Source organism: Pelodiscus sinensis, chromosome 27 (genome assembly GCF_052426305.1).
Source record: "Pelodiscus sinensis isolate ZL-2025 chromosome 27, ASM5242630v1, whole genome shotgun sequence".
NCBI lineage: Eukaryota > Metazoa > Chordata > Testudines > Trionychidae > Pelodiscus > Pelodiscus sinensis.
This window is the reverse complement of record NC_143078.1, coordinates 13,911,624-14,050,329: the sequence shown is the minus strand read 5'-3', so window position 1 is coordinate 14,050,329 and position 138,706 is coordinate 13,911,624. Positions and strand designations below refer to the sequence as shown.

The 138,706-nt window shown below is 55.3% G+C and overlaps 4 protein-coding genes across 5 annotated transcripts; 3 read left to right on the top strand and 1 right to left on the bottom strand.

The window, feature by feature from the left end:
* Positions 1-8,657: 8,657 nt before the first annotated feature.
* TNNI1 (troponin I1, slow skeletal type) lies at positions 8,658-16,914 on the top strand. Its single transcript, XM_075909920.2, has 6 exons — positions 8,658-8,812; positions 10,909-11,040; positions 11,438-11,527; positions 12,326-12,502; positions 13,746-13,856; positions 16,559-16,914. The coding sequence occupies exons 1-5, from the start codon at positions 8,804-8,806 to the stop codon at positions 13,851-13,853; spliced, it is 516 nt and encodes a 171-aa protein (XP_075766035.1). The 5' UTR covers positions 8,658-8,803; the 3' UTR covers positions 13,854-13,856; positions 16,559-16,914.
* Positions 16,915-27,659: 10,745 nt separating this feature from the next.
* Positions 27,660-42,819, top strand: LAD1 (ladinin 1). The gene is made up of 10 exons (XM_075909898.2): positions 27,660-27,821; positions 33,097-33,240; positions 34,082-34,661; positions 35,434-35,583; positions 38,008-38,051; positions 39,035-39,101; positions 39,307-39,420; positions 40,054-40,143; positions 40,575-40,652; positions 41,621-42,819. Exons 1-10 carry the CDS (start codon positions 27,784-27,786, stop codon positions 41,624-41,626), a joined length of 1,311 nt encoding a protein of 436 aa, XP_075766013.2. The 5' UTR covers positions 27,660-27,783; the 3' UTR covers positions 41,627-42,819.
* Positions 42,820-50,249: 7,430 nt separating this feature from the next.
* TNNT2 (troponin T2, cardiac type) lies at positions 50,250-78,275 on the top strand. Of its 2 annotated transcripts, XM_075909901.2 has the most exons (14): positions 50,250-50,293; positions 52,429-52,439; positions 52,565-52,582; positions 54,341-54,397; positions 55,102-55,125; positions 55,565-55,600; positions 56,393-56,414; positions 58,585-58,645; positions 59,072-59,188; positions 59,586-59,663; positions 60,202-60,312; positions 61,550-61,659; positions 62,349-62,439; positions 71,367-77,918. In XM_075909901.2, the coding sequence occupies exons 1-14, from the start codon at positions 50,256-50,258 to the stop codon at positions 71,409-71,411; spliced, it is 819 nt and encodes a 272-aa protein (XP_075766016.1). In that variant the 5' UTR covers positions 50,250-50,255; the 3' UTR covers positions 71,412-77,918. The 2 variants fall into 2 exon arrangements, with proteins under 2 accessions (XP_075766016.1, XP_075766014.1); XM_075909899.2 differs by lacking the exons at positions 50,250-50,293; positions 52,429-52,439; positions 71,367-77,918 and adding exons at positions 63,346-63,386; positions 77,925-78,275 and having other exon boundaries at positions 52,564-52,582.
* A 19,197-nt stretch (positions 78,276-97,472) lies between these two features.
* Positions 97,473-138,332, bottom strand: PKP1 (plakophilin 1). Its single transcript, XM_075910235.2, has 14 exons — positions 137,949-138,332; positions 133,085-133,185; positions 121,361-121,758; positions 115,992-116,136; positions 114,006-114,213; positions 112,462-112,639; positions 108,706-108,820; positions 107,146-107,301; positions 106,696-106,872; positions 105,452-105,605; positions 104,100-104,286; positions 101,819-101,903; positions 100,568-100,671; positions 97,473-99,475 (listed from the first exon to the last, which is right to left on the bottom strand). Exons 1-13 carry the CDS (start codon positions 138,148-138,150, stop codon positions 100,600-100,602), a joined length of 2,178 nt encoding a protein of 725 aa, XP_075766350.2. The 5' UTR covers positions 138,151-138,332; the 3' UTR covers positions 97,473-99,475; positions 100,568-100,599.
* Between the last annotated feature and the right edge of the window lie 374 nt (positions 138,333-138,706).

Sequence of the window (138,706 nt, the reverse complement as noted above, 5' to 3'; positions counted from 1 at the left end):
GGGGAAAGGCTCCGACAATGCCCAGATCCCGCCCTGGGCTCTGCCGACAAAGCCGTGTCCTAGGCTTTGGGGCTGGGAATCTCCAAAGAAGCCCCTTTGGGAATCCCGGCCTTAATTTACTTCCCCCCAGGATCCCGCAGGCTCCTGGGAGGGCTCAAAATGGGGATGCTGCCTTTGGGGAGCCGGGATGGAAAAGGAGGGGAGGGGGGAGAAAAAAGTAAGATGGGGGGAGGGGAAGAAGTGAACAAACAAGAAACATACCGAGACCGGGGGAAGGAGCTGGGGAAGGGGGAGTGTGAAAATGGGGGGAGAGGGGAGGGCGAGATGGTGGCACGTGGAGGGGGGTGGTGCCCAGAGCCCCAGCGAGAGGTGGGGTTGCCAGCTGCCATGTCTCTCTCTCGCTAGCGCCCAGGGGTGCAGGGTCGGAGCCAAGCCAAGAGCTGCAGTAACCCCTTGGCCCCGGGGCCCTGGGACACCCCTTGCTTCTGGGCAAAGCTGGGGCTGCCCAGAGCCTCCCCACCCCCTTCCCAGACTGGCGGCGGGGCCAAAGGCCACTGGGACCCACCCCTGGGGTCACCCCTCCAGGCAGCAGCGTGGGAGAGGAGGGAGCAGCTGACGCCAAGCATGGCCGCTGAGCCCCAGGGTGGAGGGAGACCCCCAGACCCGCCCCCGCCAGGCCCATGGGGAAGGCAGCCCCAGGCCCCCAGCTGGCACTAAGCGCAGGCCAGGCGGTTGGCACCGATTTACACCCGCCGAGGAGCTGGCCCAGGGCAGGCAGGAGGGGGGGGAGATGAGTTGCTGAGCGGGCGGCCGGGGGCTGGTGCATTCACGCCCTGCCCTCCGTCGTCCGTGCCCCGGTGGGGATGGAGGTGGGTTCCCTTCGCTCCCGGCTGGGCCCCCCCGCACAGGAGGGCCTGTTGTTACCAGAATAGCCGTGGGGATTAACAGCGCCGGCATTGTCCGGGCTGGGCTGCAGCCTGCGCATTGTTCGCACATAAGGTCTGCCCTAAAAATACAGTCAACAGGTGCGGCCCCCAGCCCGGCCTGCTCAGAGACGGGGCCTGGACGTGGGGGGGCAGGACTCCCCAGTCGCAGTCTGGTTCGTGTCCATTGTGCAGTGAATTGGAGGGTAAAAAGAATTGAGAGATGCTGGCAGGCCCCTCTGCTCCAGCGGTGCCCCTCACTCCCGCCCCACAGCCCTGCCACCCCAGCCCTGCCCCCCAAAGCCTGCCGGTGCCCCTCACTCCCGCCCCACAGCCCTGCCACCCCGGCCCTGCCCCCCAAAGCCTGCCGGTGCCCCTCACTCCCGCCCCACAGCCCTGCCACCCCGGCCCTGCCCCCCAAAGCCTGCCGGTGCCCCTCACTCCCGCCCCACAGCCCTGCCACCCCGGCCCTGCCCCCCAAAGCCTGCCGGTGCCTCTCACTCCCGCCCCACAGCCCTGCCACCCCAGCCCTGCCCCCCAAAGCCTGCCGGTGCCCCTCACTCCCGCCCCACAGCCCTGCCACCCCGGCCCTGCCCCCCAAAGCCTGCCAGTGCCCCTCACTCCTGCCCCCCAGCCCTGCCAGCCCGGCCCTGCCCCCCCAGCCCTGCCGGTGCCCCTCACTCCCGCCCCACAGCCCTGCCAGCCCGGCCCTGCCCCCCAAAGCCTGCCGGTGCCCCTCACTCCCGCCCCACAGCCCTGCCACCCCGGCCCTGCCCCCCAAAGCCTGCCGGTGCCCCTCACTCCTGCCCCACAGCCCTGCCAGCCCAGCCCTGCCCCCCAAAGCCTGCCGGTGCCCCTCACTCCCACCCCACAGCCCTGCCAGCCCGGCCCTGCCCCCCAAAGCCTGCCGGTGCCCCTCACTCCCGCCCCACAGCCCTGCCACCCCGGCCCTGCCCCCCAAAGCCTGCCGGTGCCCCTCACTCCTGCCCCACAGCCCTGCCAGCCCGGCCCTGCCCCCCCAGCCCTGCCGGTGCCCCTCACTCCCGCCCCACAGCCCTGCCAGCCCAGCCCTGGGCTCCCCCCACTTCTTCCCTGTGTATCACCACTTCTTCCGCTTCAGTCCTGGGACCCCCGAGCGCTGGCGACGCAGCTCCTGGCCCAGCGACCGTCACCGTTTTGCACTGTGGTCCTGCCCCTGCTCTTCCGTCCAGCCCTGGCCTGTGCCAGTCGCTGCTTGAGCCCTGCCGAGGGGGGCCCCTGCTGCTGTGAGCTATGGGGTGTCTGGCGGGAAAATCCTTCTCCTCTCGGCTGCTGTTTGCCCCTCTTCCCCTCCCCCGCCCGTGGCGCTTGGGACACGGAGCAGAGAGCTGGGCTCCGGGGCATCCCCGGGGGGGCCGTGGGGCACAAATGCCAAGGGCCCAGGCCAGCGGCGGGGCGGCCGGGTGAGTCTGTTCCAGCCAAAACAAGGAGGAGTCCCGGGGCACCTTAGGGACGGACACGTTTACGTGGCGTCGGCTTTCGTGGTCAGAGGCGGCGGGCAGGCGCGTCCACACAGCCCCGGGGCTGGAGAAGCAGCTTCCAGCCCATGCAAGCGTCTGCCCTAATAAAGTGTTAGACTTTGCGGTGCCCCAGGACTCCTTGTTCTGAGGCAGAGGTGGGAACCTCAGGCCCGGGGGCCGGATGCGGCCCTCGGCTTGCCTGGATCTGGCCCCTGAGGCTCGGGGCTCCCCCTGCATTGGGGAGTGCTGGTGCTGTAGCCCCCCACTCACTCACTCAACCACTGTGGGGCTGGAGCACCCAAAACCGGAGCCTCCTGGGCTTTGGTGTGTGGGGGGAATGTGGGGAGGGCCTGTCTCCTTCTCAGGGGCCATGTCACTGTGGGTGGGGGTTTTCTTTTCACTTATGTGCAGCCCCCGACTGATTTTACTGTGGGTCAATGGCCCCTGACTCTGAGAATATTCCCCACCCCTGTTCTAAGGACGGGTTAGTAGCTAACTAGCCATCTGTCCAGCGGGTTCATTCCCAGAGCTGTCTGTCTGTCCGTTGGTCTGTCTGCCTGCAAACACGAGTTCCTTCGTATAGCCACATCAGGGTGTCGTGTACCTGTTGAGTCCCCTTGGGGAATGCCCGTGCATATGTGTGTGTGTGTGTTGTCGCTGTGTGCGTGCCTATCTAAGTACTGGGTGTGGCTGTGTGTAAGTACAGTCTATGCACACGGAGCATCGGTGGGGTTATGGGCATGGGTCCCGGGGTCTGATCATACTCCTGTCCTGCTGGCAGTTTGTTGCCGGCACTCCAGTGAACCACACTGAGAGAGTGCAGTGTGTATAGGCAGTGTGTGTGTGTGCGTGTGTGTGTGTGTGATATCCATGTGCTGTGTGTGTGTGTGTTTGGTATCCATGGGCTGTGTGTGTGTGTGTGTGTTTGGTATCCATGTGCTGTGTGTGTGTGTGCATGTGTGCATGAGAGTGCAGTGTCCATGGGCTGTGTGTGTATGTGAGTGTGTGATATCCATGTGCTGTGTGTGTGTGTGTTTGGTATCCATGTGCTGTGCGTGTGTGTGTGTTTTGGTATCCATGTGCTGTGTGTGTGTGTGCGTGTGTGCATGAGAGTGCAGTGTCCATGGGCTGTGTGTGTGTGTGTGTGTGTGTGCAGGGAGCCTGTACGTAGAAAAGGGGTATATCTGCCTGTTCTATTTTTACCGACCAGTTGCAGTCCGGCTGGGATTTAATACTCCCATCCCTTTCCCATCTCCGCACAGTCTGCCTCCCTCCAGCCTCCAGCCACCGCCTCCCCTCTGCCTGGACTGCACTCGGTAAGGGGCTACCTTGCCGGCTCGGCCTGGCACCTTCTCCCGCCCAGGGGTCGGGTCGATGCTTTGCTGCCTGGGCAGCCGGGGCAGGGTGGCGAGATTTTACCCCATTCTACTCGCTTTGGCCACGCTGGTTGTGATCGTGGCCGGCGTGTGGCCGGGCGAGGCACTGGGGCCGGGATGTTGCCGTCTCCTGGGCCGAGCTTTAGGCTCCAGCTAGACCCCGAGAAGGCAGGTACCCTAGAGATGCTGTAGATGCGTCCCCCCTCCCTCTCTCCAGCTGCTAGCCCAAATGGACAGGAGAGCACTGAGAGCTCCCGACGAAGCACTTGGTTTCCGCAGCATTTTCTCCATGCTTGGGGAGCCTGGGTCCACGACAAGCCAACCAGCTTCTGCCCCTCTTGCCAGCTGCGCTAGTTCCCTGGGACCCTGGGGAGGAAGAGGAGGGTAACACTCTACGGCCCCTGGGCCACTCTGGACCCTGAGTCTCATGGACTTTTGACAGGCCCCCTCGTGGCCAAGCCACTGACGATGGGACAGGCTCCCACGTCGGGTGGGATTCAGGCTCCAACCTGGCTCTGTCAACTGGGCCGGTTGTCTAAGGCCTCGGGCACTTTACCTGTCCCGCTGCTGTCTGGGGTGTGGGAGGTGGGCGTTCCTCACTGCTCTCCCAGCACCGATCCCTCCAGAAAGGCTGCATTCGAGCGCTAGGAGCAGCAAAGGGGCATTAAAACCACCTGCCTCTCTGTCTGTCCAGGCCGACTCGGCCAAAGCGCTCAGCCCGTGCACCCCCAAGCAGCCCGCCAGCAGTGGCCGTCCCACTCTTTCAGTGTCTGTTCCTAGCACCCCCTATTCGAGAGGCACCTTTGAAAGGCCTGTGGCTCACACCCAGCGATAGGGGTGGTGTGCTGTGGGGTGGGGTGTCTTTGTAGCGGTGTGGTTTGTGTTGCCCTTGGCTGGTGCATCTGCGTGTGCGTTTGTGTGTTTCCAGATAGGCGGGGTCAAGGAGGTGGCTGTTTCCTAGACCTTTCCCAGGCTGAATTCTCCTGCAGGATCTCTTTCACCTCGTTAATTCCATAGCAGCCTTTGGGCTATTTAGGGAATCCGTTCCAGTGGGCATAGAAATCCAGGCCAGAATTTACTGGGCACAGAGCCAGGCCCATCAGAGAGGTGGAAGCTCCATACAACCATTCCCTGCTCCATAAAAATGGGGATCGGCTCAGGCACTGCATCCCTGAGCTGCCTGAACCTGGCTCGGCAGCCAGCACGGGCAGCCTCTTGCTCCTGCAGCATGGCCATCTGAGGGGGCAGTTTGCATGAGGACGAACCTGATTTCTGGCTGCCCCCGGGCACCATCAGAGGGTTGGAATCATCAGGCCAGCGGATTGATTCCCAGGCTTGCATTCCTGCCTGACCCTGATGGCTATGGGGAGCCGATGGGAGCTGGTAGCCCTGTCCCTCATGCTGGTGTCAATCAGGACTAACTCCGTCAGAGTCCATGAAATTACACTGGTGGGAGAGGCCTGTAGGTTTTTACCATGGGGTGGGAACTCATAATCTGACACCCCCAACCAGGGAAGAGCCTAGAGGTAACTCTTGGCCTCTGGTTCCAAGACCGTACGGTGAGTGGTGTCTACAGGACCCCAAGAGACTCCCCTGTCTCCTCCGATCTTACGGGGGGCTGGGCAGAGGGGATTGAGGCTCCCTGTACGGAGGGGAAAGTTCTCTTTGAAATGAGCGCCGCCTTGCACTGGCGTGAATGGGAACGGCGCCCACTTACGCCCGGTGAAACAAAAGACAGGACTATGCAGCACTTTAAAGACTAACAAGATGGTTTATTAGGTGATGAGCTTTCGTGGGCCAGACCCACTTCCTCAGATCAAACTGTGGAAGAAAATTGGCACGACCGTATATACCAAAGGGATCCAATCAAAAAGAGTGAACACACATAAAAATGACGAATCGGGTTTAAGAACAGAGGAGGGGTGAGGGGGGAAGGTTAGGGTTAGAGCAGACCCAAAGGAGCTCAGGCATCCAAGAATGAGAACGCCGCTCCTGGAGGAGGGACAGATGAGAAACGGGAGGCAGCCAGACGTGGTTCCACTTGCTCCCCGTCGACCTCCCCTTGGAGGCTCTGCATTCTCATGACTGCAGCCGCGCTGTGGATATGTGGGTGGGAGCTACTGGCTGGGAGATCTGGGTTTTATTCCTGGTTTGGCCCTGACCTGTGGTCAAAAGATGCTGAAACTTGGGGATGGGGCGGATTTTCCTTCTCCCAACTGGAGAATTGAATCATGTGTCACGATTGATCTTCTTCTGCGGCAAAGACTGAATTCCGTAATGGAAAGAGCAGCGGGAACTTAGACCTGCTCTGGTTCTGGGGCTCAAGAGGCACCTACCTGTGTCACACGCCTTAGGATGGTTATTTTTGTTGATCATTTGTATTACCATAGTGCCGTGGATCAGAACAAAACGGTGTCTTCAGTGTTAGACAGGAGACAACAGGCAGCTGTAGCGGGAGGGGGAATGCAGGGAGACAAGGAGACGGTGTGGTTCAAAGCAGACCTATTGGTTTTGGCACACCGCAAGCCTGGGGCCAAGTTTTCAATAGGCACCGTTCCACTGCTGCCCTGGACAGGGCGGCTTTCCCCCTCGGTACGAGTCTGGGGCGCGAGGTAGGAATGTAGTGGCAGAATCACAGTCCTAAGCCAATGGCCGGGAATATGAGTGGCAAAGCGCTTTCCAGTTTGTAACGGGCTATTCCACCCTCCCCAGGGTCCCCGCGTTATCCCCCCCAACCCAACCAGCTGGCCCTTCGACTCGGGCCTGTGACATAGTTGCAATGAAATTAGCTGCAGAGATAAGTCTGACTCACGGATCCATTTTGGGGGAAGGCCCCGCTGATTCTGGACGATCGGCCGTCAGGGCCACGAGGCAGATAAGACCGTCCGAACTGTTCACCTAGTTCTACCCATCCCGCTCCATTACAGCCCTGCCTTTATCTACAAGATACGTGGCTAGTGGCGCTGGCACGGCTGTGCCCATTAATAAAAGGGTGGTTGCTCTCCAAGACGCGCAGGGGAAATACGCCACTGCTCTCTTTATCAGGTGTCCGCTTGTCCAGCTGGGCTGCTCTGTTTCTGATTAGTTTATCCGTCCCCTTTGTATCAGATGCCTTCACTGGGGCTGGAGCCCCACAAGTTAAAACACAGCAGGGCTCTTGGGTGTTTGAAAGCAGCCAGGAAAAACACCAGGGCATGGGGGGGGGGGGGGGGGGCGGAAGGGGGGAGGATCTTTCCAGGAGATGGGGCTGTGGAATTTTACACCCGGCTCCCAGAACAGTTTGGAAAATGTGATCTTCTCAGCCATGTTTTGTATCCCCACTTGCCCCGTGTTCACCTGGGCCTAGAGCCATGGGGCAGGGGGTCTGGCCAGGCTGTGCTGGAAGAGGCTCTGCAAAGCCATGGCACCACTGGGAATCTGCCGGCGGGTTAAGGTGGTCTCTCGCAGCAGGCTGTGAGGAGGGGTGAAGGACAGGGGAGAACGGCACCGCTCCACGCTGGAATCAGGGTCCTCAAATCCAGGCTCTGCGGCCAGCTGGGGCAGGGGAGGGCGGAACCCAAATCCAGGGGCTGGTGCGGAGGAGGGCGGAACCCTAATCCAGGCCCTGTGGCCAGCTGGGGCAGGGCGATGGCAGCTGAACTGGAGACCCAGGTGCCCTCCTGAACAAGGTGGGGCAGTCAGCAGGCACCTTGTGACTTCAGCTGTGGGATCAGCTCCCTGCAGTCCTGGCTTTGGGCTCCAGCTCCGCCTGTGCCCCCTTTAGCCCTGCCCTGGGCTCCCCACACCCTAGTCCCAGCCTGCAGCCGCCTTCACCCCCAGCTGTGTCCAGGCACCTCGGTCCTTGTTCTCTGGGCTGAGTTGCGCCCGGCTGGGTGCGAGCGGGGGGAGGGGGGGGGGCGGACTCATGGGTTGATTTCTTGCTATTGATCCTCTGGCTTTGGGGTGATTCCAGGTGCGGAGTCGGCCAGCACAATGCCGGAACCGTGAGTAGCAGCACTCCCCTTTGCCTTGGGCTGAGCATGGCACGGCCACGTTCCGTGTTCCCAGCTTCACCCCCGCAAACCCAAATCGCCAAACGGTCACACACGAGGGATTTCCACCTGTTCTCGTGCAACACTTGCACCTGTCAGATTGCCCAACGGAGCTACATACTTGCACACGTGAAAATGCCTTGCACACGTTTTCCCCCATCCCGGGCTGTGCAGAATACCATGTGCTCCCCAGCCGCCAGCAGCTAGGAATCCAAGCCCGGAGACAGATTCAGCCCTTGAGAGCTGACAGGGCACATGTATTCACACAGATTGGCACTAATATGCACAGGCTCAGATGATGCCACGTGTTTGCACACGCACGGTGTGTGCCCTAGTGATCAGAGAAGAGCCTCACTAGACTAAACTCCTTGGTCTTATCCTGCAACTCTGCCACTGCTTTGCAGTGGAATTTTGGGCAAGTTGTTTAACTTCCCCATGCCTTAGTTTCCCTACGTGTACAATGAGTCTACTATCGCCTACCTGAGGCAGGTCTCATGAGGTTTGCTTAGTTAATACCTATTATTGCTGGGAGTTCCTTGAATTTCAGTTTTCACACACATGCAGACCCGGCTTTACCATTGCTTTGCAATTCTACTACAAATGCCGAACTAGCTAAGAGTTGGATCTTTAACTGCCATAAACCAGTGGAGCTCCATCAGCTGTGTTCTGGGCCAAAGAACACAGCTTGTGGCATATTTTGCATGCAGCAGCAAAGAGGTCACCCTCCACCTTGAATTGCACCGCTTCTCTGGGTGTTTCTTGCATTCTGTCTATTAATTGTTTTGTTTTTCCCCCCTTCTTTTCTTCTGTGTGAATGACCAACTGCAGGGAGGTAAGTGCTTCTGGGTTTCTTTCTCTGCGCGAGATCAATACATTAAGGAGCGTTTTCTGTAGTACGTTTGCATGTCAAATGTCTTTTCTTTTGTCCTTTTGCGGTGTAGAGAAAGTCCAAGATCACAGCTTCACGCAAACTCATGTTGAAGGTGAGTGCCGTGGAACCTGTCCTGACTGAGACAGTAAATCAGGTCTGGTTAAAAGTGTTGGTGCTGAACTGCGCGACGAACATTTCTGTGACTAGATAGCCCCTTTCCGGCTTGCCAAAGGCTTTATGGAGAGAAAAACTCGGCTTGCCACTGGAGCCAGCCCTGTTCCCGCATGATCCTTACAATTGTAACAATTGCTCAGGACTTCCGAGTTGGAAACGTAACCCGCCGAGGGTACATGGGGTGCCTAGGGGCTCCGCTCTGGCAGGAGCTGGCTGAGCTGCAGCAAAAGCCAGCAGGGAGCATGGCCGTGGGTTGCAATAGGACTACGCCTATAAGAAATGTGAAGTTACTGTCACTGCTGGTAACATGCGCCTGTCCCCCAAGTTCTCAGCATGGATTGAATTTGGGATCAGCAGCATTGAAAACGCAGGTACATGTCACCTGTGGTGCAGAAGCTACTCCATCCATACCAGTAGGGTCTTAGGCAGGGGGAGGGAGAGCCAGTGTGTCACGTACCTAGGCTTGGCAGAGTTCCATTTTGATTTTTTTGTCATTTTTGATGGATAACATCAGTGTTTAATTTTAAAGCATTTTTATTTTGTTTTTATCAATTTCCACGTGGACAATTGTGGGAAATTGCAGGGGGCGGGGTGTGAGAAAAGAGGGAAGGGGCTCTGACAATAATGGGTTTAGGACAGGAGACAGCTTCTATATGGTAACACTTTGTAACAGTTAAAACGCGAATTTGGCAACCGCACGTCGAAATATACAAAGGAAATCACCTACAATCAAGCGTTCAGGGAACAGCTGTCTGGCTTTGCCTAGCGGGAAAATGTCGGGGATTATCGGTGGAAGTATTTGTCGTCGGTTTGTGAGTGCGTGAGGAAACTGACCTTTGCCCACAAACGGTTACTCCTTCCAAACCTACACGTCTGCGGGCACCCAGGTTGTGTTTCCTGAGACAAGGGGCGTTTCATATACAACCGGGTGGCAGATGCTCCGTCCTTGGTCAATAATAATATAAATAAGTTGTTTAGTGCCAATGGTACACAAGGCACCTTGCAGACAAGACAGAGAATCATAGAACCCTAGAACTGGAAGGGACCTCGAGAGGTCATCGAGTCCAGTCCTCTGCCCCTACGGCAGGACCAAGCACCGTCTAGACCATCCCTGACAGGTGTCTGTCCAACCTGCTCTGAAATATCTCCAGGGGTGGAGATTTCACAACCTCCCTGGGCAATTTATTCCAGTGTTTAACCTCACTGACAGGTAGGGAGTTTTTCCTAATGTCCAACCTAAACCTCCCTTGCTGCAGTTTAAGCCCCTTGCTTCTTGACCTATCCTCATACTCCAAGGAGAACAATTTTTCTCCCTCCTCCTTGTTAACACCCTTTTGGGCACTTGAAAGCCGCTAACATGGGTTCCCAAACTGGGGGGACTGCCCCCTTGTGGGGGGGGGGGGTGAAGAAATTCCGGGGTGGGGGGGGGGTTTGCAAGATGACCTAGCTACTCCCAATCAAGTTTTACTGCCTCAGTCAGTCCCCCCTTTTTTTTTTGGCTCAACAAGTTTTGCTATTTTGGGGGGAGGCCTGAGGGTCTTTCAAAAATCAAAAAGGGGGCGGGGTGCTGAAAAATGTGGGAACCACTGTGCTCTCAGGTCTCCTTTCAGCCTTCTCTTTTCCAAACTAAACAAGTCGAATTCCTTCAGCCTTGACTGGTTCTGGGGAAGCGTTTTTGCTGGAAGGAGCAAACGAATGCTTGCTGAGAGCCAGCGCGTGCGTCAACGCCGGTAGCCTGGGAAAGCAAAGCAGCCACAGATTGTCCAGCCTCTCCCCATCCTCTGCCTCCTGCCCCCCCCCCCAGTTTATCACACACCATGCATTTAATTGTGCCAGCAGCAGCATCTTACCCTGGATGGTAGCCAGGCCCCAGAAGACACGTCCTTGTGGCTGTGAGGAACCTGCAGGTTCCCTGAGCTGTCTCCATGCGCTTTGGTAGCTCCCGGCCTTGTGCCCCTGCCCTGGGGTGGTGGCTGGGGGGGCTCATGGCGTGGCACCCCAGCTCAGGTCCTGCTTGCCTGCTGTGTGCTCCAGAGTTTGATGCTGGCCAAAGCCAAGGAGGCGTGGGAACAAGACCAAGTGGACAAGCAGGGGGAGAAGGAGCGGTACTTGGCAGAGCGGATCATGCCGCTGCGCACCAGTGGACTGTCCTTCAACCAGCTGCAGGTAGGCCCGCGTGGGGCTCCCGATGGCCACAGGGACCTGCGGGGGGGGGGGGGGGGTCTGACCACCTAGACAGGGCCCCGCCAGTCACTTGGGAACGGGTCACTCTGGGCAGCGACAGAGGCTGTGGCAGGTGAACTGGGCGCACTGGGGTGGAGGGTGACGGTGCTTTCTCCGGGACACGTTGGCCACTGAGATTTCAGGGCTGGTGGCGACTTGTCACCACCTCCAGGGGGCGCCGTAAACCCGCAGCCTGCTAAAGGCCTATCACGTTAAACGGTACGGTAGCAAGAGGCCAAGCTGTGAAGCAGCCAGCGGGTCCCCGGGCCCCGTCGGGGAGCCGGGAGGCTGGGGCAGCCCCGGTCGCTCACCGCTTGGCCTTTGTGACTTCTGGGCACAGGATCTGTGCCGGGAGCTGCATGAGAAGGTGGAAATCGTGGACGAGGAGCGGTACGACATCGAAGCGAAATGCATCCACAACACCAGAGAGGTAGGAGGAGGCTTCCGCACCAGCCCCCCGTCCCCTCCCCGTGCTGTGCTCGGCCTTGTCGTTGATTTCTGACTGAATCGGCTTTGGTTCTGATCCCGGCTGTGCCCCTCGCCTAGCTCATTAGCGTTACAGCCCAGACCAGAGACCCATGGCACCAGGTGCTGCCCAGGTACCATACGAGAATCCTGGCCCCAGAGAGCTCACAGCCTTAATGGACATGGGGGGGGAGGGGACACAGGGCAGGAGGGGAAACTGAGGCACAGAGCGGGGCTGCATCAGCAGAGCTGGGGACAGATCTCAGGCCCCCGGGTCCTGCTCCACAGCCGCATCCACCAGAGCATGCTGCCTCCTGATGCCTGGTGAGAGTAGTCTGGTGAGACACATGCCACTCGCACGCCCCCCCCCCCATCCCAAAGAGAGCCCTTGGGCCAGATGGTCAGCAGGCGCCGCTGGCTCTGGAGGGCTCTGCCCCCGGCCTCTGCTCTCCTTGACCAGCTGCTCAGCACCTCATGGGCCAACGGTGCCCATCAGTCAGGGCCTCTGGCTGCTGCAGGGGACTCCGCTCTCACTGCCAGTGTGTCTGGTGCTGGGCATGGGGGAGCCTTCTTGGGTTTGGGGCCGGGTGCCTTGGGGGAGAATCACGTCAGGTGCATTCCCAGTCAGGCCCGGGAGAGTCCTGGTGCCCCCAGTGCATGGGGGGCTGTCTGCCCTGGTGCCCGGAGCAGGCAGAGGGACTCGCTGCAACGCACCGTATCCCCCCTCCCTGCTGGCGACTCCCCCTTCTTCCTCGCCCCGCAGATCAAAAACCTGAAGCTGAAAGTGCTTGACCTGCGGGGCAAATTCAAGCGCCCGCCGCTGCGCCGGGTCCGGGTCTCCGCCGACGCCATGCTGAGGGCCCTGCTCGGCTCCAAGCACAAAGTCTCCATGGACCTCCGGGCCAACCTGAAATCCGTCAAGAAGGAGGACACGGAGAAGGTGGATGTGGAACGCTCCAAGGGCCCGCACGAGGCTGGCATGGGGCGTGGCCTGGGGCGTGCACCTCGTGTGGGGCCCTCGGGCAGGGGGTGTATTTAGCTGCAGGGCCCCACACAAGGTGCATGCCCTGGGCTGGTCTAACTCTGGAGTATCTCCAGGGACTTCTCTCCCCACAGCTGCTCTCCGGGGATGGTACTGCCTGGGGAAGGTGGATGTAGGTGGGGAGGCGCCCAGCAGTTTTCCTGGGGGACAATGGGCAGAGAGCCAACCCTGAGGTCTGCGTATTGGACCAGATTCCTAGTCCAGCTCCCCGCGGCCCACGCACGATGCAGCCAGAGGCAGGAACCCAGGCCGTGATGCACCAGGCCCACTGTGCAATATTGCACGGGAGGGTGCATCGTCCAGATCATGGTGATTAGTTCACGCCCTGCAGCCGCACGGCTGGTGATCCCTGACTGTCTCATTAGTGCTCGTAAGATCCTCCAAGCCTTTCAATTCAGCCCCGGGGGAGGGCCCGCCAGGCCGCCAGCTCTGCGCGGATCCAGGGGAAAGCAATCCGCAATCCGGGGGGATGAACACGGCAGGTTTGGTCCTGCAGGAGCAGGGCTGCTCACACAACCCAGCCAAGGGGGTCTCTACATCGCAGGATCGGGGCCCTTGCTCACGGCTTCCCCAGCTGGCTCTAGGGGCATCAAAACCATAGAGAGCCGCCCCCACGCCAGCGTGGCTCCGGGGACGTGGCAGGTCCGAAGTGACTCCCAGCGAACAGGGATCCCTGGAAATATCACTTTTCTGCTCCCTGGGCCACCCGGCCCCGGCACTCCCGGGCCCCCATGAACCAGGCTGTTCGCGTAGGGCTCCTGCAGACGTGTGTCTGTCTGTCAGTGTAGTAGCACTGCAGGAGCTGCAAGGGTGAGGCTGCCCTGTGGGTCACACGGATCGGTTTGGGAGTCAGCCAGGACAGAAATAAAGGACAAAATCCACCTTCCGGGAGATGGATTCAGACATGCAGGAGCACACAGCTGTGCTGCCATGCAGGCCCCCTGCATTAACACCCCCCACCCACCCATTCATACGTGGCACATGTATGACAAACCTACCAGACAAGCCCCCACCTACACACACACGTGTGCCTGCACACTCAGTGTGGGCGTAGAAAGTCTCTTGTCCCCTCTCTCTGGGCCCTGCTCGGAGGAGCTCCCTGGGCTGTGTGGTGGAGCCCTGACCCTGCGTCTCCCTGCAGGAGCGCCCGGTGGAAGTCGGGGACTGGCGTAAGAACGTGGAGGCCATGTCTGGCATGGAGGGCAGGAAGAAGATGTTCGATGCTGCCAAATCGCCCACGGGCCAGTGAAAGGTGCTGCGGCCCGCCCCCTCCTCCCGCGGTCCCTACAGCCCCGTCCCCGATGCCCCTCCTCCCCCGGTCCCTACAGCCCCTTCCCCGATGCCCCCTCCTCCCGCGGTCCCTACTGCCCCGTCCCCGATGCCCCCTCCTCCCGCGGTCCCTACTGCCCCGTCCCCGATGCCCCTCCTCCCCCGGTCCCTACAGCCCCTTCCCCGATGCCCCCTCCTCCCGCGGTCCCTACAGCCCCTTCCCCGATGCCCCCTCCTCCCGCGGTCCCTACAGCCCCGTCCCCGATGCCCCCTCCTCCCGCGGTCCCTACAGCCCCGTCCCCGATGCCCCTCCTCCCGCGGTCCCTACAGCCCCTTCCCCGATGCCCCTCCTCCCGCGGTCCCTACAGCCCCGTCCCCGATGCCCCTCCTCCCGCGGTCCCTACAGCCCCGTCCCCGATGCCCCCTCCTCCCGCGGTCCCTACAGCCCCGTCCCCGATGCCCCTCCTCCCGCGGTCCCTACAGCCCCTTCCCCGATGCCCCCTCCTCCCGCGGTCCCTACAGCCCCGTCCCCGATGCCCCTCCTCCCGCGGTCCCTACAGCCCCGTCCCCGATGCCCCTCCTCCCGCGGTCCCTACAGCCCCTTCCCCGATGCCCCTCCTCCCGCGGTCCCTACAGCCCCGTCCCCGATGCCCCTCCTCCCGCGGTCCCTACAGCCCCTTCCCCGATGCCCCTCCTCCCCCGGTCCCTACAGCCCCTTCCCCGATGCCCCCTCCTCCCGCGGTCCCTACAGCCCCTTCCCCGATGCCCCTCCTCCCGCGGTCCCTACAGCCCCTTCCCCGATGCCCCCTCCTCCCGCGGTCCCTACAGCCCCTTCCCCGATGCCCCCTCCTCCCGCGGTCCCTACAGCCCCTTCCCCGATGCCCCCTCCTCCCGCGGTCCCTACAGCCCCGTCCCCGATGCCCCTCCTCCCGCGGTCCCTACAGCCCCTTCCCCGATGCCCCCTCCTCCCGCGGTCCCTACAGCCCCTTCCCCGATGCCCCTCCTCCCCCGGTCCCTACAGCCCCTTCCCCGATGCCCCCTCCTCCCGCGGTCCCTACAGCCCCTTCCCCGATGCCCCTCCTCCCGCGGTCCCTACAGCCCCTTCCCCGATGCCCCCTCCTCCCGCGGTCCCTACAGCCCCTTCCCCGATGCCCCCTCCTCCCGCGGTCCCTACAGCCCCTTCCCCGATGCCCCTCCTCCCGCGGTCCCTACAGCCCCTTCCCCGATGCCCCCTCCTCCCGCGGTCCCTACAGCCCCTTCCCCGATGCCCCTCCTCCCGCGGTCCCTACAGCCCCTTCCCCGATGCCCCCTCCTCCCGCGGTCCCTACAGCCCCGTCCCCGATGCCCCCTCCTCCCGCGGTCCCTACAGCCCCTTCCCTGATGCCCCTCCTCCCGCGGTCCCTACAGCCCCTTCCCTGATGCCCCTCCTCCCGCGGTCCCTACAGCCCCTTCCCTGATGCCCCTCCTCCCCCGGTCCCTGCCCCCTCCTCCCCCGGTCCCTACAGCCCCGTCCCCGATGCCCCTCCTCCCACGGTCCCTACAGCCCCTTCCCTGATGCCCCTCCTCCCGCGGTCCCTACAGCCCCTTCCCTGATGCCCCTCCTCCCCCGGTCCCTACAGCCCCTTCCCTGATGCCCCTCCTCCCCCGGTCCCTACAGCCCCTTCCCCGATGCCCCTCCTCCCACGGTCCCTACAGCCCCTTCCCTGATGCCCCTCCTCCCGCGGTCCCTACAGCCCCTTCCCCGATGCCCCTCCTCCCGCGGTCCCTACAGCCCCTTCCCTGATGCCCCTCCTCCCGTGGTCCCTACAGCCCCGTCCCCGATGCCCCCTCCTCCCGCGGTCCCTACAGCCCCGTCCCCGATGCCCCCTCCTCCCGCGGTCCCTACAGCCCCTTCCCCGATGCCCCTCCTCCCGTGGTCCCTACAGCCCCTTCCCCGATGCCCGTCCTCCCACGGTCCCTACAGCCCCGTCCCCGATGCCCCCTCCTCCCGCGGTCCCTACAGCCCCTTCCCCGATGCCCCTCCTCCCACGGTCCCTACAGCCCCGTCCCCGATGCCCCTCCTCCCGCGGTCCCTACAGCCCCGTCCCCGATGCCCCCTCCTCCCGCGGTCCCTACAGCCCCTTCCCCGATGCCCCTCCTCCCGCGGTCCCTACAGCCCCTTCCCCGATGCCCCGGCACGCGGACGCAGCCAGCCTCTCGGTCCCTGACTCCCAGGCCGGCCTGGGGCCCACTTGGCTGGTGGACGAGGCAGTGCTGCGGGCTGGCGATGCCCAGCGAGCTGGGTTTGCATTCGCTGCAGGCGGGTCTGAGTTGCGGTAGCTGGGCTGCCATGAGCCGCCCCGCCAGGCCCCTGCTCCTCTCTGGCAGCATCTGGAGGGCGCCGCGGCGGCTACAAGCTACGACAGCTCCCCCTGCCCCTACCCGCACCAGAGCCGCGCAGGCCTCGCTGTTGGCTGGGTGCCGGTGCCCGGGGGTCTGCCTGGACTCGCTCGCTGGCGGAGCCCGGTTCCCTCCGACGGGACGTCAGGGGAGCTGCTCCCTTTGTTCTTTTTCCTGTGGGAACCTGCCCTGATTGCTCATGACTCGCGGAGCTCCGCAAGCCAACCCCCTGGCGGAGCAGGGCTGGCTCCCCCCAGCCGCAGCCAGGCCCTGGGCGCGGCGTGACACATCCATTCCCTCCCCTAGGTGCTGCCTGCAAGGACGAAGAGCCGCCTTCCCCCGCTGCCTGCGGCTTCGCCCCCGGCTGACACTTCCCGTTGAGCCAACCTAAATCAGCCCCCCCCGCACCAGCCTCCCGGTCCCTCGCCCCAGCACCTCCTGGAACACCCCGGGGCTCGTCTGCAGGAAGAGCTGTCACTGTTGCGGCCTGAGGAGCTGATCCCATTCAGCGGCCAGGCCGCGAGTCCGGCGCCGCGCGGAGAGGCAGGGCCCCGGGCCAGCTGCCCGTGGCGACAAGCAGAAAACCCCCCCGGGCCTCGGGCAGGCGCATAACTTCGGGATGCTGCCTGGGACCCTCTGCTGCAGGCAGGGGGAACCCGCCGCCCGTGGGATGTAACCGCTGCGTCTCCGGGGTCATTAAAGGACTGGTCGGGGCAGAGGGGCAAGGTCTGCTCTGCACCTTACGCGCCTCAGGGTTCCACACCCCCCCAGTTTTGCAGATGATGGATGGGGGGCAGGGCTTACACACTCTCTCGAGGCAGGGGGAGCAGGGGTATCACAGCACGGGCTCCTCTAGCACTGAGCTGCCTGCATCTCAGCTGTTCCAGCCCTGGCTCACCACCTTCCCATGGGCCACCCTGCAGCAGCCTCTCATGTTCCAGCCCTGGGCTCCCCCGCAGCTCCTGTGCCATTTCAGCATGGGTGCTATCCACTCCTGACCCACATCCTCCCTGCCATTGGTCCCTCTCAGCGCTCGCAGCCCTGGCCAGCAGCCCTAGCTCTCAGACCACTCTGTCCCTACTCTGCACCCTGGGAGTTTCTGCTCCTGCATCACCTTCCTGCCCTGCGGCCGCCTGGCTTTTGGCCGTCTCGTCCCGACCCGCGGGAGGCAGGACTTGAACCCACCACCCTGTCTGCCCCAGGCGAGCGCCCTATTCCGTAGGCCACATGAGAACCTGCCCCGCTGCAGCCATGTTAGCAAATCCCTCGCCCGTGGGACCCAAACTCAGCTAACGGGTGGATGCTCCTCCCAGTTCCCATTGGCCTCTCCCTCCTCCACTCCCACCCCCTCATTTACACTGCCCCAGTGCCCCACAATGCACCATGCCTCTGCCCGCCCCATCCACGCAGTGGTGGGGCCTCCCCACCCCACGGTCATCACCATGGTTCTGATCTTCACCACTAGGGGGCCTCGCGGCCACATGCCGGACCCCAGCTCCACCGTGGCTCAGGGCACCGCAGGCTCGGGCCGGAGGGATTGGATTTCGAAGGCCCAGCCCTGCCTCGGGGATGAGGCTGCCCGTGGCGTGGGATTTCCCACCTGGCCACGCAGGATCCTTCTAGCTCCTTCCTCCTGTACTGGCATCACCCCCCACCACAGTGCCAGGGGTCCCACTTGGGGGCAGGCAGTGCCCTTGTGTGTGTGGGGCGAGAGTTAGATCAGTCAAACAGCCCGTTGCCCTGCAGTGGGGGGGGACCTGTCCCCAGGGCTGCCCGGCCAGTGAGCCAGTGGCAAATCAAATCCTGGGGTTGTGTGTGTGTGTGTGTGTGTGTGTGTGTGTGTGTGTGTGTGTGTGTGTGTGTGTGTGTGTCACAGCAGTGTCCTCCTACCCAGGCGGGGGGAGGGAGGGAAGAAGCAGCCAACGGGAGGGAAGCAAACGGTGCAGTGGCCAGACACGGTTGCTTCTGCTTTGTAGCCTCTGCCAGCCTCTGGCTTTGTCCAGGAACAGTTCTGCCTCTCTGGAGGGCACAGGAGGGGGCTGCGTGGAGCCTCCAAACAAGTTCCAGCAGGAGCGACTGAATTTCTTGATTTCTCCTTTATTTCACCTCCAAGACCTGAGAGCTGGAAAATGAAAGCTGGACACACACGCACGCAAATGCCCTGGCTACCCCTCCTTGCCAGTTTCCCCTAGATTGTAAAAGATCCATGCAGCTGTAAACCCAGCAACTCCGGAGCAAAGTGCAGGGCCACGCCACTCGGCAGGGCGAAATGGGATCCGGCTGGGAGAAGGAGGGACGTGCCCATCCCTGGGCTAGGCGCTGTAATCACTCCAACCCGGAGCCTGTGTGGCATTCAATCACCTGCCAAGCAAACCAAGATTCGATTGGCGTTTTTGTGAGTATTAAGTGTATTACGGTAGCACCAAGGGAGCCAAACCAAGATCAGGTTTGGCCACAGTAAGAGACAGCCCTTGTGTTCACACCAAGGGTCAGTTGCAACCCTCAAGCCCGTCTGACTTTGCTAAATAATCAAAGCTGCTTCTCTGTGGCTAATTCCCTGCTTGACCCTTCTAGCCCAGCTAATTTGGGTGCTAGATGAGTGCAGGACGGATGTCCCAGTGGTTAGCGTGCTGGTCTGGAATGGTGACAGCCAGATTTGGTTTCCAGCTCTCCCTGTGTGACCTTGGTCAAGTCACTTAGTACTTCAGTGGCCCATCTGTAACAGGGGATCACAGTTGTTCCTGTGTCCTCGTGGTTTATTGTGGTGATAGGGGCCATCGGCGTGCCTCGCATGCAAAGGTGAAACTGATTGTTTTTCTTCCATCATGGAAATTGTTTTTCTCTCCATTTGCCTCACTCTGAAAAATGGCTGAAGCATTAATGTCCAGGCCTTCCCCGTCTGTTCCAGCTTTGGCAGAAACAAGCCTGGGATCTTTCCAACAGGAAGGTTAACATTTCAGAAAAACAGGGGCTTAGAATGGGGACTCTTAGGTAACTCTCAGCAGTGTTCCTAGCTCTCCGGGTGTAACTACGCCCGCCCACCAGAATCACGTCATCTGCCACTGAACTGCAGCCGCTGTACAACAGTGCTCTGCCTGGCAAAGTAGGCCAGGGAGAGGAGAGAAGAGGTGAGCTCACCCATTGGAGAGCCAGTAACACTTCATGGGGTACTGAGTTCCTGTTACTGCTAGCACCTGCCCCTACCCTGGACAGCTTGGGACAGATCTCAAGCGTGATGGGTACATGTCACAGGCAGGTGACACTTCATGCCTAAAAGCATAACAGTCTGAAAGTTCTGAAAGTATATTTTGGCCCCGGGTCAAAGCAACACCTTATAGCCACCCAGAGCGAACACGGAGAACCGTCCTGCCGTAAGTAGCAGCCACGGAACGGTTTGACCCCTGGATGCAGCTTCACAGCTGAGACATTTGAAAACATCACTGGATAGACAATATGAGCTATTGAAGACAGAGTTGAACTGTCCTGAGACTGAAAATTAGAAGGCTTCCGTTCACTCTTTTGCCTCCCAAAACAACTGTTTCCGCCAGTTTTAGGAGCTCCCTTGATCAACTCCCGCACAGGAATTAACTCACACGGGCCTCAGTGGTGCTGGCACATAAAAGTAACTATGGTGACACTTGTAAGTTACAGCTTTGTTAGAAACACAGGGAGGAAAATGCGGTACCTAAACCAGACAGTCATTAAGGAAAAGACAAGATATCTGGATGTTCCTAAGAGACCCGTGTCTTTGGGTTGAGCACAGATCCTGGAGGACTGGGGCACATTCCTAGCTCTGCCACTGATTTGCTGGGTGATGTTGGGCAAGTCACTTTCCCTCTACACCTCACTTTTTCCAGCTGTAAAATGGGGATAATTATACTTGCTACTCTAATGTCCTGGTGCAACGCTCATGTAATATCTGCAAAGTGCTTTGAGGGCTTCAAATAGAAGAGACTGGAGGACAGTAAAGCTTTTGAATCAGAGCCGATTCCATCTCCCCTCCAGTTGGAGCTTTTTTTTTTTTTTTTGGCAAAAATTATTTTAATCTTTACATTTTCCTTCAAGATGTTTCAGGCCCCCAAGTGCCCCACTTTTCAGCCATCACAAACACGGGGAAGATTTTCAGCTGCCAAAGCCCCTAGCTCTCTTTGACAGAAACGGATGTTTTGTGAAACCAGAGATGTTTAATCAAAAAGCTGGTTTCCACTGGGAAAAACTCACCACATCTCGCCGGCCACTTTGCCACCGGCTGGAATCGGTGCGTTAGAAACGGGGGAGATCAAAGCGTGACACCCGCAGCTTCCTCAACAGGAAACCCGCGTCCAAGTCTCCCGTTTGCTCTCCTGTGTCTGCACAGCGATGAAAAACTCGGGGTCCTGGAGGCGGGGCTGCGGATGCAGATAATCCCCCTTTGCAGCCCGAGCCCATGTCAGCTGCCGGCGTCTCATCGCAATGTAGACGTGCCCTAGAATGCAGCACCACAGCTGACCAGCCAAGCCAGTGCCAGGGTGGGGCTAGTCTCACAGATGTCCAAATATTTGCCTCCGTTCAGCTGCTGGCTGAGACTTTGCCTGGCCAGCAGGGATGGCAGGGGAGTGCACAGACCCAGAGCAGGCAGGAAGGGGGGGAGGGTAACTTCACGGCCCAGCTGGCTGCTTTGCACTGGTTAATGCCAGGCGGGAGTGCCCAGCTGCAGATCGGAGCGCCCAGTTAAACATTAGCCGCCTGGGCCCCCCGCGGAGCCAGCTCAGGCCCTCTGTGGAGCGGGCAGGCCAGGCGTGGGGGATGAAACTCTGCCAGCGGCTCGCCAGCAATGCAGCCGGCAGGCGGCGGGCGGGGGGGTTCGGATCTCAGCTACGCCCCCGAGAACTCGGAGCCGCTGCCCGGCGCTCAGCGGGGCGTCTCTGGATTGACAGCAGCGTTACCTCCTTGGCGTCCCACCAGGGCCCAGCTGGAGCTCCCGCCCTGCGCGGGGCTGGCCTGGTGGGCTGAGCTGGGAGGAGAGCGTGTGTTTCTAGCAGGAGAGCCCGTTCCTGCCCTGGTCCCCTGGGCACTGAGAGCCTTCCTCTCCACCTGGTGGAGGCAAGCACCCCGTCGGGGGGGCAGGGTGCAGACAGGCTGGGAAAGGCAAAGGCATCCGCCCCCCATCTACAGCTAGCGGAAGCCCCGCTCCAGCCGCCTGGGGCTTGTAAGGGCTTGAAATGACCTTGACTCCAGGACGCTTCACAGCCCCCCATCCCTCTGGTAAAAAGCCTCCACTCACCCTCAAAGCAGGGACACTGATACACTCGGGCCTTGCCGCATGATCCGTCTCTCCAGGGGCTAGTGGGTCAGAGTTGGGGGGTGAGTTCTGCCTAGGACCCGCCCCCCCATGCCCAGGTGAGCTGTTCCTTCTGCCCCACCCCACCCCCCTGTGTGCGGAGGGAGAATGGCAGCCCCCCAGAAGGCCCCCCCCCCGCCCCACCTCTCCTCCAAGGGAACAGGCCTATATTTGAACCACTGGGCAGAGTCTGAGCAAGCAAAAATCAACAGGGCCGTTCCTGGAGCGGTAAGACGCCACCCTGCATCCAAGGGGTCTTGCTCAGCGGCTCTCGCTTTGCCGAAAAGGGGAAGGACTCAGGGTCTGCCTGGAAGGAGAGGGTGAGCCCTATCGCCGTGCCCGGCATAGCTGCAAGTTCAGAATTAGGGGCTGTGCTCCGGGGTACTAACTCCAACGCATGGCCAGGCCCGTCCGCCACATGCACCGAGTTCGGTGGGGCTACTCGCCCCAGGACTTTTCAGCAGTTTGACACAGCCGTTTTCGAAAGGCCTCGTGGGGCGGGACACGAGTCCCACCGGAGCGCTCCAGGCTGGGGGATGTGGTGTCTTTGGCAGGTGACGGTACAGGACCCGTCACGGCACAGGGCCCGTCGTTTCGTGTTGTTGTTCACCACTTGGGCCTTGTCTGCCTGGGGCAGTTACACCGGAGTAACTGGCGTTAGCTCGCCTCCGAGTGCAGCCACACACCGCTGGTTATGAAACCCAGGCAGCTGGCCATGCAGGTTGCAATAGCCTAATTGCTGGGTTGCAGGCGCTGCCTCGGAACAGGAATAACTCCACCTTGAAATGGGTTTGTTTTCTGGAGGGCTTGGGTGGTTCCCTTCCATGTCACTCTTTGCCATCCTCCACCCACCGTCCCACACGGCATTGCTCCACCCTCGGATCGGCCTGTCCATCTGCTTGCGTGCACTGCATGGCTCCAGGGACATCTCGAGCAGCCCTCACCCAGCTGTTCAATGCTGGAACAGGAATTTGCCCAGCTGGATTCACCTACCCATGGTCTCAGTGCTAGGTCTCCACGGTGGACCCCTGCCCTCTCTGCAGAGCTACCCGCCCTGGCCCACATGTGGCCCTCCTGAACCGGCCTATGGCTGAGTCAAACCCATGGAGTTCCTTCCAGCAGGACCTGAGAACAAGGGATCAGAACAGGGCTGGCCCACCAATGCCCACCACCTGCCCAAACGAGGAGCCACCGGACCACGTTTTTGGAAGTGATGTCACCGCCCAGTCAGCGAACGTGGTGCTGGATAGACAGCCCAGCCAGCCCCATCCTGGGGAAACTTAGCCCTACAGGGATGCTCTCCCACGGAGGCAGCCCTCTTCAAAGCCAGCGTGGAGGGGCTCGTGGCACAGGCAGCAGAAAGTGGTCCCGCGTGGACTAATGCAAAGCAGAGTTTGGTAACGTGGCGCATTATTGCAAAAGCAATGGCCTCTGCCAGTCACGCCGGGTGCCGGAGACACACCGATTTACCCCGCAAACGTCCCGCAATGGGTGGAAACGAGCGTAGCTCTTCCGAGGGGGCAGGTTCATTCATACTCGCTGAGCCTCTCCAGGGGCACGGCAAGGCAGAAATCCCAGATCCCCCTGAAGAGCATAAACCAGAATAAGATGCTGGGAAACAGGTTAAAACAACTCAGCCAGTTCGGCGCCTCCTCATTCCTACAGAGCCAGACACCCAGTCGAAGGCCCTGTATGTACAACCCTCCCTTGATCTGCACCAGGGGCCGTGTCTGGTGAATTGATGCTTCTTTCTGGAGTCCTGCAAACGTGGCGGGCCAAATTCTGCTAGCCTCAGCTCCCTGGGCTGTGTCTAGACTGGCCAGTTTTTCTGGAAAATCAGCCGCTTTTCCAGAAAAACTTGCCAGCTGTCTACACTGGCCGCTTGAATTTCCACAAAAGCACTGACTTCCTACTGTAAGAAATCAGTGCTTCTTGCGGAAATACTATGCTGCTCCCGTCCGGGCAAAAGTCCCTTTTGCGCAAAAGGACCAGTGTAAACAGCTGAGATTTGTTTTCTGCAAAAAAGCGCGTCTAGATTGGCCACGGACGCTTTTCCGCAAAAAATGCTTTTGCGGAAAAGCATCCGTGCCAATCTAGATGCTCTTTTCCGCAAATGCTTTTAACGGAAAACTTTTCCATTAAAAGCATTTCCGGAAAATCATGCCCGTCTAGATGTAGCCCTGGTGTGACTGGCACCGAAGGGAATTGCTGGGAAAAAAGCCGCGTTTGGTCCTGTGTATATCAGAGCATCGGAGTACTGGGATTTCACATGGGCTTGATCAAACTGATAAAGCCTGTCTGGTCCAGTAACCAGCCTCTCCCAGTGCCTGTAGCAGATCCTGCCAAGGCGATTTGGCCCAGATGCTTGTCGCTACTTAGGCTCCTAACTCCCACTGACGTGAGTGTGCTAATACCTTTGCTATCTGGGACTTTTTTTCCCTAAGCGTGGATAATTACTGGCAGGCCAGAGCTGCTGCTGTTTCTGTTTCTTAATCCCGGAAGCCGTGAGGTTTTCCGTCCCACTAAGTGTGTATCCTAGCCGGCGGGGCGCCTGTGCTCCACCCAAACACCGAGCCCGTTCGGAACGCCTCAGAAGCTCGTGGCCTCAATGAAATCCCTTGGCACCCGGTCCCAGTGGTCCTTGTATGGAACACTGAAGGGTGCATTGTGGTCTCGTTGCTGCTACTGCCGAGCCATAGGGAGGCCAGTGGCACGTTTCCTGTTCTCCAGCACGTCGGGTTTTCTTTCTTGCACTGAAGCCTGCTGCATTTTTCCGCGCATGTATAAAAGTCAGCAGGTGACAGAGACAGACACGAAAACCGAGGGCAAGTCTTGCTTGGGGGAGATGGTCATTGGACAGATTTTTCATTTAAAACAGTAATTACACTGAGAAGCCCCTCGTCAGGGTGCTGCTATGTGAACCGTCTATACCAACCCGTCAAAAGCCAATTCATTCCACCCTGTGGGGGCAGGAGATTGCGTGCAGCACATGGGGCAAGCCACGCACCTTCGAATTGTTTCCACCCATGTGTGGAATAAATTTTGTGATGTTGTGACGACACGTCGGGGTTCCCCCGACTCCTGCACCCCCGTAGTGGCACGAATGGACTCTGCCAACCAGCAGAATAGAGGGAGTTTATTGCTTCTCCAGGATATAGCACAGCACAGATGTAATCTGGTTACAGGGCAGGCCTAGGATGCCTCAGCCCCCCTTGAGATGGGGGAGACTAGGTCCCTAAATCCCAGCCCCTTGCTTAGGCTGCTTCCTCCATACCAGACAGAAACTGACTCTCTTGCCCCCCAACCAGGGGATGGTCTCCGCCTTCCTCCCTTTGTCTCTCTCCCTGGGAGGCGACCTGTCGGACAGGTTGTGAGACCCTTGCCTAGTGACTCATCCGCTGTCCTGTTGGGCCGTGCTACAAACAGGAGGTCACCCACTGCCCAAGCCCAGCAACCAGCAAGGCCCCCCCATACCACAGTGGGTTATAGAGCAGACAGCACGCCCCCACTACGTCACAGGTGTGCACCAAGCCATGTGCACCACCAGGAGACACGCCTCCTCCCAGCTGTGGGTGCTCTGCTACGCTGGGTGGCATGCGACTTACTCCAACTTAGAAGCAGGTTTCTAGGAGGCGGGAATTAAAAATGGGGAGAGGGAAAGTTGCCACTAGCAGCCATGCCCTACAAAAAGGAGACGTGGATGGGTTCTGGCTGGAGAGGAATGCACAGCGCTGTCTAACAGCCGAGCACGTTGCAAGCATGAATGGATTGGCATCCACAGCAGGTGACGGGAGTGAGATTGTGTGGGTGTATCTGCAGGATTTAGGTTCTCAGTTCCCATTGGCTTTCTAAGGCCCAGATGTCCATGGAAGTTAGGAGTGCAAATACCTGTCAGGATTTGGACTAGCTCCTTGGGGTTCTCTCGGAAATCCCGATGTAAGTAACTTGCCAGGGAGTTTGTAGAAGAACTAGGGTTTGAACAAGCTTAATAGTCGAGAAGCACCTTAAAGACTCGCAAAACATGTAGATCAGTGGTCCCCAACATGGTGCCCGCCGGGGCATTTATGTGCACCTGTGGAATGATCTGGGACTGCTCTGCATGGCGCATGGGTGGCCCCTGCCCCGGGAGTGTGGCACATGCGTGGTGCTGGTCCCGGGTGCGTGGTGCATGGGTGGCCCCTGCCTCGGGCACATGGCACATGTGCAGTGCCGGCCCTGGGCATGTGGCACATGCGTAGCCCAGCCCCCGGGTGCACGGTGCGTGAGCAGTCCCACCCCCAGACATCCGGCAGCCCCAAAAGGTTGGGGACCACTGATGTAGATGGTACCATGAGCTTTCATGGGCACAGCCCACTTCTTCAGATGACTGGAGTATTAAAAGTCCATTTCCACCATAAATAGGGGGTGAGGGAGAAGGAAGGTGGGGGGGGGGGAATTGAACATAGGTCTCCTAAATCACAGTCCAGCTCACTGGCCACAAGCCCGCTTGTTCCCCTCTGCCTACCTCTCTCATCAGTGTCATTCAGGAGAAAAATCATGTTTTCAATGATTTGTGCCAAAGCCAACCCCCGTCCTGTCTCCGTTACCCTAAGTGTTGTGCATGTCACAGTGTAGGACACATCAGAATGGGCTGGTTCCTCAGTCCTTCCCCTTTCCTGAAGGTCAGGAAGAGCTGGCTCGTTTTTATTGGCTTTTATCCTGCATTTTCTGATACCAGCCACACACATCCCACTGTAACCACCAGGCATCTCTAGCCTGGCTGGGAGGCAGGTTGTCTGCAAGTCTCAGGGAGAAAACGCCTGTTCTCAGGAGCCCAGCACCCTCATGTTGCAGCATCCAAGGGGCTTAGTTTGGGTCTGATAAGGCTGGAAATGTAAAAGGGATTGAAATATTTGTTTACTTTTATTTATGATGTTTACGGTTTCCTGCCATGCATCGTTAACCTGTGGGACTCACTGCCAGAGGATTCCCAAGAGAAGAGACATCGATATGGATAACAAGCACGCGTTGTCGTCACCAGGATAAAAATGCGTAAGCAGCAGAATGGATACCCTGATGCCTCTGAGTGTTTATCACCAGCACAGGTCCGACTGTCACCAAAGACCGGCCTCTGCTCTGCAGTCAGGCTGAGAACAATAGAGTAGCCACACCCCATCGAGAACAATGAGAGGTGTGGTACTTTTGGAAGCTTGGCCATTTTAGTCAGCAGTCAAAATGGAAGTGAGTTGTTTGGGGTTTTTTTTGACATTCCCAATGGGCATGAGATGCCTAAATCGCTCTGTGCATTTGGGCCGATCTGCCCGCCGTGGAGAATCAGTTTCCCTCACAGCCTGTTATTCTGCAGCTGTCCAGTCTGGGATTCCTTGTGCCTTTCCCCCCATGCGGCTCCCACTGGCCCCTGCCGGAGACGGGAAAACACTGGCCTGGCTGGACCATTAATAAAGACAAACCCTGTGTATAGTCCCTGTCGCTGCTTCTCCTTCCTGCTGCTGAGTTAGGTGCTGCTGGCCAGGCTGGCCTTAAGGCCGGGCAAACTGGGCCCGTACCCAGGGCACCATAGCCCCAGGGTGAGGGGCAACTGTGCATGGCTGTTGCTGGGCACGGGGTGGAGGGCAGTGGGGCAGGGCATGCTAGAAATGCAGGACTGGGGGCACAGGTGGAAGGAAAGTGCAGGGGTTGGTTTGAAGGGGGCCCTGTGCCGACTGAGGTTTGTGGTAGAGGGGGCACAGGATGGGGGTGCAGGGGAAATGGGGGGTGCTACACCCACAAGGGCACCAAAACCCACGTTTGCCCAGGGCCCTGGCTATCCCGGCGGGAGCGGCCCCCCCAGGGGTGGGAAGAAGGAGATTGTGACCCACAGGGAGGGGCAGGCCAGCACCCCCAGCTCAGCTCTTGGCACCGGCCAGGCCCCAGGGGAGGGGAGTTTTCCAACCGCCTCCCCCGAGCCTGTCCGGCCAGAGGGGGCTGCGGGCAGGTGGCTGGGCTGGGCGCAGGAGCGGGGTCACACCCGGGCCTTTTGCAAGGTGCTGCTAATAGACAAATTACAGCCCGTGGAGGTAGATAAGAGCCCATGTGACGCGCCCGGGCTCGGGCAGGGCGAAGGTGCGCAGGGAAGCGAAGCGAAGCGGCAGGGACGGCGCAGGGCCTCGCTCCCCAGCCTGCGCCCGGCGGGCTACCGGGCCCCCCGGTGGGAGAGCCAGGGGCCGCCGGGATGTCCCGCAGCAGGAAGAACTGGTCTGCGCTCTCCAGGTAGGTGCGGGCCCCCGGGAAAGGGGGGGCTGCTTGGGACAGGGCGGTGCGAGGGAGCCCCGTGGGGCCGGGCGGGGGGGGCATTTGGGGGGCTCTTAGGAGGTTCAGAGAAGGCGCGGAGGTGCTGGATTGGGGGGCGGCGGCGGCAGCGCCCCTAGTGGGGAGTGTCCCCCTTTCCAGGGGTCCCACTGGGGCGCAAGGGCTCCCGCACCCCCACTGCTCACCCTGCGCCGGGGGAGAGGGATCCTGGCTGGACGTGCGTTTCGGGCTGCCCTAGGGGGCAGGTGGGTCCCGCACCGGGCCGAGCGCTGCCTGCAGTGGGGTTTCCAGCCTCCCCGACGGGCTCAGCTTGGGACTGGAGAGTGCAGGGTCTCGGGGCTGCTGGGAGCAGGCGGTACTTGCTTGGTCTGTGCAGCGCCTAGCACCCCTGTGCGAGGACCGTGGCGTTGCAGTTTCAAGGCGCTAGCAAGGCTAGAGGGGCGCTCTGTGTGCCTGGCCAGCTGCTGTGTCTCCTCCCCGGACCTGGCCCCCCAAGAGCTGCCTTACCCCACCTTGTGTCTTGGCTTTGGAAAGGTGTTTAGGCACCCGACAAACGCCATCGTTTGTGGGGATACCGCCACACATCTGCCTCTTGGCTCTGTGCCTCAGTTTCCCATCTGTGCAGTGGGGCTAATGGTGCTGCTGTTCTGGATGTATTAATGAGGAGCCCGCTTCAGACAGGGGTTCTCTCTCTGGTGTCCTGCAGGAAATCAAACTACATGAGTGTAAGGGACCCTTCTGGTCTCCAGCATCAATTATTCACTTTGAAATGCTCTTGCAATTGTCCACAGGACGGTTAGTTACACAAGATTCCCGTTCAAGGGACAGAGAGACTCACACACTGAAGTGGCTCCCTGTGTTGGGGCACCAGATCCCCACTGAATAAGGGGCGAACCTCCTCTCTGTTCCTTCCCCTGGCTGGGGTGATTGTGGCATCAGTGGGTTAGAAGGCCTCTAAAGTACAGCCAGCAGATTTTCATCAGTAAAGGGTGAAATGTACCCCCATGAGCAGAGACCAGGAAATAATCCATCAGACACTGGTCAATTGCTGGGAAGCCAGGGTCACAAAAATCAGCATTTCAAAGCTGTTTTCATGGGGGTAGGGTTTGAAACTGACTCGTTTGAAGTCCCTCTTGTATGTGAAATTGCCCATTATAGTTCCACCATAATATGCATTGACAATTTGATTGCTATTTGTATATTGAGATCACGTTTGAATCTTACCAAAAACCCTAGAATGAAGGTTGTGTCCATGAAAGCTCATGATACCCTCTTCGTGTTTTGTTAGTCTTTAAGGTGCTGCTAGACTATCTGTTGTTTTTTAAGTTTTTCCAGAATGAAGGAAGAGGGAACTTTTTTCCCAAACAATTTCTTAAATGATTAAATGCTTTCCCCTTCCAAATGTAACTGGGGTGAGGGGAAAATGTGAAAAGATTAACTTTAAAGAAAAATCGTGGACAATTTTTTCTATTCAAAATGTTTTCAGTCAGCTCGAATATGAGCTTAGGGAGGTCCATAAACACACTAGACCTGTCCTCCTACAGAGGGGTGGATTTCTCTTTCAGAGTGCAAAAGTGTGGCCTCCTAGTTAAGGCTTCAATCCTTCAAAAGCTTATGCACATGCTTCATTTGATCACAGCTGCAATTATAAGAATACCTAGCTCTATCTTAGATCGCCATTTGCTTTACAAAGCAGGTGAGTTTATTATCCCCATTTCACAGGTGGGGAAACTTGGGCAAAAGAGGAGTCTAAGGGGGGATATGATAGAGGTCTATAAAATGACAGTACAGAGAAAGTGAATAAGGAAAAGTTGTTCCCATAACATAAGAACTAGGGGGTCACCAAATGAAATTAATAAGTAGCAAGTTTAAAACAAACAAAAGGAAGTTTTTCTTCACAGAACACACAGGCAACCTGTGGAACTCCTTGCCAGAGGATGTGAAGACTGGGACTTTAACAGGGTTTAAAAAAAAAAAAGTTAGATAAATGCATGGAGCTTAGGTCCATCAATGGCTATGAGCCAGGATGGGTGGGGATGGTATCCTTACCCTCTGTTGTCAGAGGCTGGGCATGGGTGACAGGGAAGGGATCACGGGGTGATTCCCTATTCTGGTCACTCCCTCTGGGACGCCTGGCATTGGCCACTGTGGGCAGACAGGACACTGGGCTGGATGGGCCTTTGGTCTGAGCCTGTCTGGCTGTTCTTACACCCCAGGGTCACCCAAAAGCTAGTGGCAGAGCTGGCAATAGAATCTAGATCAGCGGAGTCCATGCCAGCACCATCTCTTTGGCTGCAATGCCTTCCTCAGCAAGCGTAGCAGGTGCATAACTACTATACTTACAGGGCCTACATGTGCCACTGGAGGGGAACACACGTGCTGATACCCTCGTGTGCTGGGCGGCACAACTTTGTGCAACCGGCCTTGTGCCCAAAAGGGGCTGGAGTCAGCCCAAAGCAGTCTGGCCAGCTCTCTGGGTGCAGCAATGCTAGAGCTGGCAAAGCAGGGTGGCAGGTGTGCCTTTGCCTCCTTTGAATTAAGGGGGAGAGGCGGGAGGGCCAGCGGGCTTCCAAAGTGCCAAGGCTGCAGCAGGCAAGGCCTGGAGAGTCAATCTGGGCTCTGAGTGTGGGGGAGTGTGGTGCTCCAGTCTACACTGTATCTTTCAGAAGCAGGTCATTGTAAAGGAGGGTGGGGCCGACTGAGGGAAGGGTGCATGACTCATGCCTGCCACAGTAAGACGCTCATTCAGTTTCTCGCATGGATTTCTGGTGCCAAAGTCAGGTTTGAAAGTTCAGTGGCAGACTTATAGCTCCCCTCCTTCCTCCTTGCCCCCCCTTCTGCTTTTCTCCTGACCTGCCACTCTAACCCTCTCCTTTCCCTTCCTCTAATCACACCTTGCGGCCCCTGAGCGGACTTGTGTAATTATTAACCCGCACAGTGCCAGCGACAGGTAGCAGGGGATTGGCAGTGGCATTCGGGCCGGGGCAGAGTTTGAGCCTTCTGACTTCAGCAGAGGGAGGGCTGAGTTTGTGCCAATGTGAACACTTTCAGGAGAAAGTTGGGCCCCAAGTTCGGAGTGGCTTGTGCTGAACCACCCACCGTGTGGCCTTCCCTGGGTTTTCCGATCGGCCTCCTTTTTAATAGAAATGGTCGTGGAAACACTTGCTCCTTGATTAGACACACACCCCCTGATGGCAGCCCCTCATGCTGTGACAAGCTTCTGAGTAGCTGGGTTGGTCTGTTTCAGCAAAACCCACAAGGAGTGTCGTGGGCCCTTGACGACTAGCATGTGTATTCGGGCCAGAGCTTTATAATATCTCTGACACCCGAGTCTCACTTCATGCACCTAATGGCGTGAGCTGTAGCCCCCGAAAGCTGCCCTAATATATCTTAGTCTTTAAGCTGTCACCGGACTCCCTGTTCTGCTGCAAGCCACAAGACTCAGTGGGCTGGGCTCGTGGTCGGAGAAGCACCTGCTGGTGGTCTGAGGGATGGTCCCTGCAGCGATGGTTTCTCCTCCTCGTTCCTTGCCACTGCAGGCAAGGTTTAAAGGTGGCAAATCCATCTCTGCCACGCCAGCATGGCCGGGGAGGGGGGGTTTCCACCGAGCCATTACAGAAGCAGGGGAGGCAAATGGCAGCACATCAGGTGGTGCGTTAGCCGTGGCCTGTGCCCTGAAGATGTCTGAGATCTGCAGAGAAAGGCACAGGCTCTAAGCAAGCATGAAGCTGGCTGGTGATTTCGTCACGGGGTGCCTTGCCCGTGCGAGGAAGTTTTACCTGTTATAAATTGGTGGCATTAGGCTGGTATTGGGTCAGCTGATTGCATTATGCTGCCGGAACGCCCGGTGCCACCTCTCCCATTCCGGAATGGGAGCGGCGTTCTCAGTGGAAACCGTCCCACAACAGGAACCAAAGGGAATCATGGCCCTCTTGCACAGGTGGAACCTCTCTGCTCCGGCATGACTTCAGTGAGCCGGCTGGCCACTTACCTGTGAAGTTTGGTACAGCCCCAGTGCTGTGTTCTGTGCTGTTCTTTAGCACTAATTGACTCTGAATGTCTCTAACAGACCAGTAAGTGTTGGTGATGCTGCTAAACACTATTGCCCTCCTGCCTCATTGTCCGGTTCGGCACTGGTCAGGGTGCCGGACTCGAGAGGTTCCACCTGTGCCGGATGAAGTGGGCTTTACCGAGGAAAGCTCGTGATCCTGTATATTTGTCTCTTAAGGTGCCACGGGACTGGCTGTTGTTTCCAAAGGCACAGACCAACCTGTCCACATGGGGAGCCTTCTAGGTTTTCAATTCAACCTTCCAGTTAGACCTGTGTCACTTTTCTGCGCAGCCAGGCCCTGCGCGGAGTAGTGCAAAAAGTCGTCAAACCGCGTCTCTAAAACTGTTTGCTACCAGACCTTTCAGTTTTACCTGGCCTGGGTGCTATTTGCAGCACCACTAGTGACTGCTTCAAAGCAACCTGCATGCGAGAGGCTGAAGCAGGGAGGGAAGAGAACAGCTTGAAAGATGCCAGATGCCTTTTTTGGAAGGGGAAGGGAGTTGGGGTTGGGGGGGGATTTCTGTGCCCTCTAGGTATCCAAGACTCCAGCCTTATGGCTGATCTCACTGGAGGGACTGTGGTTCCGTGGCCTGCACGTCTGTTGACATGTGGATTTTAAAAACGTCCCTTTCGATGTTAAAGAACGCTCTGGTTCAAAGCCAAGCCCTAAATTCAGGCACTTCCTCACTTGTAAATCTGCATGTTCCTGGGGAGGTGTCACAATTACACCTCCCACACGGTTTTCTCTGCACAATCCGGTTTTGTGTCCCTTCTTCCCACAGTTGGTACCCGCTGGGGGGGGCCGTGGCCGAGGGTCTGACCGGGATGTGGCGCTGCTGTCCACGTGGCACAATGGCCCCTTGAGCTCGGGGGTGACAGCTTTATCTCTGCAAGCTCTGAGAGACACCCTGCTTGTGCTCTTTCCCTACCCAGCCCAGGAGTATTGGACCGGTGTGTTCCCGCAGAGGTGTGGGAGCTTTGGGGCCTGACTGCAGCTTGGCACCCTCCCTAAAACACTTGTCACACCTCTGCTGCCGTGTGTGCCGTGTCAGTCCCAGGATATCGGTGCCCTGCTGGGCTGAGGACGGCTCTCCTACGCCCCACCCTCTGCCTCTCCCCACCCGGAGCTGGGCCCATGACAGGCTTTGCCTCGCTCCTCTGGCATGCTCCTGTTTCTTCCCACAGCCTGACCAGGCAGTGGACCCTGGAGGATGAGGAGGAACAAGCGCGGGAACGCCGCCGACGAGATCGCCAGCTGAGCTCCACCACCGACCCGGAGGAGGAAACCCCCTCCCCCGCGCCCAACACCAACAAGCCGGCACTGGAGAGGTGGGCAGGGAGAGGGGCTGTTCCACATGCCAGTGCCCCCCAGCGCATGGCACGTCCGTGCCGCTTGCCTTGCTCTTCCGTGGGAGTCATCTCGTGACGCGGGTGTTGAATCAGGGCTCCAGGGTGTGAAATAGTCAGCACAGGGGGATCCCGGTCTGCTCATGGCCTTGAGAAGGAGAGGGGACTAGTGGGTAGAGCCAGCGACTGGCTGTCACTGTGACACCTTGGGCAAATCACTCCTCCCCCCATGCCTCAGTTTCCCCATGTGTAAAATGGGGCTAACGAGCTGCACCTTTGCTAGTCCCATTGGGCGCCATGGGAGGCAGATGCGATTGACTGGTAAATCGCTCTTCTCTGACACCAAGCGGGAGGCCAAGATCTTCAAAGCCATCCGGGGGGTTGGACACACGCTTCTTCCATTGGAGCCAGCCATCCGAATCCCACCGGACTCCTTTGGAAATCTCAGTCCTATATTTTATCTATGACCCCACTGGTGTAAATGCTTCCTCCACCTGCTCTCCCAACCCCCTCGCCCGTGCGGTAGCTGCCCCTCCTGGGAAGGGCAGGACATGCTAAGGCTGCTCCGAACATGCCACCTGCTGCTCCCAGCCAAGGAACAAAAGCGGAGCCGCCACCCTGCTCTGCCACCCCCAGCGGTATAGGGGCCACGCAGGTAGTTAACGGATGCCTGTAGAATCTGGATTCTAAGAGGGGTAACTGTGTGGGCAGGGTGCATTGGGGTTGAAGGCGGGGCAGGGGGCGGTTCCAAGGCTGTTAATCTGGCCTGGATTCAGGGGGTGCTGGGGCTCTGTGGGTGCCAGCTCAGTTTCTGTCACGGCAGGCTACGGAGCCTGGAGAAGGCGGAGCCGCCAGCTGCAGCCACGGCAGAGGAGGCGGAGCCGCCAGCTGCGGCCACGGCAGAGGAGGCGGTGCCCGAACGGAAGCTCACAGAGGTGCTGAGGCCTCCGGGGATCAGGCGGCAGAGGCGGCTGGTGGAGAGCTCCGGAAACCTCAACCAGGAGAAGGAACAGCTGGAGAACTGCAGGAAGCCCAACCCGGGAGCCAGCCGCCTGGAGGCAGCCCTGCCCCAGGGCTCGGCCCAGGATGGGAAAGGCCTGCCAGGGCTGAGGTCCCAGGGGCCGGCCCAGGATTCGACGGGCCCAACGGTGAAGCGGCGTCCGGAATCGGCTCCGGAGCAGAAGGCCTTGGCAGGAGAGCAGCAAGGGGGGCCAGCGCGGGATGAGAAGGACCTGAGAGGTGACGAACCCCGTGGGCAGCCGCTGGCAGTGAGGGACCAGCCCCAGGGATCGGCGCAGGAGCAGAGAGACCGAAGTCACCTGGAGATGAAAATCCAATGCAAGCCCAGCAGCCATGTGGAACGGAAAACGAGCTCCCTGGCTATGCCCCCCTCCAGCCAGCAGGTGAGCGGTGCGGCAGCATCACCCATTCGTGGCGCTCAAGCCATGGTCTCCCGGCGCTTGGGGGTTTCCCTCAAAGCCTCTGCCAGTCAGGGCCCAGTGGGAAAGGAGTCAGGCCTGTGTGACTTGGTGGAACCTGGCTTCCGTCTACACGGAAGTGGGTGTGACCCAAAGGCTCAGCCCCCAGAAGGCAAAGAGCTCGTCGGTGGGCGGGATGGAACCTGCGACGTCTGGAGCTAAAAGCCACGTGCCCTTCGCTAAGGCTGTTGAGGACTCGTGACTCGCAATGTTTTCTGCCCCTCTGGTGGCGGGTCGGAGCACCACACCCAAGAGATGTGCATGGGCGGCGGGTGAAGCCCCAGCCCCGCCCCTTCTGCCTAAGACCCCGCCCCTGGAGCCAAGCCCCACCCACCCCAGCCCAATCCTTGCTGGCCTCGTGGAGGGTTGAAATTGCTGTGCTGCGCCTTGGCCCCAATCCAGCCGTCTTGGGCACCCGGGGTGTGGAGGCAGCTCTGGGAAGGCTGTGCCTCCATTACTGGCCACCTATGGAGGGATGTAGGTTACGGTAGCACCAGTACCCGCTTCCCCCCGCGGAGCCGAGCCCTCGGCTAGGCCTCCCCCTCCCGCTGCTTTGGGTGGCTTGGCCGGGGAAGAGATTGGGGTCTGGCCCCTCCAGTCCCGGTTCCTATGGTCTGGAGCTGCTGAGCCCCTGGGCCTGAGCCCTGCCCGCTGGCGCTTGACTGGGGTGAGTGATGCGTGTGTGTTCCTCCCCCAGGGTACAGCCAAGATTCGCCTCCGGGCTCCGGAGTCAGCTGGGGCCCCTTCCGCCCAAGATGGACCCAGAGTCTCCTCGGTCGCTTCCCCGACTCAGCTCACCTACAGCAGCTCGTTCAAACGCGTCAGCCCGAGGACCGTCTCGTTCCGGGTGAGTGCTGAAGGGCGGGGCAGCACCCCTCCGGCCTACAGGAGCCGGGTTTCTTCGTGCTGCGCTGGCGGGACTGGCGCCAGCAATTGCTTGCTCAGGCAGGGGCTTGCAGAGTCCATTCCGAATGGACCCAGAGATCCAGTCCCAGGTTTTCTCCTTCTCCTTATTAACATGAGCCCAGCTGGAGCAGAGTCTAGGTATTCCCTGAACAGCACCTCCAGCCGGGCTGTGTGTCTGGGCCCAAAGGGGGGAGATTCGGGAAGCCCGGATACAAGACTCCGGGGGAGCATGGAAGCTGGCACCGAAGCTCTTGGTCCCATGAGCCCCTGAGATGCTGCCACCCTCCCCCAGGGCAGTGCCCAGCTCATGGCCCCGGCTCTGCCTCAGTTCCCCCTAAAGGGTCTGGCAGCCCAGGCTGCGTTCTGTCCTCCTGCAGCTCCGCTGAGTGGCCTGAGGGGGGTCTGAGCCCAGCATCAACCTGCCCCCTGTTCCACTGCCCGCCCTGGGAGGTCTGTCTGGCATTGCCCCCTTGTGGAGTCCGCTCTGAACCCCCGGAACATGCTGCCCCTCGTCTCGGCTGCTGCGAAGCGGCGCGTCCGATCTGCCAGGCTGGACAGACTCTACCAATCCAAATGCTGCCGGGGTGGTAACCGTGGCCCCCAGCTCCCGACTGCCCTGGAGATGTGGCCCTGCCATGCTGGTGCCTCCACGGGCCACTTGCCATGGCTGCCTCCAAAGAGTCCAAACGAGCCTCTCCCCTCAGCGCTGGTACGGCCAGGGCAAAGCGTGTTGCCCAAGCGCGGAGAAGGAAGTGACGTTAGCAAGAACAAGAGGCCGCTCCGGTTACACCTGGGGCACGCTGGCGAGTGACTCCGCCCAACCCAACCAAGCCACATGCCTACTCGCCGTCACTTCCCAGCCCCCCTTCCCCCGCCAAGGGGTTCCAACTTTCACGGGTCCGGAGGGGCTCTGCCCTTCTGCCCCCTACGTGATAGATCACAGGTGTCTTTCTGCTCCCTCCCGTTTCTCTGTATCCAGCCAGGAGGGCTTCCCGGGGCACGCAGTCCGTCCTCAGGTGTGACTTAATCAGTAGCTTCCCCTCTTGCCAGCTTGGATTATCTATGTAAATGCCCTTTCATCCTCCTGTGCCTGTGGCCCAGCTGGTCAGACAGGTGTATCCGTATCTGTCTGCCTAGTGTGTGCCTGGACCCAGCTGCTCCTTTCAGGACGTGCTGTAAGCCCGCCGCCGAACTCCGGGTGACGTGTGGCTGGGTTGTGTGCAGGGGTGGTGGGGAGGAGCAGGCCACCAGTTCACACCCGTTCCTGCTGGCTGTCCTGTTCCAGCACCAGTGTGAGGCCATGAGCCTGCCAGGCCCGATGGAGGTCGAGGTGGGCCCTCTGCAAGCTGGTGCTGAGAGGTGTTCACTGTCACACCCTGCCCAAGTAGTGATCTCTGCAGACCTGGACCTTGTTTTCCGGGCTGGCCCTGTCCCAGCTACAGGCATTGCCTGCAGTACGTGCGGCACTGGCCCTGGACTCCCAAGTTGCTGGCTAGTGAAGTCGTAGGGCTGTCTGGCCTGCAGAATGGACCAGGGGGTGTTGCTCTGGGCTGCAGAATGCCCAGGAGCAGCCGGCCTGGAAGGGTTTACAGCTGGCTGGATCGCCTGGAGGCACGCGGGGAGAGGCTGGAACCGGGTTTGTGTGTCCCTTGGAACGGAGTCTGGGCACTGCTGTCAAACAGCAGCAGCTCTTTAGCTTCACTTATCATGTTACTACACGTGGGAGAGGTTTCTGCAGGGATGGCCCTTGGCCCAGGTTGGAGCAGTATCGGGACGTCTGGCCTGAAGGGCTTTGTGCTCTGGGATTGCAGAGCCAGGGGGATGAAGCAGGCCGGCCAGGAGAAGTGGAGCAGTGCCATGGAGGAAGAAAAGGGGGGGGGGCGACACTGAGGGCAGGGAAAGGTGAGGCTAGGGATGGAGACGTGAATGGGCAGAGGAGGGGGAAATAGATCGAGAGCCTCTGGCTCAGGGTGGAAACCAGATGTGTTCTTGGACCAGGGTTCTCCCATCCCTTGGCTAGCCCTGAGGAGAGGGGAGCAGGTCACAAGCGATTGGAACCAGCCCAGGTTTTCACTTGGACCTGAAGTCTGAAGATGTCTAGGCTCTGCCCCCTGCCCAGGTGGGATCTGAAGCAGCAGTGGTCACGAACTCTGCGATGGCTTGGCTCAGAAGCCACCAAGCGAACCCCACTCCTCTGTCCCATGGTGAGCTGACCCCCAGGAGATGTCCCACGGCTTGTGGAGCCAGCAGCAGGCTGGTCCCAGCTGGGCTGTGTGAGCATTCACAGCCCTAGGAAGGGCGCCTCTTCCCAGCCAGTCTCCTGCTTGGTCGCTGAGCCATGCCTCCTCTCTGCTTGCGTTTGCAGGTGATGTCCAGAAAAGACCAGGAAGACAACGTGTTCACCAGAAGGTCAGTGGGTTTGCTTGTCAATGCCACAAAGCTGCTAACTCCAACCTTCTCCCCCAGCTGCCATCCAGGGCTCTCCAAGCGCACGCTGAGCCCGAAAGGCCTCCTCTAGCTCCTCTGACAATGGCAAACCTTGCCCCCACCGTACAATGGGGGGCAGGGGGGACTTGGCACCTACAGACTCCAGTGTGGCATCTCAGCCCTGGTGAGCTGTTAACTCGGCTGGGGTTTAATCAGCCAGGCTACAGGTGAGACCAGTGGCCAGACAATAGAACAGACTCAGAGAAAAATAAACTGGTGGGGTCTTCTCACCAGGGCCACCCAGAACATACCTCTTGATGCACAATGGCATGGAGGATGGGAGAGCGGAGTTCTGTTTCCGGAGCAGTCACTAGACTGGCTCTGCAAGTCCTGCTCCCCTCCCCCCCCCCACTCCATGCCTCAGTTTCCCCTCTTGTACAGTGTGACCGTAGCCCAGATCCTCAGGCACCCAAATACCTTTGACTCCCACTGTTGTGCTGGGGCCTTATTCTGCTGCTGTACAGTGTGGGGGTGGTAGTGGTGCCAGGCCTCCCTAGGGCAGCTGGCAAGGCTGGATCCATCAAAGATGTGCTCAGATTGGGTCATGGGCCATCTTGGACAGCTAAAAATCACTTCCCTGGATGCAGTGTAGTAATAAGATACGGGAAGCTAAAGTGGGTTGGTTTTAAATCCCCATTTTATAGGGGAGCAACCGAGGCACCGAGAAGGGAATGGAATTCCCAGAATCCCAGGGCTGGAAGAGACCTCAGAGCATGGAGTCCAGCCCCCTGTCACTGGGAGCAGGCACTGGGTACCACGGTGTCAGAGCCTGAATGGAGTCAAGCCCAGCTCTGCCAGTGCCAAATAGACCCTCCCCCACTGGCCTGTCACCAGGCAGACATGGCCACGGCATGAAGGATGCTGGGGGGTTCACTCAACTCTTTCCACCCCTTCCCCCTCCCCAGTGCCAGCGTGAGACTCCCAGCCAACAAGATTGAGGAGAAACTGGAGAAATACGCCTCGGCCGTGCAGGTACGTGGCGCCCCAGGGGGTCACAGGCTGGGCCGGGCCTGCAGGCCCTGTGAATGCCGGGCGAGTTCTGTGGCCTCCAGGCGGCCGTGGGGTGCCTGAGCGCCGCGTGGCTGAGCAGTATGTGGCCTGGGGAGGAGGGGAAGCGACGGCGTCAGGGAGAGTCCATCACACAGAGGAGAGCAACGGCTCCTGTCTCTGCTCCCAGCGCTCCGAGGTGAAGTCGCCCCTGCTGAGAAACGTCCCCCCTTCCTCGGAGGGTGTGGCCAGCAAGCGCAGCATCTTCGAGGCCAGCAAAGCCGACCCAGTTCCTGTCAGAAAGGTGAGGGCTGAGGCGGGGCGCAGCAGGGGCTGAGGGGGGACTGAGACTCGCTGCGAATGAGCCCTGGGCAGGTAGCAGAGGAACCCTGCCCCTTGGGGCCAGATTCATGCAGCTGCTCCCTCAGCCTGGTGGCACTTGCCAGGCAGAGCCCCCGTGGCTGTGTGCCCCAGTGGACACCCCACCTGCTAGGTGCATGCACTACCCGGGTTTCCTTTGCAGCTGCCGGCTGCACCGCCAGGGGCTCCCCTGCAGCTAGGCCCCCAGTTCCCCCCCATGTCTTCGGCATGGGGCGCACTAGGAATGCTCCATGCAGCCAGCAGGTGGCGCCCTGCCCTGTGAGTTGGCCCTGACACCTGCCCCCTACTGGACCACAGCTGGTGTCCTCAGAGATGAGGTTTGAAGCTGAGATCTGCCCCACGGGGGGGTGGGAGGGGTCACTCAAGCCAGTGGCACTTGTAGGAAGAGCAGAGGCTGTTAGGCCTGGGTAGTTCCTGCCACGTGTGCTCGTCTTGCATAGGAAGCGCAGGGCATAGGAACCCTTGCAGCGTGTGCCAAGCCGTGTGGCCCCCCCAGAAGTGGCTGCATTCCAGTGGTGGGTACAGTGTGGTCTTAACTGCTCCCGTTGTGTGGCAGGAGAGCTTGAGGCTCCCGGGCGTGGTGACCTCTCGCATCAACCTCTGGATAAGCAGGACCCAGGAGCCCAGCCAGGATGGAAGAACCAAGGTACTGAATGTGCTGGCATTTTGACACCAGGGGCGCAGTCCATGATGGCGAAGTGGTCCTGGTCATGCTGACTGGAGTCTGTAGGGAGATGCTGGCCATGGTACCTGGGACCACGTCCCCCTTCAGCACCTCTAATTCGAGCCAGCTCCTCTGCCTTAGTTTCCCACCTGGTGGGACTTTGGAGCCTGCTTGGGAGGCTGGGGTAATGCTCAGATCCCGCCCTCTCGTGTGGTTACAGCACTCAGGGCTCACCCCCGACCTGTAACCCAGCTGGCCAGTCCCCGCACCCAGAGCCCTGATGTGAGCCGTGTGGGTCTGTTTGGATCCAGGGCTCTGGGGCAGGTTCCATCCGTGTAGCCGATGGACCGTTCCAAGCAGCATGGTCCGGGCCCAGAGCAAACCCTTCCCAGCTGGTTCCTCCCTCTCTGCAGGACACTGGGAAAACGGACGGCGTGCCAAGGCGCGGCCCCTGGGCCAAGCAGCACAGCGACGCCTCCAGCGACACCCGGGTAAGAGCGCAGGGAACGCGGGGCTTGCCAAGAGCCGGTGGCTGAGCTGGGCTCCAGCTCCTGGAATCTCCCTGCTAGAGCAGCACAAAGCAGCCACAACAGGGGCCAGCGTCTGTCCCTTAGGGTTTGGAACGGCTGCCATGTGAAGAGAGATAAGACGGGGACTTTTCAGCTTAGAAAAGGGGGGATATGAGAGCTCTCTAAAATCACACCTGATGTGGAAAAAGTGACTAAGGAAAAGTGATTTGCTTGTTCCCATAACACAAGAACTAGGTCAGCAAACAAAATGTATAGGTAGCCAGTTTGAAACAAACACAAGAAAGTTTTTCTTGAAGCAACGCAGAGTCAACCTGTGGAACTCCTTGCCAGAGGATGCTCTGAAGACCAGGACTTGAACAGGGTTCACAAAAGAACTAGATAAATTCATGGGGGTTCAGCCCTAGCTAATAATAAGCATTGATGGATCTGTGGCCCCAGCCTCTGTTTCAGAGGTTGGGAATGGGTCAGGGGATGAATTGCTTGATGAGTCCCTGTTCTGTTCACTCCCTCGGGGGCACCTGGCATTGGCCACTGTGGGCAGACAGGACTTTGGGCTAGATGGACCGTTGGTCTGACCCCGTCTGGCTGTTCTCATGCCACAGAGCAGAGTTCTGAGTGCACAGGCTTGGTGAGGGCGTGTTGGAGGTGCTGGGTGCGAGCTCAGTGTCTTTAGGGGATAATAGCTCAGCGGAGCTGGTATTAGGGGGACTTGCGGTGTTGTGGGGTGAGTCACCAGACGGTGAGGTCATGGTGGGTGGGGAATTGGGTGTGTCGGAGCAGCTGGGCAGCAGGCGAGTGTTAGAGGAGCCCTGGGAGGGTTATAAGAGGCCAAGGCTCAGAGCAGAGGCTGATCTCCGTAGTTTCAAGCATTTTTCTCTCTGTGCTGCAGCCTCTGGCCTGCCCTGCCGATGTCCCTTTGTCTCTTCCAGCTGTAATGCGAGGAGATTCCCTGGAGAAGTCTTGCTGTGATGGTCAAAGCCAGGCCCTGTGCAACCCTGCAGCGTCCCTCCGTGGCTTTCTCTGAGCACCCTCCTCCCATGAAATGGGCCCTGAGACCGGCTTTCCCCTCGGGGTCCTGGCTTCTGACTCACGGAGTGGGGGAGGAAGATCCGAAGAGGACTCGTTTCCCGAGCAGCTGTTCCTTCCCGCCGTCCGGCCTGGCACTGACATAGCAAAGCCACGAGTTCTGTCTGCACTGGGTGCTTCGCTGGCCTCTCCCTGCCGCCTCCTGTTCGCTGTGCCTGGGACCAACGTCCCCAGGGAACCAGCAGCGACTGCCGGCTCCAGAGCGGGGCTGGGGGCGGGCAGCGTCCTCACAGTCTGCCCCTGGAGGTGCGTGGTTAAAAGCCAGCCCCAGCCTGTCACGGTGGAGGCTGTCGGTCGCAGTGTTGGCTAGCCGTGGGAAGAGCGGTCTCCCTTCCCCTTCCTAGCTCAGCAGGTGGCCACAGCACCCAAACCACGGGCCGTGTCTCACCTGACCTCCGTCACTGCTTCTTACCCATCCACCCACACACGTGCACCGCACTCTCCCTCCCCCGGAGACTCTGGGCTGTCCTGGGGGAGCCACGTCTGCATTGCCAGGGCTCCTTCATCTCCCTTACTCTCTGCCTGTCACTTGGGGGGGGGGCAGTTCTCCGCCTCCTCCCTGCTTCCCCCTTTCCCTTTTAGCCACGGAGGCCCCTTGGCAACTCCGGTCTGCAGCCTAGGGCCGGGCTGCAGCTGGGATGCCTGGGGGCGAGTCCCACGTCCTGCTTTACCCCCGCTGCTCCCGCGCAAGAGCCGGCCTGTTCTTACCCCAGCCGGCCTTGTACAGAACTGAAACTCCTGCGGTGAGGGGCCTGCACTCCCGGGCCGCAGCCTGGACCTCGAACCCAGCTCCCGCACGAGCCTCTCCTGCCTGCTCTCCGCCTGGGGGGGGCCGCTTAGGGAGGCGGTGCCCTGGGGAGCCCCCGCGATGGCCGTGTCCAAAGGCCCCCGCCCGAGGAGCAAGGCGGAGCGCGGCTTTTGTGAGCCCTCGGCCCGGATTCTTTAGCTTGAGCCTCTGTGCTCCGGTCGCACCTCAGGAAGGAGCCTGCTGCTTTGGCCTCCGCTCTTAATTTCCTAATAAATGGCGCTTTCTATAACCTGCTCCGGGCCTCGGCCTGTTCTTGGGGGGCCCCTCGCTGGTCTCGCTCCCCCGGGCGATTCTCAGTGTGGTGCTGAGCTCTGGAGGGAGGCAGGGGTGTGGGGGCTGGATGTGCCCTGAGGTAAAATCCTCACTGTGGGGTGAATACCGCTCTGGGGGTGGCTGCTCCCTCCCTTAATGGTCTGCCTCCCCCGAATTCGGTGGCTGAGCCAGCCCTTGGAGTGGTTTGAGTCCAGCTATAGGGTGGGATGTGTCCCCTGGGGGCTGGCTCTGAGCTCCAGGCTGCCCTGTGGGAGCTGGGGCCGGGCAGCACCATTACAGCTCTGCCCCTGGCGGCCTGTGGTTAAACGCCCGCGCAGGCGCCTCACCGCGCTGGTTCTGCGCCTGGCATAGGCGTACGTGGTGTCTCGGGGAAAGGCTGGGGGATGGGAGCTGGGATTCATAGGCTCGCCTCCTCCGTCTGACACCCAGGGCCCCTCTAGGCAAGAGTGCGTTGCCTATCGGCGTCCTGGCCACTTGAGAGTGACAGCTGGCTGGCTTGTGTCAGCCCCCTGGGCCTTGTCTATCGCAGCCCTGCGGGTTTAAAATAGCAATTCTCCGAGGCCACCCGCCGCTTGGGCTTATATGGGCTCGTGGGGAGGGGGGCAGAGTCGCACAAGGGGCTAGGGGCCGTGCTGCCGAAATAGCAGCAAGCAAGTGTTCACATACCAAGCCCGGCCACTCACATTCCTCCAGTTGGGCGTCGGGCCGGGGGCTGGACTGTGGAGCCTGGTTTAAAGCCTCGCTCTTCCCACTGGCGTTTCTCAGACTGTGCCAGCTTCCACTTGGCCGCGGGGGACCCACCTGCTCCCTGGGCCAGAGGTAAGGAGACGACCTGAGGGGCTTTTGGAGTCGAGTCCCTGCTGAGATGGGACCACATCCAGATGCCTGCCTGCTAGACTGAGGGATTCATGCCTCAGAGACCGAATCGGGGTCTGCCCCAACCTCCTTGGCCACATCTTGCTCCTTCCACCCCAGAGACGGCTGCATTTTGCTGCTGAAGGGATAGTGACAGCGTGAGCCTCCTCATGCCAGTGTCACACTGAAGGGAGCTACTCCTGGTGCCCACTGGGATGGGCAAAGAAGGCAATCAGACCTGGGGTGGTGATTCCTGATTTTTGTACTGGGGTGACTAAGGAGCTCAAAGCCTATTGTGTGTGCAAATTGTTTGGGGATGAGACAAGTGCTCTAGAGACTTGTTACCAACTCCCTCTGGCAGGCAAAGCAAGTGCAGGCACAGGATGGTTGTGCTATGGAGTTCAGAATAGGTCACTTTGCATTATCCAAGTGGCGAATGAACCTACTTATTGAGGTGGTTATTAAGGGTTTTTTGTCTTTTTTTGTTTTTGCATTGCTCTTTGTATAAATGCTCTGGAACTAAACACCGAAGTCCATCTCCTGTAGGAATAAAACAGTGGTTTGCTACCTAGGTAATCTAGTTTTAACTTGCCCTGTGCTAGTTCAGTGTTAAGACCAAAAACCAAGAAGACTTCATAATTCCAAGGTTGGAAGGGACTTTTGTAGTTTTCTAGTCTGATCTACCACGTGCCAGAGAGTGTCTTCAAAATAATTCCTAGAGTGAATATTTCAGAGAAAAGGGTTGTTTGGAGCAGTTGATCTCCTATTAAAGATGGAGGATGACTGGCAGCAAATAAATTATTTAGCTTTTTGTTTGTCTACAGACTTCCTGGAGTTTTTGTAGCTCAGAAGCATGTAATTAGAAGTTCTGTGCAAACATTTTAACATGCTGTATCTTTTGAGTTGTTTGATAGTGGCAATTTGAGTTGCCTTTGCTCGGCATGCAAGAGCACCAGATGTTTCTGTGCACTGCCTGGATGTAAATAATCCTTGAAATCAAGTTTCTGGCACAAATATCCCAAAATTTGCTTTCCTCAAATATTTGTCTGTTTAAACATGACAGCCTCTTCTACCATGGCTTGTTAGGGTCTTGTGGGGAAACAAATGAAGCTGGAGAAAGTTCACTTAAATTATTCACAGACATTCACATTTTTTGCCCAACTCTGTCCATGACGGAGTCTTGAATGTCATTTTGCAAAAGAGAATCCATGTAGATTGGCTTGATTAATGCTTAGGAAGTTAAGGGTAGATTTTTGCTTCCATAATGAGGGTGTACTAGCCATCTAGAAATCTGGGAGGGATGTAACCGCCAGGAAGGGTCAGGAATTATCTGTGGTGGCTTAAGAAGGAACTAGGAGTAATGGAAGGAGTTTTAAAAATGAACATTCAGCATGAGGAAAAACTGCCTAGTGGTCAGATCCCACATGGAATAAGATTATGGAACAGTCTAAATACTAGCAGTGTAACAGACAGCAACACAGGCAGCCAAACTCTGCCTTACAAAGAAAGTGTTGGAAGGGCTATTGCATAAGGCTAGAATGAACAAAGCTCTGGCTGATGCCAGATTAATTGGGGACCAGTCCTGCACTGGCCTCTAGGCTGTAGTAGGGTCTGTCCTGTCAATGTTTGGATTTCTAGATCCAGGCAGCAAGTAAGTTCTTCTACAGCCTCTTCTACCCAGGCTGAGCAAGAAACACTGGAAAAATGGAGCCAGGCCGGCTGTTCCACACTGTTAGAAGAGGGACCATTGTCTGAACAGGTGGTTTGACACATGGGAGCTGTTTGGAGAGGTGCCTGAAAGGAGGGTTGGGGTAGGAAGCTTCTACATTTAGGGTTGGGGATTTAGGACACACACGAGCTGCTGGCCAGAGCTGGCAAAGGCATTGTTGCTGCGGTAGCCTTGCTGGGGACCCGGAGGGAGCCGTTTGAACGTGGTCATTTTAGATGTAGGACACTTCCCCAGCTCCTGTTTCTTAGGTGCTGCCCTGTGGTGTGTTGTATGGTTGGGCCATGTGGGATCCTAGGACACTAAGGTAAGAGGCAGCTTCTCACGCTGTCCAACGGTTCAGAGATTACCAATAGGAAGCAGAGAGAGCTGAAGAACCAGTTCTCACAATCTCCTACCTGCTAGGTCGCAGGAATCGGATCGTGGTCTTTAGAGAGTTTTGATTGTTTTGTTACCCAAAAAAAAAAAAAAAAAAAAGAGAGAACATTAGGGGGTTGCTAGGTGAGAGCAGGGCTACTCAAGTTTGGAAGTCCAGGGGCCCACAATGATACCGCACAAGCCGAAGGCTGCAACTTAAATGTGCAAATAGCTTTTCAGCCTGGCAGGCAAGACTACACAACACGCAGGCCCTGTTTAAGTCCATTCTGCTGATATTCATAAAATGCAATATTTACCTGCTGTAAATATGGGTATAAACCCACATGGCAGCACTTTAAATGAGCAATGACAGTCCAGGAATTTAATCAACAGAAGACCATTATATTGATGTGTGGTGGTAGAGTGGGTTCCCAGTGGAGGCTACGTTAAAAGGATCCCATGCCTAGGGTGTGTGTTGAGTAGCCCTGTGTTAGAGCATCTAAAAATTAAAACAGTGAATTGTTTCCCCGGGATTCAGTTTGGAAAGTTGCACATAAGGGGGTAGTGATAGTTGCACATAAGGGGGTAGTGACACACAGCAAAGTCCAAGAAACCCTCAGCTAAAGAAAATAACGTGATCGCATCTGACTAAACATTCCCTTTTCTACCCACATCTGTTATTCCAAGATGTAGTCCTTCCTTGGGTATGGCTGTCTCTAGAATAAATACTCCATGCTTGGATTCCTGGCTTAATTCATGTTGCCCAGGCTCTGCTCTGGTCATACAAAGACTGGACCAGGAAGGTCACTTTCCAATTCAGAAGTCCCTACTCGGTTTCCATTGGCTCTCCTGGCCTCTGGCCAACTCGCTTCCTTGGCATTCCTTGGGGACTCTCTAGGACCCACGGTCTATGGTTTCAGCCCTTACAGGCAAGACAATTAGAGGTAGGTCCTAAGAGTAAACCCCGTGAAGAGACTTGACTGCATGGCTGGCATCTCCAGAAAAGGGTCTTACCTCTCCCAGTCATCACACCAGGGAATTATGAGCCTAAAGGCCTTGGAGCATTGTGGCCTTGGGGTAGGTCAACACTGCAAAGTCACACCCAGAGCAGTGAGATTCAGAGCCAGGGGCAACTGAGAGCTGGAGTTCAGGCTGTGAAACCCAACGAGGGGAAGACGGTTTTGGAGCCAGGGTCTGAGCACAAAAGTCCACTTGGCTGTTTTTAGCCAGGCAGATGGAGCTAACTGAGCCTGGCTCTGAGTTGCTGCTGCAGGTTTTCCTTTGGGCTCCAGCCTTGCCCCGTGTCACACAGCAGGTGAGCCACAGGGCCAGGAACAGAACCCAGCAGCCTGGACTCCCACCCCCCATGGATACCTACTTGCTGGGCTGTCCGTGCATAGACAGCGCTGCCCACAGAGATGCCCCTCTCCCAGCATTTTCTCTGCCTGGCTGAAGTGGTTTTAAGATCACAGGATGTTTGAATTCCTCGTGAATCTTGCTGGGCCCCAGAGCAGGGATTGGGAAGGATTCAGCATAAGGAACCCATCAGAGGAACTAACGTGGTGTGATGATGTGGCGGGGTTCCCCCTGATCCTGCAACCCCGTAGCAGCAAGAATAGACTCCACCAGCCAGTAGAATAGAGAGGGTTTATTGCTGCTCTGGGATACAGCACAGATGTGATGTAGTTTCAGGAATTAGGGCCAGGATGCCTCAGACCCCTTGGATTAGGGGGTCCATTGTCAGCCCTAGACCCTCAGCTAAAGCTGTTCCCTTTGGCTACGTCTGGACTGGCATGATTTTCCAGAAATGCTTTTAATGGAAAAGTTTTCTGTTAAAAGCATTTGCGGAAAAGAGCGTCTAGATTGGCAGGACGCTTTTCTGCAAAAGCGTCCGTGGCCAATCTAGACGCGCTTTTCTGCAAAAAAGCCCCGATCACCATTTTCGGGGCTTTTTTGCGGAAAACTAATCTCAGCTGTCTACACTGGCCCTTTTGCGCAAAAGTTTTGCACGAAAGGGACTTTTGCCCGAACGGGAGCAGCATAGTATTTCCACAAAAAGCACTGATTTCTTACAGTAGGAAGTCAGTGCTTTTGCGGAAATTCAAGCAGCCAGTGTAGACAGCTGGCAAGTTTTTCTGGAAAAGCGGCTGATTTTCCGGAAAAACTGGCCAGTCTAGACACAGCCACAGTGTTTCCGAGCCAGCAACTGCCCATTCCCCTGAAACCTGGTGTTGGTCTCTGCCTCCCTCCCTGCTTGGGGTCTTTGCCTATGTGGCTTAGGCAGCTGTCCTGCTGGGCAGTGCTACAGATACCGGCCAGTAGGGGTCACCCCCAGCTCAAACACAGCCACCAGTGGATGACCATCGTGTATGACCTAGTATATGGCTTGCCTACTACATCACACGTGGTTCAAGGCAGGAGTTACCATGCTAGCATCTCTGACTGCCTCAGTGGCCAGGGACAGTGGGGGACTTTTCCGAGGAGAAGCCAGTCCCAGGGTGTACATTCAATAAGGCAGAAGGAAACATGCTGGCTACGTGTTAGCTGAGCACTGGGGAGTGAAATGGGCTGTTTCCTTGGGTTTATCCTCCTCCCCTGAACTTCCCATGCAGCATAGCTCTCTCTTAGATCATCTCTGCCCGGAGAGGTTGCTACGTACCCTGAGCTGGGCGGGGCGCTCGGAGTTATCAGTACTGGCAGAGGATGCTTCCTATTTAAGGAGAACTATGTTGCTGAGCGGTGGGGGAGGCAGAATTAGCTCAGGCACATTCAGGCTCCGTGCTGACGTGGCTCCTTTCCCCTCGCTTTGTAAGATAATTATAGATGCTCCTACCTGTCTGTGACAAGCACAGACCCCCTCAAGAACGGGCTGTTCCCACCCAGCTGTTTTACCCACCCCACTCACTTGCTGCTGCAGCTGCGCGGAATTCACAAACGCAGCTGGTGGAATAAGGTTTGGTCACCCCCAAAAAAATGAGCCCAGGAAAGGGTTTCCATCGGAAGTAGCATCCCCTGTGACCAATGTTCCCTCCAATTTTTTTCGATTCACATGCACAATAAAGTTTGTTACATGCACTCAGACATGTGCGAATGTGCACCACCAGGAGAAACCCAAACCCAGCTGTTGGCGTCTGCTAGCCAGCTGGGCAGCACTGGAATCTCTCCTGAACAGCTGCACAAGCTTACAGGGAGTGCTGGTTTTTAATGGGGTAACCGAGTGTTTCAGCCCTGGGTGGCAGCCCCCCCGCCTAAACGCAGCCCGTGGCTCCGAAGTCTCTTTCTAGGGCTTCCTGTCAGGATGCAGGCGGCCATTTTGTTTTGGCCTTGGTTGTCTTGGCCCTCACCCTGCTGTGGCGTTCAAAGCTGCCCCAAGCCCAGCTAAACTGGCCCCAGAAGGATTCCCTAGGTACTCAAGGGACTTCTGAGCCAATCGGCTGCTGGCACCCAGCTCGGAAGGGGTGGCTGGGAGAACCCAGAGGTCCCTAGCAGTTGGGGCCCTTGGATTGCGGAAGCAAAATACGTGGCATTGCTGTGCTGCAGCCAGGCCTGCCCACGGGTGGGAGCCAAGGGGGTAGTTGCCCTGGGCCCGGCGATGGAACAAGCATCTGCATCAGCAGCTGGAGCTGGAGGCCTCTTTGAATTGCTGCCGGAGCGCGGCTCCACGCGGCTGGGAGCTAGGAGTGGGGGGCCAGCCATGGTCTGGGCAGCAGTAAGGGCTGAACGCCTGCCTGTGGGGGCGCAGAGTGGGGGTCCCTACACGTCTTGCCCTGGGGCCCATGTGGCTGTCGGCCCTGCCTGTAGCCCCCGTCTCTCGGGGTGAGTGGAAAAGCAAACAGATCCCAAATGACAAACGAGTTTCAGTAAAACGCTGGGCAGATAAGGGGTTTATTCCCACCCATACATGACCTGCACTGGGGCCGGCCGCCGCTTCCCTGCCACTGCGCCTTTCTAAGGCCCCCCCTCAGCATCGCAGCCCAGCACCGGGACGGGACTGGAGGAGGAGACGGCTCCCTCTTCGTCCCCTGCATGCTGCTCTGAGCGCAGGCGGAGGCGGGAGTGTGACGCACGGCCTAAGGGAATCCAAATGGAAATGCCCCTGTACAAATGCGTTATTCGCTGCCGTATCGCTCAGGCCTTGCTGGCGGCAGGAGAGTTCCTGCCAAGGCCTCGCACATCAACTGAATTTTCGGACATGGCGACTGACTGTTTTGGGGGGTGCCTTGATTTCTGGATGCCATCTTGGCCTGATTGTCCGATGCGGAGAGTACGGCTCCTAGGGAGCACTCCGCCCCCCTGAAAAGCAGTTTGACTATGGACCATAGGGCTGCCCGAAGCTCATCCCGCATGGCCACGGACATCCAGTACCCGCAGGGCTCAGGATGAAGGACTGACTGGGCTGCTGTGGGGGTCACTGTCGCTTTCAACGCTCTCCTTTTTCCTCCCTGCCAGATCACTGAAAATGTCCGACGTGGAAGAAATCATCGAAGAATATGAAGAGTAAGTGCTGGGCTTTAAAACAGTCCCTCCCACGGCCAGAGGGACAGCAAGTGCAGCAAGTCCTCTAGAGCCGTAGTTTTCAAATTGACACAAGAACATAACCACGGCCAGACCAAGGGTCCATCCCGCTCAGTGTCCTGTCTGTCGACAGTGGCCAATGCCAGATTCCCTAGAGGGAACCGAACAGGGAATCATCAAGTGATCCCTCCCCTTGTCGCCCATTGCCCGCCCCTGGCAAACAGAGGCGAGGGACGCCATCGCTGCTCAGCCCGGCCAACAGCCTTTGCCGGACTGATCCTCGAGGAATGTATCTAGCTCTTTTTTGAATTTCTTTTCTCATGGCTCAGTTGAAGAAAATTGTCGATGTCGCAACCCTACATAATATGACTAGGGTGTGGGTTCTGGGGTGGGGCTGAGGACGAGCTTTGAGGTGTGGGAGGGGGCTCCGGCTTTGGGGGGGGGTCAGAGCTGGGGCAGGAGGTGCTTACCTTGAGCGACTGCCGGTCAGTGGTGTGGTGCGGGGGAGGGAAGGGGGGCTAAGGCAGTTTTTTGCCTCTCCTGGCACTTCAGACTATGCTGCACCCCAGAAGCAGCCGCAGCAGGTTTCCAGCCAGTGGAAATGCGGAGCTAGTGCTCAGGGCAGGGGCAGAGCATGGAGCTCTGTGCACTCCCCCCACCTAGGAGCCGGGCCTGTTGCCGGCTGCTTCTGGGGTGCAGCACTGTCTGCGGTGCCAGGACAGGCAGGGAGCTGCCTCAGCACCCCCGCTGCTCAGCTGACCCCCTGCAGCCATGAGACCCAATGCCGGGCATTCTGCCACCCAGCCCTGGGTTGCGACCCGTCATTTGAAAACCATTGCGCTTATTCGTTCTCATTATTACCCAGTTCTGCCTGGAGCTGTAGATCTCAGAATTGCAGGCCATGGTGAAATCTTCCTCCCTCCCATAAATGGAACCCACAATGAGGTGTTTGTTTCTCTTTACCCATCTTCTTGTGGGTGTGACCCAAGCCCGGCAGATCTGAGCACCTCAGACTCTTGGAAAGCAGGGACTTGGATCCAAACAGAAACCTTCCAGCCTGGGCCCGTCTCTGCCGTCATGTAGAGGGGAACTACGTGCATCCTGTAGAGACATGCATAATACTAAGTAGTACAAATTAGCCATGGGGGGCTCTCTGAACTATCCCCAGGAAAGCTGCATTGGAAATAGGCTTTTTTATCCTGCAAATGTTGTTAGTCCAAAATGTTTCTCAGCTCTAAATTGGGATGGAAACATAAGCTTAGTTTCCATAAAATTACTGGCTACGTCTAGACTGGCAGGATTTTCCGCAAATGCTTTTAACGGAAAAGTTTTCTGTTAAAAGCATTTTCAGAACAGAACGTCTAGATTGGCACGGACGCTTTTCCACAAAAGCACTTTTTGCGCAAAAGCATCCGTGGCCAATCTAGACACGCTTTTGCACAAAAGAGCCCTGATCGCCATTTTCGCAATCAGGGCTTTTTTGCGCAAAACAAATCTGAGCTGTCTACCCTGGCCCTTTTGAGCAAAAGCTTTGCGCAAAAGGACTTTTGCCCAAACGGGAGCAGCATAGTATTTCCACAAGAAGCACTGATTTCAGACAGTAGGAAGCCAGTGTTCTTGCAGAAATTCAAGCGGCCAGTGTAGACAGCTGGCAAGTGTTTCCTCAAAAGCAGCTGCTTTTGCAGAAAAACTTGCCAGTCTAGACACAGCCACTGAGTTTAAAAAAACAAAAACCCTAAAAAGTCCTGTCAATCAAGATGTTTGGATTTTGAACCATTTTGTTTGGATTTTGGCCTTCTTTTCAGTGTGACTCTTCTCTCCACTCCCAGCTAACTAGCTTAAATTTGGTAGAAATTCAAATGAATTTTGAACCAGAACTATTTCTGTAGTGATTGTTCATAACAAAGCACTTGGATGGTTACAAAACATTTTCCCAACTTTTTTTTTCCACGTTGTGAGTCTTGTTGAAACTGATTCTGTTTTGAGACTGGTTTGTTTTGACAAATCTGCATTTTTCCATGGAAAATTCATGTCAAAAAATTCCGTCCGGTGCTCCCCTGCCCAGGGAGCAATCATTGGGAGAAACAAATCTAATAGTTTCTCATTCTTCTTTGCAGGGAACAGGAAGGTAAGAGAACGAGAACCCTCTTTCTGCAGATCAGGACAGACTGAAGCTATAAAACGATCAATACAACTTCAATAACCTGCTCTCTTTCTCCCCCTCCTTCCCCTTTCTCTTCCCCCTTCCTGCAGAGGAGTGTGTGGAAGAAGGTAGGTTTTTGTTCCCTGTTGTATGGAAGGGGAAGGAGGGCAAAGGGTAGTTACTACTGGCTTATGTAAATACTTTGCTTCTTTTTATTTTGCTTGGCATGGTTTGGCATGGCTGCAGGTTGGTAGAACTGTACAAAACGGTTCTGGGGATGTTCCTTCCAATATGTAAACAAATTTTGCTTCAGCTGATGTTCAGTTAAGGTGAAACTCTCCCCGGTCCAGGGGACTGATGCAAGCCACAGGGCTAATGGGCAATGTGAGAGGCACCTAGGCCTTATTCCAGTCCTCTGCACAGGGGTGAATTTCACCCGCAGGGTTTATTTGCCCTTCACTTTATAAGAGATGAGGATGATTGGAGACAGGCCTCCACTAAAGCCTCCGATCTGAGCCCCGGAGCGGATTCAGGATCGTAACCATTTGCAGTGTGGGGCTGTTGGGAATAACCACGTGGAAGCTGGAATCTCAGCTGATGTGTGCGACTGACGGGTCAGCACGAGCCAGCTGCTTTCTCCGAGTGTTGAATGGAAGCTGAAGACTTACGCAGCTGTGCAGCCGTGTGTGTGTGTGTGTGAGTGCGTGAGACTGTTCGTGTGTCTGTGTATATCTGCCTACCGGGTGTCATAGGGGAAAGGCCTTATTAGTCTCTGGCTTCATTAACGCCTGGGCTACCCCTGCACTGCCGCATTCGATAGACACCAAGAAGGCGGAGGGCTGCAGGGGCACTGAATGGAGATCAGTAAAATAGGAGATGCCACAGCTTCATTGCCCGACTAACCTTTTCCACTTGTTCCCTTCGCTGCTGCCACTTCCCACGGGTCAGAAGAGGAAGAATGGCTAGAGGAGGAAGACGGTAGTAAAACGTTTCTTCTTTTTTTATGGCCCCACGGCTTGCCAACGTGCATGCCGAGTGTCCACCTGTCGATCTGTTGCATGCACAGACATGCTGTATCTATGTGATGTGACCTCTTTTTTTTAAAATTGTCTCTTGGTGTGGCTCGGTGGATCTTCCTCCCCCGCCCTTTTCTGCCCTAAGATTCCAGCTGAATCCATTCTGGCTCCGGCGTTTCTAAATTTCATCCATACGCCGAACTCGCCCCTCGTTCGGTTCCTTTTCCTTTCCTCCCGGCAGTGCCCCACTCCTTCTACATCCCTTTGCAGAGCCCCACATGCCTCCTGTAGCTTCTGCTCCGTGCTCTGCTTGCACCAATGCTTCCGCTCGCTGTCCGTGGTGTCAGCAGAGCCGGCGATAGGGTAAAAGGGGGAATGACGAAAGGCAGGTCCCTCGGGCGACCACCAGGACCACTTCTGTTGCCCAGAGTGGCACAAGAAAACAGTGACCGTCATTCCCCCACCCCTACCCCCATGAGGACGGAGCAAATTGTGTCCCTGGCTGCTCTGGAGGTGGTCGATCTTGATGGGCTGTCGCTGCGTGGCCCTGCCAGCCTCTCGCAAATACCACACGAGCAGCCCTGATGGTGTCTGGCCCCTTCCCTTTCTAGCCATGCTGGGGACACAGCAGGGCCAAGTCACGTGGAGATGGGGGAGGATTCCCCCTCCATGTTCCTCCAAGCATCAATAAAAACCAAGCTCAGTTGAGTGTGGGGTGGAGGTTCAGTCAACCCATTTTATGCGACCCAAACTGCTGCCTCTCTCCATCCCATGGCCATGTGGCCTTTCCCCCTGCCGCCGGCTCACTAGGACCCCTACTTGTATCAGCCGGCCTCAGTTTCTCCCCTCACCTTGCACGCTGTTCCGCAGACCAAGAAGAACACCTAGAGGAGGTGGAAGAGGAGGCTGTGGAGACCCCAGCAGAAGGTACGTGGCTGAACCTTTAGGATTGGTTCGTGCATTTCAGGGGGCTGACTAGTCTCTGGCTCGAGCTTCAGAGCTGAGCTGCAAGAATGGGATCTTACACCTCCTTGCGAGTCATTGACTCAGGTGATAGCTGGACAAAGGACCCCTCTCCCCCTCCCAGCTCCGCACAGGGGTCTTGGCTTAGCTCCCTCTTGGGCAGAGAGTTCCCGGGAACAGGGCCGGACTAAGGGGTGGGTGAGCCGGGCAGCTGTTATACCTGCCATCAGGCACCACGCGCCCGGCTCCCAGCGGGCTGCAGTGGCCGGCCGGGGCGGGGTCTGTATTAACCCCCACAGTGCCCTTCCCCCCGCGACTGCAGGTGTGGCCTGCCTTGGTGGCTCCGGACTGCGTGCCAGCAGTGGTGGCTGGGAAGCGCATGCGCAGTGCGCCAGACCACTTGCCCCGGGGGCGGGCTCACGTATGCGCCATGCACCCGCGGCGGCGCTGCCCGACCAGGGCCCGGGGCACCAAAATGGCTCAGGCCGGCCCTGCCCAGGAGGTTCGTGTCAGAGCAGATCCAGGGCCGATCCGGCAAGGTGCTGAGCTCCCTAGGCACCTACTCCGAAGGCAGCAGATGCTCCACCCATAGGGTGGCCAGGGCGCTGTGTCTCCGCTGCGTATACAGCCCGTCTCTGACCAAATTGTCCTTTCTGCTTTGAAAACAGGGCATGAAGAGAAAGAAAAAGAAGGTAAAAGCAAGCCTGGGGGACAGGATCTGTTTGCTCGCTGGTCAGTACAGGCCTGAGCTCCCTTGCTGTGCCTACAGCCTCCTGCTGCTGCTGAGCCGGGCGTTCCTGACCCGGCCCACTACCCGTTGTGCAGGATTGGTGACGCTGGGGCTGGCACGATAGGAGATGCGGGACGTGTGCAAGATGCTTCCCTGTCACCCCTTAATGGTCACTCAGGGGACCCGTTTTGCTCCAGTGAGGCCCCCTGTGTGTCCAGTCCTCAGAATGGTGGCACCAAAAATCCAGGGCCCATTTTCTGAGGGAAAAAGTGAGGGGAAGGCTCAGCCCCCCTGCTTGTTTCTGTGCCTCCTGGCATGCAGGCTGTGTGCGGAGACACCGATAGGCCACGCAGGCGTGGCTCAGGCACGTGGCCGGGCCTCACGCTCCGTGTCTCCCACAGGTGGCGAGGGGGAGCGAGAGCAGGAGTCTGGGGAAGGTAACGTATCTCTCTTCTCCTACTGCCCCCCGGGGAATGGGCCGGAGGAGGGAACCAGCACCTAGTCCTGCGGGGGTAGTGGTGGAGGGATGGAGCGTGGGGCAGAAGGGACAGCAAACCCACCCCCTTGCCCCTTGAGAAGAGGGACCGCCCGGCATTACAAAGCAGCGGAGCAGGGTGTGGGGAGGAGGGGCACATGGTGCCCCAGACATTCAGGTGGCTTCACTCTGGTCCGCCGTGGGGCTGGAGAGGGTGTGGGCTTTGGACCTGCCCCCCTCCTGCCAGCCTGGAAAGCTGGTGCGGGCACGTCGCTGGCTTGCTGTGCATGGGGTGCCCATGGGAGCATGGCCCTGTGTTATGGGGCTGAGCATGTACAGTGGGGGGCACTGCCCGAGCCTAAGGGGGCAGGTGTCCCCTGTGTCCAGCCAGTAGATGGCCCCTGCACGGGGCGGGGAGCCTGCTGAGAGCCACGTTCTGAATGTCCGACCCATCTGCCGGTTCAGTGGGGGGGTCGGTGTCAGGGCCAAAACAGGGTGGTCTCGTCACCAGGGAGGTCTTCTGCCAGCTGGCCTTGTGGGGACAGGCCCTAGGGAAGGAGCCTGACCCATGGCTGGGATCGGAACACTCCTAAATGGGGTGGGAGGGGCCCCCTGACCCCTCGCTCAGAGCCTGGTTCCTCTGGGCGGCAGCATGACAGGCGCACGGGGGACTGGGCTCCCGGGCCCAGCGCTGGCAGTGGGGAGGCGGGTCTCGCCGTGCCATTAACGCTCTGTTTCTCTTTGGTTCCCGCAGGGGAGTCCAAGCCCAAGCCCAAGTAAGTGGGGATGTGCCGTGTGCCGGGGAGTCTGGAGGGCGATAAATACAGCACTGAGCCGAGGAGGGAGGGGGGTGAGCAGCAGGGAGTGTGAGCAGAGCTGGACGGTTTGTGCGTTGGGTGGCCCACCCACAACCTCCCACTCTGCCTTCTCCCAGCACAGCCAGAGCCCCGTGCGTCCCTCGGCGCCGTGGGAAAACGTGCTGCCTCCTGGAGTGACATGGGCGTCCCCCGAGGCAGACCCACCTCCCGGATGGGGGCTCGCTGACACGTGACTGGGAACGCTCCCATGAATCCCTAGGAGCCCCAGTTCCCGGTTAGAGGGACAGAGCAAGGGAGCGCTGAGTGCTGCAGGCCCCCGGGAAGGATCTGCCCTTCTAAACCTCCTCTCTTTTCCTCTCTCCCTGTCCTGCCTAGCATCGCGGGTAGGCTCTGCTTTCTGAGCCTGGACGGGGCACTTCCCAGCTCTGGGGATGCACCTGTGGTGCTTTTACTGACCATTGCGAGGGCGGGGTGGACTGGAGGCAGCCTCGTCTCAATGGGGTCCAGGGAACAGAAAGGAAACAGGCTCAACTTGTGACCATTTCTGTGGCCGAGCCGGGGTCAAAAAACACCATACGCCGGGAGCAAAACTTTCTAATTTGGAGCTGGCTTGAGAACCAAAATCTGCCCCCCCGGGCTCGCTGTGCACTAGGAGGGGCTATGGGGTTATTTCCCTAGGAGGGTGGGGAAGCGCTGGGCTGGGTTCCCTAGGGAGGGGGTGGAATCTCCATCCCTAGAGGTGTTTAAGTCTCAGCTTGACAAAGCCCTGGCTGGGATGATTGAGTTGGGATTGGTCCTGCCTTGGGCTGGGGCTGGACTCGATGACTCCTGAGGTCTCTTCCAGCTCTATGGTTCTAGGATTCTATGGGCATCTCCAAACCTGGCACATGCTGGGGGACTAGACAGCCCTGGGGGCTAGCAATGGGACCCCAAGCCAGTCAGGGCTGGACTGACGATTCCAGCCTAGCTTGAGTTGTCCATGGGTTAGAGTGGTGCTCAGTGTTCCATAAGGCTCCATGTGAAATGGAGCTGGGGGGAGAGGGGGTCTCCATGCCTATAGACAGGGATCTTCATTATCAGAGCAATCCCCCAGCTGCTACTACACTCTGCCTGACAGCCTCAGGGTGGTATCACATTGCCCTATGCTGAAAGCTACTCTCCTCTTTGCAACTGGGAAGTGACCCTCTAGGAGGGAGTCCTGCAGAAAGGGATCTAGGGGTCAAAGCAGACAACAAGCTACATCTGAGTCAACAGTGTGACACTCTTGCACAAAAAGCCAACATGATTCTGGGCTGCATGAACGGGAGTGTGGTGAGCAAGACCCGAGAAGTCATTCTTCCGCTCTACTCTGCGCTGATCAGGCCTCGCGTGGAGTATTGTGTCCAGTTCTGGGCATGTCAGGAAAGATGAGGAGAAATTGGAGAAGGTCCCGAGAAGAGCAACAAAAATGAAGAAAGGTCTAGAGAACATGAGCTATGAGGGAAGGCTGAAAGAACTGGGCTTGTTTAGTTTGGAAAGGAGAAGACTGAGAGGGGACATGAGAGCGGTTTTCAGGTATCTAAAAGGGTGTCACAGGGAGGAGGGAGAAAAATTGTTCTCCTTGGCCTCTGAGGACAGGACAAGAAGCAATGGGCTTAAACTGCAGTGAGGGAAGTTTAGGTTGGACATTAGGAAAAACTTCTTGTCCGAGTAATTAAATGCTGGGATAAATTGCCTAAGGCAGTTGGGGAGTGGCCCCTCCATCAAAAATTATTGCCCACCCTGGTCTAGATGGTGCTTGGTCCTGCTATGAGGGCAGGGGACTGGACTTGTCGCTCTTTCAAGGTCTCTCCAGTTCTGTGGTTCTAAGTGCAAATGGCGTCTTTTGCCTGTTATTTGCCAGGTTTTCAGCGGTGAAAAGTTTGGACAATTTATTTCCATTTTGCTCCTGCGGGGTCTGCTCCCTTTTCCATGGTAGAACAGAGCCTACGGTCCACGCTTGCCAAAATGGCGACATCACTCTGCTGTCTAATCGGGCTGTACGGTCACTAGATTAACCTCCGAAGGAGCCTCTCCGAGCTGGAGTTAAACAAGGGACGACCCGTGAGCCAAACAGGGCAGAGTGACTCCTTTCTGCTTCTCCTGGCAGGCTCTTCATGCCGAACCTGGTGCCTCCCAAGATCCCGGATGGGGAGAAAGTGGATTTTGATGTGAGTATCGGAGAGCTGAAGGGACCCTGGGCCTGCTCTGGGGGTAAGCAGTGAGCTCAGTGGCCAGGGTTGTCTCTCTCCCTCAAACACATCTCCTAGCCACGGCCCCAGCATGCCTAGACAGCCCATGTCTGCTGGAACTTTTGGCCCCGGGCCCATGTCTGCCGACCCCTCTGGGTCCTGGCCCCGCAGTCCCGCGTCTGCCGGCCCCTCAGGGTCCTGGCCTCACAGTCCCACGTCTGCCGACCCCTCTGGGTCCTGGCCCCGCAGTCCCACGTCTGCCGGCCCCTCTGGCTCCGGGCCTGGTGGCAGTGCTGTCAGCCGGCCCCTGCTCTCCCCATGGGGTTGCCCCCGGCTCCCACAGGGCCTGGGGGCTGTGGCTCGGGGCAGGCGGTGCTGGCTGGCTCAGTGCCGTGCTCCCCACAGGACATCCACCGCAAGCGCATGGAGAAGGACCTGAACGAGCTGCAGGGCCTGATCGACGCCCATTTTGAGAACAGGAAGAAGGAGGAAGAGGAGCTGATCTTCCTCAAGGACCGAATCGTACGTCCGGAGGCCCCTGCTCGCCCCCGCCGGCCCTGGCGATGGGACGTGTTCTCTCCCTGCTCAAGGCCTGTGGAGCAGGGCTGGGCTCTTGAAAAGCAGGATGCTGCCTCGGGAGAGGGGGGACCCAGGTCTGATCCAGCCTGAGGAGCCCGGTGGTATCTGGACCCCAGGGCTTGGGCAATTATTCGATCCCAGGTGGAGGTGTCCTGCACCCTCCCCCCTCCTCGGTGCCCGGGCGCAGCACAGGCCATGGGGCGGGAAGCAGGCGCTCCTCGCCGTACCAACCGAGCAAACGCTTCCCTCAGGCGAGGCCAGTCACGCTGGCACCTAGGGGAGCCCCCCCCGGTCCCGAGGCCACCCCTGGCCTCTCCGCTCACGCCTCCTTCCCCTGCAGGAGCAGCGGCGAGCGGAGCGGGCGGAGCAGCAGCGGATCCGCAGCGAGCGGGAGAAGGAGCGCCAGGCTCGCGTGGCGGTGAGTGTCCAGCGCCGGGAGGGCCAACAAAACCAGGTCTGGGCTTCTCCCCCGCCGGGAGGTGGGGGACGGCTGCTGGTCCGCCTCCTCGTGCCTCAGAAGCCTTCCTCCTGGCACCGCGGTGTCCAACCAGTTCTGAAGCAGCAGCCACTGTGGTAGCCACGCTCAACCGGCCAAATAGCCGCAGGTGGCTCGTGGCTGGCGTGTTGGACCCCACGGTGCTACTGCATGGAGAGTGGGGGGAAAGGAGTCCCCTCCAGCGCAGCTTCTGGATCAGCCAGCGGGCACACCTGAGACTCCTCTGAGGCCACGTTGTTCTGCCGTGGCCCCTGGGCTGCCCACGGCTCTCCCAAGGGACACAGGGGCATGCGGGAATACAAAGGGCTATTGCGGCGTGTGAGTCTGCAGCCCTTGGTCTGGTGTGTGGCCGGCTGTCTGCGCCCAGCGGCTCTCACTCGGCTGCGTCTGGCTCCAGCAGCCGCGAGTCCCCGGGCTTCCCTTTAGCCCTCCCCCTCTTGCTCTGGCTCTCCCCTGACAGGAGGAGCGAGCCCGCCGAGAGGAAGAGGAGGCCAAGAAGAGGGCTGAAGAGGAGGCCAGGAAGAAGAAGGCTTTCTCCAACATGCTGCATTTCGGGGGCTACCTGCAGAAGGTGCGATTCCAGCCTGGGCTGGCTGTAGCCAGACTCTTCCCCCGCCCCCTGCCCCCGGGGATGCTGAGACTCGTGGGGGGCGAGGGAGCACCCATCCCTCCTGCAACCTGGGGACCCGTCTGGTCCATAGGCAGCATCTCTCTTTGCAGCAGGCCCCGTCGCCGTGACGCGTGCCAGGGGACCTGCGCCGTGTTAGGCTTGTCTCAGGCAGAGGCTGCTCTAACCTCACAGCAGCCTGCCCAACCCACTCCCAACTCTGTTCCCGAAAACCCTTTGCTCTCCAGCCGCGGCAGCCCCAGGAGCAGGCATTCCTGAGAGGCTGGTGCCAAGCGTGGCGGGGCTCGGCCCAGGGCACAGAGCCAGGAAGAAACCCCACGACAAGAGCCAGGGTGGATTAGCACGTGGGAAGAGTGGCCCGCAGCCGTCAACGGCAAATGGTTGCCTTGGGACTGCTGTTGGGTCTCTATCCCACCGTTAAAGGGGCCAGCAGTAGCGAGGCATGCTGGGAGAATTCCCAGGGAAGGGGGTGACGGCAGAGGTCGCTAACCCCCGAGGGCAGGGTCTGGGCAGTGCAGCTGCGTGGTTCTGCCCCCCTGGGGTTTTTGCGAGATCGTTGGGCTTAGAGCAGAAAACGCCAGGAATGGATTGTCCTGCTGCAGGGGAGAAGGGAGTCTCGCGAGAGCCGCCTGCATCCTTCGAGGACCTCATTTCCTAAGGTCACTGGACTTTACCCGCCCTCCCAAAACACTAGACAGAACCGTGCCAGTCACCTAGGGCAGCTCTCCGAGTTTTGTCTTGCAAACTTCTTTGCCACGCCCAGCCACTGGTCTCCTCGCTTCTGGGGAGACGTACCGATTCTGACAGTGTTCCAGCTCCACCTAGAGGCCCTGCCGGGATCCGGCCCCCTTGGGCCAGGTGCCCTGTGCTGCAGTCCCTGCCCCAGAGAGCTCACTAGATTAGGCAAAGATTGGGAAGGGAAACTGAGCCATGGAGCAGACAAGTGACTTGACGGAGGTAACCCAGCAGGTTAGTGGCAGAGTGCTCAGGTCTGCTGAATCCCAAACTGGTTTCCCCTGCACTAGAGCAAACTTGTGGGAGTCAGATTGGCTGATGGGCCTCCCCATGCCATGGGACAGTAGGGGCTCCCTCCCCCAGTGGGCAGAAGGGGGAGCCAAGCTGCTGGGGGGGGGGGCAGAGGAGTCAATTTCCTCTGACTTGGGCCAACTGGTGCCTTCAGACAGAGAAGAAGAGCGGGAAGAAGCAGACGGAGCGGGAGAAGAAGAAGAAGATTCTCGGCGAGCGGCGAAAACCTCTGAACATCGACCACCTGAACGAAGAGAAGTTGAAGTGAGGGGGGGCGGGGACAGTAGCACCCCCAAACCTACCAGACGGGGGAGAGCCCGGGAGCACGTGCCTGAGCTCAGCCCCCGTTGGCATCACTAACCCAGAAGGGCAGCAAAACAATCTGCCCCCTTCATCCCAAGTGAGGTCAGCTGCCCTCTTGGACCAGACTATGTGAGGCGCCTGCACCACCAGGGGGCAGCACTCCGGTGGTGGCTCCATCCATGCGGACGTGCAGATGCATCGCCCCTCGATCCCGGGGCTCTGCAGGGGAATGTGGCCACGCTTGCCACCGCTGGGGTCGCCGGCTGGGGCTGAACTTTTGAGCTGCAGACACTCAACCCCCAGTGTGGGAACCTGGGGGAAACTCCACGGTCGGGAGAGGTAGCAGGTTGGAATGGTTACAGGGGCTGGCCAGCAGGGGGAGCTGTGATCACACGTCTTCAGCCCTATCGTGTCCCCACTAGTGGCTTCAGGCCAGGTGGCAGTAGGCCCCGACCTGTCACTAAAGGGGGGGTGAACTGGGGCATTGCTCCAGGCCCCTATTCCTGCCTTGCCAAGGGGCAGTGCCTAAAGTGCCACCTCTCTAAAGGGCTGGTAGGCTGGTGGGGGGGGTCAAAGCTGCATGTGGGTGGGGGGAACGGTATGGCCCTTCCCCTGCATCTCCTCACAGACTCCCCGGGCTCTGCCCACAGAGACAAGGCCATGGAGCTGTGGCAGAGCATCCACGACCTGGAGGCTGAGAAATTCGACCTGCAGGAAAAGTTCAAGAGGCAGAAATATGAGGTGAGGCTTGTTCTGACCTCAGCTCCCCGCTTCGGCCCCATCTCTGCCGTGGGGCAGCTCTGGGCGGCTCTGGCTGACGTACCCAGCCTGCTCCTGTGAGGCAGGGAAACCCATGGACAGCGCCTTTGTTCTCCTGGGGCTGGCCGGGGGCTGGTGATAGCGTGGTTTTGCTCTGTGGATAATGATCCATCCAGGGGTGAGCTGAGATCCCTCCCCTGGATTTGAACTCGCTCACTGAGAGAGCAGGTACCCCCAAGATCTTTCATGAAGGACACGGGAGCTCTGCAGAACCCCAGCTACCAGCGCCGCAAAGCAGCCGGCCGGCCGTGGACTCCTGCGGATCGGCTAGCCAGCCGGAATCTCTCAGCAGCAAACACCCGGGCCTCTGCCAGTCTCTCCTGTTCTGAGTTATTTTATGGCTGGGTTATTTTATGCCCAGCGAACTGACAGCTTTGAAAATCACCCCTCTCACATTCCAGCACACCCCTCACCACGCCCAGGTTTCACTAACATCTCTCCCATCCTCACACGGCTTCGGCACACACAGGGGCCTCGTGGCTCTTTGCTAAACCATGGGAGGACGCGGCGGGTGTCTTGCCAAATGGGATACGCTCCGGCTCCAGCAAGTGCCCGAAAAATTGTGCCAATGAAGCCATCTGTAGCCCTATTTCTCTTTTCTATGTGTTTGAGCTCTGGGCTCAGTTCTGGGAAATGCTGAGGCTCATTTCCTCAGTCACTTAAGTGCCTAACTCCCTTTGACAGTCTGGGCCCGAGTGCCCATGACTTGCAATGAAATCAGAGGAGTTGAGAGCCCGGCACAGCATCCGACCCTCTCTCTGTTTATCTCCCCTCTGAATGCTTGCTTGTCTCTGCTTTTTAATGGTCTCTTCTCTCTAACCCCACCAGATTGTCACGCTCACTGCTCGCTGCGATGAGCTGAGCAAGTAGTAAGTACCGCCCGGCCCACTGCCGGCAGCTTCCTGCTTGGGTTTGTGCTTGACAGGCCGGCTGGCTGAGAGGGAGCAGAAAGCCCACTAGCGCAGGGCACAGCAGAAGCAGAGGTCTGCATTGGTGAGCCACAGAGCCAGTGGGATGGATTTAAGGTGGAGGGCGCCTTTGGTTATAAGTGAGTGAGAATATAGGAATTGCCAGCCCAGGTTAGCCCTCATTCCCCTATATAGTAGTCTCTTGACAGTGGCCAAAACCTGCTGCAGTAGAGGAAGGTGGAAGTAATGCTGCAATACAGCATCCTGCCCAAAGAGGGAGATTCCTCCTGACCCTTAAGAGCTCATGCCCTGAAGCATGACAATGTTTGAATGCTTTTTAAAAATCTGCTTGCCAAGGCCCCAGGAATGAAAGAACTGAGAAGTGCTCAGCATTAAACAGCCCATTTCCTATTGATAACTCAGAAGCACAGAAACCTGAGTGCATCTGGAGCAATCAGAGCCCAGGATGAAGTTACAAACTATTGAATCAAGCCAAAGGACAGGGTCAATTACTCCTTAATTACCTGTCTGGAGTGTGTGGAATGAAAAACTGTGCTACTGGAACCTCAGCTGGGGAGAAATTTGCTGGAGGTCTCCTGCAGCCAATAGAAAACCATCATTAGACTTTCTAAAAATGAGAGCGGATGGCTTTTCTAACACACGTTTTGGCCACCATTGTGAAGATTGATTAATCACTGGATGGGAATTAGAGGATTGAGAGTCCTGTGCTGATTATGTTAATCAATTCATAGATCCCAAGGCTGGAAGGGACCACTGTGATCAATTAGTCTGACTTCTTGTGAAACTGCCCCAAAATAGTTCCTAGAACCAATCTTGTAGAAAAAACACCCAATGATTTCAAAATGGTCAGTGATGACCATTGTTAAATTGTTCCAGTGGTTAATTACTGTTTCTATTATAAGCTTAGTTTGTCAATATGGTCACACAGAGGACTGCCCCAACCACTAATATATTTATACTTGATGCTTCAAAAGGGCTAATTTTCCAAAGTGGAGGAAAGATAGGAGTGAAGCAACGGAAGGGGAAGAGCATTTAGATTTTAAACAAGAGTTAATTAGCTGCAGCAGCCCAGGAGCCAGCAAACAGAGCTGTAAACAGGGGAGTTTGAGTGGGAGTTCTGTTGGAGGAGAAGTTTGCATTTGGATTTGTATTGTTTGCATGTGTAGGCTTGTAGGTGCTGGGAGAGAAGCTGAGCCCTGATTAGTGGGCGGGGCTTCACTGATTAGGGGTCCTATAAAGGTAGCCTTCCAGTCAGGCAGCGGCCTAGATAGCTACAGCAATGCAGGAGCTAGCAAACAGAGCTGTAAACAGGGGAGTTTGAAAAGGAAGTTTGAATAGTGTAAAGTAATGCACATTCAGAAAAATAACCCCAACTATACATACAATATGATGGGGGCTAGTTTGGATATGACAAATCAGGAAAGAGATCTTGGAGTTATCGTGGACAGTATCCGTGCAGTGGCGGTCAAAAAGGCAAATAGGATGCTAGGAATTATTAGGAAAGGGATAGAAAATAAGACCCAGAATACCTTACTGCTCCTGTATAAAACTATGGTACGCCCACATCTTGAATACTGTGTACAGATGTGGTCTCCTCACCTCAAAAAAGATATTTTGGCCTTGGAAAGGGTTCAGAAAAGGGCAACTAAAATGATTAGGGGTTTGGAACGGGTCCCATATGAGGAGAGGTTAAAGCGACTGGGACTTTTCAGTTTAGAAAAGAGGAGACTGAGGGGGGATATGATAGAGGTCTATAAAATCATGAGTGGTGTGGAGAGGGCTGATAAAGAAAAGTTATTTATTAGTTCCCTAAACAGAAGAACTAGAGGACACCAAATGAAATTAATGTGTATCAGGTTTAAAACTAATAAAAGAAAGTTCTTCTTCACACAGCGTGTAGTCAACCTGTGGAACTCCTTGCCAGAGGAGGCTGTGAAGGCTAGGACTATAATAGAGTTTAAAGAGAAGCTAGATAATTTCATGGAGGTTAGGTCCATAAAAGGCTATTAGCCAGGAGATAAAATGGTGTCCTTGGCCTCTGTTTGTCAGAGGCTGGAGAGAGATGGCAGGAGACAAATTGCTTGATCGTTGTCTTCGGTCAACCCTCTCTGGGGCACCTGGTGCTGGCCACTGTCGGCAGACAGGATACTGGGCTAGAAGGACCTTTGGTCCGACCCAGTACGGCCGTTCTTATGTTCTTATGTTATGGACTTGTTTGGGGTTTGTTTTTGTGTTCACCAGACTAATAGGATTTTGGTGAGAAAGTAGATAAAACACAGAGGCAGTAGTGGCCATGGCCCAAGTAGTAGAGAACACAAGGAGGATGATTGGATATGCGGTATGTCCATGATTCTGGAGGGGGTACCAGAAAGGAGTTTTGTTTGCATGAAGTGCCGCCTGATAGAGCTGATGGAAGAAAAGATCCGAGGACTGGAGATGCAAGTGGAAACTCTGGTCGAGTTTAGAAGGAGGTTTGAGCAGATGATGGAGCAAAGGCATGACATGGCTGAAGGGGAAAGCTTAGACATGCAGATGGAAGCAGGATCAAGGGCCTCAGAGGGGGGATTGCTGGGTGAAGAAAATGGACAGTGGAAGCATGTGACTAAGAGAGCCAGGCAGAGGAAAAGATGGGTCAGTGAAGGAAAAATAGGACTCAAGAACAGGTATGTGGCGAATGAAGAAGGGGTACAGCAGGTAGATAATGAAGATGGAAGGGTAAGGAAGAAGAGAAGAGTGGCTAGTCCCATAGATAAAGGGGAACAGTTAATGGAGATAACACCAATAATGAGCATCAGGAGGATACAGGATGGGTTAAAGAGGATTACAAGGGAAAACAGGAATGGCAAGGACTTGCAGCCAGAGGAAGCAAGAGATAGTCCAGAGAATCGCACTGTCACTAGGAAAAGGCAGGTCTACGTGATTGGGGACTCCTTATTGAGAAGAATAGACAGGCCTGTAACCAGAGCTGATCCAGAGAATAGAAGGGTGTGCTGTCTGCCAGGTGCTAAGATACGGGATGTGGAAATGAAACCAGATATTATAGGAATAACAGACACATGGTGGAATACTAGGCATGACTGGAGTACAGGTATTGAAGGGTATGTGCTGTTTAGGAAAGACAGAAATAAGGGTAAAGGTGGTGGAGTCGCATTGTATATCAAAGATGAGGTAGATTGTAAAGAAATAAAAAGTGATGGAATGGAGAAGACAGTCTGTTTGGGCAAAAATCACATTGGGAAAGAAAACTATCAGATCCTCCCCTGGGATAGTGCTTGGGGTGTGTTATAGACCACCAGGATCCAATCTGGATATGGATAGAGACCTCTTTAATGTTTTTAATGAAGTAAATACTCATGGAAACTGTGTAATCATGGGAGATTTCAACTTTTCAGATATAGACTGGAGAACAAGTACTAGTAATAATAATAGGGCTCAGATTTTCCTAGATGTGATAGCTGATGAATTCCTTCATCAAGTAGTTGCTGAACCAACAAGGGGGGGCTGCTATTTTAGATTTGGTTTTGGTGAGTAGCAAGGACCTCATAGATGAAAAGGTTGTAGGGGACAACCTTGGCTTGAGTGATCATGAGCTAATTCAGTTCAAATTAAATGGAAGGATAAACAAAAATAAATCTGAGACTAGGGTTTTTGATTTCAAAAGGGCTAACTTTAATACATTAAGGAAATGAATTAGGGAAGTTGATTGGACTAAAGAAATTATGGATCTTGAGGTGGAGGAGGTCTGGGATTATTTTGAGTTAAAGTTGCAGAAGCTGTCAGAAGCCTATATCCCAAGAAAAGGGAAAAAATTTATAGTCAGGTGTGTTAGACCAAGCTGGATGAGCAAGCATCTCGGAGAGGTGATTAAGAAAAAGCAGAAAGCATATAAGGAGTGGAAGATGGGAGGGATCAGTAAAGAAAGCTACCTTATTGAGGTTAGAGCATGTAGGGACAAAGTGAGAGAGGCTAAAAGTCAGGTATTGTTGGATCTTGCAAAGGAAATTAAAACCAATAGTAAAAGGTTTTATAGGCATATAAATAGGAAAAAAACAAAAAAAGAAGTAGGACCGCTAATTACTAAGGATGGAGTGGAGGTTAAGGATAATCTAGGAATGGCCCAATATCTAAAAAAATACTTTGCTTCAGTCTTTAATGAGGCTAATGAAGAGCTTAGGGATAATGGTAACATAACAAATGGGACTAAGGATATGGAGGTAGATATTACCATATCTGAGGTAAAAGCCAAACTTGAACAGCTTAATGGGAGTAAATTGGGGGGCCCAGATAATCTTCATCCAAGAATATTAAAAGAACTGGCACATGAAATGGCAAGTCCATTAGCAAATTTTTTTTAATAAATCTCTAAGCTCAGGGGTTGCACCATTTGACTGGAGAATTGCTAATATAGTTCCGATTTTTAAGAAAGGGGAAAAAAGCGACCCGGGTAACTATAGGCCTGTTAGTTTGACACCTGTAGTATGCAAGATCTTGGAAAAAATGTTGAAGGAGAAAGTAGTTAGAGACATTGAGGCTAATGGCAATTGGGACAAATTACAACATGGTTTTACAAAAGGTAGATTGTGCCAAACCAACCTGATCTCCTTTTTTGAGAAAGTAACAGATTTTTTAGATAAAGGAAATGCAGTGGATCTAATCTACCTCGACTTTAGTAAGGCATTTGATACAGTACCACATGGGGAATTATTGGTTACATTGGAAAAGATAGGGATTAATATGAAAGTTGAGAGGTGGATAAGCAACTGGTTAAAGGGGAGACTACAGCGGGTCATACTGAAAGGTGAACTGTCAGATTGGAGGAAGGTTACTAGCGGAGTTCCTCAGGGATCAGTTTTGGGGCCAATTTTATTTAATCTTTTTATTACTGACCTTGGCACCAAAAGTAGAAGTGTCCTGATAAAATTTGCGGCTGTCCCAAAGTTGGGAGGTATTGCCAATTCAGAAAAGGATCGGGATATCATACAGGAAGATCTGGATGTCTTTGTAAATTGGAGTGATAGCAATAGGATGTCATTTAATAGTGAGAAGTGTAAGGTTATGCATTTAGGGATTAATAACAAGAACTTTAGTTATAAGCTGGGGACACATCAGTTGGAAGTAACGGAGGAGGAGAAGGACCTCGGAGTCCTGGCTGATTATAGGATTACTATGAGCTGCCATTGTGACATGGCCGTGAAAAAGGCTAATACGATCTTGGGATGTATTAGGCGAGGTATTTCCAGTAGGGATAAGCAGGTGTTAGTGCCATTATACAAGGCATTGGTGAGACCCCATTTGGAATACTGTGTGCAGTTCTGGTCTCCCATGTTTAAGAAGGATGAATTCAAACTGGAACAGGTACAAAGATGGGCCACTAGGATGATCCGAGGAATGGAAAACCTGTCTTATGAAAGGAGACTCAAGGAGCTTGGCTTGTTTACCTTAACCAGAAGAAGGCTGAGGGGGGACACGATTGCTCTCTTTAAATATATTAGAGGGATAAATACCAGGGAGGGAGAGGAATTATTTAAGCTTAATATCAATGTGGACACAAGAACAAATGGATATAAGCTGGCTAGTAGGAAGTTTAGACTTGAGATAAGACGAAGGTTTCTAACCATTAGAGGAGTGACGTTCTGGAACGGCCTTCCAAGGGAAGTAGTGGGGGCAAAAGATCTAGCTGGTTTCAAGATTAAACTAGATGGGTTTATGAAGGGGATGGTTTGATGAGATAACATGATCTTGGTAACTAATTGGCCATTCATTATCAGTGGGAAATAGGCCAATGGAGGGATGATAGGAGTTACTATAGAGAACTTTCTGGGTGTCTGGCGGGTGAGTCTTGCCCACATGCTCAGGGTTCAGCTGATCGCCATATTTGGGGTCTGGAAGAAAGGAATTTTCCATCCAGGGTAAATTGGCAGAGGCCCTGGAGGTTTTTCCCCTTCCTCTGTAGCATGGGGCACAGATCACAGCTGGAGGATTCTCTGCATCTTGGGGTCTTCGAACTATTTGAAGGCTTCAATATCTGAGATATAGGTGTGAGGATTATTCTAGGAGTGGGTGGGTGAGATTCTGTGGCCTGCACTGTGCAGGGGGTCAGACTAGATGATCACGATGGTCCCTTCTGACCTTGGAGTCTGAGTAACTTCAGGGGGTAGCCAAGTACAGGATAAACTTAAAAAAAACATCAAGTGGTCTGGTAGCACTTTATAGACTAACCTTATTAAATCAAAGTTGTCCCATTTCTTAATTAAACAAAGTTCAGCTTGGTTCAGTGGGGAACTGAAGACATCAAGTTAGAAATCAAAGCAATCAACACCAAATGGAGAAGAGGGGAAATAGATCATAATCCGTATCAATGAGCAGTTATGAAAAGTAGACAAGACAAAAGAAGCGAATGAGTTCATATAAAATTCCATGTCTGGCAGGTCTAAGGACAAGAAGAAGGTTTTTTAAAGCGTACACACAAGAACTCCTGGCAATGATATAAGCCCTTTAGTGGAACAGATGGTAAAACTGTTAACAAGGCTGCAAAAGCAGAAGAGTTCAATAAATATTTCTGTTCTGTATGGGGCAAGATGCAGGTTGATGTATACATCAGATAGGGATTTTTAAAACAGCATTCCTGGACAATTTGCACCCGAAAGGCCTAAAACTGTTAGCCAAGGAGATCTCTGGCCCATTGGTGTTTATTTTGAATAAACCAGGGATCTCTAGTCTGGCCTTAAAATCCCTGAGTCTATTACAACTCTAGCTTTTCCCATTGTCTATATAAAGGTCCCATCCTTGTTTTTGCTCTTAAAACCATTCTCATAAGTGGCTCCTGATGTCAGGTGTTTGATTGGAAGACACCTTGTGGCTTCCTCCTCTCTGCTGTTTTTTGGGGTGAGTCAGGAGGTGGGGGAGGGGGTGAATAGGAGTGGGGAGTGGTGTAGAGTGAGGTCCAGTTCTGGGCTCTTGCCTTCCTGGCGTCCAGGTGGGCCCACAGGCTGTCTGCTCTCTTGATGCCTCTCTGTGGAGTGTGTTTGAATCTTGCCTGGCTTGCAATGGCCTTCTCCAGTAAGGGCAGTCATGCGGCATGCCTGGGTAAGTACAGGAGCCCTCTCCAGACTGTTTGAGCAATTCCTGTCCTGTCCTTCCCGTCCCAGTCCTTGGAGCGCTAGCTAAACCAGCAGTTCTGGATCTTCCTTTGCCAAACAGCCAAGGTTCCTAGCCAACCGTGTCTGAATTTGCTTTCTGGCTGGTACCTACCACTCTTCCTTTCCTCCTGTGCACATGGCTCACTTGGCCCTGCCAGCAAGGAGGCAGGAACTATGTGTAAAGCTGGGGAGCAAGACTGCACAGAAGACATCGGATCCCCAGAGCCCAGGTCACGTCCTTTGGGGAGCCCTGGCAGGATGGCGACTGCTCCCTCTAGTCACAGCTGAGAACCGCCTTTGCTTGCTCCGTACCCCCGGGGAGGCAGGACTGGGCTGTTCCGGGGCTGCCCAGAGATGCCGGTTACACAGGAGAGAAGCACGGTGAAGACCTGGGGAGGCTTGGGAGAGATTCTCCTTCCTTCCGTCGCTCTCCAGAAGGGAGCCGCGAGCGTCTCTCTCCGAACGGCCCTGCAGGTTGCCCTTTGCGTGCGGCAGCGGAGGAGAGCCAGACAGGATCTGTGCTGAGAAGAAAGGGGCCGCAGCTTCCCTAGCTCCTCACTGGGCTGAATGCAGCCGGTGCTGCCCAGCGTGGCCTCCAGGGTCTCCCTGTCTCCTAGCCGGGGCGGAGCAGGGGCTGCTGACAGCACTACATGGCCCAGCTGCTAGACAGTCACACTGGGGAAGCCGTTTCCTGATCCGTCTTCTGCTGCCCGGCAGCAGCCCACTGCCAGTGCAAGGCGTCATCCCCAGGCCTCACTGCCCTTCTGTATTTCTCTTGCAGATTAATGTTCTCCGAAACCGCATTAGCGATCACCAGAAGGTGTAAGTACCCGGGCTGCCTTCTGCCTCCCCCAGCCGAGCCCTCTTGGCTCTCTTCCAGCCGCCCTCCTTCACCCCTCGCCTGCTCGCTGCTCCTCTGCGCTCCGCCCTTTCCCTGCGCCCTCTCTCCTCCATCGCTCCTCCTTGTCTGTCTTTTGTTCTGTCGCCCTGGCCTCTGCCTCCCCTGCTCCCCATCTTGCTCCTGCACATTCACTAGCACACAGAGGAGACCAGAGTCAGTGTTTTTATCCTGTTGTGCTTCCATCCTTCCTCTGCTCCTGCTCACACGCTTCCCTGTTCTTCCTCCTCTGCCCATCACTTGCTTCTCCCCCCATCCCATGAGCTTTCCTTCTGTAACCTCATTGCACAGATGGGTTGTCACAGGTGTCCATGTCTCTGCCTCCGAGCCACAACCACCTATAGGGTCTGGCCCACCTCTTGCTGCCAGCTGAGACTCCTTTAGCTCAAGCATCAGCAGTGAGTGCCGAAGGTGCTGGGTTCAAACCTTGAAGACGAAGGCAGGGGAGTCCTCCTTTGTCATCCGTGGGGGAGCTGTGTTAGTCTGTAACTTTAAAAACAAGTAGTCCAGGGGCACCTTAGAGACTAACAAAAATAGCTAGGATCATGAGCTTTCGTGGGCAAAACCCACTTCCTCAGATGAGTTGGAGTGGAAATGACAGAAACCAAGATCTATATAACAGCAGACGTACTGATGTGAAAAAGCGGGTGTTAAAGGCAAGCGGAATTTTTTTCCCCTTGTTGTGATCCTGTGTCCAATACTGGCTGGCTACACAGCTTGCATCTGAGTGAGATACACACCCGCTGTGTTCCTCCTAAGATCCCTTATGCTTTGTGAGGTATGGCTGAGCTTTGCTTAAATAAGGTATTTAAGCGCCACATGGTGGCTGAACAGTATAAAACAACGAGGAGTCCTATATTATCTTCACAAAGTCATAAGCCCATGACTGCTGATGCCCAGATCAATTTGCTAGCCTGTAAGGTGCCACAGGACTCCTTGTGTTTCAGCCAAAACAACACTAACACAACTGCCCCTCTGAGACTTGTCACGGTATAATACAATTAGCATTCCATTGCCTCTCCCATTTGCAATATTTACACGGTCACGCTGGTTTTGAAGTTCAGTGCGGATCAGTCTGTTAAAAGTGTCTGAAATTTGTACTGGTTTTCTAATGACGTGATCCAAATGCATAACCGCTCAGGCTTCTGGCTATCTGCTAGTTGCAATGACCAGCTGCATCCTCATCTTGTTCTGGATCCATCATTTGTAGAGTTTGTTCTGACGATTTTTGTTTCCCGAGGAACAAAAAGTAGGTTGTTGACCTGTCCTGGGTCAGTCTTGATCCCATGATCTGTTGGCTACATTATTTGCCTTTACAACAGTGGTAGTTGTCCATCTTCTCTGACATGAGCTTAGTCAAGTCCCAGGTTCTAGACCCGAGTGAAAGTGTTCGTAAACTCTTTTAGCCCTGTTATCCAATCTGGCTGCTGTCTTTGGCCAGTTTGGAGAGAGAGCGGATGCTCCACTTTTGGAGAAGAGTATGAGTTGTCTTCTCATCAGGAGTTGCACAGGGCTAAATCCAATAGCTGGTGGTGATCTGTAGCTCAGAAGAGCACAGAATGGATTTTCCTCTGTGAAGATTTTCTTGGCTGCCTGTACAGCTCCCAGCTTCTCCATTTGCTTGTGGCTAATATGGCCTGCGAGTAATATGTCCTAGTAATATGGCTTGCTAGTAATATCTAAGTCCTATTTAATTCAGAATGAGTTATATTCTGCTGCAGTGAATTTTGGCCCATCTTCTGTCACTGGTGGTTCCAGAATACGAAAGGTGAGCAAAATTGCACATCAGTGTCTTGATAACACTGTGACATGCTATTTCTCTCAAGTATAGTATTTCCATGTACCTGGAAAAACAGTCTATAGCGGCCAGGTAATGATATCCTTTGAGATCACCCGTATCTGCAGCCAGTTCCCTCCAACATCTCTCCAGTAAGGGTGCTGTGATTAAAAGTGTTGGGTTGGTCTGTTAGTTCTGTGACATTCACATGCAGATACTTTCTTCTTTACATCCTTGCTGATACCTAGTCACCACAGTGACTGGATTACCCATGCTCAGCATGTAGTTAATCTTTGATGTCCTCCATGGACGAGGTTTGGGATTTCTCCTCCTATTTCGTTTGGAATGACAATGCAGTTGTCTCTAACCATGAGTTCATTTGACTTGCTAGTTTATTCAGGCATGGCAATGTAGTGTCTCGTCATTGACTCTGTGAACTTTTAGATAGGTGGGCCAGCCGGCCCTAATGGAACTTCGAACTTCCTGAAGTTGTGGGTCTGTCAAAGTTGGTTTTTGTATCTGTCCATGGGTGCCTTTACATCTCTTCCAGCTGACGGGTCGCTAAGTGTGATGCAAGGCTCTGTGTCAATATCTGTTACTGCCAGATTTCTTCCAGGAACATATTTAGCAATTGGGTTAAATTGCATTAACCGCAGCAATCAACATTGGTGTCTTACTGGTACTTCATCCAGTCCTTTTCTGCTGAGGAAGGTTACAGGTGATCTGTGGTCTAAGTGTAAATACACCCAATCCACAGATCTAGCTGTAAAAGTTCTCACATACCCATACGGTTCCACCAAAGAACCATGTATCAAAACGTCGTCCATGAACAGTACCACTCCGTCTGTGTGCGTTAGCAGTTCTGCAATCTTTGCAAAACGTCAGGTGCACTCATGATTCCAAAAAGTAAACTGACAAAAACAAACTCTTCCCCCAAATGCGGTAAATGGTCAGTTAAGCATTGTCTTTGGCTAAAGGAATTTGCCAGAATCCACTGGAGGCTTCCACTAGAGAATACAGTCGCTCCTTTCATCCAGTGTGTGCCACCATGGTATGCCATCTGGGCGGTGAATTCTTCTCCTCTGACAGCTGGAGTTGTCCATCTTTTGTCTCCATCCTCCTTAGGACTCTGTTGTGCTCGGGGATCAGATACAGACTGGCTCCAGACCTTATTTCAGAGCATGAGACACACTAAATAGTTGCATCGAGAGATTCTTTAATGCATAGCTGGCTATGGCCGAGTGTAGCTTGAACACAGTGTTTTACACACAGGGCATACTGGTGACTGAACAGTGTAAGACAGCTCAGCTCCTGGTGAGCCTTTGTTCCCCTGTGTTCCCTTCTCTCCTCCTTTTTTCACTTGGGTATCTCCCGCCTCCTTTCCCCCTCTCCCAGTGACTGTTCTCCCCGACCTTTCCCCGCTGTCTCTTCCACTCTGCTCATTTTCCCTCTCCCCCCATCACTGCTGCCACCCTCCCCCCTTGTTGTCGTTCTTTCAGCTGCTCTTGGTTTTTGGAGACCCAGCTGTGGGGGATTCTGGGCCCTGGCAGCTTTGCTCCTGGAGGGGGGGAGAGGGGGTGAAGGAGGAACAGTGGAAGGGCCTCTGTGTGGAAGCTCTTTGCTCCTCGTGGCTCTCAGAATCCACAGGGCTAGGGAGGAATATCCCAGCTCCTTGTGTGGGACGTTGCCCCCTTCCCTCCCAGGAAGTTCCCCCTTAACTGCCATGTTCTTTTAGAGGAGCAGGCTGGGGCTGCCCTTTGTGGGGCAAACACAGGCAGTGGGGTGACCAGCCCAGACTGCTATAGGGCACCCAGAAACCTTGCCCTCTCTCCAGCTAGCCCAGTGGCTCTGAGGGCCTAGCCCTGACTGGCTCAGGCCTACGATCCAGCTAACCCAGCATCCTGGCCTCAGTTGTCCTCTCTTGCGGGGCAAGAATGACAGGATCCAGTGCCCGATGGGCCCCCTGGCTCAATGGGAGGGGCTCCATTGAATGTTGGGGTTTCCCATTTCGGGTTGGAGACAGTTCTCTTGTGCCTTAGTCGCAGGGGCTCCTTGCTTTTCGTGCCCCCCTTATGTTTGCCTCCTTGCAAGGAACGATTCACGTAAGCAGGATCAGTGGGTTCCAGTCTGTTCTCTTCCACGGGTGGAATTGTGAGTCCAATGCCGTTTTCACTAGTGCGACTGAGAGGGGACTCGGGCCCAGGTGGGGAGAGGGGGTCACTCCCGAGTCTCACCACAGTGAGTGAAAGTGAACACGGCTGCGTCCCTAGAGCCTCTAAGGAAAGGGAAAATTCTAGTGAAATGTTCTCCCCCAAATTGTCCCTTTTTTTAATCACAACTTTGAGTTTCAGAACCTTTCCGCCAGTTCCCTGCATGGCATCTCCAGGCCCTATGGAGATGTACTTAGGAGGGAATAGCAGAACTTGGCAAGGCATTGGGATTATGTTCCCATGTCGTGTCTCTAGCGATCAGGAGCAAGAGGCAGAGCTGGACAAGGGTAGCCCAGTAGCTAGTGAGTCCTTTAGCCTTTGCCTGGAGGCATCAGACCCTCTCCGGTCCGTACAAAGAAGCAGGGTCGTGCTGCTCTAGCAGCGCCTTTCAGACCTTGCTCCCTGAGAATCAGGCCCAGATGCTGGGAGCGTGCTGCTGTTTACACCAAATCTCTCTTCTCTCTTCCCCCTGACGGGACCCGGCCCTGCAGCAAAGGGTGAGTAGCATGGCTGTCTTGGTGCTGCATGGGGCAGATCTGCTTTCCACTGCATGCATGCTGCATGGGGAAACTGGTTTGAAGTGAAGCTGGCTGGGAGAGGGCAAACTAGGAGCCATCTAAGAGCATCCTGTCACCATGGTAACTTGTACCCAGGGCCGCTTTTCATGGGACCCTGGGCTTGGGCAGGGCAGCAGCAAACGGAGCAGAGCAAGAAGGAAACCAAACCCCTGCGGGCTCCTCTTATTTGACAGGTCCGGCGATGACGGTGAAAAATCGGACTCCATAGAGTATTATTCTGTTTGGCGCCTGAGCTCTGTGAGGGCCAGTACATCACATGGGCTGGTTTCTCATCCCTGATTGGATGCACTAGGCTTTATCAACAGGAGGGATTCCTGAGTCAATGCACTTCTCCGGCCTTGCAAGTCGCTGGAGCCACACAGGCCCTGTGGGACTTACAGCAGCCGGCCTTCGCTGCCCATGGGGCGGCCAGGGGCCTCCCCACGCTAGCAATAGGCAAACTGCTCCCGGGCAGAGGCAGCAGGGACGGGCCAGGCCAGGACAGAGCTGGGAATTTGTTCCCGAACTCTGGAAAATAAAGGCCACTTTTATCCTTACTGATGTGGGGCCGGATCCCTCCTGGTGCAGAGCAGCGCTGCTTCCTTACTGTAATGGAGCCAGATTACGCCACACGAGGGTTTGGCCTAGGCTCTTTAACACACTGGCTAATGCTAACGACTTCAGAGGCACCATCTTCGCTTGTATTCACCTCTGCACCAGTGTCTGGGCCCTTCCCTGCCCGCCTGAGCCGAAGGGCCAAGTGAGCAGCCCTGAATGTCACTGTAAAATGCATGGACTGGGGCCCTCTTAGGCGCGAACTTCACCTGCCCTGCTGGGCCGGGTTCTTTCCTCACTGGCAGCTGGTACAAATCAAGAGGGCCGGTGTAGACGAAAGAATCAGGCGCAATGCACTGGGTTAACATCCACGCCTCGTCACTGCTGCTTGGCGGAGGGGGATTTTGGGTTGCTATTTCTATCCCGGCCAAGTGCTCAGGGTTCGTTTTCCTAAGGACTCTTTGGGACTGGAGAAGGGGTCTCTGTAGAACAGAAGTGGGGAACCTCAGGCCTGCAGGCTGCAACACACAACATCCACTAGGCTGGGGGCCCCCGAAGTGTGTGTGGGGAATGTGGGGAGCGTCTTTCTGCTTCTCGGCCAGGGGCCACGTCAGGGAGGGATTGGTTTTGGGTTTTTGCTTCTCACTTGTGCGCGGCTCCTGACTGATTTTCCTGTGGGTGTGCGGCCCCTGACCCCAAACAAATTCCCCAGTCCTGCTGTAGAAACGGGAGAAAGTCCAGAGAAGAGCAACAAAAAGGACGAAAGGTCTAGAGAACATGAGCTATGTGGGAAGACTGAGGAATTGGGCTTGTTTAGTTTGGAAAGGAGAAGACTGAGAGCTGGACTCGATGACCTCCTGAGGTCTCTTCCAGCCCTACAATTCTATGATCGTATGACATGACAGCAGCTTTCACGTACCTAAAAGGGTGTTACAAGGAGGAAGGAGACAAATTGTCCTCTGTAACCTGTGAGGATAGGTCAAGAAGCAACGGGCTTAAACGGCAGCAAGGGAGGTTTAGGTTGGACAGTAGGAAAAACTCCCTACCTGTCAGTGAGGTTAAACACTGGAATAAATTGCCCAGGGAGGTTGTGGAATCTCCATCCCTGGGAATATTTTAGAGCAGGTTGGACAGACACCTGTCAGGGATGGTCTAGATGGTGCTTGGTCCTGCCGTGAGGGCAGGGGCCTGGAATGCACGACCATCCATTTCTAGTAGTCTATAATGACCAATGTACTTGCCTTGGCCCAGCGGTACCCAGAGCCCCTCCTTCTCTTAGCTTCCCTTTCTCACCCCTTTGGGGTAACACATTTCAGCGGGTGCTTCTCCACTTCCCCCCTAGCACAAAGGCTGCCCGTGGGAAGACTGTGGTTGGCGGCCGCTGGAAGTAGAACCTGTCAGGCGGGCACAAGGCAGAGGAGAGGCCCAGGCGTGGAGAGACGCATTTCTGTTTGGTCATCCAGCTGGACTCCATTTTCCGTGGATCCTGCATGAACCTACCCACCTCCCTGAAGGACACGGGCCAGTTGTGCTTGCACTGACTGCACGGCAAGGGCAGTGCTCTTGTGTGTGGAGCAAATGCCTTGCTAGCTGCTGCTTGCTCTTTTCACTGACCCCTGAGATGTTGTCGTGTCTGTAAATAAAGAGAATCATGAAGCGAGACACACCCTTCCTGCCCAGTCATCTTCTCTATGTCTGGCTCGCTGAGTCTGACCTACTTCCCTGTGTCCAGAAGATACAGGCTGTGGACCTGTTCCTCAGCTTGGTTATGGCATGTCTGTGACTCCATTGAACCATGCTGCTATATGCTGCCTGAGTTCAGGAGCACTATGTCCAGCTGCAGCCGCTGATGGTTTGCTCCCTGTTAGGGATGGATGGATCTTAAAGTTTCAGAAAGATCCCAAACAATGTTCCCCACCCGTGTGTGGAATAATTGTTTTGTGTGCACCAAGGCATGTGTGAAATGTGCACCACCAGGAGCAACACAAAACTCAATTGTGGGTTTTGCGCTAATAAGCTAGGCAGCATTTGAATGTCTCCTGAGCTGAGCTTACAAGGACCAGTGGTCCCAATGCAATTGGACTAATTCCATTTGATTTTGAGAAGCTCTGCTAACACAAGAAGCAATGGGCGTAAAGGGCTACTAGGGAGGTTTAGGTTGGACATTAGGAAACTCTTCCGAATTGTCAGGGTGGTGAAATGCTGGAATAAGTTGTCTTGGGAGGCTGTGAAATCTCCATCTCTGGAGATATTGAAGAGCAGGTTAGATAGACACCTGTCAGGGATGGTGTAGATGGTGCTGGGTCCTGCCATGAGGGCAGGGGGCTGGACTCGATGACCTTTCGAGGTCCCTTCCAGTTCTGGGATTCAATGATTCTGGGAAACTCCTGAAAACCAATGAAGGGCTTGTCAACACAGACATTTTGGGTGTGAACCGTGCAGCCACGTCCCACGTGGGCATTGCCCCAGTGCACGGAAAGTCGAGAGCGCTTCGACTTCGGCCACGTCTGTCCTGCAGAGCCAGTGCTGGTCTGGCAGCGCCCCGCAGCATAGGTACAGTGTGCTCAGGGGGGTTCTGCCAGTCCAGGCACCACAACTCCCAAATGACGTGAGCGCTCTTCTGTCTGCAGAGCTGCGTCTGCACTGGGGGTTTGTCAACACAGGCTCGTCACCGGGAGGGTTGGGGGTTTCACCCAGCGAGGTGGCTACGAGTGTTAACTACAGCCCCAGCCCTCCATCACCCTGCAAGTCGTAGTTCAAGAGGGCTGTGGGGCTTTCGCTGCACTGTAGCAGTATGGACGTGGGCCGTTGCCGCGTGCCCATGGAGTGGGCTGTAGATTTACACCCTGGCCAGCTGGACAGAAATGTCCCATGTAGCAAAACTCTTTGTCGTGCTAGCGAGTCACTTCCAGCCGCTGGATGGGTCCTTCTCCTATGCTGTTCCGGTGCCTCACTCCTGACTGGGCACGGCCGAGCAGCGGGAAAAGAAGCAATAATGGAAACCAGGATTTTTCCAGCCTCAGCCCGTTGGTGCGAGGTGCAGCGGCAACTGCCCCTGCCCAGCACACACAAGTGGGTGACGGGGGAGAGGACAGCCATGAGGCCCTCGCTCTTGCACTGCTGGCTGCCTGGTGGCCCTCTCCATGGCACCTCTGAGCCATCACCACGCTCCTGCTCATGGGGCATCCCCGCCGTGTGCTCAGTAACTGGGCTTGGGTGGGGGTCAGCTTACTGGCATCTCCCTCCTGCCCCCAAAAGCAGGTGGCACGATCCTGCCCCCTCCAGGGAGAGTCGCCCTCAGGAGCTGGGGGCACCCCGGGCCTCGGCCACCCTGCGAAGAGCCTCGTGGAAGGGAGTGGCCCCCGCATGGCTGAAGCCAAGGAGAGCAGTGCCCCGGCTGTGTGTGCAGAGGGCAGCCCAGACGATGTGCCGAGAGAGGTGGGCCCTGCCGCTTCCCTTCCCCCATCAATGGGCCAGCTGGTGTGGCCCAGGTGCCGCTGGTCCAGCAGGGCTCACGTAGGGCAGCAACAGCCTCAGCTTGGGATACTTTCCCATCTGTCCCCCCCCCCCCCCACTCCCCAGGGGCCCTGGGCGCTTTGCTCTGGTGTAGACACACAGCCTAGCCTCCCTGATCCTGCCAGGAGTTGGAGCCCTGGCAGCTGGGTCCAGAAAGGGCCATCAACCTGCCTCTGCACAGGCTCGCCATGAGGTGGCACCATGAGCACGCTCCCCGAAGGCCTGGGGTGCCGGCCCCACCCTAGGGGGCCATCTGGCTTCCCACACAGTGGCTGCTTAAAGCGTCGCTGGCCCCCAGCCAGGCCAGGCTGATGCCACGGTCTCAGGGGACCACACCCGCCCCGCCCCGTGCGTGGAGCGCTGCACGGCTGAGTCAGGGTGGAGCTAGCTCTCAGCCAGGCCTCCCCCAGCCCCAGCCCCCCGCCTGCCCCACTCCCTCTCCTGCCTCAAAGGCCTCTCGCTGGAGCAAGCATCCTGCTGGATCCAGAGGGGCCAGAGACCTGACTGTGTGGGGGTGTGTGTGGAGGATGTTAGTGGGGTCAGAACCCAGCCCCCACGTGCCCGCTGCCTGGCTTTGGCCTGTGGGTTCATGCCCAGAGTTTGCACACAGGGATCGGCTGCAAGCTGCTCTTCCCGCTGTTCAGCCAGGAAGTCAGCGGAGGGGCTGAGTGAGGTGCCAGGAGTCCTTGGCAGGCTGGAGTTTCCCGCCTACTGCCAGAGCAGGGCCTAACCATGCGCCCCTTGGCCGTGGGCGGTGGCCCTGCTGCACACACATGGCTCATGGAAACCCGTACAGAGCCACCCACCCCACCGGAGCTGTGCCAGGCTGGGGCCATGGGGCTGGCTCTAAACCAGCCCCCATCAGGTTTGGCTCTTGAAGTGCTCCTCAGCGGTTCACCTGCAGGCGTAGCTGATGCTTTGCAGCCTCTCCGAATCAGACAGGAGGTGGGGCGTGTGGGTTGGGTTTGATTTATTTATGTTGGACGGGTGCAAATCCGACTCTGTGTGCAGAGAACTGATGTGAGACGAGGAACCTGCCTCACCCCCCCTCCCATTACTGTCCTGGGGGAGAGGAGATCTGACTCCACTCCTCCTTCAAGCAGGAGTCAGCCTGTGCAGAGTGAACGCGAGGCAGGTCCAGATGCCCAGGGCAAACGGCTTCTCCCTCCAGGGGCTGAGGAGAGACAGGATTGCCCCTGGTTTAGTCCTGTGTCAGTGCCCAGGGAACACACACAGGTCCAACACCGGCTACGTGACCCCAGTGCTGTCAAAGGCAATGGAGTCCAGATGGTGTCTGCACGCCCGCTAGGTATATGCAGTGCTGAGTCGGTGCCAGGGTGTTCAAGTCAAAATGAGGGAGAGCGCTTTTATGGGGTCAGCTTCCATTGGTGAGAGCAGCCACGCCGACTGCAGGAGGGGGGCAAGTAGGTAGCTACCCCGGTGCCCGGTGATTTTACAAGGGCCCAGGGATGCTCGGCTACTGCTGAAATCCTGGCTAGCATGTGCAGAGCAGCACTCAAGGCCTGGGGGAGGCCAACCCCACCCCTTCTGCCTGATGCTCTGCCCTTGGGGGGGGTCCAGAGCTGACCCCACCTTGCCCAGGGCCCAGAGAAGTCTGGCGGCCACCCTGGAGAAGAGAGGCGAGCTTCTGAGCATACAACCTGGCTAGAAGAACTCTGCCTACTGGGCCCTCGCCCACCTTGTCTCCATGCGGGGGTGTTGCTAGGGGAGAGCGGGGGCAATGGGATGCCAGAGTTTGAAGCCCATGTTGACCAAGGGGAGGAGAAGGGGGCTGGCGGAGCCCCGAGCTGGCCGGTGGGCCCTGTGTGCAGGGAGAGGGCTGGAGCAGGTGGCTGTGGCTTTCCCTGGGCTTGGGTTTAGTCACTCCCCCTCCCATGGGGCTGGCCCAGTGATGAGACAGAGGACAGGAGATTAGCATCTCCCTTTCATTAGCGCTCAGCCAGGGCCTCCTTGCTGAGCAAGGTGGTGCCCAGACTCCGCCCGAAGCCTGGGAATGGCTCTGCGGGGCCAGCCCTCTGCAAGCCGCCCCCGGGCTCTGGGGTTTGTTGTGCTCATCAGGTTCCTTTCTGAAGTGCTGCCTTGCCCGTGGGAACGCTCCTTCGCCCACAAGCCCAGGCGCGCCGGTCCCTGCTCCCCTGCAGAGGAGCATTCCTCGTCTCGCGACTGTGCTGAAAGACGAGGCCCCCGTTGTGCAATGCACGTGTGCGGCGTGCAATGCACGTGTGCATTGTGCAATGCACATCGGCGGTGACAGTAACTTCACGTTTCTTCCAGGCACGGTCCTATTGCAGCCCGGAGTCCTGCCAGCTCTTTCCAGAGCTCCCTGCTGGCTTTTGCCGCCACTCAGCCAGCTCTTGCCGGAGCTGTGCACCCGCGTCCTGTCACCTCTGGTGCATGTGCACGTCGTGCAACCGTGCACTCCCATGCACGTGGGTGTGCAGGGGTGTGGCACCAGAGCTGCCAGCCACCAGAGGCAAAGGGCTGAAGGGGAATGTGGTGTGACACTAAGGATGGGACATGCGATCCGATCCCCCAGCTCATGATGGCCCCATCTGATTGTAATTAACAAGATCCTGCATTGGTCCCACCGACAGGCCCCAGCGCCCTGCTGAGACTTCCCTAGGCAGGCTTGATTTGTGATGCCAAGGAAGGAGAGGGGGCTGACCTGCCAGCGAGGGAAAGGAAAGCAGCCGACTGAGGGAGCAGGGTGGGTTCTGGGAACCCCGCCCATGCCAACATGCGGAGCCACCCCAGAGCGCAGAACAATGCCCATCCGTCGCTGCTTCACGACTTGGGATGGCATTGCTTGGCGCCCACCCTCTCACCCCTGTAATCCGCACTTCCATCCACTGCTGCCCAGGCTGCTGATGGCCTTGCTGAAGGCGGGATGAAGAAGCAAAAACTGCATGCGGCAGGGGGGTGCCATGTGGGGAATAGGTACGGACCTGGAGGTAAACACTGAAGGAGACTAACAATCTGTGGTCTCTAATCTGTCCTGCCGCGTTCCCACAGGCTGGGCGCATTCAGCGCTGCGTGCTATGGCCTGAGCACAACACAGGGGAGGTGACTTTCGGTTTTTTTAAAACTTACTTTCCTGTTGGCCTAGTTCTTCCCCTGCCGTCCTTCGCTAGCCAGCTGGGACCTGCCGACACACTGGGGCTGGCTGTTTCGAGAAAAATTCCTCCGTGGGAATCCTGGCTCTGAAGAAGCAAAACCCAGCAACTTAACAGCATCTCAGCCACAGTAATACTTAGGGCAGGGGTGGGGACTGGATGCAGCCCCCGGCTTGCCTGGATCTGGCCCTTGAGGCTCGGGGCTCCTCCACCAGCATTGGGGAGCCCGTGCTGGTATTCCAACCTCCTGCAGACCCCTATGGGGCTGGAGCCTGCAAAACCTACTAGCTTGGGCTGCCCTAGGCCCTGGTGTGTGAGGGGAGTGTGGGGAGGAGCTTTCTCCTCCGTTGGGGGCCACATCACTGAGGGGTTGTTTTTGTTTGGCTTCTCACTTCTGTGTGGCCCCCGACTGATTTTTCCGTGGGTCAGCCGTCCCCCACCCAAAAAAAGATTCTTCGCCCCGATTTAGGACATGAAATCAACCCGGCTTAGGCACCACTTATATCTCTGTTCTGTCAAAGGCACTTAAACGCTTGCTTAAAGTGAAGCATCTTGACATCCCTAGGCCGCCTGGATGAGGGGTGCGCTGGCTTTGGGGAGCGCCTGGAGGGTCAGGACGGGCCGGTGGCTACAGTGGGGGGTAGGTGGGCTGTAGAGGGCACAGAAGGGCAGGGCATTGGGCGGAAGGGGTGGGGGTGGGGAGGCTAGCTTCCCCGAGCCGGCCGTTCACCCATCGCCCCTGTGAGAGTCTGACTATATTCCCATGACTCCAGGCGCTCTCATTTCAGCAGCAACTGCATGGGGCCTTGCCATAGACACGTAAGGACTGAGAGTAATGCAGTGCCTCAGGACCCTTCCTTTCCCACCCTGGCGTCACCCAGCTCCGTGGTCCCCCGCTTGCCTCGTCCCGAGCCCCTGCAAAACGGCCCCTCTCCTCACAGACACCAGGGCGAGGTTATCAGGAAATCAGGTCCCAGCGGTGTCCTGCGGCAGACGTTTGTTCCTTGTTTGCATAACTAGAGGGAGGGGCTGGATTAACATCTAGCTGCTCAGCACTTCGGAGACTCAGGCTTGGCTCCTCGAGATCTGAAGGAATCTCTCTCCCAGGGGTGTCCCAGGCTTCACCACCCTAAGGAAGCGACTGTCCAGGCATTTGCATCCTAGGTCTGCGTGTTGGAGTCGTGCTAAGTAGGCGCGGGCTAACACGAGAGCCTCACAAATGCTTCTAGCTTTACACCCCCCACTCTCTGTGTGGGACAGTAAAACAGGCCCCCCACATTTTACAGACTGGCCGCCAAGACCCAAAGGAGGGGGTAGATTTTTTTAACGCGTTCTTAAAGAGCAGACAGTTTTCTCGTGGGACTTTGAACTGTGCTTAACTCCCGCTGGACCCAGGGACTGACTAGCTGTATCTGCTGGAAGAAGGGTTCATTTTGTTCCACTTACAGAGGCAGCTGAAAACCCGCAGCTAGTCTTGGCTGGGCAAAATTGTGTGACGGAACAGCGGCTATGCCTTCCAAATTGGATGGCGGAGAAAAGGCCAGCTTGTGGCAGGCACCAGCCAGAGATGGGCTGTCTGGGGGCAATACAACCCCCTCTGGTCTCGTTACCAGATCCAAGTAAGCCAGGGAGAGGGCGGATCCTTTAAAGTGGAATCTTCTTAGGTTGGAACCTTAAAAATGTGAGACTCACCCAAACCAGCAACTCACGTGGCCCAGCAGCCTGAAAGTTAAGCACTGAAACCAACAGCCTGGTGTTTCGGGTGTCTGAGACCCCCTTGAAGTATCTAGGAGTTGGTGCTGCACTTTAGTGCCAAAACACGGCATCAGGAGCTTAGCCCTAGATTCTGGCATCAGACCTCCTGGAGTCTCCAAAGAACTTGGGGCCAGATTCCCAAATACCCAGCAGCTCCCTTTCTGATGGGGCTACAGTCTTGACTCTTCCTGACTGTGGTGTGGGTGAAGCTATCCTGAAAATCCAGCATGTGCCTAAAGAGGAGATGGGCTGTTTTCAAACTGGGACCCTACATGGGAAGTTTCTCGCAGGGGAGCCGGCGGGTTGCGCTTCACCCGGAAACAGCTCATGTGTTTCCAGCCAGCCTGCTGCTCCTTTGGGCAGGGCGTTTTCCTCCCTTTGGCTCAAGAACATGGAGTTCCAGTTCCAACTCATTAGGAGCACAACAAAAACCAGAGCAACCACACAGACTGCAGAGAGCTGCAACGCGCAGTTAAAAATAGCCTAGACTCACCTCATGCTTTGGAGGGACCTTGGAGATGGGACATGCGGGCTTTAAGGGGGAAGATGACTGAGGTCTATAAAATCATGCCTGGTGTGGAGAAAGTGAATAAGGAAAAGTTATTTGCTTGCTCCCATAACACAGGAACTAGGGGTCACCAAATGAAATTAATAGGCAGCAAAAGGACATTTTTCTTCACTCAGCACATGGTCAACCTGTGGAACTCCTTGCCAGAGGATGTTGTGAAGACCAGGACTTTAACAGTGTTCAAAAAGGAGCTAGATAGATTCATGGAGGTTAGGTCCATCAATGGCTATTAGCCAGGATGGGCAGGAATGGTATCTCTAGCCTCTGTTTGTCTCGAGGTGGGTGATGGGAGTGATCACGTGAGGATTACCTGTTGTGTTCCCTCCCTCTGGGGCATCTGACATTGGCCATTCTGGGCAGACAGGACACTGGGGTGGATGGACCTTTCGTCTGACCCAGTCTGGCCGTTCTTATGTTCTGCGGCAGCCAGGTCCCTCCCAACAGACAGGTGTCTGGATTAAGGAAATGTTACGGGGCTACTGTAACCCCCCCACCTACTGGCTGTGGGGCACTGTCCCACGGAGTGGCCCCTTGACCACTTACAGAGAGACCAATGAGTCTGCTCTCCAGCCTTAGCTGAGAGCCAGCTGGCTTTAGCTCAAGCAGTAGAGACTCATGCAGGTCCCAGGTTCTGTTCCACCCGCAGCTGGTTCCCAGCCATTCTCCTACTGAATGGTAGATGAGAATGAAGGGCTTCAGAAAGGCTGAGGCATCCAAGCTGGATGAACGGACATTGCTTGTAGATATTCATGGAACAGTCAAGCTGGGGGCAGCTTTGCAGAAGAAGCACATTGATAAATGCACCTTGTGTGGTCAGTAGCTGCACATCCCCCACTTCCCACTGGGATCTATCAGACGGGGAGTGGTGGCCAGGCCCTGGGCTGAATGTCTTGCCCCAGACTGACTGACCTTCCAACAGGCTGGTTCAGGTCTGTCTGGCCCCGAGTGGAATGCCCCCGGCTTGAACCCTGGGCTCCCCAAAGGCTGAGCTATGGAAGGCTGGGGTCAGGGCAATGAGGTGAGTAAAAGTGCAGCACCTAGGGGAGACAGAAAGAGGGGAGTGGGACTAGACTGGGAGTGGGACTTTGGGTTTCATTCCCAGCTTGCTGAATGGCATTTCCTGCCTTTCTGTGCCTCGTTCTGTGTCCTCTGCAAAACAGAGCTGGAATTGAGCTCACGGTACTGAGGTACTTAGGCCGGCTTAAGATTCGCAATTCCAGCTATGTGAATAACATAGCTGGAGTTGACATGTCTTGAACGGAGCTTGGCTTCGTCTCCACAGCTCCCGTTAACCTTTCTTACTCCTCACGGCAACGTGGAGTACTGGCATCGATTGGTTTGATCAGCGTTTGATTTAGTAGGTCTTTACTAGACCCGATAAATCAAACCCTGGTAGATTGATCGCCAGAGTGTCAATCCTCTGGCAAGTGGAGACATGGTCTTAGAGGTGGTTGGAACTTTTTGGAATGGGAATGGATGTCAGGGTGGATCTCTTGATGTTTCCCTGTTCTATTTATTCCTGTGGGGCTCTGGTCATTGTCTGAAGATAGGGTCCTGGGCTAGATGGACTTTTGGTCTGACCCAGTGTGTTCTGACAAAACACAGCAATTGCAAAGGTACAACAGACATGAATGTCAGGCTCACTTGGCTGATTCCAGAGGGAAAATTTCCTCTCGAAAACATCAGCTGTGTCTAGACTGGCAAGCTTTTCCGTAAAGCAGCCGCTTTTGCAGAAAAACTTGCCAGCTGTCTACACTGGCCGCTTGAATTTGCGCAAGAACACTGACGATCTAATGTAAGATTGTCAGTGCTTCTTGAGCAAATACTATGATGCTCCCGCTCAGGAATAAACCCTCTTGCGCAAATGCTTTTGCGCAAGAGGGCCAGTGTAGACTGGTAAAAACTGTTTTGCTCAAAAAAGTCCCGATGGCGAAAATGGCGATCGGGGCTTTCTTGCGCAAAACCGCGTCTAGATTGGCATGGACGCTTTTCCACAAAAAGTGCTTTTGCGCAAAAGCGTCCGTGCCAATCTAGACGCTCTTTTCCGCACATGCTTTCAACGGAAAACTTTTCCGTTAAAAGCATTTGTGGAAAATCATGCCAGTCAAAACACAGCCCAGGTGTTTGTTTCAAACACAGACTATCTTCAGAATTTCTGGCTCATGAGACACTTAGCATTTGGTTTCACTGTGAATCCAAACAAAGCCACATTTCGAAATGCTGCAACAGCTTGCAAACTCGAAACCCTGAGTGCTAGGTGTGTGATCCTTCATCTTCTCACTGCTTCAAAACTCAGCCTGCACAAAGGGCATTTCATTGCTGCTGTGCCGCTGGTTGGGATCCTTGTAGGAAATTGACCATCCCCTATCCCCACCCTCCTCCTTCTATCAATTGCCATGCGGGTGAGATCCATGTGTTTGCCCAAGTATACATAAGTGGACTCTAGTTGATGTACACTGATGTCTAGCAGCTGGGAATCTGGCCCTTTGTGTGTGTCCCTCTTCCTCCCTTTTTCTCCTGAGTGTGTTTGTCTCCTCGTCAAATGGAGGAGGGTGGAGTTCTGACGCACTTTGCCCCCTGGTCTCTGCTGTGCAGCAGCTGCAGGTGCTCTCTCGGCTGACTTTCCCAGGATGGCTCACCCAGCAGGAATGCCACGTTCCATCCAACAGCTTGTGCTGGCCGAGTTTCAGGAGAATAAACCTGCCTGGGTGTGGCTATCGCGCTACGGCATCGTGGAGTCATCGCTTTGTGCGTGTTACCCAATCGAGTCTATTTTTCCCTGCCTTGGCTGTCACCCGCTGGCTGCTGGCCACTCTAGGCCGGCAGGATGTCAGGCCCACACCACGTCTGGGGAATCATCTAGAGGAAGCGGCAGACTGGCTCCTTTCTGTGGAGTGAACCTGGGCCGCTGGCTTCAACAACAGCACCCTCTGTTGCCTGAGCTGAGGCCCCATGCCAATCAGACCAGTGCTAGTGGCATATGTTATCAAGGACCAGCCGCTAAAGAGAAGCCGGTCCCCAGTAGCAGTGCAAAGGTGCCTTTCTGGGAAAGAATCGAAACAAGGATGGATGCAACCTGCAGGAGTTTTGGTTTTTGCAAAAGTCTGGCTCTGATTTCCCCCCTGCAAACCAATGTTCCCTCTAATCGTTCACATTCATGTGTGGAATAATGTTATGTGCACTGGTGCATGTGCAGATGTGCACCACCCGTAGACACAAAACCTAGCTGTGGGTGTTCTGCTCATCAGCTGGGCAGCATGGGAAGTTCTTCTGAGCAGCATCACAAGTGCCCAGCTTATAGGGACCACATCACCGACCGCTTATGCCCTGGAGTTATCATGCCCACAAATGCAGAGTGGGTCTTGCATGCTGCCGTTCTGCCTGGTAGCACTATAATGAGCTTTGCTCTCTTTGTTTGCACCCACACAAGTGAATCCACAAGGCACAAAGGCTGTAGAGAGCCAGGCCTCTTGTCTTTCCCTGCTGAGGCTCATTACCCACGTGCCAATGGTAAAATAGGCCTGTTGAGCAGAGGGTCGAGCGTGAAATGCTGTGAAGCCGGTTGAGGTACAGCACTAATGGCCGAGGCTGTAGCTTGCTGATATCACTTAGCTCCTGGAGACTTCAGGCAGCTAGTACGCCTGAACCAGCGACTGTAGAGAGACCTCCTCTTTCTTCTTTCAGCCGTGGTGGCACCAGACATTTGATGTCTGTCGTAAAGTCCCAGCTCCTGGAATCCCGTGACTATCTGAGATGCTCAACTTTCCGTTACAAACAGAAACGGCAAAACTTGACCCAAATGCAGCCCGCAGGCTCAAACCCTCCGCGGAAAGAATCCCAAATCCTCTGGGTTTTTCAAATCATCTTGCCTGACGTGTAAGCCCGGGGTGTGTAGGGTTGGGGGTTCTGTTTTTGAACGGGGCAGGTGAAGGGGTATGGTTTTGGTTATCAAAACCTACACCAGGAACTTTTCCTGTTCCAGCTTTGTTTGGTTGCTCCCACAGAGCACAGCAACCTCACAATGCAGCCGAGTCTGCTGTCTAGGGAAGAGAAGTCACGGGGTTGTGTGAGGATGGCTGGGAATAGCAATTCTAGATTTCCCGCCATTGCATACAGAGCTCTATCTGAACTGTCAGCCCGGATCCTCACCGGGTGTAAATTGACTTCAGTGGTGCAACACCCGGTTACACAGCTCAGGGTGTGGTGGTGTGCGCCATGGCCCCATAGCCTACGGGTGCACCTTTTGTGAGCGCGTACATGGTTTGTGTGTTTCAGGGGGTGTGCATGGACACCCAACATCTCCCATGAGTGGGGATCCGAGTGTGCACACGTGTGTGTGCATTCACTAGGCACGCACGCACGAGGACTGCAGTGTGCGTGGGGATTATGCGTGTGGCTACATGCATGCTCTGCAACGGGGATCCTGCTTGGCTGCTTTGGGACGAGCCCTTGGGAAACTCACTTTGAACTTAAGGATCACTGGTACACGCAGTACAAGCCCTTTCCATCGGCTCGCGCGTTGGGCTTGGAGTCAGATCAGGAACAGATGCCTCAGAGGTGGTTTGCCACTAATGAGGGTGTTAATAATCCCCATGGCTAATCCACTTGGGCACTTCCATAGCTTTCACCTCCCCCAGCACCCGCCTTTCCCCCTCCCCTTGCACCGTGAAGGCTGAGCAGGCTCCGGGATCTGCTCTGCTGCGTGTTAACCGTGACCCTCCCTGGGTTATTCGGTCTCCGTCTGAGAGAATTTGACGCCTCTCCCAGGAGCACTCCCACAAGACGCTGGCACATTTGTCAGCGCACTGATCAAAGCCAGATCCGCTGCCTGAAATCGACTTCGGGCAGCAGGTTTTGTTTTTTTTTAATCCCAGCACAATCCCTGTTTACATTGCAGAGAGGACGTCCCCATGTCAGTGCTGCGGTTATGGGCAGAGCTGTGCAAATCCATGGGTATTCGCTTTATACCCACAGCATGGGGGGTGGGTGAATCTAGAGCTGGGGGAGGTAACACCCTAGCCCCGCCTCTTCCACCTGAAGCCCCGCCCCCTTCAAGAGCCACGCCCAGCTCCTGCTCCCCCTGCAAGCTACCCCCTACAAGCAGGTCTCCAGCTTCCCTCCCTCCCCAGCAATGGAGCACGGGGAGGGAGGAGGCACACAGTGCCAGCCTCAGTAGGGCTGAGCCAGGGGCAGCGTAGGAGCCATGCTGAAGCAGGGGGCGGGGTGTGGGCAGAGCTATGCTTGGTGGTTTGGGAAGGCAGTACCCACCGCCCATGAGCCACAGGTCTCCGCATCCACAGATGCAATCCGCAGCTGCGGAGCTCCGCCGCTCATTTTTGTAGCTGCAGATGCAAGTTTTGTATCCGTGCGGGGCTCTGCTTCTGGGACCCTGTGCCATTCCCGCAGCCCTTTTTGAGGTTCATCTATTCTGCAAGGTCTTGGCTCCACATAGCACTTAGGGGTTCACAGAGCCAGCTGACACTGGCATAAAGACATTCTGGGACCCGAGGGAAGATGCAGCCGCTGGGTTGAGTGGGAAGGGACAGGACAACTTTTATGTCTTTCCTGGTGTTCCTCACACTCTTCTCTGCAGCAGAAAACCCGCTGCACTTCCAAGCCTGGATATAGAATGGGCGTAGGGGCTGCCAGCTCACAGAGTGCCTGGTCTCTGGGGGTATGTCTACACAGCAAAGTTATTTTGAAATAACTTTCCTAGCATCTATTCAAGCCAACTGCTATTTCGAAATTAATTCGAAATAGCGGAGGCTTATTTCAAAATTGGTAAACCTCCTTCCACAAGGAATAGCGCCAATTTCGAAATTGCTAGTTCGAAACAAGCGCTGTGTAGACACTTATTTCGAAATAGGAGGCCTCCAGCTCTTCCCAGGGTGCCCAGTTGGCCGCCCTGGTCACAAGGTAACTTCTGACCTGATGCCCTGCCGGAACCAGTTCCAGCCGGCCTTAAATGCGATTCAGCGTCCAATCAGTGTAAACGCGCTATTTCGAAATAGAAAAAAGCTATTTCGAAATGCATTTTGTGTGTAGATGCGTTATTTCCAAATAAGATTTTTTGAAATAACTATTTCGAAATTAGATAGTTCAAAATAATGCCGTAGTGGAGACATACCCTGGGTGAGGCTTGTCCACATGGGTCAGGGCTACGGTTAGGGTGTCTTTCTCCGGTGGAATGTCTTGGGAAAATTTAGCAAAACAATCCAGCTGTTTTTAAACATGAAGCTAGGGGACAAATAAGCTCTTTGTTTCCATTAGACTCCAGAGAGACTTTTGTATCAATCAATCAATCAATCAATCAATCAATCAATCAGTCCTGCTCACAATATTTTAAAATTCTGCATTTGTCAAGTATTGTACTCGCCACGGCCAGGCTGGAGCCATCTGCCCCTGACTGATCGCAGGTGGCAGATCACTGTACAGCTCCTTCCCTCCCACAACACGGAGTCGGTGGTGAGGCTGCACCCAACCCTGGCACAGTGCAAGTCGTGATTAACCCCTGGACATCATGTTTAACCCCTGGGTGTCATATTTAACCCTTTGGGAGTCGTGTTTAACTTTCTGGGTGTCATGTTTAATCCCTGGGGGTGGTGTTTAACCCCTGGGTATCGTGTTTAATTCATGGGTGTCATGTTTAATTCTTTGGGAGTCATGTTTCACCCCAAGTGTCCCCTTTAACTCTTTGGGAACCATGTTTAAGCTTAGGGCATCTTGTTTAACCCTTTAAGAGTCGTGTTTAACCTCTGGGACTCATGTTTAACCCCTGGGTGTCATGGTTAACCCTTTGGGAGTCATGTTGAAGCCCTGGGGGTTGTGTTTAACTCCCGGGACTCATGTTTCACCCCGGGCATCATGTTTAATGCCTGGAAGTTGTGTTTAATCCCTAGGGGTCATGTTGAGCCTCTTGGAGTCATGTTTAACCATTTGGGAGTCATGTTTACCTCCTGGGCATCATGTTTAAGGCTTGGGCGTCTTGTTCAACCCTTTGGGAGTCGTGTTTAACTCTTTGAATGTCATGTCTAATCCCTGAGTGTTGTGTTTATTCCTTTGGGAGTTGTGTGTAACCCTTATGAGTTGTGTTTAACCCTTTGGGAGTCGTGTTTAACCCTTTGGGAGTCGTGTTTAACCCTTTGGAAGGTGTGTTTGATCCCTGAAGGTCATTTTTAACCCCTGGGACATGTGTTTTACCCTGTGGGAGTTGTGTTTAACCCTTCAAAGTTGTGTTTAAGCCTTGGTCATCCTGTTTAACCCTTTGAGAGTCATGGCTCACCACTGGGTGTCACGCTTAACCATTAGGGAGGTATGTGTGACCCCTAGAGTCATGTTTAACTCCTGGGACTTGTGTTTAATCCTTGGGCATTGTGTTTAACTCCTGAGAGTTTTGTTTAACACTTTGGGAATTGTGTTTGAGCCCTGAGAGTCATATTTAACCTCTGAAAGCCGTATTTAACTACTGGGTGTCATGTTTGACCCTTTACGAATCAAGTTTAACCACAGGGGTTGTGTTGAACTCTTTGGGAGTCGCGTTTAACCCCCGACTGTCGTGTTTAACCCTTTGGGAGTCGTGTTTGATCCTTGTGTAACCCCCAAGGAGATTGCTTGGATTCCCGGGGCCTTGTCTGCTGGCAGCTCAGGGAGAGGCTCTAAGTTTGCCTTGGCTCCCCCTCCCTACCAGGGCCAGAGTCTGCCCGGCAACCCATGGGGAGTGAGATGCCCCTCCCAGGGGGAAGGAGAGACCATGGTTGGAGGGGTCTGGAGCCAGCCAGGGCAAGGGGGGGGGGGCTGACTGTGTGGGAGCTAGTAAGCCCCAGGCCTGCATGCAGGGTTCCCCCTGAGAACTGGCCTCTAGGGACCTGAAGGCAGGATCCCTCAGCTGGGTTTATGTCTCCACTGTTGATTCCCAGTTGTGGAGTTTGCTGGGAGGCTTCCCCAGCCAGGCCGAGTTGGCTCCAGCTCCCTGGGTGAGGAGAGTCACGGTCATGGTCAGCTCGGCTCTAGCAGCAAGTTCAGGGCTGCTGCCTGCTGGGTGGGTCTGCATGCTGGGCGGGGAGGCTATAGTTTGAATTGTGGTGCAGTTGTGGGGTCTGCACCTTGAGCCCTGCACCCCTTCGCGGGGAGGGGAAATTCTGGGACCGAAGCAGCCTGGTTCCTGCTTGAAGAGGACCCCGGTGAGAAGAGAGCAGCCCTTTGCAGAGACTGAGTCATCTCAACCTGAGGTCATTCATGGAGTGTGTGAGTGCACCAATTTTTAGTTAGTAAGTCAGGGAATTTGTTTGGGGATTTTATTACCTGCTGCACATTAAATCTGTGGAGGGATTTACTGCCTTCTCCCATGTGTGAGTCCTTTGGGCTGTACCAGACCTAGTCAGCCCCACTGCTAAACCCTGCAGAGAAGGATTGTGTGGTCAACAGTCATCAAGGGCCCCAACAAAGTACGCGTACCAATGGGACACTAACCTCACAGTTGCTGGGCACCGGTGACCCTAAAAATAGTGTTTTACCCTGTTCCGTTATAATTGTCTCCTGTTTAATATCATTGTGTTTATTATAGTGTATGTGTTTGTGTTATTTTCTGGGAGTCTCCAACTATCTGGCAAATACGTGGGGGTTATCCTGGGCTAGAATTTTCCTCCCAAGCTGCCCTGGTGACCCTGCTAGGAAGGAGTGAGGGGGGTGGAGGCACCGCCAAGTACATCAATCAGAAAGAATAAAATTGAGTGGGTGGCGGGATCCAGAAGAACCTATCCATCCGAACCTGAAAGGAGATTGGCTTTAAAAGAAGGTAACCAGGTGGAGAGGGGCGCTACACTTGGGTGTTGTGTTTAACCCCTGGGAGTCATGTTTAACCCCTGGGGGTTGTGTTTAACTCCTGGGACTTGTGTTTCACCCCGGCCGTCATGTGTAATCCCTGGAAGTTGTGTTGAATCCCTAGGGATTGTGTTGAACCTCTTGGTGCCGTGTTTTACCCTTTGGGAGTCATCTTGAACCCTTTGAGAGTCACATTTAACTCCTGAGTGTTGTGTTTAACCCCCGAGGGGTTTTGTTTAACAGCTAGGGGTTGTGTTTCATCTTTTGGGTATCATGTTTAACCATTTGGTAGCCATGTTTAACTCCCAGGATTCATTTCTCACCCTGGGCATTGTGTTTAATCCCTGGAAGTCATTTTTATCCCTTTGAGAGTCGTGTTTTGCACTTTGGGAGTCATGTTTGATCCCTGGGAGTTGTGTTTAAATCAGAGGAGTTTTGTTTAACCCCTGGGAGGCATGTTTAACTCTTTGGGAATTGTTTTTAACCCTCCGGGAGTCGCATTTAACCCCCTTGACATCATGTTTCACCCCCGGGATTCATGTTTAACCCTTTGGATGTCGTATTTAACCATGTTTTGGCATCCTGTGCTGAAAAATGTGGTCTATTTTATTTGTCAACGGACTATGGGGGCGGCTCCAGTCTGGCAGTGGGGCGCACCGGCCCCTGGCTGCCCAGAGGGAGACCACAGTGCAGCGTCTCCCCCCAGGATACAGACTCCGAGGCGAAGGTGCACCCAACGCTATCACAGTTCAAGGACCCGGCCTGCCCCAGAAGATGTCTGGCTGCAGGTTCACAGGCTGCAGCCACGTCCACCCAGTGTTCCCCTGTGCCCGGCCTCTGGTTTCTCTAGGGACCCACTGAGTCTGTAGATCTCACTGGCACATCCCTGTCAGGGGGCAGGTCTGGACAAGCCGCGGGTGTCGCTGAGTCAGACGAGTGAGGATGCCGAAAGCTGCCAACGCCGGCAGTTTCTTATCGCCACCCATCAGCGCTTTCCACCCGCTCAGGGGCTGGGGCAGGCTTCATCTGCACGGGGGCGTGTGCTGAACAGCTGTGCCACAGCCCCAGGAACACAGCGGTGTCGGGCTGTGGGGGGGATCATGGGGCACGGCGGGGGGTGTCGTGGATTTTCACACCCCACGTGGCTGGAACGAGGCGCACGAGAGCACCCGTGCCGTGGCGTGAGCCCCGGCTGAGCTCAGGCCGCACTCGTGCGTACATGGTGGGGGTGGGAGAGTTATGACGGGGGGGGGGGGGGCCTGCCGTCAGTATTGGGCCTGCTCTGCCCTGCTGAGCTGGCAGGAAATCTAAAATCACTGAGCAGACAAAACTGGTTTTTGCACCGAAGTCAGAGGCAGAGCTGGCGCCTGCGGGCGTCCCGTACGGAGAAACTCTGCACATTTTATTTGCACATAACTACGGATGGCTCCAGCCTGGCAGCGGGGCGCATGGGCCCCCGGCTGCACAGAGGTGGGAGGGCTCTGCGCCGCTTCCCCCTCCCCTAGGACACAGCCCCAGTGACGAGGCTGCATCCAACCCTGGCACCGTGCAAGGTGCAGGCCTGCCCCAGAACCCCCCCAGGGCCTGGCCCATCCATTCCAGGAGCTGCAGGGCTCAGTGTGGGGCTCCAGCTGTGGGTCGAGCGGGTTCTGTGCGGGGCAATCTGGGTGCAGTTGGGGGGGAGGATCTGGCATGGGGGGATTTGGATGCACTGGAGCTTGTTGGGGGAGGGGGTTCTGGGTGCAATGGGACTCAAGAGGGTCCAGGCGAAGGTGACTGGGGCTCAGTGGGGTGGGGATCCAGGTACAGTTCTTTGGGGATCTGGGTGTGGGTGGCTCATCGGGGTGGTCCAGGTGCCAGGCGAGTGGAGCTCCCCTCCCCCCCATGATACACAACAGCTGTTCATGGCACGCGGGAGGCACGGAGCCCAGTTTGAGAACGGCTGCTGCTGGCTTAAACAGACTCCTCAGGAACGACCCTGCCGGACTCTAGTTCCTGCTGAATTCTGCGGAACCCAGCGTGCTCCCTGGTGGCTCCATCTGAGGCTTTGCGGGGTGCGGTGGGGGCATAACGGGAGCAGCAGCGTGTGACTGGCCAGGCCTGAGCCCCTCTGACACAGCTTCGGCGTTGGCTCCAGAGGCCTGAGCATGGGCTGGGGGCGTGGCCGGTGCTCAGTGCGTTGTGGCCATTCAAGGGGCAATGCCCCACGGGAGGACGCGGCTTGCCCTCTGAACTGGCAGACGCATTACAAGCGGGCCCAGAACCCCCCAAGGCGAGGAGGTGGCATCTCCGGTAACACCTGCACAAAGCCGTGTCAATGACTCAGGGTCTAGCGTGCGCCACGTATCAGGCGGCGGTGACCATGCCGCGGTAGCGGCCTCCTTGCGCCTGTCCCGTCGCAGCTACACCCGCACAGCAAAGCGAAGGGCACAGGGTTTCCTGGGAACTGAACAGCAGCTGGGAGCAGTGGCCCTCCCCTATTAATGCCACTTGCAGATGTGGCCCAGACATGCATCCCATGGTGTCCAGGCCTTGTAGCATCTCTGCTGCTTGGCAGGGAGGGGGAGGAGGGGGGTGACAGACCTGCATACGCTGGGACAGAGGGATTCTTCCCCAGCTGCTGCAGCCTAAAACTTGGGAACATAAAATAAGGGAGCTCCATGGGCCATTGGGAAGCAGCCTTCCCCTTCACGGGACCTGGAGTGGAGCATCCTGCTCGTACATGGGGAGAGCTTCTCTGGGAACGGGTTAGGTTGGGTGTGGTCGCTGGGCCTCGCGGGAGGCTGTTCCAGACCCTCACTCCTCTGGCGGCGAGAAGCCTTCTGCTCACTACCAATCGCCTGCTGCACCTGGCCTCTTGCCATCTCGCCCCCACCGGGCCCAGGAGCTTAAAGAGCTCGTCTCCCTCGCGGGTGTTCAGCCCCCCTCTCCTAAGATCAGCTCTCCCTGCCCCGGGTGTGGCGACTTCGTCTTTCTCGCGCGCATGGGGCCCTGCACTGAGCACAGCGGGCCCGGGGAGGAGATGGCCAGTTTCAGATGGGCGTTCTACTCTGCAGGGCCAACCAAACCCCCACCCGCCAAAGAGAAACGGTCCAGGGCGTGTCAGCCATTTTTATTGGGTTTCAAGATTTTTCCAGTGAAGCAAATACACAGGGTGCAGCAAAACCAACGCGCGGAGCTCTGCAGCGAGCCCGTACAGCTGAGGAGGGGTCAGTTACAGGGGAGGGGGGATAGTCTGACAGTTCCCTTTACCAGGGCCTTACAATACACAAAACACAGCCCACCCTCCCCCCACGGCATCCCCGCTCGGCCTATGGGACGGGATTATTTACATGACTAGAGTCCTAGGGAGGCCCTAATGGCTTTGCTTCCTGCAATTGGCGGCAGGGCCAGGATCGGCGCTGGGTGTGTTCCCTGCCCGGGAACGTTCTCTCCCCTTCCCACCCACCCCAAACAAGAGCCCCTGCTGGGCGAGGGGCTGGCGCTGCTCTTAGAGATGCCAGGCCCGACTCTGCCGTTCAGACACCAACAAACAAAACGCCCTTGGCAGGTGAAGCTTTGCCTTTAAGAAACAGCCGCTCTCTAATGAGGGCAGAGTCGTGAATCTCTCATGCCAGTGGAATCTGTTTCTTTTCAGTATGGGAGGGAATAGCTAATGGGGGGGGGGCACATGACCTCCCCATGTGATCCCCCGTGCCACGTGACTCCCTCCCCTCCACCCCTTGCCTAGGGCCACGTGATTCTGCATCTCCTCCCATGACCCACCCCCTTTCCCTTGGGGATGGTATTTTCTGCCCCCTCCCATTGAGTGTGGAACCGCAGCAGTGAAAGGAGCAGAACGTGGGGCCGGTTAGGCAGCCCCATGCTACGGTTGTACCAGCCCCAGGCATTCCACGCAGGGTCTCCTCCGCCTGTGCAGCAGCCCCAGGAACTGCAGCATGAAATGGACCAAACGCTGGCAGCTCCTCTGGTGCGGCTGTGCCACCCCCAGTCCATCCTCTGGTGCGGCTGTGCCACCCCCAGTCCATCCTCTGGTGCGGCTGTGCCACCCCCAGTCCATCCTCTGGTGCGGCTGTACCACCCCCAGTCCATCCTCTGGTGCGGCTGTGCCACCCCCAGTCCATCCTCTGGTGCGGCTGTACCACCCCCGGTCCCATTCTCCAGTGTGGCTGTACCACCCCCAGTCCCATTCTCCAGTGTGGCTGTGCCATCCCCAGTCCCACTCTGTCACTCTGAGCCTGTCTACATTTTGCCCGTTCCGGCGTTGTAAGGAAAGCAATGGCAATGTTTAGAGAGACGCACATTTTTTATGTTTGCTGTGGTGTCTTAAATGGTTTGTGGCCCCAGCAGTTTCAGTGTTCTCAACTATTTGTGACTAATGTACATTAACATACAGCGTATGAGAATATTTACTGAGGCCCTGCTTCCAGTGATATGAATGTGTATCTTGAGATTTAGAAACCACGCAACTACAAGAGAAAACACTTAACTCTGAATATGAAAGCTCACTTGACAAGGAGTCAAAAGCAGAAAGAAACCCATGTCCACCAAGTTTAGCAATAATAACCCACCATCTAAAGCATTAGGGGTGCTGTCTACAGTGGCCACCTACAATGGAATAAACACAGAACATATAGTTAGCTGTTTTACATATTTCCACAAGAATGGGATGAGACATGTTTAGTGTTTAGTGCATACACACACACATACACACACACACACACACATGGTGGGGTTTTCATAGGTGCCTAATGGGGTTAAGGTGCACAACCCTCATAGTCTTTCCGTGGAAATTGGGGGAGTAACCATTTTAGGCATCACTTAAGAAAATCACACGCTCTGTGTGTGTGTGTGTGTGTGTGTGTGTGTGTGTGTGTGTGTGTGCACGCACAAACACTATTTGAAAAAAGAGCTATTGACATTAGGAAACTTTAAACTCACAAAAAGCAAATGCTTAAAAATATCTATATCAACCAAAAAAATTGCATACTTAGTTTGCTTTACAGTTGGAATTAACGCTATAAACACTGTATATCTGTAAAATGTCCAAATGAATCCCTGGAGGATTAAGTCATTCCAGACACGAACCAACGACAAATTCTGAAAGAGAAAAACAAACAAAACACCTTGATTCATCTTTTCAAACTTTCTTTTTCATGTTCAGAAATGTCATCAACATCTGGATAAAGGCATATAAGAAAAAAATAAGGACTAGGAGAAAATAAGGAATAAATTGCCTAGGGAGGTTGTGGAATCTCCATCGCTGGAGATATTGAAGAGCAGGTTGGACAGACACCTGTCAGGGATGGTCTACAGTACTTGGTCATGCTGTGAGGGCAGGGGACTGGAGTCCCTTTCAGTTCTATGATTCTATGATCTGCTCCCTGTGCCAGTTCCCTCCCCTCCCTGAATCTGTGTCAAAGTTACAAGAATCTATCTATGAATCTGAGCAGAGATGCTCGGTAGCTGGGCGATTTTTTTTACCACAAGACAGGAGCATTTTGGGTACCCACTGTTTTTGACCACCTGTAATGAATGGGTGTGTGTGCGTGTAATACCCTTTTTTGGCTATTCCAGCATTCACTTAACTAAAGTTTCTTCTCAGTGGTTGACTTTTGAGATCTAACCCTAATTGTCTTGCCTCTAAGGGTTAAAACTAGTGTGTCCTAGAGAGTTCCAAGGAATGCCAGGGGTAGCAGAAAGTGAGTTGGCAGGAGGCCATGGGAAATGGAAACAGAGTGTGGGCTTCTGAATTGGAAGCAGTGACCTTCCTATACCTGTGGTTGTGTAAGCAGGAAGCAGCCTTGGAGGACATGAAATAAGCCAGGATTCCAGCATGGAAAATCCAGCAACATCCATGCCTAGGGAAGAACTAAATCTTGAAGCCACAGATATGTGAGTAGAACAGGGAATGTTTAGTCAGACGTGATCAGGTTCTTGTCTTTATATTTGGGTTTGTTGGACTTCTCTGTGCTGAAAACACATAACCACCCTTCCCACAACCCAATTTCCGGGTGAAACAGTTATGGGGGAATATATGCACTGGAACCTCGAAACAGCCTCACATGCTCAGCAAATGTAAGCAAATAGACCAGCACGTGCATGACATGCCACTGCTGTTGGCATCGAGGCACCAGCTTGTTCGTCCTTGAACACGGTGGTTGTTAACACCAGGCGCAACCCCCTTCTCACCTGCAGGCTGAACTTGTGCGGAAGGTCTCGTCTTAGAATCTGGACGACAGGCTCCTGAGAGCGCCCCCGGCTAATGGGCCCAACATGTTCTTATTGAATCCTTGCTGCAGAAGGAGACATTTATTGGAGTGCAGTTAATGCAGGCACATTGCAGATCAATAGCATGTAATGTCATCACCCAGATCCCTCTGTCCTGCTTCAAAGACACCGGCCAGTTGGCTGCATGCAGAAACACGTTAATGGTACATGCAGCCTTTTTGCCTGAACCAAGCATGCAGCATATGTGTCAACAGTCATATTTATTGGCCAGAAGAGTCTTTCCTGTATTGTCTTCCCACTCTAGATAGCAGGACCTCAGCCCACCTTGATGTGGAAATACCAAAGCCTACACTGGAAAGGCAGCAAGGACCACGCATGTATGATGCACATTTGGATAAGGACCATGCGTAAAACACGCTCAGTCTTGTCAAATTGGAGGTGGTGTTGGTGTCTGGAGTAGCGCTACAATCAAGTTAAAAATGGGAGGGGAACCCACCATCAACATGGGTGTGGTTATGAGGCCGAGAGGTTGCACCCATTTTCCGGAACATCGCCCCACCCCCTCAGTCCATCCTTTACTCCCCATTGTTGCGCGTGGCCTTCCATGGCGTGGGGAGGAGGACTCCAGTTTGGTGAAAGAAGCCAGGCGGAGGCCTGGAGGCTAGGTCTGGCCCTGCAGGTTTGGGAGAGGAAGTTTGGGGAGTTCTGACCAAGGCTGGCTGCTTCCCTTGTTGATCTGAAGGGTTATTCTGTCCCTGAAGTAGAGGAGGAGACCCCAGGGAGGCCTATGGACAGAGGAGGAAGTGCGGGAATGGCGAAAAGGAACCCTTGTTGGGAGCTCTAGCAATCCCTTCTCTAGCCACACAAGGTAGGAACTCCACGGAGCTTTGCACCAGTGTGTCTGCCTCTTCCTGGGCCTCTGGGGCACCTGGCGTTGGCACTGTGGGCAGACAGGACACTGAGCTGGATGGACCTTTGGTCTGACCCAGTGTGGCCGTTCTTGTGTTCTCCACGGGCTTATTCACACCAGCATAAATGAGACGCGGATAAGGCCCGTATGTTGGAAGGGATCTCTAAGGGCACGCTCAGAGCCCAGGCTCTCCTTCCAGACACCAGCAATATTCACCATTGACTTACAGCCCTTGCAAAACCATTGGACTGTGGGGATGAACCCAGCTCGCGGCTAGCCAGGCGAACCCTTTGCGTCCTCACCTGTTTGAGCACATTCTGCAGCTCCCTGTGTGACCACAGATCCCCCAGGAGGAGGCGAGCGGCTTCGGCTGCTTTTGGACAGGAGCTGGAAGGGTGAAAGAAATCCAGTGCATCTTAGCAGGCCGGAGCCCCCACCTCTATCGCTATGCAGTGAATCAGCCCCGCCATTTGCAGCACAATAGATCCCTCCACGACATCCTCACACGCTGCCCTGAAGGTGTTATTTGGATAGGGGAAGGGGCAAACGGCAAGGGAGGGATTTCCGGGAGGGCCCAAGGTGGTGTCATTGGAGGAACCCAGTGACGCTGCGCTACCAAGACACTTCCGAGCTGTAGACGCTAACCAGCTGCAAGAGAGCAGGGGGATGGCATAAGCCCCCTCACAGGGATCCTTTAGAACCGGCTAGCACAGACCTCTCAATAACGCAATGCAAGGAACAACCCTGCGGGGTTGTGGGGACGGCTGAAATGTGAGTAAGAAGAAATAACAATACTCAGAGCGGCCCTGAAGTCCTTGCTCAGCAAAAATGAATGGGCCTTTGCCCAAGTAACAACTCTGTAATCGGGACTCTGGCTTTCAGGCGTTTGCTTCAGATCTCCCTCTGATTTTGGAACCCTTCCCACCCCGAACCGGATGCAAACGTCACTGCCGGCGCTGCTGGCTGAAGCAGGTCTAATGTAAAACCTGCCCACCACCGACTTGCAGAGCATTCCAGCTCAGTTCATACCCTGCAACCCTTGGCCCCTTCCCCAGCCAAAACCTGGACAATGAGGTTCTGCAAAGCGATTCCCGCGGGGGCGTGGCTAGCGATTCCCGCGGGGGCGTGGCTAGCGATTCCCGCGGGGGCGTGGCTAGCGATTCCCGCGGGGGCGTGGCTAGCGATTCCCGCAGGGGCATGGCTCACAGTTCCCGCAGGGGCATGGCTAGCGATTCCCGCAGGGGCGTGGCTCACTATTCCCTCAGGGGCGTGGCTAGGGATTCCCACAGGGGCGTGGCTCACAGTTCCCACAGGGGCATGGCTAACTATTCCCACAGGGGCATGGCTCACTAGTCCCTCAGGGGCGTAGCTAGCAATTCCCTCCCGGGCATGGTTCACAATTCCCGCAGGGGTGTGGTTAGTGATTCCTGCTGGGGCGTGGTTGGTGATTCCTGCTGGGGCGTGGTTCGCCATTCCCGCATGGGCGTGGCTAGCTCTAGGTGTAACCCCCCCAGTCATAGGGGTGGGTGCACATGGCCAAACAATTAGCAGCAACAGACTATGGCCAGACTATGTGACTCTGACTGATCGTCGATGAAAACAATCTGACTCCTCCAGACACTTTACAACAGGTGTGAAAATCACAGGCCAGGATGCCTCACCGTTAGTTAATACAAAGGCTGATGTGCTATAGAGCAGAGGCTCTCACCCTTTCCAGGCACCTGTTCCCTTTTCCAGAGGCTGATTTGTCTCACAAACCCCGTGTTTCCCCTCCCTTAAAAACATCTTGCTTACAAAATCAGACATAAGAACCCAGCATTGCCACAACCACCAGGACTGAAAAATTCCTGGCCCCCGGGTGTTTCCCATAGAATTATAAAATAAAGCAACGGGAATATAAATATTGTACTTCCATGTCAGTGAAAACAACAAGCAGTCCAATGGCACCTTAAAACCTAACAACTTTATCCAGGCATAAGCTTTTGTGAGTTGCCACTCACTTCGTCAGATGCAGGAAGGGAAAGAAAAAGAAACAGATGGGAGGGATACAGAGAGGGGAGTGTTACATCCGAGTCAGTTAAGTCAGGGACGAGGTGGATAAAAAGGTGAAAATACCTAAAGTGGAAAATGAATTAAGTCAATTAAGTACTTTCCCACTTTAGGTATTCTCACCTGCTTATCCACGCCCACCCTGATGGAATTAGCTCCGCTGGAAGGGCTACCTCTGAAACCTGCCATTTCATGCCATGCTTGAGCCTGGTTTTCGCTTGGTCCACAGCCTGAGTTTCATTCCCTGGGGCTGAAGCCTGTGGGTGCCCTATAGCTTGGAGCCCTGAGCAATTGCTCTGCTTAGGCCCTATGTTTGCTACTTCCCCCACCTGCAACCCCCTCCACAGAGATCTAAAGGAGTTGACCTACTGTACCTCCCCAGGGCCTGGTGATTGCTGGGTCTTTCAGAGTGGTCACCAAGCAGGCTTGCATCAGGGATGCGGGTGCTCCCGGCCCAGTGGGCATGGGCGCAATTGCTAACATGGTGAATGTGTTTGCCCGTAGGCCTCCAGCCTCCTCCGCCCCGCCACTCACCCATTCCGGAACAGGTTTACTACGTTGTTTAGCATGCTGTTTGTCAGGTAAGGCTTGGCCATCTGTGGGTTGGACATGATTAGGTTCCGCATGGTGTAGCAGGCAGAGGACATGATATCTCCCACGTTGCTGCCGTTCGCAGACTGGAAGGCCAGGAGACGGGTCACATCTGGAAGCACCTGGGGAGCTACATTGGAGGCATATTCCAGTTAGGACAGAAATAAAAACCAGCGCAGATCAGTGAGACCTCCTGAAAAAGTCCCACGAGCCGTAAGTGCTAAGAATCGCACCTGCCTCGTTCAGTGGGAGTTGTGCACCTACACACATTTCAGGATAGGTGCCGACTCCATGGGTGCTTAAGTGTTGGAGCACCCATGGGGAAAAATTAGTGGCAGAGCACCCATCAGCACCAAACTCCCCCCTGGCCCTCTCCCGCCACACCTCTCGCGTGCCAGCAATCCTGCTCCTCCCCACAGCACTTCTGGAATGCCACAAACAGCTGATTGGCAGCAGAGCTGGTCTTGGGGTGGGTGAGCCAGGCGGTCACCCGGGACCGGCATTTTCATGGGGCCACCAACAGCGCTGGTCTTAGGGGCGGGCCGCGACCGCATTTTGGCCTGACCTCCCGAATCCTCCCCCCAGGTTTCCCTGGTTTCTCCCCGACCCCCCCCCTTTTTTTTTGCTCGACAAATTTTTGTCCAGTATTTTTTTTTAAACCATCTGGCAACCCTATGGGTGAGCTGGACAGTTGCCCAGGGTCGCCAATGGGTTAGGACCAGCCCTGATTGGCAGCATTCAAGCTTTCAGGCATTCAAGGGAAGGGAGGAGCGTTCAGAGAGGAGTCAGGGAAGAGATGGGGAGGGAACTCAGGGGAAAGGGTGGAGTCAGGGGCGGGGCCTGGAGCAGAGGTGGGTTCGAGAAGTGGGTGCCTATGATTTGAGGATCTGGTCTTACTTCCTCTACATAGTCACGATGAACATGCTCCACCCCACGAAGCCAAGTCCAGCGCAACCGGGAGACACACTCCCTCTCCCAGCAAAAGAATGAGAGAAACCAGCTGATTTGTCTGATTCATGAAACATGCCAGGGATCAAGTGAGAGGCCTGCTAATGGGAGATTTGTTAACCAGACTGTGCTGCTTCCAGAGACGTCAGCCGAGGTTCCTTACAGCACAGGACTAATAGCATCTCATGGCCAGTAGCACCAGCCATGGACACATCAGGGCATTTCTTTGGAGGACCTATGCCCGGTGGGGATACGTGGCAGTCAGCTGACGGCTTACAACAGAGGGTGGGCCTGTGAAAGCAGGGGGGATGCTAGACAACCCCTAGGCCTGTAGGGACGCTCCTTACCCATGTTTTTGTGCAGAATAGGATGCCGGGACATGTTGCTCAGCAAGGAAGCCCCAGACCGGACAACTTCACTGTTACTGGATTGGAGGAGCCGCGCAATACGCGGCAAACCCTTCTCCTTCAAGCCAATCATCTGGCTCATGGCACTGGACATCTAGGGGAGAAATTCGAGTTTGTGAGCGAGTGCCAAGCGCCGGCCCGCTCCGGACTGGTGCATTCGGTTCCGTATTTCTGGGTAGATGCACTAGAGAAAGGTAGGGAAGGGGAGCTAGGTACTAACCTAATCAATATAAAATACATTAAAAATATATATACATTGAAATGGCGAGGGTCCCCCTTTTTTCTCCACTCCACTCATCTGAGTAAGTAGGCTGTGCCCACGAAAGCTCATGATCCCACGTATCTGTTAGTCTCTAAGGTGCCACAGGACTACTCCCTGGTTTTTAAATTACAGCATAACATGGCTCCCCTCTGAGACGTTGAATCCATAGCACTCGTTATTCTTGGGTCCCCACGTGGGCCCAGATCCCCAAAAGGTATTTAGGTGCTTAACTCCCATTTAGTGCAAGGAGAATTAGGTGCCTAAAGACCTTGAGGATCTGGGGTTCTCCTAGGCATCCCTCTCCGCCCAGGAAAACGTGCAGAATCAAGGCCTCAGGCCCTGGCCGCTGGGGAGGACTGGGACCACAGAGCAGCAGCCCTTCCCTCCGGGTGGCCAGAAAGCATTGGGCTTGAGGGCTGGGGTTGGGCAGGGATTGGCTGGGGGAGAAGGTTGTTGAAGGGGGGTGTCTTGTGGGAAGGGGCGTGGCTTCTTGTGGAAGGGGCGTGGCTTGGGCTCGCCCGCCCCAGCTGGGCCTCTACTGCCTGCCCATGCATACAAATACCATACTTTAGCCAAGAGACTTTGGTGAGGTGATTGCTCTTGTAAGGAACGCTGACCAGTGTAACACAGCTCGCATTCCTGTCCAGCTCCCCCTAAACACACCCTCCGCGCTCCACCAATCTCCCTTTTCCCATGGGACAACTGTTTTTCCTAAGCTACACAACCTAACCCAGTTTGAGCCTGGGATTTCTAAAGGCACCTAAAGGAATTAGGCTCCCAGGTCCAAAGGAAAGAGGGCTTCGTGGCGAGACGGCATCTGAAAATTGGCTTTATTTCAAATCAGGAATGAACCCTGAAAACCTGCAGATTCTTGGTGAAGGAAAATTCTGTCAACACACACACACACACAAAGCGTGCTTACCAGTCCTCTGCTTGCAGTGAGGTTTTGCAAAGCCCCGGCACAGGCCTCCAGGGTGGCATCTTTCTTGCTCTGCTCCATCAGGTTCAGGTATGTGCGGATGGCATCGGAATGGTAGAGCCAGCTGGGCCCTCGGGGCTTGTACTCCTCCTCGGGCAGGGGCAGAGCGTATTCTTCATTCTAAGGGGAAGGAGGAGAGCGGCAGCTGAGAGCCTGCTGTGTTCTACATGGATCACGCGTCCTTATCCCTGCTTGCGCGGGCGCTCACGTACATCTGGAGTGGCCTGGCGCATGCTGCCGCACACTCAGATGTACCACCTGGAGGCCACGGGAGTCCCATCTAGCCCCTCCTATCACCGTTCTAGCAGGGGCAGGGCGCTCGTCCCATGTGCCCAGTGACGGGCTGAGTCAATGGGGCGTTTGCAAGCACTCGTAAGGGGGAGCATGTCTTACATCCAGCTTCCCGCTCCGGCTGTTGAAGCAGCCTGTGAGGGTCTTGTCCATGGAGGCATTCCTGGCAATGTGGTTGAGCTGGGTGTACTTGTTGGGCACCTCGGCATCCAGGCGGTAGGACAGATTGTGCAGGATACAGATACAGTTCTCCACAGACTGCAATCAACAAAACACAGCAGCTTTACAGCCAGACAGGACCACGGGACAGTGCACGCAGTAGGACAGTATTTAGTTAGTCGATGCTTTGTTAGAGCGTAAGGCAAGTAAACCTGCTGCCTGAACATAAATAAAATACCCCAAACTCTGAAGCCCTTGCTCTGATTTTACTTAGGGCTTGTCTACATGGGGACATCCCAGAAAGTTAATCTGAGGCTCTCCCAGCACTCCATATAAACCACTTCTGCGAGGGGAAGAACTAGCAGCTCTGGGAGCCATTCACACTGGCACTTTACGTGTGTGTGTGTGTGTGTGTGTGTGTTTTCACACCCTTGATCCAGAAAGTTACAGTGTTGTAAAGTACCTGTGTAGACTTAAATGCTTAAGGGGTACGTCTACACTAGCCCCCTAGATCGATCTAGGGAGGCTAATGAGGGCGACCGAAATTGCAAATCAAGCCCGAGATTTAAATATCCTGCGCTTGATTTGCATGTTCCCAGCTGGTCACCATTTTAGAAATTGATCAGCCCGAAGTAACTGCCCGCGTCTACACGCAGCAGTGAAGCGGGATTCCCATTTGAAGCTCCTAAATCGAATTAGCTGGTAAACCTCATTGCAGGAGGAATACCAGCTAATTCGAATTAGGGGTTTACATCGGAATCCTGTTTCACTGCCGCGTGTAGACGCGAGCAGTTACTTTGGGCTGATCAATTTCTAAAATGGTGACCAGCTGGGAACATGCAAATCAAGCGCAGGATATTTAAATCTCGGGCTTGATTTGCAATTTCGGTCGCCCTCATTAGCCTCCCTAGATCGACCTAGAGGGCTAGTGTAGACGTACCCAAAGTGAATTAGTTAAACCACATTCAAATCCTGTGTGGACACTCTTATTTGGAGTTACAGTGGCCTTCATCTGACAGTCTAATTCACTTCCTATTCATTTCTAAATCGGGTCAGATTTTCAGAAGTGCGCCCCCGACTATAGGAAGTTCTGGGGGATCCCTTTTCAAAACCGCAGCGACCAGTGTGACACATAGGCCAGCATGCTCCAAACAGCTCAGCGCCCATTTGCACACTAGAATAAAGGGCTGGCTTTTGAAAGAGCCGGGCACTTTGAGTGCTCAGTGTGAACCCACCTGCCTGCGTAGGCCAGTACTGCTGGCCAGCGACACCGAGTGCACACACAGTCACTGCTCATGCTGCTAGCTACCTGGTCTGCAGCCACACCTCCCAACTGCAGTACAGATGGGCCCATTGAATCCCTGAGACGGTCCTAGTTATTCTCGCATTTGTGGTATTGTTACAAGCTTTAACTGTTACTACAGTGCAAAGAGAACCGGGGGCTCAGATTCCGGCTGTGGTTACGCCGATGGGCTGTGTATGGGGGTGGTTCCCGTCTGGTACCTTGTCATCGGGCCGGTTGGCAGCCACACAGTTCTGGGTGTAAGTCATGACAGCATCAATCAGGCCTGGGTAGCTTCTCATGGTGTGGCGTCCGGCATCGGCAGAACTCAGGTTCCTGAAGGGAGACATGTTACAATAGGTAGGGGGATGACGCAAGGCAGATAAGCCGTTCCATCCATCGCTGAGCTCCATATTGAATTCTGTTTGAATCCAGCCCTCTTCGAGGGACCATGTTTCGCGGTGAGGTTCACCCCTCTGCAGAGGGCCAGAAGAAGGCCAACTTATCACCTAGGTCCCATTTAAACCTGATCAGCCAGGCCTTGCTGTGTTCCTGTCCAGAGGGGGGAATTTCACCCCTGCAGATTTTGCTTTGAGGACAGGTCTAGTAGGAAGACATCCCCGGACAGAGAACACCCCTTATCGCCTCAGAGACAGTGTGAGTGCAGTTACATGACGCAGTTAGGAGACTGCTTAGCATTATTCCAGAGAGAGCATTGCATAATGAATAACTGGAGGTCACTGGAGCAACTTGACTTCAGTGGTGTGACACTAGTTTGCACAAGTTGAGGCGCTGACCTTGAGTGGTGGATAGAGAAAGAGCAGATGCATCATCCAAGAAGAGAGGCATGGCTCAGTGGTTTGAGAATTGGCCTGCTAGGCCCATGATTGTTTATTCAATCCTTGAGGGGCCTTTTAGGGATCTGGGCCAAATCTGTCAGGGATGGTAGTTGGTCCTGCCGTGAAGACGGGACTGAACTCAAGGTCCTTTCTACTCCTATGAGATAGGTATATCTCCATATATTATATTATTATCAATGCAGAAGACCAACATCTTGGCCCATACCTAGGCTGTTATAGTAACCTTTGTATGGACCATGGTGCCACAGGTCAGGGCAACTGCACCCATGTTTCCCCCTTGCAATCTAGCAAGGGCCTCCACTCAATGCTCAAGGCCTTCTCAACGCTCTTGGGCAGAGACGTGTCTCTCTCCCGCCCGGCTGGGCTAGTTCCAGGCTGCACAGATCCCTGCCTACACCGTGAATTCCCCAGAAGTCAGATTGTTTGAAGAGCCAGCTGTACTCTTTCCTCAGAGGCTGTAAACCAATTCCCCAGGAACCAGAGCTCTTTCTAAGCAAGCACATTTATTCTTCAGGTGAAAGCATGACAGAGAAAACGTATCATCGCAATCCAAACCTCCTGTCCCTGGGAGTCCCTCCCTGCTACTGTGTTGTCCTCATTGACAAGGGACCTCCCTACCCAGCAGACAAAGGTCCCATCCGCAAGGCAACGCATCAGAAGCACTTGTTTAAAGGCAGCCTTTGATACTCCCAACACTTCCCAGGGATTCCACGAGTCATGCCTCTCCCATAGAGACGCTGCCTACGGTCTCACAACAACAGACATTCCTCCGACACTTAGAACCAAGTTCACTAAGGTTCGGCTCAATCCAACAGGCTATGGCGGGGATTTGCCATCGCACATACGAGGGACATTGGGTTTTAAGATAAAAGGGCAAAACGTGGATTTAAGGGGTGATTTTCTCACATATTTTTGCCCCCTTCTGTCAGGCATTGGCGAAGACGGCACAGTCGGAACAGCTGCAGGGAGTGATCTTGTTTGAACACGCCACTGGTGTCCAATAGCTCAGGGACATCTGCCAGCCAGAAGCCCTTTCAGAAACCGGATCAGCCAGGTCTCTGTCCAGGCCCCTCATTGGCACAGCCCCATTTTAGGCCCAATCTGATCTCAAGTGTGGCGGTACCTCCGGGGTGTTGCTGGGCGCAAACCCCTGCGGAAGCTGAGCCTGGCTCGTGTTAAGCTCCCTGGATGGCAATTGTTGCATTTCCCCCAATACGGCCATTTCCCCATTCACATGTCTCTGCAGATTTGAGCTCTGGTGCATGGAGAGGGGTGGGGCAGATGACAGCTGAGAGGGGTGGAGGCAGCAGTGAACTGTCCTTCAGACGTGATCCCCACCCCCAGACTGCCGAGACGGGCAGTCCCTGCTGCAGTCCAGTTTCACAAGGGAATGCAGTTCCCATTAGCTAGCGCGTCTGTTAAGGGTGCGGCCCGTTGCTACATTCCCCAAGGCAGAGATTCAGTTCATTAAAGTGCCTAATTATATAGCTTTTTCATCTCCCCACTGAGCTGTTCCCAGCGGGATGGGGCGCTGGAAGCTGGCAGAAGAAATGGCAAGTCAGGGCGAAGATCTCAAAGCTAAGGCGTTCTCTGGCTTTTCTGAGAAAGACGCAAAACCATCTCGTGCCCATGTATGCGCTCTCACTTTGTCACCGACACTGGCACGCACCAACACCCAGTGACTAAGTCGAATGAAAATATCTAATGTGAAAAAGCATCAGTCAGAATTTATTAACTAGAGCTCGTTGTTGGAGCCGGATCAGAAATGTGGGCTTTTAGTCCCACACAGGAAATGTTGATGTTTTATCAAATAACCAAAACCAATTTTTTTTTTACAATTAAACATTTTAAAAATCCAGCTAAATCCTGGACATTTTTGTCCCAAAACCACCATCCACATTCCCAACCCACAAATTCCTTATTTGGGCTATTCCCTCGCCCCCAGGTTTTTAATGAAAAAATCAGTTTTCAAGGATACCAGAGACTCACTGGGAAAGTGTTTGATCAAAACCTCCATTTTCTGTTGAAAAGCAATTCCAGTGGGAAATGTTCATCTAGATCTAGTCAGGATGCAAACTTAATGGGTAGCTTTGTAGAGTGTCACTTGTACTATTTTTAAATCATACATTGTGTGGAGAAAGTGCATAACACAGTGTTGTTTACTCAGTCACACAACATAAGAACGGGGTCATGCAATGAAATTAATAGGCAGCAAATTTAAAACAAATGTAAATAAATACTTCCTCACTACAAACATAATCAACCTGTGGAACTCACTGCCAGTGGATGTTGAGAAGGACAAAAATATAGCAGGGTTCATAAGAGAGTTAGATATATTCGTGGAGGTTAGATCTATCAATGGCTATTAACCATGACAGACAGGGATGCAACCCCATGCTCTAGGTGTTCCTAAACTGCCAGAAACTGGGAAGAAAATATGAGGGTTGGATTACTTAATAATTACATTCATTCCCTCAGAAGCATCTGTAACTGACCACTGTAGGAAGACAGTGATACTGAGCTAGTTGGACCTGAGCTAGTATGGGCATCCTGACATTCTTTTAATTTTGATGGATAACACCATAGAATCACAGGGCTGGAAGAAACTTCAGGAGGTATCAATGTTTGTTTTTAAGCTTTTACGTTTTTTTATCAGTATAAATGTTCAGCGTTGCAAGAAATTTCAGAGCTCAGACAATAATGAACGACAGTAGATGTTGAGGTTGAAAAAATTAAAAAATTAAAACAGAAATTGTCGACATCACGTCAAAATTTACTACGTAAATATCCTGAAATCAAACTCTAGTCAGTTTGCAGGAGGCATTTCTCTGACTTTGCCTCTTTGTGAATCGAGATTATTATCAACTATAATATTTTCCATCTGTGTGGGGGCGAAATCAATATTTACCGACATTTGCCAATACAAATCCAGCCCGTCAGAGTCTATTCATGAAGGAGAGGAGGGAGGCTTTTCCAGCGGAGATGGAAAGTTTCCCTTTTGTGTCTACCTGCGAGCTGCGTGATGCAGCACCGACTTCCCTTAGCCGTTTTAGAAACAGCCACTCAAGGGGCCCCTGTTAAGAGCAGGGAGTGAGCACTGCTTCTCGGCCGACCTACCTCAAACAGCCCGTGGCATTGAAGAATACCTCGGGGTCAATAATGTCTCTTGTCCTATTGCTGACCCCATCAGACCACCCCGAGAAAGGGACGATGACACAGTCTGTCAAGACAGGGAGGGCTTCGTGTACCAGATCTTCTTTCAGGTCATCAGTGGAGGACAGGTTCCACAGCAGCCCTGGAAAGAGAACGCCAGACAAGCGTTAGCTTACGGTCTCCATGCACAAAAGGCCTCTCAGCTCCAGTGAGGCTGAGGAATATGCCCCTGAATGTTACATCCATGCAAAACTGGTGTAAAGAAGAAAGGGACCAGAGCCATTTAAGATAACCTCCCAGCTTGCAGCTCTGCTCCGGTCACCCCGTCCAATCCCAGCTCTACCGGAAAAGGAAGCTTCTTCTGAAACCAACCCCAATATGCCTTAAGTCGCAATGGAGGAGGTCTAGGTTGGATATTAGGAAAAACGATTTCTCTAGGCAGGTGGGGAAGCTCTGGGATGGGGTCCCTAGGGAGGGGGTGGAATCTCCATCCCTAGAGGTTGTTAAGTCTCGGCTTGACAAAGCCCTGGCTGGGTTGATTTAGTTGGGATTGGTCCTGCCTTGGGCAGGGGGCTGGACTGGATGACTTCTGAGGTCTCTGCCAACCATGGGATTGTATCAGTCTAAGTCATAGCACGATCAACCTGTGAGGTGCTGTGTTCACAGGTCAAACCAAACTTCCCAGTATAGACACAGAACGGCACCTCTTCTGCACAGTCAGTATTATCTGGAGATGGGTCTTGAACCAAGTTCTCCTCTAATGCACTCTACTAGGCTAGTGGTCTCCACCCTCTCCAGCTAACAAAACCCTCCGCTATTCCAGGCAGTGCTCACTGCCTCCTGTCTATCTGAGTGCCCTCTAGCCCACCATGGGATGTGGGGATACGCTCTGTATATTTCAGTCTGGGGCAGTGAAGGGAACAGACTTGAGTCCAAGGCGCAAGTACAATACAGTCAGTCCCACTTGCTCTGACCCGCTGTGGGCATGTACGCTCAGTCCCGTAGAACCAACGCTTTAGGAAAAGCCTGGGTCACTCAATAAACTGCACAACATTCCCTGAAGTAACCCCAAATCTCAGCTCTTGTCATACCAGGGGGGACTCGTGTTAGAGGAGGGGTCTCCCCGAGAAAGCCTTGGACTCGGCTCTCAGAGGGTCACACCTAGGTGGTAGCCCTGGGTGGAGGTGGATAGTTCTGATCTCTGTGCCTCGGATCTGATTCCCTGGCTAGTGGTGGGGAACGCGGTCAGAACTCACGAGCCGCAAACTGATAAACTGGGCAGTCCCGGGGTCTGACCCGGCACCGCCTCCCACTTTGTGTTGGCATTTGTACCCGGGAAGTGAGTGCGAATGATCGTCCCAGCCGGGTGCCGTGCTTTGCACAGGTGCGTTGGCAACACAAGGCGTGAGACAGGCAATACTCAGTGTGTCGGAGCCAGGCGGGGCATTCCAGGGCGGCAGTCCAGGGCGCGAGGTGAGGGGGGGGGTCTCATGTTTGCTTGGGCCTACCTGTCAGCTGTTTCTGAATTTCGGTGTTCTGAGTTCTCTTCAGCAGGCTCACACACTCCCGGATCCCATTCTGCCGCCGGGTCTCCAGCTTGTTGGCAGGGTTTCTGAAGACCAGGTTTCTAAGCGCCCCGGCTGCCGCCTGCTGGACGTTTTGGTTTGGGCTGCGGAGAAGCTCGACCAGCTTGGCAATTCCACCCAGCCGGTAGACCTGTGAGAGGGCGGGCCGGACAAGGGTCAGCATGCCACGAACAGCTCGGCTGTGTGCCCGTGGGGATTAAAAGCCCTCGGGGGCAAAGTTAACACAAGACAGCACAGGGCACTCTCATTGAATATGGGATCCCTGGGCATTACAGACCCAAGTACCCCATTCTTCACAAGGCAGTCAAATGGTTTGCTAACTGTCGTCCAGAAAGTCTGTGCTGTTTGCCTTGATGAGGGGGGTATCAGAGTAGCAAGGCAGTGTGGCCTAGTGGAGAGAGCATTGGGGCAGTATCAGAGTATCAAGGCAGTGTGGTCTAGTGGAGAGAGCATTGGGGAAGTATCAGAGTAGTAAGGCAGTGTGGCCTAGTGGAGAGAGCACTGGAGGAGGACTAAGCTGGGTTCTATTCCTGACTGTGAGATTGACCTTCTGGGTGACGTTGGCCAAGTCACTTCACAGCCCGGTGCCTCAGTTTCCTTTTCTGAAGGATACCTCTTTTCTAAAGCACCCTACGCTCTGCAGATGAAAAGAGCTGAGAGGAGCCAATGATTTAGACTTGCCAGCAAAGACCCTGGGCCAGATGTTCAACTGGAGGAAATTCGGGCTTGCACCCACTGACTTCGGCAGTGCTACACTGATTTCCATTGCCTGAGCACACGGCCCCAGGGGCCTTATTACTGCAGTGAAAAGCAACCTAGAGACCACACGATAATGGCACTCTGGCCACATGGCCTAGTGATGTACCTGCACCCGGAAGCCATGGGCTGCATTCAGAGGTGATGTTTATCTTTGTGCAATTTACACTCAGAATCCAAGGGCTAAATTCTGGGCTGATGTGTAGGGGGAGGTGAGTGGGAATTAGGGATGTAAAACCCTGTTTAATTCGTCAGCCAGTTGAATGTGATGTCTAATCGGTTATCCGATTTAACGGGAGCGGGGCTGGGCTGAAACAGCCTCCCCCCTTGGGCGGGGGCTGCTCTGGTCGGGCTGGAGTGTCCCCCACCTGAGATGGGCCATGTGGAGTTGGAGCAGCCACCTGCCTCCAGTGGCCAGGAGGCTGCTCCTGACCCATCTGGTTAACCATAACTAGTAAGCATCACCCAGGAAGGCTGATTAACCAGTCCCATGCCTAGTGTGAATCTAATCTAAGGCAGCCTAGGATTGGTGTAGCACACGTACCGATGAGGCTGGAAGTAGGTAGCAGTTCCACAATAGGGGTACGTCTAAACTACATGCCTCTGTCGGCAGAGGCATGTAGATTTGTTTGTTCAGCAAAGGTAAATGAAGCCACGATTTAAATGATCGCGGCTTCATTTACATTTACGTGGCTGCCGCGCTGAGCCGACAAACAGCTGATCAGCTGTTTGTCGGCTCACCGCTAGTCTGGACGTTCCACCTGTCGACATCAAAGCCCTTTGTCGGCAGCCCCGGTAAACCTCATTCCACGAGGAATAACGGGGCTGCTGACAAAGGGCTTTGATGTCGACAGGTGGAACGTCCAGACTAGCGGCGAGCCGACAAACAGTTGATCAGCTGTTTGTCGGCTCAGCGCGGCAGCCATGTAAATGTAAATGAAGCCGTGATCATTTAAATCGCGGCTTCATTTGCCTTTGCTGATCTGTCTAATCTACATGCTTCTGCCGACAGAGGCGTGTAGTCTAGACACAGTAGAAGTGCCTGGAGCAGTTTAAAGCCAGGCCCCAGAAGTCTCAAGGGGCCCTTCTATAGCGAGGGCCCCCAGAACCAGAGCCTGCTTTGAAAGCGAAGCCACAAAGAAATGAGCTTACCTCTTGCTTGGCAGATTCATCCTGGAAGCAGGTGTGCTGAAGGTAGTACGCCCCCATGGCTTGAGACTTCTCATCCAAGGAGCACAGGAGCTGTATGGCTCTCTGGATGGACATTGGCCCCCCGTCTGACTCATCATTGCATATTCTAAACCAAAAGAGGGGAGAGGAATGGATCAGTCACAGGGCAGCCGCTGCCGCGTGCTTTAGGGACCGATGGATTCTCCGAAAGATGCCACCAGACTCACGTAGGCCACAGCCCCTCCACCACCTACTGTTTGGGGCTTGTTTATTCAGAAGGTTTATTCAGAACAGCGCAAGATGGCCCGCGCAAAGAGACCTGCAACCCCGTGAACTCCCAAGGACCTGGTGGGCTAAGCCTTCGGTTGCGACTCAGTTTCCCCCCACTCCCACTGACACGGAATGGAATGATGTAGTTTGCCATGTCGCTTTCGGACTCAGAAAGTAGCACCCGACACGGCCAGCGATCGTGCACATCTGCGTTAGCATTTAGGGCCCACACCACGGGCTCGTTTCAAGGGGGGGACGTTGTTGTTTGTGGCCGCGATTATCGGCCAACGAGCCTGGCGAGGGAGCCTTTTAAAATCGAGCCACTGATGGACGCCGACAGTGGAACGACTGCAGGTGTATGGAGAATCCCCAGGAGAGTTACACGAGAGTATAGACTTGGGGTGGGGAGTGTGGAGAGCTTGGGGGGAAACCTCCTAGACCTTGAAAATGCATCTCCTGGCTCTGGAAAGCAGAGGCCCGATTAGCTCCTGCCTTGCACCAACACAGCGTGGGCACAAAGAGCTCCCTGCGCTAATGATAACAGCAGGTGCAGCGCCGGGGGGCGGGGAAACCAAGCACCATTATTTCAACTTATTTAAAATATGAATTGGCTGCAGGTGGGAACAGGGAGGTCACAGGAGGAGAGGGGGAGACTAAAACATTCAGGGGATTGAGTGGAACCAAGTGGGCAAGAGCTCAACTTCTGCCACAGAGTTTTCCCTTGTCAGGGCCGTGTGTCTCGGGACGGGCTGTTCCTTGGCTTGCCGACAATACGACAGAGCAGACGCTAAGAGAGAATTCGGGCTTGCCTTTGGAATGTTTAAAGTAACCTGTGACGTGAGAGCGACGATCCTCTGTTCAAGTCTCTCCAACAATTCAGACAGGGCCAGTCTTTAGATGGCTCAGAGCAACGCCCAGGACACCCCAATGGTTTCAGGGCTACGAAGTCTCTAGGACCTCCCCGGGCAGGGGGGTTCTGTTGCGGAGGGTCTGTTACTGAGCCAGCAAGGAGGAAGAGCTGAGGCACAGAACAAGAGGGGTGGGAAAGGTTAATCTGGAGCCTTCGGAAGCTCAGAAGGTGTTTGGCTCGGGCCCTGCTTTGATGGAGGTTCAGAGGCGCCGACGCTGGGGGTGCTCCAGGCCTGGGACACTCACAGGGAAAAGATAGAGAGGGCGGAGGAAGGCCGGCTGGAAGGGGGAGTGATAGCGCCACTAGGAGCTGATCACAGCAGTGGGCGTTAGACTAGCCAAAAGAAAAGGCACGTTCTGAGCCAGAGACCCACCATGCCCCAGGGCACAGCACAGGGATATCCTGCTTCCCACCCAGGTGAAGGGGGAGGAAACGGAGGTGAGCAAAGAGGTGTCTGCGGACATTGAACAAGCAGAAGATTATTCACAGCACCACTGAGTCTGAGTCATAGCCAGGCCCCGCTCAGGGCAGGGGGGAGCTACAGGTCTTCAACGGGGAAATTCTCAGCTCAGACCAAGTTCTACAAGCAGAACAGCGTCACGATCTGCGCTCGGCTCTCCAAGGAGAACCAGTTCTGCGAGGCAGGAGAAAACCTGTAGCCAGGTTTGGTTTTACGAGAACAGCAATTCTGCAAGCCAGAGCGATAAGAGCCCAGCCTCTCCCATCACAGCCAGGGAAGGGAAAGGAACAAATTCCAGACAGAATCGGTATTCGGCCTGAGGGGAATCCTGCCCATGCAGTCTGTGCTGCAAAAGAAAGGTTATTTCTGGATGGGGAAGACTAGTCTCCTCCAGGACTCATTTCACGGGGGGAGAAAACACACCACCAAGCATTGTTCTAGAAGTACAACCACCCCCTGATAGGTACAGTTCTGTACGCAGGATCTCTCAGGACAGCGAGCGGAACAATTCTAATGCATGCAGCCGCCTGGCACCCGCGTGCGAATAATTTCATAGCCATGCCAAAGCATGAAATAAACAGCACGGGTGTCTGGCGTCCTCGGGACCTCACCGGTGCCGACCAGAGAATTTGCCAGACCACGGGAGGTCAATGTTATCTAGCAGCATCACCAGCACTGCTGCTGCTTGCTGGGCTCTGAGACAACATTTAGGGGCAAATTAGAGCTAAATGACAGCACAGAGCACTGGGGGCTGTAACAAATTTTACGGGGCTGTGGGAAATGTGGCTGTACCCATGGTAATTGGACACCCGGCTCACTGACATCATGCCAGACCGCGGATGTTGCCAGACCAGAAAGTGCCGGACTAGAGAGGTTCAGCCTGAATTTTCCATCTTCTCTTGCTAAGAGCCCTGGGCTATGTGCTTGTAGATCCAACTCTCATCCCCTTCTTCCTTTTCCGTCTTCCTGCTTCTCCTCCTCTTCTCTGTTTCGTCCCCCTGTCCCCGCCAAGGTAGCTTCAGGATTATTGAGGAAAAGCCCCAGTGAAAGGAAGGGCTTACATGTTCCCAGCCCTCAAGGAGAGCTCTCCAACCTCAGGCAGTTCTACTGGGGGTGATGCAACAGGTGGAACCAGAACTAGATCGGCCAGGGGAGCACTCAAAACAAGACCAGCTGTATGTGCGTAGCAATTCTCTGCCCAGGAATGGGTTTACAGGAGGGACGGCACTCCCATCGGAGCCGGTTCTACGAAGAGGCCTGCTCCCCATTGTAAACGGTTCTCCAGAAGAGAAAACACCCCAACACAGACCGATTTTGGAGTGAGCCGGTGTCTACCTATGCAATGCATCAACGTGGATTGGTTCTAAGTGGGAAAACTCACCCCAAACAAGACCAGAACTGCCGTGTGGACAAGCCCCAAACAAGGACAATCTCCGTCCAGAGGCATTTTTCATAGGGAGGATGTTTCCTAAGCAGAACCCAGTTCTACAAGAGGCGAGAGTCACAGAACCTGTGCTTCAAAGGAGCAGTACCTCAAGCCCTCAGTTCCAAGGTGGGGAGTGTACAGATCCCCACCAGGGCTGCTTGGCATGGCCATGTCCAGTTCATGGGAGACCACCTGACAAGCAAGATCAGTGTTTCATTGCCAACAACTGATTCTCTGACACGGAACTTTCCTAGTGTGCGGACAACATCCCCCGCAGTCCCTGTCCTGCAAGGTGAAACCTCCATCTTAACAGCCACAAGTATACAATACACAACTAGGGCAACTTCTTCCACAACAACCATTACTCTACCAGTTCCTCAGGGACAACAACAACGCGCAGTGACTGGGACAAAAGCCTGAGGGAGACCTGTAGTTGCAAAAGAACAAAACACCATCTAGGCCTCGATGATGCAGCACGCTGCACCCAGCCCAGAGGCTGTTCTGCAGAGATGGCTTGTCCCCAGTGACAACACCTTCTGCAGAACCCAACAAGCACATGGGTGACAACCGGACGTAGGGTAATAACGACCCCCATCCCAACTAGATTGTTGCTCCCCGCCTCCGAGCAGGCGTGGCTTTTCCAAGGGGACAACACCCCAACCCAATCCACATGGAAGAAGTGGCCCTCAAAGCCAACTCGCTCTCAAGAGCAGAGACACTGTTACCAGGCAGAGCCCTCCCCAAACTAAACCAGTTTTACAGCGGAGCGGAACCCTCCTGCCAAGTTCAGGTCTAAAAAGGACTAAACTCCCCAGTCAGAACCGGTTCTGCCAGGAGGACACCTAATGCTTCATGATGGACAGCTCCTGAGTCACACCCAGCTCTGCTGGCGAGCCACACCCCACGCAGGGAGGGTGCTACAAAGGGAACCGCTCCCTGCCCACGGGGTGTTTGGTGCCAGAGAGCGACTCTGACTCAGGGGCAGTTCTCCTGGGAGTGCACATAAATCTTCAGAAGGCCGTTCTTCAAGGAATCACATCGTTCCATACCTATAGGTACCTCTACCGATGGGAAAGTGTCTGTGTGTCCCAGCTGTTTGTTAGGGGAAACAGTGACCCAGCTGGGACCAGTTACTTAAGGCAACATTCTTATGCAGAAAACATTTTCATTGGTGTAGCTATTTGTATTTCTTCACCCTATTGGCCTTAACTCCTCGGTGAGAAATTCCTGGAGTGAATTGTTTCAGTGAGGAACATATCAGAAGGGCAGCTGTGTTAGTCTGTATCCACCAAAACAACGCAGAGTCTGGTCACACTTTAAAATGTGTATTTGTGCTTGCATCTGTAATTTCCACTCCAGCCCTCCCCCTGCAGCAACAGTCTGCCTGCTGCTGTGTTCCCAGCAGGGCAGAACAGAAGCATTCCAATGATTTGTTCTCTGTTTGTGCCCCAAAGGGAGCTGCTCACTCAGCTGTTAGATACTTCCCAGAGCTTTGAAAGGGGAGGGGGCGCATGCCTGCAGGGCAGCAGAGATCACAAAATACTGAGCTCAGCCATCAGGGCAGGCATCGTGGGATACTGACGGTAGCCAGTTCTCTCGACAAAACCAACAGCAGAGTCCACACTGGCTCTGACGACAGTAAAGGCAGGGGAAGTATCTGACAGCTGCTGCAGGGGGAGGGCTGGCGAGACAGCCGTGCTGCTGTGACATTCCTCAGCACGGCGTGCTCACATTGCTATGAGGGAATCCCATGAAGCGCAGGGATCAGCTCTACCTTCCACCGCATTGCATTGTGGGATGCTTCCCCACAGTGCTTTGCTCTGTCTGTCACCAGGGGTGCTAGCCACGTGGCCATGAAATGCTGACACCAGGAGGCAGAAAAAACAGTTTGACCGTTTTCCCTTTTGCCGACTTTTGCACATCACCAGCACTTTGGTCGCCACGCCTGCCCCGTGGAGCCATCGCCTGAGTGTCTGCTAGTCCCTACTCAGCTTGGCCACCTGTGGAAATGAGCCCAAGCTGTCTGGGCAGAGGCTCGGTTTGTGAGGGCAGTGGGAATCAGTGGCACTCGGCAGCTATTCCCAGCACCTCTGGGGTCAGACCCCGCAGCATGAAACACGGTGGGAAATGGACGCCAAGGCCGGTGAGCAGGAGAGGCCTTCAGCCTCAAAGTCCCCGCCAGTCCGGCTAGTTCGCCGTGGCCCCTGCAGAGAATCCCTGGGCTAATCCACCGTGCTCCTGGGGCGGGGGGAGGGGGTGGGGACGGACGGACGACGACGACTCACCTAGAGGTGGACAGAGAGTGCATGCACAGTCCATCCTGCCTGCCGCTCGCCCCAGGCTGGGCATACACCACGTCCTGCTTGTTGCCTGAAGTGCAGGAGATGGTGCGCGCCGGGATGGGTTTCCTGGTGGTGCCATAGTGGGCGCTGCAGCTGCTGTGCATGCTTTGCCGGTTCAGGGTGGCCTTTTGCACCACCCGGCTCCCCGCCTGGCCTCTGCGGAGCGTGTCCCGGGGAGGCTCGCAGCACAGGTCGGGCTCGCTCCGGCTGCTCTTCAGGCAGTAGGTGGTGGTGGGGCTGCAGACGGCTTTGCTGTGGTGCCGGTTGCCCCAACCCTCCATCTGACTATACGAGCTGTAGCGCCGACTGTCGGCCTCTCGCTTAAGGGTCCCGTTGTACATCTGGGGGAGGGGAACAAGAAACAAAACAGTTACAAGGGGCTTCGCCAAACGGGGCCAAATCCTGGCGGGCACTGAGCCGCTGTCCTGGGAGCCGTGGACACGTCATTAGCTACAACCAGAGCAGTTCTTACCCCAGGGCACCTCGATCTCAGCCCTCTCTCCTCACAGGCAGGGCAGTGCGACTATCCCCATTGTACAGAAGAAAATGGAGGCCAGCGAGACCTAACTGACTTGCACCGGGAGTCTGGGGCAGAGCAGGGCACCGATGCCCCATCTCCTAGGCACCCCCAGACTGCCCCCCTCGTCTTTTTAATAGCATGTGTTAATATTCATCCCAGGGCTACCGAGCTCTTGCCCAACACTATATACACCCGATCCCCTTCACCTAAAGCAACGTGCAGCCATCGCTGGCCCAGGGCAGGGCAGCTTTTGAATGGACTGCAGCACACCTGCTCACTTCTTATGGCCACCGAATTTGGCAGGGACTTCGGGGCACATGCCCCATTTCTCCCAGAATGGGATCGTAGATGAACACCAGGGGTCTGGAGCTGAGGGAGGGTCCATCATGCGACACCCCTTTCCCTCGCGGAGGCTGACGCTTTCCCTGTTCTAGCCCTCCCATCGCTTGCTTTGTCCCTATTCACTCTTCTTCCACCCTCACAGACCCGTAGGTGAGAATCCCTCTGTAGAGGCACAAAATGGCGGCCCCCTTGGGGAAAGAGGATGGGGTTATGGCTTCACGGCAGAGTGTATCGTACCGATGATGATGATCGAAGTTTTGAGCACAACAAGGGCTAAGCCAGCAAAAAGCCACCGTATTGAGTTCAGAGAAAAGGGCCCGATTCTGATCTTGGGTCCGTGAGGTGCATCCACAGTAACGTCAGTGGCGTTACTCCCGATTTGCCCCAGTGTCGCTGAGCTCAGGAGACGGCCCGACGCCCCCTCGCCACACCTGGAGGCTTGGGAGCGTTGCCAGCGAGGAAAGGGGGCACTGAGGTGTTTTACTCTATGTAACCTCCATCCCCCCCCTTGTTTTCCTGACCGACAACTAAGGACATGGGAAATCCTGGCTTGTTCCCCTCATGGCCCAGCGGCATCTATGGCATCTGGACACCCTGTGGACGTAGCTTTAAGGCCCAGTCACATGGCTATCCCGATCAGCAGGAGATGCCAGTGAGATACGAATGCGGCTGCTAAGGCAGCCAGGCTGGGAGGAGGCCCAGTGGAGCCTATGTCTGCTCGCTACCCAGTGACATTCGATTCTCCTCAGGTTCTTCTGCCATGCCCATCACCGTGGTGCCAGGGCCCCTGGGCCGGGAGACACTGTCTGAGGGCCTGGCCAGAGCCTGCCTTTGACATAGAAGGATCCAGGCATAGAGAGAACGGAAGGGAACTAAAATAACACGGTCCTTAAACCCCCTCGACTGCCGACAGCGGGCCAGCCTCTGAGCTCCTTGCTCAGCCCTTCAGATGCTCCTGGACGTGGGGAAGCTTCACCCTGAGATGCTAACTCTGATCTCAGTCCCAGCAGTGTAAATCTGGAGTGACTCTGGAGTGACTCAGCATCACTGAGCATAGCGTCTCGCTTTCACGGTCACTCAGTCCTAACCCAGGCAAACGCCCCTAAAAGATGAACAAGTCTTCGCCATTTGGCCCACCGGCCTTCAGTGTCCTTGAGGTCACCTTCCGGGCACCCCTAGTAGGCAGAGTTCCTCATTCCACACGTCCCAGTTGAGCGGAGTGACCTGCACTCTACTGAACAGAAAGGGGCGCCCTTCCTCCGCCGCCCGAAGCTAAGCCAAGCTGCCGCCGATTTGCCCCGAGAGACAGGGCAATTTACTGGTCAGCCCCAGCGAAGAGGCCCTAGGGAGTGATGAACCATTGTCGTGGGCCCTTTTGAGCTCCCCCTATGAATTCTGGGAAGGGATTAGCCACAGCACCTTGCAAATTAAGGCTTCCTTGAAAATCCAGGACTCCTACTCAACGTCCTTGGTTGCCCTCCAGCTCAGAATGGAGCAGCTGCACAGTTTTACCCCGTCCCTGCCTACCCTACGCTGTTGAATGGATCGGTTGAGGGACTCTGCTGCTTTGGCCTATCTTCTCCCTGCTCCTAAGGGCTTGATCCGTGGGGAGGGGGAATCATTCCACCAACTTCCAGGGGCTGTGCGTCAGGCCCACGCCGTCCGTAGCAACCCCCCCGGCAACCACGAGGGCTGTGCCACTGGGAAGCAACCTGGAGTGGGAGCAGCCAGGCCCCCGGCAGCACCTCAGACCCATGGGCTGGCTGCGGTAATGAGCGTCTCATCGTCCAAGAAGAGCTTTCCCAGGAGTTTGCAAGAGGTTTCCCAACTCTCCAGCCTCGCCCTGATGGGGCCTGCGCAGACTTGCCAGCGAGGGCTCATTGTCTACCCAAGAAACGCCTTCCCCAAAAAAGGCAATAATCTGGAGTTCGCCATTGCAAGCGCGGAGGGGGAGAGAGGTTATCAGCCTGCCATGCCAAAATGCAGGATGAAAACATCCCCCCCAGACAAACAATTCATGCACACTCCCCCCCCCCCCGCCCATTTCCCTCCCCCAGCCAACACCGGAGGGGAACACACCGGAGAGAAAAACAGATGTTACGCCCTTGATGGAAACATAATCAGTAGTTGAATGGCTGCAGTAAAGGCCCCAGGGGCTCAACATCTCTGCCAAACTGCTGACAGCTCCGAAAATAATCCACCCACAGTCAAACCCTCCATTGACTCATCCTGCTTCCTCATCCCACCCAGCCCAGAGATCAATACCCTTGGGACGATCCTGGGTCGCCAGGAGAGAATGACCCCAGCCATCGATTAGCAGAGCCCCACCCGCCCTAGCTGCACCCTCCCCGTTCCTAGAAGCTAGAGACTTCCTGAGCACAGTTAGCCACTGATGGTAACCTGTGGAGGTTCCCATAATTAAATGCGATGTATCGGTTTCAACGAATTCGCGAGTGGCTTTGATCACAGCAAAGAATTGCTCGTTCCGTGTGGTGGCCAGACTGAAAAATCTAAAAATGCTTAGTTTCATTCAACCCCAGGTAGTTTTCTCCATAAGAACATAAGAACGGCCATACCGGGTCAGACCAAAGGTCCATCTAGCCCAGTATCCTCTCTTCCGACAGTGGCCAGCACCAGGTGCCCCAGAGAGGGTGGACCAAAGACAATGATCAAGCGATTTGTCTCCTGCCATCTCTCTCCAGCCTCTGACAAACAGATGCCAAGGACACCAGTTTATCCCCTGGCTAATAGCCTTTTATGGACCTAACCTCCATGAAATTATCTAGCTTCTCTTTAAACTCTATTATAGTCCTAGCCTTCACAGCCTCCTCTGGCAAGGAGTTCCACAGGTTGACTACACGCTGTGTAAAGAAGAATTTTCTTTTATTAGTTTTAAACCTGATACCCATTAATTTCATTTGGTGTCCTCTAGTTCTTCTATTTAGGGAGCTAATAAATAACTTTTCTTTATCAGCCCTCTCCACACCACTCATGATTTTATAGACCTCTATCATATCCCCCCCCAGTCTCCTCTTTTCTAAACTGAAAAGTCCCAGTCGCTTTAACCTCTCCTTATATGGGACCCGTTCCAAACCCATAATCATTTTAGTTGCCCTTTTCTGAACCCTTTCCAAGGCCAAAATATCTTTTTTGAGGTGAGGAGACCACATCTGTACACAGTATTCAAGATGTGGGTGTACCATAGTTTTATACAGGGGCAGTAAGATATTCTCCTCCGTTTTGCTTTTTGGGGACAGGAGGGGGCAGGGGAGATTAGCCCTTGGTTTGTTTTAAACAAAGCTAGTGGAATTTCTAAACGAAACATCCTTTCAAAACGACAAAGTCAACACACCGTATTTGGAAAATGGCTGTCGAAACCATTGGGACTTTTTCCATTTTTTTTCCCAGAGAAAAGCATTTGCTGAATTTGACCCAAATCCATGAATTGTTTCAGTGGAACCAAAGCTGGATTGGTTTTTTTCAGACTTTTCATCTGAAAAGGCCTGCCTGGCTGTTGCAGTAGGCTCACAGAGTGCTCCAGTTCTCCATCAAAATTAAAAAGTTGTTATAAACGAGCCAGCTGCTTCCCACCTGTGCCAGTTTCCCAATCATAGCAAAGAGAGGAGCAAGCACAGTTGTGAATTACAACAGACGCTGATTGCACCAAGGAGAGTACAACTTAATGAACCTTCTGGGAGTCTCCCAGGAATCTGACATACATCGGGGCAGGAGGAAAGGTGTGGCGGTGTATGTGTGTGTGGGGCGGCGGGTGTGGGACAGAGAGAGACTCAACTAATTACAATGACCCTGGTAGCTCTTTAGCATGGCTGTTTCTTGATTGGGATTCCACTGGTTTGTACGGTCATGGAAGATGATTGAGCATGTGTGCGTACACATACGCCGCATCAGACAGAGGGTACAGGTCACCACACAATTTGTCGGAATCATCCCCCCTCCCCCAAATGGTGAGCTAAATTGATCACTTAATTAACTCCAAGGGCTTGTCTCCACTGTGCTGGGGATCAACGCTGCAGAGGTCAAGACACTGGCTGTTGATTTATCGCATCTGCTAAGACAGATAAAGGGCTCTCTGAGCGCTCTCCTGCCAACGGCGGGACTCTGCCGGGACGAGAACAGATGGTGCCAATGGGAGAGCAGCCTCACTCCCCTCACCGCAGGCAAGATGCTGCCGTAAGTGCATTGACTTGAGCTGCACTATTTGTGTAGCTGAAGTCATATCGATTAGATTGACAACGGGGGTTAGTAGACAAGGCCCAAGTGTGGGCTTGATGCCCTAGATGCTCTCAGTGAAATCCATCCGTCCGTCCATCCTTCCATCCATCACCACACCCACCCATCCACCCATCCATCCCCACACCCATCCATCCATCCAATTCAAGGTGATCGTATCCTATAAGAGAATCTGAGCACCAAAGGTAGCTCTGGGTAATGGCATTCCCCAGTCATAGAATCATAGGACCGTAGAGCTGGAAGAGACCTCAGGAGGTCATCAAGTCCAGCCCCCTGCCCAAGGTAGGACCAATCCCAACTAAATCAACCCAGCCAGGGATTTGTCAAGCCGAGACTTAAACACCTCTAGGGATGGAGACTCCACTACATCCCTAGGGAACCCATCCCAGTGCTTCGCCACCCTCCTAGTGAAATAGTTTTTTCTAATATCCAACCTGGACCTCACCCACCACAACTTGACACCGTTGCTTTTTGTTCTGTCATCTGTCACTACTGAGAATAGCCTTTCTCCAGCCTCTTTGGAACCTCCCTTCAGGCAGCTGAAGGCTGCTATCAAATCCCCCCTCACTCTTCTCTTCTGCAGACTAAACAGACCCAACTCCCTCAACCTCTCCTCATAGGTCATGTGCTCCAGCCCCCGAATCATTTCGGTTGCCCTCTGCTGGACCCTCTCCAATGTGTCCACATCTTTTCTGTAGTGGGGGGCCCAGAACTGGACACAATACTCCAGATTTGGCCTCACCAGAGCCGAATAAAGAGGAATAATCACATCTCTGGATCTGGTGGCAATGCTCCTCTTAATGCACCCTAACATGCCATTAGCCTTCTTGGCTACAAGGGCACACTGTTGACTCATATCCAGCTTCTCATCCACTGTAACCCCCAGCTCCTTTTCTGCAGAACTACTACTTAGCCAGTTGGTCCCCAGCCTGTAACAATGCTTGGGATTCTTCCGTCCCAAGGGCAGGACTCTACACTTGTCCTTGTTGAACCTCATCAGATTTCTTGTGGCCCAATCCTCCAATTTGTCTAAGTCACTCTGGATCCTCTCTCTGCCCTCCAGTGTATCTACATCTCCCCCTAGCTTAGTGTCATCTGGGAACTTGCTGAGGGTGCAATCCATCCCCTCATCCAGGTCATTAATAAAGATATTGAACAAAACCCGTCCTAGAACTGAACCTTGGGGCACTCAGCCGAACCTTGGGGCACAGTCTGCTCCATCTTGGCCAGAAATGGAGGGTCGCCCGATGGGCGCTCATGGGGAGTGGATGCGCAACAGGATAACATGGAGTAAGGATGCTTTGTTCCCCATCTGGACTAAGGGGAACCAACCGTGGAGCAGGAGGGAAACATGAGGATACAGTTTATGCACCCAAGATCCCTTCTACACTTGCAAGAATCACGTCATTTTCCCTCTATCCATCACCTGTGTGAAGCCAGAAGACCCAGCCCTTACAGTGGGGAATAGGCCTGTTTGAGGATTAACAAAGAGGAATAACGAATAAGTCACTACTCTCCCCATACACACCCCAGAGACACCCCAACTCCGTAATGCTGGGGTCCGAACATCTCCAAAGTTTATGGCTGTTTGTTCAGGGTATGTCTAGCTTTTCACTTTAAGAGTAGCGCGCAGCGCTGGAAAAGGCCAGGCAGTGCCTTGGAAAATGGGAAATGAGGCAGAAAATCATGACTCATTCTGCACTGCAAGTTTGGCAAAGCGTCCTATGAAAGCACCACCACCGACCCCACACAGAGATCTCACTGGGAGACATTTCTGCTCTTCTGACAGCAGCTCCGCCCAGCCCTGCCCTTCCCTGAGCAGTATGGGAATTCGCTGAGTTCAGACAGGATTTCCTGCCGTTTCCTGCCTAGACTCATCGCTCCAGAAAACGGAGGTCTTGCCAGTCTCACGGCCTCCATGGAAGCTACGCGTACCCTGCTGGGGCCCTGAGTGTGAGTCTGAAATTTACGTCACCTCGGGAAAACAAGCTTGGAAATCTAAGCCCCATCCCGAAGGGCCGTGGCGCCACACCGAACTACAACGAGGAAGGGGGCAGAGAGGCAGTGGCAGAGTAGTGAAGGTAAAGGAGCTTCCCTGACCAGACCAGGTGCTCAAACCCCTTTCCCTCACGAGAAGCAAAAGCACGCCGAAATCAACCAGGAGCTTCAGGGGGTAGCCGAGTTAGACGTTGGGCTCATTGATTAAACCACATTACACCCAAAGGAGTAAATAAATAAGCATCATCGTCCCCATTATTCAAATGGGGGAAACTGAGGCACAGCACGTCCCATAACAGTCATTGTTCTTATGCTTCCCAACACTGAGCCCTGTCACAGGGCTTTTCATGCACGGCTCACAAAGCACTTTGTGAAGGGGGCAGGGATCGTTGTCGTTTAGGGGATGGGTGACTGAGCCACGGGTCAATAAGGCAACTTGTTCAAGGCTGGACAGCAGGCCAGCATCCGAACCAGGGACAGAACCCAGGTTTCTTGATTTGCTTTTCAGCTCCAAGATCCTGCCCCACCTCCGGGGCTGGGGTGTTCTGAATTCTGCACCGAAACCACAATCTTTGTCTTATCCAGCTCAGGGTTTTTAACCCACTAGCGGCTTGTTTATTTCTAGAGCAGACGACGGCAAAAAGGCAACGCTGCCGTGCAGACTTGTCAAGGCCGAGTCCCTCCCCGGCCGGAGGGGAAAGCTCCAGCAATGAAATATGACTGCGTCCCACCCCCAGCGATGGGCGGAGAACACGCTGAGTGCTGCTTGTGAAACGGGGCGGCCGCGGCCCGGTCCACACCCCAGCGAGGGAACACTTGCAAGAGCAGCAAAACTGTGTTGTTGCTCCAGAGACGCTCAGCCCTTCCCTCTACTTGCAGCAGCCGCTTCTCTTTCGCCAGCTGCGAGGCAACACGTCTCTAGCTTGGTGAGGCTGCAACGTGCACCAGCCAGGGAAGCAAATGTTAACCATGCGGCCACCCTGAAGAATGCAAAACTTTGGATCCGGACTCCTGGATTCGGATGCCTGGGCTTACGGCTGCATGAAACAATTACAACTCTGTTTTCTTTAGGGACTGTGTCTCAAACACCCTTTGCTCCCTGGAGATGTTACAGTAGCAACAAACCATGACTTGGATCCTGCAATCCTAACTCAGGCAAAACTCCAGTCGGTGGGAATTTTCATAGAATCCCAGGGTGATTGGCAGAGACCTCAGGAAGCGTCACATCCAGCCCTCTGCCCAAAGCACGACCAACCCCAACTCCATCAGCCCGGCCAGGGCTTTGTCAAGCCAGAACTTAAACACCTCTAGGGATGGAGATTCCACCCCCTCCTTAGGGAACCCATCCCAGGGCTTCACCACCCTCCTAGGGAAATCGTTTTTCCTCATCTCCAACCTAGACCTGCCCCGCTGCCACTTGATACTTTGCCTGCAGAGAGTGCAGGACCAGGGGCCACAAGGCTACACCCCATGGTCTGCAAAGGCCATTCTGCAGGCGGCTGGTGGCGCGCTCAGTCCGAGGGGGGAGCATTGCAAGGAGGAGCTCTGCCGCTCCCACCCATGTGATGAGTCTGAGGCTCTCAGTAGAGTTGCTAGTGGAGAAGTGTCACAAACGTGCACTCAGTAATAACAGGCACAAATTGACCCCTTAGTCATTTTTTGAGAGCAGCCTTCGGCATCAGACCCATCAAAGAGTCAATGGCCGTGGACACCGATGTGGCTTCCGGTGCAGGCTGGCCAGCTGTCTGTCTCCTTTGCAGCATTGGCAGCAAGAGGAAATCCCAGGCCTAAAAGGGCCTTTTGCTCAGCTAGTTACATCGGGCTTCTCCTTCCCCTTTTGGCACCCTTGGCTCAGACACTGGTACCCTTGCCCAGCGCGGTGCATGGAGGAGTCTCTTGCTGCCACGTAGGTCTGTGGGCAAGGACTGTAGGTTCAGCGCTGTCGTGCGAGCTGTGTAAAACACCTGTCAGAGCCTTTTGCAGGCTCTTGGGGCCTGACTCAGACCCCATGGCAGGGGGCAACTACCATGGGTCATGGGGGGGAGGGGGAAACACAGAACTTCCCTTGCCACCAGCCTCTCCCAAGGGAACCCCAAAGGGGAGGAAGGTTCTGATGCGCTCACCCACGTGGCACCCTGTCACCTTCCAAGCGGGCCAGCCAATTTCAGTGGGGCAGCTGTGGGGTAGGGCACAGCGCAGCAGGTGGGAGGACCTCCACATCTGCTCTTTGTTACTAAGCGGTCAGCACGCTTTTATCTGAGTGCCCGGCCACTCTGAGCCACGAGTGCACACCCTGAGCTCCAGAGCATCGTACAGTAAAACGAAATACAAGGGAAAACCAAGGCGGAACAAGGCAGACCCTGCAGGTAAAGAAAACTGCAAAGGGAAGAGAATAAACCAGTAACACACAAGCCCGGGGCAAATCAGCAGTTTCCTTGACTTCCTAGACGACTGCTCTTATCACCAACCGAAACAAAGATCACGCACCGAGGTGTCCTGTCTACGGAGGCAATATCGAAAGTGCAGGTTTTTCGGGGATCAGTTTGCTGTAGAGGACAGAGAATGATTTCCTTTAGTCTATCCTCTGGGGACAGACAACCCAGGATTATAATGGGCTGTCACTGCCTCAACGTTTTGTCTGGATTCAGTGCCAAACCATAAGTGATGTCATGGTTTTATCACTGCCCCGCCAGCTTCTAGACCCTTACGGCATCACAGACGCTGTAATTCCACAAAAGGAGTTAAGCAAATTGCTCCTCAAAGACAAAATTAGCTCTTCTATTGCCACCTTGTCTGTTTCTCAGAGTAGACGAGACACAGATGGGGGACACACCTGCATGACTGAGGCTAGACATTTTATGAGGCTCAAGCAAACTTGCAGACAAAGCTTAAAGTCAGCTGAAACCAGGTGGCTGCAGTTGGGTGGGGTCTACATTCCTTTACTACTCCTAGGGAGCGAGCAGCACGGGAAAAGACCTTCCCCATCAGGGGAGGTAGGGTGCAATCTCATGGAGCTAAGCAGCTGTAGGACTGGGGTTACATGTTCAGTCACCAATGTGGCCACCGGCTCAGAGCCATTTTCCAAAGAGACCCAGGACCTTCACAAAAGTTTATTGGACTCAGGCTTTTGGGGATATTGTTTGGGAATGGTTGGCACCAGGGAACAGCCCACTGCCACAGGCTGGGGACCAACTGGCTAGGCAGCAGTTTGGAAGCAAAGGAGCTGGGATTGCAGTGGATGAGAAGCTGGAGATGAGCCAACAGGGTGCCCTTGTAGCCAAAAAGGCTAATGACATATGGAGGTGCATTAGGAGGAGCATTGCCAGCAGATCTAGAGAAGTGATTATTCTCCTTTATTTGGCTCTGGTGAGGCCACATCTGGAGTATTGTGTCCAGTTCTGGGCCTCCCACGACAGAAGGGATGTGGATGCACTGGAGAGGGTCCAGCGGAAGGCAACCAAAATGATTCAGGGGCTGGAGGGCATGACCTACGAGGAGATTTGGGATTTGGGCAGAAGAGAAGAGTGAGGGGGGATTTGATAGCAGCCTTCAACTCCCTGAAGAGAGGTTCCGGAGAGGCTGGAGAGAGGCTGGTCTCAGTGGCAGAAGAAGGAGCAATGGGCTCAAGTTGCATTGGGGGAGGTCTAGATTGGATAGTAGGACAAACTATTTCCTTAGGAGAGTGGTGAAGCACTGGGATGGGTTCCCTAGGGAGGTGGTGGAATCTCCATCCTTAAAGGTTTTTCAGTCTCGGCTTGACACAGCCCTGGCTGGGATGTTTGAGTTGGGGCTGGTCATGCTTTGGGCAGGGGGTTGGACTTGATGACTCCTGACGTCTCTTCCAGCCCTAATCATCTATGATTCTACCCCTGTAGTGGCCCAAAACCATCCACCCAGAAACATGGAAGGGTTCTGACCTGGCTTGTAGACTGTTAAGATCCAAGTTTCTTGTGCGGCCCAAAGAAATTTGCTCTGACTTACGCCCCCGACTTACAACCCCCCATATTTACGGCCATTTTTGTCATGCGAGATAGCTCCTAAACCCCCCAATTTACGTCCGCAGCTCGCATTCACGACGGCGTACGACGCAGACTCCACACGTCACCCCAAAACAGAAAACACACAAGGTCAGTCAGACTCGCCAGTCTGCAGTTGCTGCTTGAACTGCGCGTGGTTCCACCACGGCGGTCTTCACTTGTGTGTTATTTTTGTGCGTTATTTGAACTAGTTAGTTTAGTTTTCGTCCATTTCCGTCGTCAATGTTGGTATTTTTAGGGCATGAAATGGGTTTCCAGGAACGGAACCGCCATTCACAACATCGCGCTATGGGAATAAGGGTTCGACTTACGACGGTTCTCCAGGAACCAGTTCGGTGGTAAGTGTGGGGGTCGCCTGTACTCTGTTCTTGGGATAAGGAAAGCTCCCTCCCCCCACCACCAAAGGACATCTGGCGGTTGTCGATGTTATTGAGCAGCAGCCCACGTGGATGGACTAGGCTGCTGAGCGTTGCTCTCCGCATGCCCCAGTGGCCCGGCACAGATCAAAGAACTCCTTACCGGGTACCCCCAGTTGCTGTTTCCTGTCTGGGTTTTGGCATAATAACTGCCCCGGGTAGTCCCAGAGTTGACGCCATCAGCCAGCCCGTCATACATGGAACCTGCAAGCAGAAGAACAGCGTTAGGACAGGAACCCTAAGCCCCCATGGGGTTCGCATGCAGGCTTTGTTTGCCCGAGAGGTCACGCTCTTCTCCATTGACCATCACAGACGGGTGAGGGATGCACCAGAAATCAGGGGGGAAGGGAAGGCCTCTCCCAATGCGCATGGCTGTGAGAAGCTACAAGCCGCTCTGAGTAGCCATCGGGAAGGTGATAAAGGGCAGCACTTCTCTCTGGACCAAATTCTGCCCCTTTGCTCGTGTTGGACCGGGCCTTACTCTGAGAGCTGGCCCATGCATTCCGGTACCCACTGTGCCTGCAGGTGACAGGATGTAGCTCTTACCTCCTGTGGGGGGAAATGGAGTACAGAGGTTCACTCCTGTCCCCCACTAAGCCTCTCCTGTGAGTTTTCTAAGCAGCTCCCAGCATGGCCCAGCCTAGCAGCAGGCACTCCCATTGACCTCCCCCCGGCACACTCTTGTAACGGGACCCTGGCGCCAGTTCTCCCATTTCCTGGTTTTCTCCAAAAGCCATTCCCGTGAGGTCGCACTGGCCACAAAGAGCGGGGAGCAGAAGAAACATTCACGCTCCTCCATTCTGGAAATCAGTGGGCTGGCTGAAGCCCTGTTGCATTCGAAAATCCCTCCCCGCCTCTGTCTCGCCCACATCCCTGACGGTTTGATGTGCCTGCTCGGAGATACTGATCTTCCAGAGAATCCAAGCAAGCTCCCAGGCTGAGCCCTGCAGTCATGCGCACGGGTACAGCCCCGCCGTGCTGGGGCACTGCAGTAGAGCGTGTTTATGTCTTGCTCTTAGAAACTGGCTCCGGTCGTGCCAACCAGGCTCTTGGCTTCAGCTCTTGCATTTTCGCCAAACACCGTTACACTGGAATTGTGTGTTAATAACAGCGCTTTGTGATTACACCGGCCTGTTCGTCTTCCAAGGGCCTTGCAGCCTTGAATGCCAAGATCCTTCTAACTCACGAACAACACCCACGCCGGGTAACGAAAGAACATCGTTCAGGTGAGCTCCCCAGCCCATGACTGGCACATGCGAGGCATTCCTCTTGCCCCCGAGCCATTGCGCAGCTGGTGAGGGCATTCTAGGATGGAGCAGCGTCCTGCGTGGTGAGAGGCGCTGGCCCAGAAAGGGGAGGAGAAATGAGCCAGAATGGGCATCAGCAAGGACCCCTCTGCGCCAGCCTCTAGACTGAGGATAAACTCAAGAGATTTGGAGAGTTGTCTGTCTAGACCCAAGTCTTAGTTTGTGCCCAGGCTGAGGCCTGGCACCTCTAGGCTTGGCACTTTGCACCCCGGCACCTCGGAGCTCACCACATCTGCTAGGAAAGTCAAAAACTGCTCAAGCCCCGGCACTTAATTGCTTGAGCCTTGGCCCCTCTGTCCTTGCCAATTATCCCTGCCCAGAACCTGTTCGTTTCTCTGCGCTGCTGCTCGTTTCATCCTTGTGCCAGGCCGAGGGTTTTGTTGGCAAAGGGAAGGGCAAGGCAGGGATGGTCGGGTGTGCAGTGAACGTGCTGTGCTTTGGTTTGAGTGCCCCCTGCTCTGCGCACTGCCCCGCAACGATTCCCCGTGTCGATTTCAGGTTGAGGCCCGGCTGCCAGGGAAGGAGTAGGGTGGGACATTCGACTACTGGTTTAACCCCGCCGGTTTGCCACGTGTTAGCTACCAAAGCCGGCACTAGGGACGGAGCCCTTAGCCCCAGCTGCCTGGAAATCATTTCTCAGCGACCACTCTCCTGAGCTGTTCTCACGTCCTCTGACACCCAGCGCGGAGCTTTCTCCCACGGGGTCCTCAGCAGCTCCTCTCCAAATACAAGGGCTGCACAGTGTGGCCCAAATAAACTCACTCCCAGGACTGCGGGCTGGGAACGTGCTGTTTTATTCCACTTCAACACAAGGATCTGGAGAAAAATCCATCAGAGGAGAATAAGGGAGGGGTGGAGCATGGTCCCATCCCGGACTGTCCTTTGTAACCTAGGTAACCATGTCACAACTACTTCATCACACACGCCTGAGCTCAGGAAGGGTCGGGGGCTCGGGGCAGGTAACGGGCTCTTCTCACCTTCCTATGTTGGGGACAGTTTTCTCCTCTCCTCTCCTTTCCATAAGGGCTCTCCTGATTCGCCCTGAGCTGCAGCAAGACAATTTCTTTTCCCAGCTGAGCATCACCCCGAGTCGTTCCTGGCCGATGCCGGTCGGGGGGCAGACGGCCGATTGAATCAGACCACCGGCCAGTGGAATTGCAAGGTCACAGCCTACCTCGCTGTTTCTGGGTCTGCGACCCTCGGTTTGCAAGCTCTCCAGGGCAGGCCCTGCCTGTTTGGTCTGTGTGTGCACAGCACCCACGCCAGGAAATGCAAATGATAAAGCAGCCCCCCCAAGGCACATCTTTGCTTTCATGTTGTGGCTTTATTACTGTGGGCTGGAGTCCCTAGGGATTTTGCAAGATTGAGTGGCTGGTGTTGTTGCTGAGCATTTCTGCTGCGAACGTAGCACCAAGCCCTGCTATGCCCTGTGACATCCACATTCTCTCCCGCCACGGAACGGTGGCTCTCCGTGGCAAGAATTGGACGGGAAATTCAGCCGCATGCAAGATTAATTTGGTGGGGGGCAGGATGGGGTGGATTAATGTAAAACATCAGCCTCATATTTGCACTGCGTAAGCAGCTGCTACTTCAGTTTATCACGAGCAAGGGGCTTTGATACTGGCCAGCAGCTGATGGGCGTGAAGGAAGAAAGTGGATCTCCCACAACCTGCCCTTCCAAAGACAGCGGCTCACTCAGTAACAACCTGATTAGGGCGGCAGCTTTCCCAAAACACTGCACTGTGAGCACAGAAGCCCCATTGACTTTGTACCTGCTCTTGGGTCAGGTAGGATCTTGAAAAATCCCATACAAATCCAACTCCTTTCAAGTGGCTTTGCTTTGAGATGCCACCCCCCAGCCCACGCCCCAGGGAACTTGGGGAGATCTGGCCTGTCTTCTGGATCTTGTGTCGAACACAGCGCCGTGCGGGGAGCCATGCAACAAAACCGTACGTAGCCACTGAATGCACACGGAAGACTTAAAAAGCACGAACTGTCCCATCGTCGAGATTCCCCAGACATCCTGGCTAAGAACGGCTAAGGGGATTACCAGTCATTACCTAATTTTGAGCCGCAGTGGCCAGAGGCGAAGTTTGGGTTTAGGAGCCTCCCTAGCTGGGTTTCGAAAGCGCCGAGCCTCTGAGACTCCTGAGCGGTGGGTGCTCTGCATCTTGGAAAGACCAGGCTCTTAACTGGATCAGCCCCGCAAGGTGGTTCGGTTTCACTATGGAAGTAAGTTGTCTAATATGGTACGCCTGCTCCTGCCCTCGGCCGTACGCTGAATTCCCAGCAGAGCTGTGGCAAGGGTGGAGGGCAGAATCGACGCAGCGGTTGCTGCCTCCTGTTGAGATGGTCGCGTGTGTGAGCCTGGCAACGCTGCCTCAGCCCTCGCCTTCCCACCCAGCACGGCCTTGCTTCTTATTCCCTCAGGCCCTGAGGCCACAAAGCGCTGCCCAAACTCTGGAGCCCCCACCCCCGGTTCCACACTGCCAGCCTGGCCGAGGACGGGCTGGTCCATGCACACCCCCTCGGAGAACTGCAACATCTCCCAAGCCCGGGAAGTGGCTTGATGGGGCTTGAGAAGCCAAGTGGAACTGTAGAAACATCTCGCGCTCTGTCCCGATTCCACAGGGCAGCCCCTGCGTCTCCCCGGAAGCCAGCCCAGCTCGTCCACAAGAGGCCCCGGGTATCTGGCCCCTCTCACATTAGAGTCCCCCTGGCCCTATCAGCTGTAAGGCTCAGGCAGCCTTGCAAAGCCAGTCCAGAGCCTCAAGGCATGAGCGGACAGCGTCACAGCCCAGCCGGCGGCCGTACCGCTCGCCTTCCTGCCAGCGCCTCCCCCCATTCCTCACAGCCAGGCCTCCCCCAGGGAGGACTCGTCCTGGCTTTGCCACTGCTCCCGCAGGAGCGACATCCAGGCCGCAAGGTGCCCGGCAAGCACAGCCGAGACCCGATTGACAGCTGCGGACCAAGGGAGGTGACCCAGCTGCAGCGCCATTCCCGACACACAGGCCGTGCTGCAGCCGTATGCGCAGGGTGTTCCAGAGGGCTGGCGCTGCACCAGTCCGACTGCCTTTGCCCCCCAAGCCTGCCAGAAAACTACCCCGGAAACCGAGCTGCGGACAGTCAGCGCGCCCAACCTGGACTAGCGGGAGAGGGAGCCCCCAAAGGGCACAAGGCAAAGACCCGGTCGCGAGACATTTTGCAAATACTCCAGTCAGCAGGGAAATACACTGAGGAAAGCTGGGGAAATACCTCACTGGCTGGGATGCAGGATTTAGCCAGGCACCAAGTGGCAAATGCTGCTTTGCCCCTTCCCACGGACGCCCCCAGAGCACATCATGAACATGCAGGGAATATGCCTCAAAGCGCCCCTGCGAGAAAGGTCTAATCTCCACAGTGCAAGGGGGAAACTGAGGCACAGAGCGGCTCGAGTCGCTTGCTCAGACTCACACAGCGGCAGAGCTGGAGCCAGTTCTGCGCTAGCCCTGCCAGGGACTGCGATTTTCTGCCACCTCCTCCGGGGCAGCTCCGGAGAAACCAGCCAGCCTGTCGCTTAGGGAGCAAACCCGCCAGAGCTATGGAGCCTCCATTCCGGAGACCCCCCACGCCGAACCTGGGAATCCCCCCCTACCGGGAGCCCGCCGGCTGGGGAGTTACCTCGGTTGGAATGGCCCAGGCCTGACGACTGAGACGATTTCTGCTTCTGCCGTTTCACCGTCATCATCACCTGTTCCTGGACACGCTGCTTCCCCGTGCCCCGGGTTTTCAGCTTGTGGTCCGAGGGCAAGGCCAGGGTGGAATTGGCCTGGTCCTGGAAACACTCATAGGCCAGGGCAGTTTTCAGCGGCGAGTGGAGCATGGTGGCGGTGGAGCGAGTGGGTGGAACGGCACTGGGCTGCGCTGCCGAAAGCGACAGGAACAATTCTCGAGCCGGGCGTCAGCTTCAAGGCTCCCTCCTTGCCATACGTCCCTCCGCCGCTGGCTTCTCCTCCCCCTTCCCCAGGCTCCTGCGGTTGGCGTGTGAGCAGGCACGCCCTCCGTCCGCCGGGATATACGGCCCTGCCTGCACACACCCACGCGGCGAGTCCCGCTCGGCTCAGGTGCTGCAGGGCAGACAGGTTTAGTGCTGACCTCCTGCCACAGGGCTGTTTACACAAGCGCACCAGGCACAGGGAAGCCAGAGCAGTAGGGGGGAGAGGTGGAGGAGGGGGGGAAGTTGGGAAGCTTCATCCTTGGAGCGACGACTTCCAGGATTCCTAGGCAGATTCATTGCTGCCCCCTGAGTGTGCAGAGACACCTCTCCCTGCCTACCAGCCAGGCGCCCCTGCAGTCAATGCCTGGGCCGCTCCGCTCGGGGTGCGTCTGTTCCCCAGTGGGAACCGGGTCAGCCTTCGCGGCCTACACCATGGGACGGG

What these genes read in the sequence shown, in the direction of transcription:
- TNNI1 (XM_075909920.2), top strand. An exon ending in GCATCCACAACACCAGAGAG is followed by an intron (nt 11,528 to 12,325) that starts GTAGGAGGAGGC and finishes CTCGCCCCGCAG; the next exon opens with ATCAAAAACCTGAAGCTGAA. An exon ending in AGAAGGAGGACACGGAGAAG is followed by an intron (nt 12,503 to 13,745) that starts GTGGATGTGGAA and finishes GTCTCCCTGCAG; the next exon opens with GAGCGCCCGGTGGAAGTCGG.
- LAD1 (XM_075909898.2), top strand. Translation starts at nt 27,784, where the DNA reads ATGTCCCGCAGCAGGAAGAACTGGTCTGCGCTCTCCAG. An exon ending in AACTGGTCTGCGCTCTCCAG is followed by an intron (nt 27,822 to 33,096) that starts GTAGGTGCGGGC and finishes TTCTTCCCACAG; the next exon opens with CCTGACCAGGCAGTGGACCC. An exon ending in TGCCCCCCTCCAGCCAGCAG is followed by an intron (nt 34,662 to 35,433) that starts GTGAGCGGTGCG and finishes TTCCTCCCCCAG; the next exon opens with GGTACAGCCAAGATTCGCCT.
- TNNT2 (XM_075909901.2), top strand. Translation starts at nt 50,256, where the DNA reads ATGTCCGACGTGGAAGAAATCATCGAAGAATATGAAGA. An exon ending in AGAGCAGGAGTCTGGGGAAG is followed by an intron (nt 55,601 to 56,392) that starts GTAACGTATCTC and finishes TGGTTCCCGCAG; the next exon opens with GGGAGTCCAAGCCCAAGCCC. An exon ending in TCAAGAGGCAGAAATATGAG is followed by an intron (nt 62,440 to 71,366) that starts GTGAGGCTTGTT and finishes TTTCTCTTGCAG; the next exon opens with ATTAATGTTCTCCGAAACCG.
- PKP1 (XM_075910235.2), bottom strand. Translation starts at nt 138,150, where the DNA reads ATGCTCCACTCGCCGCTGAAAACTGCCCTGGCCTATGAGTGTTTCCAG. An exon ending in CACTCTCTGTCCACCTCTAG is followed by an intron (nt 116,137 to 121,360) that starts GTGAGTCGTCGT and finishes CTTTTGGTTTAG; the next exon opens with AATATGCAATGATGAGTCAG. An exon ending in GCCGGAGCGGGAAGCTGGAT is followed by an intron (nt 106,873 to 107,145) that starts GTAAGACATGCT and finishes CCTTCCCCTTAG; the next exon opens with AATGAAGAATACGCTCTGCC.